The sequence below is a fragment of the Labrus bergylta genome, chromosome 7, assembly GCF_963930695.1.
Source record: "Labrus bergylta chromosome 7, fLabBer1.1, whole genome shotgun sequence".
In the NCBI taxonomy this organism is placed as follows: domain Eukaryota; kingdom Metazoa; phylum Chordata; class Actinopteri; order Labriformes; family Labridae; genus Labrus; species Labrus bergylta.
Genome location: NC_089201.1, coordinates 14,045,291 through 14,187,538, shown reverse-complemented (window position 1 = coordinate 14,187,538; position 142,248 = coordinate 14,045,291). Strand labels below are relative to the sequence as shown.

Below are 142,248 nucleotides of genomic sequence, written 5' to 3'. Positions count from 1 at the left end.
TCCCTGCAGAGAAGGACCTTAAAACAATGACTTGGATGTTTGTTTTTTTAACCAGCATTTCCATTTATGTCTTCAAAGACACCAGGCTTCCTTGGTAAACAAACACAGCATTTTTACTTTGCAGCATCAGACCAGAGTCTCATGTGCTGCAAAGTAGAAATACAGTTTTATTTACTGGACTCTGGTGGCTTTAAAAGGAGGTTTTACTTTAAAAAAAAATATCTTCCACTTTAACAAAAGGGACTTTCTCTGCAGGGATCTTTGTTGTTTTGTTGTTAGAGATTTAGAATAACAACCTGAGATGATCAGTGTCAAATCTAAGAAATGTTAGTGGATGGACTTGGAGCCTATTTGTCCTGAAAATTACATCACAGCCATGACAGCCTGATTCTCATCTGCTGGCTGAAACTGGAGCACTTTCAAATAAATCCTTTACCAATCAGACCAATCATTTACACCCCACAAACACGTTTACAGTAATACGGCCCAGGCTTTAGGTCTGAGTGTTGTGCTCACATCGAACCACCAGATGTCAGCAGAGAGTTTCCCTCCGCCCTGAATCTCCCTGTAGTTTCTCAGTCATGAGATGTGGCTTCCTTCCATCATGTCACACTTTTTACTTCTCTATCTCAAAGAAGCTGCAGCAGCAACATGACGTTCAACAGATGGTGAGTAACTGGTTTTATACTCTTATTTATTACTGCATGAAGTTTTTTGTAATGTTGTTCATGTTACAGCAACGGAACCTTTTATCACTACTGTCAATTTAAAAAATACCGGATAGTGAATGTATTGCGTGGCTCAGTGGTAGAGTCAGTCAGTCATCTCTCAACTGGAAGTCGAGGGTTCGAGCCCCAGCTCCTACAGCATCTTACATTAAAGTACATTTAGAAACGATACAGTACAATAAAATACTTCATATTATGGTATGTTTACAATCTGATTCAGAACGATATACGTTACATTAAAGTATGTTTAGATATTTTACGATACGACACAGTACGAAAAAACATTTATCTTTAAAGTACGATAAAATTTGTTATGTTAAAAATATGTTATATAAAAGTATGTTACGATATACGATATAGTATGCTAAAATATGTTACAGTATGTTACAATACTTTACGATACATTACAATAAAATACATTACATAAAAGTATGTTACGATAAAACACGTTACATTAAAGTACGTTACGATAAAACACGTTACATTAAAGTATGTTACAATATATGATATAGTACGCTTAAATAAGTTACAGTATGTTACAATACTTTATGATACATTACAATAAAATACATTCCATTAAAGGGGTCATATTATGCTTTTTCTGCTTTTATATGCTCTTAAGTGTGTTTTCCATGTATCCTGTGCATGTTTAGGCACATCTATGTGCAAAAATTCCGTGGAAACGCAGCTTCTCCTACGTCCTCCTGTTAGCTGCAGCATTAACTGCATGTAATGTTCAGTTCTAGCCCCCCTTGAAAAAAAATTGCCATTGTGACGTCTGCTAATGTTTTCGCCTCTATCGGAGCCAAAGTGGCTGCATTCCCAATATGGTAAAAGGGGCGTGACATTTCCGAGAACCGTGATGAGCGACTGACCAATTACGGCAGAGCCGACAGGCCAACCAATCAGATCAGACTTGGCACACATGGGGACTCTGAACGTGGGCAATTCAGAGCCTTAGAGAGAGAGTCAGAAGCAAGCCAAAGCATGGAGCGGCAGTACATGAAAACAGACACTTTTTTCAAACTTTAGCTATTGTAAACATACTTTAGTAGGTACATAGATTAAATATATGAACCCCAAAAAGGGCATAATATGACCTCTTTAAAGTACATTACGATAAAATATGTTACATTAAAGTACATTAAGATAAAATATGTCACGATAGAATATATGTTACGATAAAATACGTTACATCAAAGTACATTATAATAAAACATGTTACATTAACGTACGTTTAGATACGATATTATTCTGTACACTTTATGTACGGCAATGATTCTTTGACTCCAGCTCTTCACACATGTAGCAGCTTCCACAGTTGTTGTAATAATAATAATTTCATTAATTAAGATTCTGATTATTTTGAGAAGTTGAAACGTGTTTCGGGACGTCTCGTCTGACTACTTTTATTGAGAGCTGTATTTAGAGACACACATTTAGAGCTTCACACGCTGTTCTAATCCCTGAGGTGTGGGCATAAAGGAAACTTAATCTGTGAGTGTCAATCATGATCACCCCCCCACCCCCACCCCCCGCCCTCCTGCATGTTGTGTAACAATCGCTCCATCCTTTCCCTGTGTGTGTGTGTGTGTGTGTGTGTGTGGGGGGGGGGGGGGGAACTTGATAGCGTGTCCTGTCCAGTGAGGTGACTTCCTACGGCACAAATTTACGAGGTTCCTTGGAGACTTGCTGCGGTATTTCTGGAGCCCGCTGGCCCATTGGTCTGAAGTGTGCGTGTTACCATAAAGAGGGCTGACTTTTCTGCTGAGCGAGCACTTCACACCCTATATACCCTGTTTAATCTTTACTGTTTAGGACTTGGTAGAGCCTCCCCCCCTTCTTCTTCTTCTTCTCCCGTCTTCTTGGTCGTTGTTCCCGTCAGTAGGTGAGAGTCTCTCTGCTTGGAAACAAAACAGAGATCCCGCTGAGGTCTGGTCTGCAGGTGGGACTCTGGTTTATCTTCTCCACGCAGGTGCTTTTATGTGGTTTGTGGAGGTGCTGCTGCAGGTGTGACCTCCCACGTAGGAGCGCAGAGAAGGAGCTTATGGGACTTTCTGAAGGGCACAGAAGGACCTTTAAGTGAACCGTGAGACAACTGCAGGAAATTAAGCTTTAACCATCATCCTCCTTCATGTTGAGGTTTTATTTTGCTGCAGCACGCTTTGATATGTCTTGGATTTTAAATGAAAAATCATAAATTGTCCGTCCTCCCTTGCTGTTCGGAGACATTTCAAGGTTAATTTTTAAAACCTGCACCGAAGTTTAAATGTGTTAAAATAGCAAAGAGATTTGGCAGCATTTTGTTTGCAATTTCTGAATTCTGGGAAAATTATTCAGGAATGTAAAATCTAGTTAATCTCTGTGCGAAAATATTCAAGAAAATTGAATCTCTTTGACCTCAATGCTTCTTATAGAGTCGGTTAATGTCATTTTAGTCATTATCCATTATTAGACACTTAACCATCTTTAAATATTTATTGTTTTTCATGCCTGTTGACATTTTCTTTTGTACCTTCATGGGCATGGATTTAAAAATCAAACAATTAGGAGGTAACTATTATGAGTTAACTCAGGGAAAATGTAAGAATTTGTGGAGGGAAAATACCAAAAATGATTTCTATAGCAGGATGCTAAAGTGCTTTTTTAAATGTACATCTTATTTTAAACACTATAAAATAAGAATTCAGTAAATTGTTCAGTGTCAGTTGTTGTGTTTTTGGTTGTAGTTTGATGCTTTGTTGTGATTGGAGATGTTCATGGAGATGGAAAAAAGATGATAACACTGAGTTGAATAGATGAGTTGTGATTTAACTTTTGTGTTCACACTAATTATTTAAAGCTGAATCTAAATCCGAGCAGGGCACACATTAAAAGAAGCATTTTGTCAAGCCTTTTTTTGGACCTGAGAGCGTCTGTGTTTACCTCATTTATAAAGTTTAATAGTTTCTAATTCTTTAAATTGCATCACTAAGCCGTTCCTGGACACGCCTCGTTGTGTGAGCCTGCCGTTTGCATGCCGGCAAGATGTTGGAATTAGTGTTAACGGCTCTCACGGCGTGCTTCGCGCCACATTTGGAGCCACTGCTAGTGGCATTTGGTGCTCAGATCTTTGGCTCGCTGGAAGAAGTCAAATTCCAGGCAGAATGTCTTCAGAGGGGCAACTGTTCCACGGCACCTGACCCCGCCTGTCCAAAATTAGCCTGTTTGTGGTCGCTGGCAGCCGGTTTTCCATGATAGTGAGGCGTATCGTGTTTCCTGCGGGAGGTCAAAGGTGGCTGATTGATAACCAGGGAAGGAACGGGACCCGAAGAGTTCAGCTGTAGACCGTTAGAGAGCTTTCTGGGAGCTGTCTGCTCATGTTTAACTGATGACTGTTTTCTGTCTCTGAACAGGGTGTGAAACGCAAGAACCGCCAACATGTCTGAGTGAGTACATCATCTCCTTCTTCTTCTTCTTATTCTGTTTGTTTGTTTCCTTCTTCTTCTTCTACTTGTTTTTCTTTGTCTCCTTCTTCTTCTACATCTTCCTGTTTTATTTCATCTGTTTCTTTCTTCGTCTCTTTCTTGTCTCCTTCTTCTCGATTATTCTTTTCTTCTACTTCTTTTTCTTTCTTTTCTTTTCTCCGTCTAATTCTTCATAATTTCTTCTAGTCGGTGTCCAGACTTTTTTGACTGGGGTGGACCACTGACTTATGCAGGGTTGGCATAACGTTTGTGGGCAAATTCATTTATTTCTTGTACTTTTTCTATCCCCGCTAGCTATATGTAAGTATACAATACAATTTGGCAACATATAGATCTTCTTAACTCGACTCTTTAGAGGCTATAACACAAAAGAAAAGTTTTAAGAAAACTTTTGCAAAAATACATTTAATGGCAAATTAAGTCCATCCAAAGTGAGACAGCATGCACAAGAGCAAAGTATTTATTCACAACTGAAAGTACTTACATTAGCCTGTTGAAAACAGCCAGACTAGTTGATTTAACTTAAATCTCACGTCTGATTAGGCAAAAAGCGAATCATAGATATGGATTTTTGGGGTGGCCAATTAGATCTCAAGGGGGGCCCATGCCACCCCTAGTTACTTCTCTGATTACGCCCCTGCTTCCGGTCATTTCTCTTCTTGTCCATCTTCATCATCACTTCTTCTCTTTCCTTTATTTCTATTATTTCTTCTTCTCCTTCTATTACTTATTTTTATTCTACTACTTTCACCTCAGTGAATAAGACATGTCTTCTTCATCTAAGATTGATTGTAGTTCTCTCCTCCTTCTTCTCCCTTTTCTTGTTATTTTCCGTTGTCCTCCTTTCATTCTTTTTTCTATGTTCTTCATACCTGACGCATCGTGCTTCTTCTTCTACTTTGTTTCTCAAACGTTGTCTAGTTAAACTTCAAATGACAGTAGAAGTACCCCCTCAAAAGAATTAAAAACTTTGAAAAGTTAAGCATTTAAGGACATTTTGGGGCATTTTACGACATCTCTGAACTGTAACTGAGTATTTTCCCGTCATATAAGAAAGCATTATGTCTTCTTTTTAGTCCACATATTCAAACAAACAACTCGTTTTGGCCGTTGCTTCAGAAAAGGCATTTTACATAACTCATTCTAAGAATTCCTAATTCTTTAAGGACGTTTTATATTCAAACAGCCACTGTGTAAATCCTAAAAAGTCTTGGACTACTTGAGTTACATGTGTGTCTGACATGTGTCTAAACTGATCTGAATACATGTGGAGGCACCAGTTCAGCGTGAAGGTCAGCCTCCAGCCTCATGTGACAGCAGCTGTACGTGTCAGAGGAGGAAACATGATAAAGCAGGCTGCAACAAATGGTGTCAGTTTGTTTTCACATCTCAAATCAAAGGACTTCAAAGTATTCATATATTTATTAGCAGTTTCAAATTAGTCTTTTTTTCCTACTTGCATTACAACTCCCCGCACTGCATCGAATTAATTTGGTTTGTTTTTTTCTCGATACATGCAAGCAATGAAATCTCTTCTCTCTTTATAGACTTGATACAGTTTTTACACTTGATTGTTTTTAATTATCTTAAAAAACTAAGACGATCACTACCACTCCCATGTATGCAAAGTAAAAATGTACTTGCAGCCAGTAAGCTTAGCTTAGCTTCAGTTTGGAAACAGGGCTCAACAGGTCGCCTGGCCAGGTACAAAGGCCTGACAGCACCTTTAAAACTCTTTAGTTAACAAAAACCATCTTGACATGATATCATACTTTTTATTTTTCACCAATATAGAATGCTAGATTCTTCCTGGCTTTTAGCAGTTGCCAGGCAACCAGCAGAGAGTTCAGGAAGTTAAGTCCTGGTCAAAAAGTATTCAACACTTGAGCCTGTGAAATGTGGCAAATTATTGTTTTTAAAAGTATGTAACTGCTTAATAAGTGCAATTTATAGATCCTGGCAGGTCCAGGTTAACTGTTCCCCCATTTTTCAATGTTATATGCTAAGCTAGGCTAACCAAGGGCTAGCTGTGGATTTAATTAAATATAACATTGTTAGTTAGTGAGCTTTAGTAGCACTGGTTGATGGCTATGTTAACTTGGTTTGAACAAAGCCTGGCTGCTATTTTACCCTTTCAGTCCTTATGCTAAGCTAGGCTAGAAAACATCTGTCTGTAGCTTTCACATTTTTAAGTCGATTTAGTTTAAATCAGACATGCAATTTTTCGGTTTGTTTCCAATTTTTATGCTAAGCTAGGCTAATGAGTTGTTAGCAAGCTATTGGTTGAGCAGTTGTGGTCGAGATATTTGCTAGCGTTATTCTAAGCCAGGATGAGCTAGCTGTTGCTTACGTAACACATATGTTAATAAGTTAGGTTAAGAAGTATTGGTAGCATATGTGCCAGCATAGTACAAATACAAGCTATCTTCCCTTCTGTTTTCAGATTTTGTGCTAAGCTAGGCTAACCAGCCACTTGCTGTAGCTACAAGTAGATATAATGTGTATTTGTGGGCTTTAGGAATTTAGTTTGACAGATTTGTTGTATTTGTACAGTGCCAGGCTAGCTGTTCTGCTTTAATTCCAGTGTTTATGCTAAAATAGATTAGATATAATGGATACAAGATATAACGGAGAGACTTGCTTCAACAAAATACAAAGTTGGAATGTGAGAAGTTGAGAAATGGGAGCTAGCAGAAAGAGTTCTTCTGTTTGGATAGTTCAAGGCTAGCTATTCCACCTTGTTTCACTTTGTTAAGCTAGGCTAGCTGGAGCTTCATATGTAGCTATGGAAATGAGAGTGGTGTCAATCTTGTCATTTCAATGGAAACTAAAGTACAGCATCCAAGCAACTGAATACCTATATCAGTCCTGATGACTTTTAATCTCTTCTCACAGCGGAAAGAAAATGACGTCTAGCCGCAGGCATCATCTGAAGGTAAGAATGAAACCTTTTCCTTGAGGTTTTGTTAGTATTAAGGATGAATAATTGTTAATAACTGCTCATATCTTTGCACTTCGCTGCAGAGTTTGATGCTGCAGATTGCTGCCAGCTGGATCGAGCAGGAGAAGAAGGACATTGTGGCTGCCAAGGAGACCTACATGGCGGAGACCTGCCCAAGTCCAGACGTCAGCGGAGACCAGGCGGCCCTCATGGTGAGACAACAAGGACGACTCTATGCTGAAGCTTCTGTCGACTCACATCTACTCCAACTCTTAATATTAGATTACATGATTTCATGTAATCTAATATTAAGAGTTGGAGTAGATGTGAGTAGATGTGAGTCGAGGCATCAGATAAAAAGTGACAAATGAAATGTTGTTCAAGATTTTTTTTGTCAAAGTTTGGACAGAGTTTAGACGATAATCGGACACTTCAATGACAGTAGCAAAGAATTTCTTGTATTTGAAGCTTTGCTCATATCTTTTGATAGCATTGAGAGTAGGTGATGACCGCTGAGCTGAGTTGACACAACATGTTTTGTGTATTTGTTTGTTTGTTTGCATGTGGACAGGAAATCTGCAAGAAGATCCACGCTTCCCTCGACAAGATTGACGACGTGAGGTACGACATCGAGGCCAAAGTGCAGAAGGCCGACAAAGAGGTGAGTCACTGAGTGGCCTGAGGTGAAGTCCTCAGGTGAGTCAGGTCTGAAGGGTTCTCATGATAACACAATTTTATGAGTTTGGATAACGTTTGGATATCTCCTGTTTTAAACATGTACTAAATAATTTGGGTCTTTTTTTCTGATGACAAATGAGGTACTGTTGAATCCAAAGCACCAGCATGAAGAAAAAAGAAATCAAACCAGGACTTGTCTGTATATGCTGCAGACTCCCTGACCTCAGACCTCCAATAAAAACATGAAACTTTGAATGTTTCTCTGCCTCCAGATCGAGGACCTGAAGATGAAGGTGGTGGAGCTGGCGGGAGTGAAGAAACCCGCCCTGAAGAAAGTGCGTATGTCCGCTGACGCCATGCTGCAGGCTCTGCTGGGAGGAAAACACAAAGTGACCATGGACCTGAGGGCCAACCTGAAGCAGGTCAAGAAGGAGGTCAAAGAGGAGGTGAGACATCGTACAGCTAATCACACCAAATGTTAATGATATTGATCGGCTCTCAGCTCAAAGCCAGTACCCGTGCTGGTGTGGGGGGGGGGGGGGGGGGGGAATTAGTGCACATGGCGTGGGTGACCTGCACATTGGTGAGGGCTCCATTCATGCTGAACCACATATACAAGTTTTGGAGCGACATAAGCAGCCAAATAGACAACTTCTGTTTCAGGAAAGGCCTTGCTTATTTCATCAAGTCAATTCTTTGCTATGCTGTAATCAGATGCCGAGTGACTCTTATGAACCGTGCTACGAGCATCAAGTTCAAAATTATTGTGTAAGATCCAGAAACGATGAAATATCAGTTTCAACAACACTGGGACTCGTATATATCTCAAACATTAATTTACTAAGATAAATACTGTGGTGTAGGTTGGGTTTTTGACATTTTGAGTCATGTATTGAGCAAAGATAGGAAGGTCTGTGTAGTAAGGATGACATAAAGATATTAATTTGGCGACGCCTAGTGGCCGAAGTTATTATAACAGGGGCAGAGCGAAGGAGAAAGTCTGTGGGTGTAGTATGAAGAGAAGATCAAAACACCACCTGAGAGCCTCAACACTGACGCTTCATGGACTTCAAATGACGTCTGGCGTCCTAACAAAGACTCTCAGTGTGTTTGTTTGGGTATTTAAATTACAGAGTTTATGTATTTCAGTGTAGTCTAAAAGTGCTTCATGCTGGAATATTTGACTGAAAAAACTCAAACAAAGTGGATAAAATAAGGAAGTTCTGATTTTTTGTCTCTTGAAAACACATTGAAAATTAAACCCCTCCTCTTAAAATTATATCATGCTTTCTTTTTGTAATGTTACCAACATCAACGGCCCAGTGAACATAACTTTTACATCAGTTATGTCGCTATCAGTAGAGTCGCTCCAGAACCTGCACAGAGTTAAGACGCCATAAGAAAAAGGAAGGGGAAAATTAGGGAGCTGACACAGGCATTTTCCCCAACAAGAACTTGTTAAAAAGGACATATTACCCCCCTTCTCCCCCTTTTCAAACAGTCCTCTGTGGTCGTAATGAAACATCTGTGCTGTGCTTTGGTCAAAATATAACATGAATCAAGCACCAGAGGAGGTTTGTGAGCCTGTATAAACCAGCTCTCTCAGAATGCTCCGTTTTGGTGTGTGTGTCTCTTTAAATGCAAATGCCCCCCCCTAAGTTTTCCCGGTAGACATCACTCCTATGTAGGGAGAATAAAAATGGAGGACCTGCGTAAAAGTTTTGTTCTAGGCTGGGGGTGGAGTCCATGGGTGGAGATACCAGGGGAGGGGAGGATTTTTTTTTTTTTAACCAGAATCCCACTGTGACATCACAAGGAGAGCACATTTGAAACGGAGCATTTTTCTCTGTGTTGACCCGTTCACAGTGCCTTTCGGGGGCTAAGCCATTTCTGCAGGCTAATGTCTCTACAGAAGGTTTGAAGAGCCTGCAGGTTGATTTTATATATTTTTGTTTAATTAAAGAAAAGAGGAAAACACAGATCAACTTTGTACAAATGAGTAATTTTGATATAAAATACTTTAAAACACATTTTTGTCACCACATGACGCTAGGGTCCAATTGGAGCAGCTCTGGTGTGCAGACTTTTATCTTTGTATATTTCTGTCCAGCACCCGGTACTCAACGGTTAGGATGAGCGCGTGCTGTTTGATATTTGTGTGTTTAAACCGGTTTCTGTCCCTTCAGTTTGTAAAGAGTCTCTGTTGTTGTTTCCCTCTGCAGGTGGCAGACGCAGGCGACTGGCGTAAGAACATCGAGGATAAGGCCGACAGGAAGAAGATGTTTGAGACTTCCTAAACGCTTCCTGCAGCAGCGAGGACGACAGCGAGTGGGGGGGGTGAGGAGACGACATGGTCTGAGGTCTGAGTGACTGAAAGGGTCTCTGAGTGCCAGCAGGACTCACAGGGACGACAGTTTAGACACTTTTTTTTTTGTTGTGCCTTTTATTTATTTTTTGGCTGGTTTGTGATACCACCGTCGCCGTGGGAGACAGACCCGAAGCAAACGTAAGGTCATCATGTACGCAAATCAAACGTCTCTTAAAGATAAACGCCATCACTTCACCATGTACAGCTTTTCATGGACTCAGTAGAAATAAATGTTTTGGAATAACGAATTATTTGTTTGGTACATTTATATTTGAGAGTTCATCACAGAGTCAGATACGGAGAGAGAGGAGTACGGCAGCCTGAAGGGGACATGCAGCCATGCATTTGGTTTTACTCTCTTGTGGGGCTGCACGGTGGTTGTTAGCACTGTCCCCTCACAGCGAGGAGGTTCCTGGTTTGAATCCCCGTCTGACAGGAGCCTCTCTGTGTGGAGTTTGCATGTTCTCCCTGTGCATGTGTGGGTTCTCTCCAGGTACTCCGGCTTCCTCCCACAGTCCAAAGACATGCTCGTTGTGTTAACTGGTGACTCTAAATTGTCCATAGGTGTAAATGTGAGTGTGGCTGGTTGTCTGTCTCTATATGTCAGCTCTGTGATTGATTGGTGACCAGACCAGGGTGTAACCCTGCCTCTCACCCAATGACAGCTGGGCTCAGCTCCAGCTCCCTGTGACCCTGAACTGGACAGAGCGGTACAGATGATGGATGGATGTTTTCTTGTGATGATGTGTCATGTCTGGTTCTTTTCTCATGATCTCTAACTTATGTATCTCATTATCTCAGGTTTTTTATCTTTAAGTCATAACTCGTTAATTTCTTGAGGAAACTACTGAAATCAGCTCATTCTGACAGGGAAAAGCAGCGCTGTTGTTTCAAGAAACCGACATAAATAAGTCAAGATTTGAAGAGGAAAAAAAACGTTATTGAATCTTCATTATGTGAGAACTGATGTCCTCTCAGGGCTTCTGTAGATCTCAGATAACTTCATAAATACTGAAAGAAATTATGGATATTTACGTCTTACAAAAACGTCTCAACTGTGATCAATTACATCAGCACGCTCTGGTCCATTTCAAATACGCTACAGGCTGCAGGCACGCGTCAATCTCGAGAGAATATTACGACCCGGACAGGAAGTCAGATGAGTAAACGCACAGGTCAATTTCAAAATAAAACACCGGATTGTATTTTCCATCACTTTATCAACATTACATCAGAACAGGCACCGAGTGAACAACAAATCATCCTCAGAATGACAAAGCACCATGTTTTTAGCATGTTTTTCTCTTCATTCCCGCGTGATCTTGTAGTTCTCCTGTGATCTTGTCATCCTCCTATGATCTTGTAGTCCTCCTGTGATGTGTGTACAGCTGATCACGACTGCGCTTACGCTCCAGAAACAAACTTAGACCACATATAGAAAGAGGAGGGGCCACAGAGAGGGACGTTATGAAGCTCTCTTGTTTTTTTTGTTTTATGGTTTTCACAGTGTCTTGATGTTTGGTCGAATCAGAAGCTAAAAACACAGACTGTATAAAACATGGACGTAGTCTCAGGGTGCACTCACACCCACGGCCCAGTTGTCCTGTACCGCGCTGAAGCCTGATTGTCTCTCCCCACCTCTCTTTATGCTCACTTAGAGGTAAACTACAAACGTGTGATTTATGTTCTTCCTCTGTCTTTCGGCTTTATTTTCCTCAAAGGAACAAAGTGAAGCCGTCGAAGAAAACAAACTTACATTTAAATGGAGATTCTCTAACAAGATGGCTCTTATTTCTAACGTCATGATAGATGCAAACTTGTAAAAACTTAAATATTAGCACGTGAGCTTCTCTCATTTCCTGTTAAAAATATCTCATCACACTAATCAAGAACCATGTTTCTACTTCTTTTCCTTCTTATCAGACTTCTCACTCAACATGTTAATGTCTCGTTCCTTCTGCAGATGTTTTTCTTGTTGTTTATTACAGGGCATGTCGGCCTCATTTCTCATTTGAATATCTTAAATGTAAAATGTTTGTCTGGACTTGTCAAAGAAACACGACTCATAAAAGGTGTAATGAGATATTTCTGACTCAGAGTTAGACGAATACGGTTGTTAAGATTTTAGTTTTTCCAAGTTGCAGACACACAAAAAAACCTCCTCATTCAGAAAAACTTGACTTCATCCAAACTTTTTTAAACGTGTTCAATGTGTCGTTACGACGGTGACTCATCAAAATGTTTCTATAGGTTAAATATTTAGGTCTATTTTGGTTAAAGTTGATGAATTTACATCATTGAACAACTTTAAACAACATTTCACAAAGAGGAGAGCTGCTGCAAAGACGTAGTCAAAGATCTTAACCCTGAAGGTTTCAGAGCGTTGAGTTTGGTGCTTTTATATTTGATGCACACACACACACACACACACACACACACACACACACACACACACACACACACACACACACACACACACACACACACACACACACACACACACACGTCTTCAGAGGAGTCAAGGCTGTCCTCAGGGAGGGCGGTTCGCAGAGCAGGGCCCGGGTGTATTTCAGGACCTCGCAGGCCCATTGGTCTGCGGGGGAATCCATTTCCATAAAGAGGATCTGAGCATTTTGCTGAGACATCAAAACCCGCCATATATACCGTATTTCATTTTTCACAGTCTGTGGCTTTGGCAGTGTCTCCTTTTCTTCCACAGAGTGTGTCTTGTCTTCTTCTTCCTCCTCTCGATAGGTGAGATATCGGACTTCTTTTTTTTCTTATTCCATCTTTGAGCGCAGCCTCTCTGAGAGCAGCATCTTTGATTTAATCAGAGGATAAAAAAAACGCACAACCATCCAGACTCTTCTTAAAAAAAAACAAAGGATCAGAGGTCGTTAGTTTCTGCACCTCTGACCCATCCCGACATCCTGAACTCGCTTTCTGCATGTTTGTGTCTGACACTTGACCTTTGCCTGACAAGACCGAAAATTTACGAGAGCCGCTGCTTGGTGTTTTAGAGTCTTGAAGGCGCTCGCAGCCCAGCACTGACAAGTTTTAAAGTCTGTCAAACTGTCAAAGGAGAAAATACCAAACGTGTGATTATGTTTCCTGAAGAGTTTTTGAGGCTCAGAGAGTTTAAAGTGAGGGGAATGATGTTGAGATAACATGTCTGAGACTCTTATTTAACCCTTTAATGTTTGAGAGGGAACATGTTTGAATTTTAAAGCTTTTACTGTCTGTCTTTATGACTTCATCAGGACTCATTAGACGGCTTTATCGTCACATTTTATGGTTAATCTGTCTATTTGTTTGCTCTCGTTTCTGCAGGATTAACTTCTTTACATTTTCAGTGACCTCATATTTCCATGTTTTGAATTAAAGTGTCTTAACCCGTAAAAAAGAAACGTATAAAACTGAGATTATAAGGCTTCTTAATTTTGATTTTGCTTTTTGATAAACGTAAAAAAATAAAAAAGTAATGATTTGATTGTTCCTCCCGATGTGGATGCATCTTTTCATCACAGCTGAAGTCATTCAGACGGATCCGGCAATAACTTTATTTGATGAGCTCCCTCTGGAGGATTTTTGGAATTCCCTCGATAGGGTCGTAAACCATCCCGAACGCGACACCCGATCCTCGAGTGTCCCAGATTAGTTCAGTCGACGTCGCTTCTCTTCAGCTGTGGCCTCTGATCACGTTACGCCGCAAATATTTCCTTCCCCGGTTGATCTCCACCAGAATATGCTGATCTCAGAGAACCTCGCACCCACTGACATCCTGATCTGGACAAGTACAGTGTTCAGCAGATGTCAAAAATACCCTGAAATGTTTCTCCTCTCCTGATGTGTGTCTCCTTTCAGGTTGTGAACCGCAAAAACCCCAAAGATGTCTGAGTAAGTCTGAGCCGCCTCATGAAGTCCACCAGGATCAGACCCCAGCAGACACATCGTCTTTGATTCACACAATCTATGCTTTTATTTCTATTCAATAGATGGAAAGAATGATTTCAGGGACACATTATTTCAACTCTTCATGTAGAAAATCATCCTGAAGTCAAAGCAGAATCTTCTTTTATGCTGTCACAACTTTCTCTGTTTTCATATTTATCACATTTTATGAGAGAGTTTATGAGTAAATATGAAATGTATTTTAGATGATCTTTGATTCATTAATACATCTTGACCTTTAAAAACTTTCCTCCCAAACAGAAAAAAAATGACTTCCAGCCGCAGGCATCACCTCAAGGTAAACGCAGCACGCTTTATTTATTAATTAATCTGAGGGTTTACATGGACATAAAAAGCTTTTTAAACATTGGTTTCATCCTAAAAGCTGCTCTTTATATAACCTAATGTGAACCAATCCTATGAAAAGAGCAACGTTTAAATGATAAGAGCACGTCCAGGAGGATAACTGGCTCCTAAAGAAGGTATTAATCACCGTACCAGCAGTGGTGTAGGGCTGCCTGAAGAAGTGGGATATTTTTCACTAGCAATGATTATGATGGAAGAGGATGTTGTCAGTCGGCTGGTCTGGGAGGACAGACTGACTGCAGGGCGGAAGGAGACTCAGGATGGGGGGCGTAAATCTGCCCGAGCTGATCACTACCCAGACTGTTCCTAGAGTTAGACAAAGGAGATGAAGGGATGAGGAAGGAGGGTGAATGGATGAGAGGAAGGAAAGGAAGGGAGGGAGTGTCGTCTAAGAACTGAGACAAACAGGTTGGAGTGGGATGGCTCAGTGTAAGGAGGCTCGTCAGATGATTGTAGTCCTGCTCCTGAAACTAAGTTATTATATGTATTTAATTTGTTAAAAGTCCATCGAGCAGCTGATAATCGCCCTCTGTTATAAACGAGGACGTGTAGGAAGCAGGGGCGTGTCCAGAGGGGGGGCATGGACCCCCTTAGAAATCTGATTGGCCACCCCCAAAAATTCCTAAACTGTAATTGGCTATTTGCCCTGTCAGAGGCGGGACTTCTGTTAAAACCAACTATTATGTATTTTTTCATAGAAGGATGCCCGTCGTTTTCTTAACATATCAAATTAGCATCTTTAAACACTTTTAGAAAATGACTTAAGTTTTTCCAACATGACGTTTTCCCCCCGATGTGTTTGTCCCGCAGAGCCTGATCCTGCAGATCGCTCAGACCTGGCTTGTACAGGAGACCAAGGACCTGGTAGTGTCCAAGGAGAACTATATGGCCGAACACTGTCCCGCCGCGGAACTCGCTGGAGACCAGGCTGCCCTCATGGTGAGAGAGGAGTGAAAACGCTCTCAGTGAGGAAGTCCATTTTATGACACTCAATCACATAGTTCAATGCAAAAAACATGTTCCCTGTCTCTTGGGATTATTGAAAGGCACTCTCGGAAATGTAGGCTGTAACAGGTTCTTGTTTAACTCCCTGCATGACAAACTGAAACATGTCTGTGGTAACCATGGAGACAAAAAAAAGTAATAAAAGTCTAGGAGGGTGTTCAGGTGTCTGCTCGGCGACAGGTTGATTTCAGTCACATGACCGGCGCCTGTAGTCCTGGAGGGAAATAAGAGTTTAAGAAAGTAGCGACCGCCATTGTATGCTTTGTGGAGCTCCAGCACGGGCTTCTTCAAAACGACACCCCCGAGATATGACTGCTCGGTTTTTGGGCACTTTTGACCCTAACAAGCTCATCCATAACAGTCGTCCCTGTTGCTCATCACATTTTCATTTAATCACACTTTAAAGATTAGAAATATGTTACGCTACCTGGACAGAATTCATGTTACAAACGTAACTGCAGTCTTTCATTGATTTGGTTTCAGGTTCGATGAATCAGTGTAGATGTGTGACTCATCAAACTGCATTCTTGGTTGTGTATTAAACAGCAGACTCTCTGTGTGTTTGTCTTCAGGAGACCTGCAAGAAGCTTGCAGCCCTCATTGACCAGATTGATGAGGAGAGGTACGACATCGAGGCCAAGGTGCAGAAGGCCGATAAAGAGGTAAACGCCCTCTTACAGTAGCTGAACCTAAATGAGCTTTTTTTAAAAAAAAAAATCAGGACAGGAAACCTAAAATTTTCTCTTCTGGCAGATTGAAGACCTGAAGATCAAGGTGGTCGACCTGGCCGGTGTGAAGAAACCCGCCCTGAAGAAGGTGCGCATGTCTGCTGACACCATGCTGAAGGCTCTGCTGGGCTCCAAACACACGGTCAACATGGACCTGAGGGCCAACCTGAAGCAGGTCAAGAAGGAGGTCAAAGAGGAGGTGAGTCCCACACATTCTTACTCTATCTTTCAGCTCAGTTTCCGGTTTCCTGACGTGAAGTTAAATCGACTCGTCCGAGATGTGACTGAAAATGTGTCACACTCTCACATCGAAGATACAAGATGCATTGTCTTGATAACTGAATGATGAAATGTATTCCGTTTTATATTCAGCTTGACAAGATATTTCCTCTAGAATTCACTCAACTTTGCAGGATTTGTACATTTGCGTACAACTTACATGAGTTTTACAGTGTTCAGATTTAGTAGAAGATACACTGCAAAAACCTCAAATCTTTGCAAGTGTATTTTCTCAAGTTTTTCATAAATTACTCTTAAAATTAAAATAAGCCACATTCAACCTGACAAGATCAGAGAAACTCAATCTGAAGATATAACCACCATGATTAAGGCCTGAATTGCACGCTTAACAGCTTCCAGTGCAGAAAGCATTATGCATCCGCTAAGGGTCTTGAAATGGGATAAATTAAGGTAGCTATTTTTACTCGTTACAAGCATTTCCAGCTTTATTTTCACGTATAATAACTCTAGATTAGACGTTTACCTGGACTTGTCAGATGAATGTGGCTTATGTTAAAGGCGCAGTATGTAAATTCAACCACCAGGGGGCTCTCAATCAAAACAATAACAAAAAGATGACGTTGAGGCTAGCGGGCAATCATGGGAGTGCTACTCCCACCTCTGATGAAAACAAACTCCGAGTTGACTGTAGTCATGACAACCATGTGAAACCGACCTGAGGAAGTGAATATGTTTACAGACGAGCTAATGTATCAGAGTATAATTTACATGATGTTTTTATCACAGCAGCACATACAGCAACAGTACGGCAGCCTTCAGGAGCAGCTCACGCCTCCTTATGAGGCAGTCTTTGACGTAACATCTGGTGTTTCCATGGCAACGATAAACATGTCGTGTCTGTCACGGCGGCCGCTACAACAAGACACGTCCCGTTACAACTCTAAAATGCACTCTCTCTCTCGCTCACGTTCATATGTCTAACTTTGTGTTTGTGTGTCTCGCCTGCAGCCTACAGAAGCGGTCGGGGACTGGCGTAAGAACATCGAGGATAAAGCTGACAGGAAGAAGATGTTCGAGACCTCCTAAACGCGTCGCTGCCGTTTGCCTTTCTGTTTGTATGAACTCCACTACGTGTCTTATTATGTGTCAGTTTGAAGCGGGACGGTCTGAGGGGCGTGTCCGAGAGGACCCGCTCTGTTTGAGGATTTTCTTTCTTCTTCTTTTTAGTGTTCTATGTTGTTTTGTTTTGGAGGGGGGGGGGGAGGAGTGTGGAGAGTTTCTGCAGGTTCACACACAGGACGCACAACAACAAGTCTTAAAACTCCACACAGGGAGGAAAACATTCACATCCAAACTGAATCATCATGTTGAACAGAAACAATAAAGTCTACGTGGAAGAAAACGAGTCCAGAGGTGTCTTCTGTGTCTTTATTTTTCTCATGAATGTTCATAAAGTTGCAGCCATACTGTCACACATTATTCATTGTTTACAAAGTGCTTTGATGGAGGAAGCAAAGGCAGGACGTCAAGACAGCAACAGAGAGAAGTCTGCAAAAATGATATAAATGCAAATCACAGGAACAAGAAAGATTCAAAAATCAGCTCGTCCTACTGTACATGCATTATCAAACCCCTGTTGATGATGCAAAATGTAGCAGCACGACTTCAACCTCCCCAAAAAAACAGCACATGCCACCCTGCTGTTTATCTCCCTCCAGTGGCAATTCTATAGTCTGTTGGAGCCCTGGGCAAAAATTGACCCCTGAAACCCCCCTCAAACCACCAATATGTCTGCCAGTGTCCCGACGATCTTCCCTTTTTTTTAAAAAAACTCCCAGACAGATACTTCCTCTTCATTTTCCTTCCACAACTTTCATTGACAAACTTTGGTTTTCACAAGAAAAATACACGAGATATTCAGCTGCAGGGTTACAAGACAGAGTGCTGTGAAATGGGGCCCATTAAGGAGGTCTCCTACTGTCGTTGCAAAATTTGCACATTCTGAGCTACTGCTGCTTGTCAGTTTGTCAGACTTTTGGGATGACCCCTTAACTGGCCTGGGGCCCCAAGTGTAAGCCTGTTAAGTGTAAGCCTGCCTTCCCGGTTGACAAGCTGCGCCTCTGTCTCCCTCCACTGGCGCCCAGTTACTTCTCGCATCAAATTTAAAACTCTTTGCTTGCTTACAAAATTTCTCCTCCTTACAAAGGTGTCTGATCCAATCTTCACAACAGGGTCCTAAGTCTCTAACTAGACTCTTCTCCTCTGTCGCCCCCTGGTGGTGGAACCAACTTCCAAACTCCATTCAATCTGCAGAGTCCCTTTGCAACTTTAAGAAAAAGCTAAAGCTCTTCCATGACTACCTACAACCTTCATGATGACGATGATGATGATGATGATATTAAAGATTTTGATGCTGATTAGAACTCTCAAGAGCAGCTGTCCATGTTGTGCTCTGCCTCTGGTCACTTCCTGTGCAAACAGCTATATGTCTGCCTCTGGTCACAGGAAGTGACTGGCAGACTGTTTGTTTGCACTTCCTGACGTTGTTCCCCCCTCTCTAGATCCTTACTTGTGTTGTTCTTACTCTCTGATGTCCGTCCCTTTGGATAAAAGCTTCTGCTGAATGAATTGAAGAATTGTAAGCTGGTCTCAAAAGGAAGTTAAAGCTATAAAGAAATACAACTTTAAAGACGACACATCACATCACAGGTTATAAAAACTAAAATGAAAATAAAAAGGGATGAATCAGAGATAGATGATTTAATGAATATGTCAAAGAAACAAGAGGACAGAAGAGTAAAACATAAGTGAGTGCAAAGAAAAAAAAACTCAGGTAAACAGCGTTTTAGCCGACTCACTGTCATCATCTTGATAAGTGATTAGTCGACTTCGGGATATAAAATGTGAGGGTGATCGCCCTGGTCAGTCTGTGGCCCTTTTTCAAACCAACCCCTACACACTCCCCCTCTGTGAAGGAGTGCACTCTGTCAGAAGTCACACTCGCAGCTGAATGAAGTCCCCTTCATCAAGGTGTAGGGTAGAAATACAGCGGCAGGCTTTGGGACAAACTCCCCTCTCTCACACGGAAACAGGAACTGTGTGTTACCATGGTTACTCAGCGGTATCTCGCGGGAACAGCTTTTTTTTTTGTAGCTAATGCATTCTGTAAAAATATTTATGTAGCCGAGATTATTCTTCTTCTTTAGTTATATTAGTGTAGACTTATAACAAAACTATTAGATTGAGCCAACATTGTTTATTGTAATTTATAATTTAAGTTAATTTATTGTAATTTCATAGAACAGGGTGTCCTAAATTAATGCAAAGACAAGGATAATATCGTTGAACATCAGAGCAGCAAAAAGTGTATTTTTTATTTTTGAATTGCGATTTCACAAAAACATCAAAAGTAGAAAAATAAGAAATAAATATTAACAGTGAAAAGTTGTCTGCAACATGATTTAATATTCTTTTGTTTTTTGCAACAGTCCCTTTAAATATGAAACACTTTACAATAAATAAACATATATTTGATCCTCAATACAAAACACATTTGAAGTTGTTAACGTCTGTATGACGATATTAAATGTCTATCTTAGTTGGAGCAGTGTTTGTAGGCACTTGAACTCACAGGTTGCTTCATCCATGACGACCGGACACAATAGGCGTCGCACGTGATCCGAAAGTCAGCATCGGTGCACACTGCCTGGTGGAGGGTTTTATAACCCACTACCACTCCCCGCTAGTTGGTTTGGGACGGACTTAATATGGCGAACCCTCCACGGGGACGCACAAACGGAGGGGTAGTGGGTAGGGAGAGGGTGTAGTGGCCGGTTTGAAAAAGGGCCTGTGAGTTTGGGGAGGTAATCGTCTCAGCGCAGTGTCAGGTGCGTGAGTCACTGATAGGTCCTGATTTGTTCCAGGTGTGTTAAGCTTTTATATTCCCCTGAGTGGCAGCACTCTGTGCTGACTCGTTGTCTCACCATCAGAGATAGTGAGAGCTTCTCTCTGGATTTCTTGTGTCTGTTAGAAATGTGTGATTTCTGTATAAGCACCACTTGACTTGTTTTTCATTTCCAGCAGCTCAAAGTGTTATTTGTTGATGATGTGAGTTTCTTCCTCACTCAGAGTTGCTCTCTGAGATGTTCCTAAATCCCTCCAAAGCTCGTACTCCTTGCTTGGATTAAATTAAGTTAGGAGCTCTCTGAGTGGATTCTCACTGAAATATATTTTTCTCGTGTCATGGAGACATTTTTACGAGTCTGCTTAACGTTTTTTATTCTGGACAGCTTATTGTTTGAGTGACAAAAAAAGTTCCTGTGTCCGTCAGAGAGAGGGGAGCTTGTCCCAAAGCTAGCTGCTGAATTTATCCCCTCCACCTTCATTCATTCAGCTGTGTGCGTGACGTCAGGCCGAGTTCACTCCATACCTCCATGAGTGGGAGGGAGCTGTTTGAAAAAGGCCCTTAGTTCAAGATGGCATTTCCAATATGGTGACTGCCATCGTTAAAGCTTCAAAACCGGCTTCAGAAAACAATTTGGTGAGGGCGCACTCACACTAGGCAATCTGTACTGTCCCTAAGCACGTTTCATCCTCAAAGTCCAGTTTGTTTGACTCGTGAGCGCTGATGCTTCAGCAAGGTACAGGGCAACTTTTACTAGTGTGAGTGCGCCCTGAGACTACGTCCATGTTCTATACAGTCTGTGGTTTTAGCGTCTGATTCGCCCAAACATGGATAATTTGAAAGCCATTAAACAAACAGATAGTGAAGGACAGCTTCATAAAGTCTCTCTCTGTGGACCCTCCTGCAGTCTATGGTAGCCAGTGGAGCTGTTGTTTGGTCAGAGAGGACGTTAGTGTTGTGTGATGAGAAAACCTGTCAACATGGTGACACAGAAGGACATAATTCATTTTGTAACGTCACTGTTGGGAGTGAGGGAAGTTGATTAAACCCCCCCCCCAAATACTTCCTGTATACTTCTTTAATGATTCGACTTTCTCGCTGCTTTCAGAAATTTCCCCCCCACACACACACAAACAAACACACTGATGCCATCACTCTCCTTGTATGGTGCTCTGACTCCGGCACAGCTGGCACAGGGGGTCTCTTAGGTTTCCTCCACAGCTAACTTTATCCTCTAAGACCTTGGTCGGGGGTGGGGGGGAGGAATGTGAGAAGACGCCTCAGAGTTAATTTAAGATCCTGTGACTTCATCAAGACTGCCTTTAAAAAACGCTGCATTTACTCTGCGTCACCGCCAGGTTAACACTGCTGGTTTAGAAGTTTTGCAGAATTTGTAATGACAATCTTGATATTGTTCTTTCGCGTTTTAATTTAAAGCAGACTACTTTGAGGATGCCATGAAGGATCAGAAAAGCCCTCAAAACCAAGACCAGTTAACCATGGGCTGTGGCTTGCTGTAGACCATTTCTTGTACGTGTGGGTCCTTATTTGTGAAGTGCAAACAGAAGACTGGCTAATCCACATTTCTCAGAGACCAGAGACCAAGACATACCTGAGACCAGAGTGATCTGAGACCGAAACAAGACCAAATCCATTAGTATCACAGAAAAATCATCATCTTGTATTTAGGGGGTGTGTCATTTCTAATTTGCAAAAATGTCTCCTTAAAGATTGAGTCTAGATCCTTGTAAAGATGAATGTTATTCACACAGCTTCTTTCAGCAACCTCCTAAAAGGTGAGGAACAGTGAGGAGGAGAAATGTCCTTCAAACACTGAATGAAGAATATTCTTATTAAATCAAAGTCAGGCTGAACAGATAATTATTTGTGCAGACATTTTAATCTCTGACTTTCGTCAGTACAAAGTGAGACATGCATATTCAGTTTCTCTACATGTGGTTTCCTCCACAGGTGCATCCAATCACTCATTAAGGCCCTTCACCTGCCGATGTAATGATGCATTCAGGTGCTCCTCTGATGGTCCAAGTTTCTGAGTTGGGAAGTCATTCTTGTAACAACAATGACTACTCTCTGTTAAGTTCTATTTGAGCAAAAAGTTAAGCAATACCAGAATGAATAAAAAAGCATCTTAACATTAACAAAACATCTTTTGCCCCCTACGCGATAAGGAATATGTCAGCAAGTCGGGCACCTGATCCTTTCCAGAGCTTCCGAGTTGTTCTGACTTGAGCAGGCGTTCATGTGGTTTTTACAACTTTGAAACTTGTTTTTTCGATGTGTCTGACACCACATGAATGAACCATAACGATCAGTGTGTGAAGAGGCTGATGTACATGTGTAAGGTAGGGTCTCTCCAGGAGGATTCTCTGAATGTGAATGAAATACAGCAATGGTAATAATTATTAACATTAAAGAACCAGAGCCTTTTAATGTCAGAGTGTATGACTTTCCTTCCAGCTGGTTTTAGTTCCTGCTGCTGGATTAGGACCTAACTCTCAGCTGGTGCTTCAGGTGGAGCTAATTATTTTTAATTAGTGCTTTTAGAGTTGACAGTGACCGCAGCGAGGAGCACGACTGAAAACGAAAACGAACTGCCAAAGTGATTCTCTGCTTCTAAACTCTTAGGTAATAAAAACAGCAGAAGTTAAAACAGCTGCAGACTTCATGCAGAGTGAGTCCAGCTACACACAGGGAGCGACAGGCTAACTCAGAGGTCAGAGGTCAGGGCTGTCTCCTCCTCTGACCAACTCTGAAAACAGACCCAGGTTAAATTTATCAGCTGGAAGGTGATATTCTGTAGCAGTGGTCGCTTTGAGTCGAGTAAAAATGACCAAAGATTAAGATGCATACTGTAAATACACGCCCACAGCATATAAATAGATTGATGTGGGAGGTAAATAAACAACTATTTTCTGCACCAGCAGCATGAAGAACAATCCTGAGTCTGAGTTCAAAACTAAAAAAATGTAGTTCCTGTAAAAGTGTCCCGATCTTTTGTGAGACCAACATTTAAATACATCATTTGATAATTTTACACAATTCTTTATTCTACTTGAATAAAAACAAAAAGAAGCAGATTTTCACACATGATTTTGGAGCTTCTCAGTGCAGAAAGTCACTCTGACATGTCATGAAGATAATACAGAGAAACTCAGACACATGGCTCTCGAGGTGTAGAGTTGTGTGAGTGTTTCTTGCAGGAGGAGAAAAAGAAGCTGCTCAGAGTGAATCAGATCAGCTGTTTGACATCATCCTGCTGATGTAGGTTTATGTTTTTGGGTCAGTAGGGGGCGTGCTTGTGCTGTTTTGATCCCAGCATCAGCTGAGGTTGAGACTGAATATCTGCACATGCTGCACAGAGGCAGGTTAAGTGTTTTAGAGAAAATAAAGGAGTAGGATTAGAAAAAATGAGGATTGAGCATCTTAAAGAGGACATATTCTCCCCCTTCTCCACCTTTTCAAATAGCCCCTGTGGTCTAAATGAAACATCTGCGCTGTGCTTTGGTCAAAATATAACATGAATCAAGCACCAGAGGAGGTTTGTGACCCTGTATAAACCAGCTCTCTCAGAACGCTTCATTTTGGTGTGTGTGTCTCTTTAAATGCAATGAGACCCCCCCAATAGACATCACTCTTCTTTAGCAAATATAAAAATGGCAGACCTGCGTAAAAGTTTTGTTCTAGGCTAGGGGTGGAGTCCATGGGTGGAGATACCAGAGGAGGGGAGGGTATTTCTTTTACCAGAATCCCACTGTGACATCACAAGGAGAGCACATTTGAAACGGAGCATTTTTCTCTGTGTTGTCAGACTTATGCAGACCACAAACAAAGGAATGGTTGGGTTTATTTCACATTTTGTGGGTCAGTAGACACTCATGTTGGGGTTGTATCAAGTCAACTTTGGTTATATTCTTTAATAATTATACTTAATTATTAATAATATAAATAAAATATCATTAAACTATGTTTAATCTCGTTTTGGGGCACCAACCTGTAATCAGGTAAATATAACCAAAATATCACTCAAATCAGTCTCAAATTAGTTATTTAATTACTAATATTATTAATAATGAATAACTATATTTAATAAATTGAAGGCGTGAAATCCGTACACAAAGCCTTCGCACCCAGCTTATATCACAATGTAAATACACCAGTAACCACAAACAACTGCTCTCTTAAATTATAACAGAATTTATTTAAACAAAGCAACATCAATCCAAAATCAATGAACTTAATTAAACAAATAACTATTATAAACTAATCTAAGCAACAAACATTATCAAGCAAAGGCTTGTGGATGAGGTGTGAATGTAGGTGTGTGTGTGTGTGTGTGTGTGTGTGTGTGTGTGTGTGTGTGTGTGTGTGTGTCCCACGTGTTCGCCCTTCCGATGGCACACACCTAACAAAGGCCTAAATGTGGCCTTAAGGTCTAAAAGAGACTGAGTTCGGCCCTACACAGTCTGTGTCTCTGAGGCGTCTGGATAGCCGCGAGTGTATAGATCTCTGTGCGTAATGGCGCGGTGGTGGAGTTGGTCTCCAGATGTACGTTTACGCAGGAATATGTGTGTATGTGTGTGCGTAGAAGGGGAAATAAAAGAGAATAAAAGAGAAATGCGTGCCTGAAGAGGCCGGATCACAGTCCGACTCCCGCGCCACAACTCGGAGTAATTCCCTTCATTCACAGAAACAAACCAATAGCCGAATTCAGGTTAATACAGCTTACACTGGCCTTTCTGATCAGAAGAGTAATACCCGGTTATAACGCTGTTACGCTAAACACATATAGGACGCAGCGGTCCGAAACAACAACAAGAGTTTTAAACAGTTCAAACTCAGGACGCAGGTCCAACAAAGATAAAAATTACAGTTTCTGCTTTGATCAACAATTGTTAAAAACACTCTCTAAAGCTAATTCTGCCCAGACCTAATTAAGCCTCACTTGTGAATCGCTTTGTCCGCGATTGGTGAAAGGAAAAGAGTCCGGCGATAAAACAGATCTTCTGTCCGTCCTGGTGCAGAGGCGTCTGATGGCGGCGAGGGTCCCTTACGGCGAGAGCGGCTTCGTTGGTTCTCCGTCGAGTGGAAAGATGTCCTTTGATGTCCTTTCGTTGCAGGACGGAATAAGACCGTTATCTTTCTGATAATCTGTTATAGTCTGACGCTCTCCGAGAAACTGAGATGCGTTCACTGGACAATCCGAGCTCGGAATTTAGAACACTGCCGGCCGCGGATTACCTGCGTGCCAAAACTTAAAACAAAGGAAGATTGTTGCAGGAAACAGGAGATCTTCTTGGGTCTCCGAGCACCGAAGGTCAGCGCGTGAAAGAGAGCGAGCAATGGAAGTCTTGGAGTTTTGTAGCCTGGCCTGCTCCATGGGGGTCTACCTCAGGTCCCCTCCAATGAGGAGAGAGAGGTTCCGGTCCCCCCTTTACTTCACACGTAGGTGTGAAGTACCGCAGGGGATTCTGGGATTAAGAGTCCTTTTAGGCCTCTTTGTGATCTCAGTGAATAACTCAAATGAGGCTTTTACAGAGGTGCAGGCCCAAGTCCATTGTATGACTGTTCTAAGCCTGCGTGGCCCAACATCCCCCCTTTGTCCTGAAGAATGGGATTGCGGGTCGCGGTCTTTAGGGCAAATAGGGCCAACAGTCCATGTGTGAGGAGACAAATTTTCAAATAGTTAGTGAGCAAAAAGTCCATACATTTTGAGAGGCATTCGGTCTGGGCAGACGCTGAGGCAAAGTCTGGGCAGACTGTCTAACTATGTCTAAAGCTAGGCATAAAACATAACCAGGCATTAGCAAAGCTTTGTTACTCAAGGTGCATTCCTTAACAAAACAAATGAAACAAACAGACAAGAGGAGGGGAGAAAGAGAAGAGTATAAGGTGTAGATTTGTGGGCTAACTCCTAGCCTGGGAAGGAGTAAGCCTGTGGGAAGGTGTTTGTGGCATGTAGGTGTGTAAATGTACATGTACATTATGTGTCTCCCTACCAATGTCAAAACACACAGGACTAGGAAACATTCATGTCGGTAGAGTGACATTGTTGTGTTTCTAGAATGGAGGCTACACCCCCACTCCTATGTGGAGTCAGAATCGGGTTCTCTGTAAGCGAGGGAGTCCTTAGGGAGCTCGTAGGAACTCCGATTATACCTACCCTTCTGTCTCAGACTACGGCCATCCCGAGAGTTCCGTTCAGATCTGGTAGCGATCAGTTCTCCAGGCTGGAACCTACTCTGTGGTTGAGTCCCACCTTCACCCCCCTGGCTCTGTTCTCTATTCTGCCGGTGATATGGTCTCTTATTCTTAGCACAAGGCAGCTTGTTGCCCTCACGTGACACGTGGCGTAAGCGTGTCTGCCAAACCGCCTGTGCGAATCTCTTGATCTCTTTCATACTAAGCTGATGTGTACGACTATGCAGGGTGACATCTGAACGCACGCAGCCATGCAGATTGTGCATGAAGATGGACTTGAAAGTTGGGTTCTCTTCCAAACCTGGAGCCTTACGTCCCTGGAAATATGCAGATCTAAGTCGCCAGTAATAATCTTTGGGGGCCTCGTGCTTCTGATGCAAGACACTGAAAGCACTAAGAAGGGCAGATGCAGGGTCAATGTAGGTGGAGTATTCCTGGCGCAAAGCATTGCAGAGCGCAGAGTACTGGTATCTGATCTCAGGCTGAAGGGTAGTCGTGAAGTTACGGACACTCTTGGAAGTTGTCTTCCAGATCAGCCTGAGTTTTTCTCTTGTGGATGCATCAGGTACCTCACTGAGACACAGGTTAATCTCTCTGAGGTAATCATCGATGCAGAGGTCTGAGTTATCTGGATCAAACCGCTCTACATCCTGTGCCATAGATTCAATGAGCCTTATGCGCATTCTTTGATCTCTGGGTAGAAGGGAGCCATCCCAGTCATCTGAGGTTTGGATATTCCTTAGCCGTGAATCCTGCAATGGGAACCTACAGGTAGCAGGAGGGGGCCTGGTGTTATCTCTGCCTCTGGGGGCTGAGAAGTCACCCCCCTTCCTATGTGGTGATTCAAACCTGTGAAGGTGTGAAAGGGTGTCACAGTTGTCAGAGAACTGGGGCGTTTCCCCAAGGAGCGGGGCTCCACAGTCAAAATCAGGGAAAACTAGACTTATTTCCTCAGTCCTTGGGTTATCCTGGCTGCTCGGTTCTTTACTGAGCTTTTTCAGCAGGGTTGTTTGATCTCTTAAGGGGCTTGGTCCAGGATCAGAGTCATATCCTGACGATGTGTCTTGCTCCATGCTTACCTGTGCTCCCTGAATTAATTCAAGCATGTCCAACACTTTCTGCTTGGCAGTTTGTAAGTGCTGATTAACAGATTTGTTTCCTTTCTGCAAGGATCGGACCTTTGGTGGGAGTGTCCCCATGAAATCACGGACACTCCTAGCCGTAGTCTTCCAGATCCGTTTCAGTTTTTCATGTGAGGACGCATGAGGCAGGTCAAGGAGACAATGGTCAACTTCTCTAAGGTAATCGTTAAGACTTGAATCTGGGCTATCTGGGTCAAAACGCTTCAGATCTTTGGCCTGAGGTTCTATCTGCCTGGTTCGCAGGCCCTGACCTGAAGGCTGGCGAGGGTCGTCCGATTCGTCTGATGAATCGTAAGCCCTGTGGTTGTCACGGTAGTAGGGTTGTAACCGTGGCGGGGTTTGTGTTCGGCTCAGACGTGGCCGTCTATCGTGGGACAGGTAGCGTTCGGTGCCCAATTGGGCCCGTGTCTCCTCCCTGTCTCTAGGGGGAGTAAAGCCTCTCCTCCTGCGGGGTGAGGGTTCTCTTCGCTCAAAGCGTATTGCAGAACGCGGGGGCCCTTCATCTTTAATCATCCAGCTCTTTACCGGGTGGTCTGAGGACGTGGGCGCTTTTGTGCCTGGGTCGACCCGGCGGTGCCTTCCCCTCTCCTCCAGATCCTGCAACATGTCTGTCTCCCTCCTCCAGGGGCTTGGTTCAGTCTCCCATCCTTCGTCTGAGGTTTTCTCAGCTGATCTGGGGGCTGCAGTACTTATCTGCCTATCCTGAAATCTGGGTACCGTGTCACTTTGTTTCTTCTGTTCGGCCAGTTTGCTGCTTTCATGCAGTGTTTTATTCTCCTCCTGCAGGGCCTTGCAATTTTCCTGCAAGGTCTTTAGTTTATCCTGCATTCTTTCGAAGTCGTCCCGCAGGATCTGTCCTTCTTCTAGTACCCGGGCTAGCTGTTCCCGGTGTATCTCATTCTGCACATTTGATTTGCGCTGATAAAGGAGGAGAATTTCACCTAGAACATCTGAAACTGTACATGTTGGCTTCCCAGTTGCTTGATTTGCATATTCAACCAAGCCCTTTAGTTTCTTTTCACATGTGCTGAGGGTGTAGGAGTTCAGGCTGTCGAGCTGCTCTATAGGGAGGTGGATAAGATTAGCAACTATGTCTTGAAGGGGTGGATCCGCTGATCCATAGTGAGCTTTGGCCCATAGTTGATGTATGTCTTCTGCATACATTCTGTCTTTATTAGGGGTGAGCCTGGCTCTGTGGTTGACAAGATCAACTAGCTCTTCTTACTTCTTATCACTAATGCTAATTGACTAGCTATATAGGTTGACACTCTCTTCTAAGGAGAGGTTTGTCAGACCGGCAGCAGTTTCTTGCAGTGCTGCGTCGTCTGATCCAAAAGGAGTCTCAGCCCCCGACTCACCTAGGGTCTTGGTACACAAGAGCAAATCTTATCTAAGTTTCCCAACTGATCACTGCAGTCTATCCTGGAAGATAGGAGAGGGGATTCACACCTCTCAAGTCCTCAAAGGAAGGGAGGAACTCACACCTCTCAGACAGCTGGCTATGCAACAATGATGAGGTTACACTCTCATCTGGCCAAATGGCTCTCAAACAACAAGGAGCACCACAATCCTTTAGTAGAATACTTCAGGATCAAAATCTAGATTAATGCAACAAATCAAGTTCCTTGATAAAGTCACACTAGCTGCATCATTATGTCCAATTGTTGTATGGACCCAAAGGGGACAACAGTTATGGCTTTAACCATTAACTAACAACATACAACACAACTAAGCCACAGCTTGATGTCTGCTTTGCTTAAACCACAAAAATTTAAAGAAAATATAATTTTCTTCCGAAGGATCCTTTTTAGGATTTTAAGTTTGGATTACTGTGCATTTACAGTGCAATAAAGCTGGTTTATTGAAGGCCTCACACGGGGCACCATTTGTTGGGGTTGTATCAAGTCAACTTTGGTTATATTCTTTAATAATTATACTTAATTATTAATAATATAAATAAAATATCATTAAACTATGTTTAATCTCGTTTTGGGGCACCAACCTGTAATCAGGTAAATATAACCAAAATATCACTCAAATCAGTCTCAAATTAGTTATTTAATTACTAATATTATTAATAATGAATAACTATATTTAATAAATTGAAGGCGTGAAATCCGTACACAAAGCCTTCGCACCCAGCTTATATCACAATGTAAATACACCAGTAACCACAAACAACTGCTCTCTTAAATTATAACAGAATTTATTTAAACAAAGCAACATCAATCCAAAATCAATGAACTTAATTAAACAAATAACTATTATAAACTAATCTAAGCAACAAACATTATCAAGCAAAGGCTTGTGGATGAGGTGTGAATGTAGGTGTGTGTGTGTGTGTGTGTGTGTGTGTGTGTGTGTGTGTGTGTGTGTGTGTGTGTGTGTGTGTGTGTGTGTGTGTGTGTGTGTGTGTGTGTGTGTGTGTGTGTGTGTGTGTGTGTGTGTGTGTGTGTGTGTGAGAGAGAGAGAGAGAGAGAGAGAAAGAGGGAAGAAGAAAGGGGGGGAAGATGGCTTCGTACCCTCGTGGTCGTTCACGATGGCGCAAACCTAACAAAGACCTGGGTGCGTGCACGTGTGGCTGAAAGGGAGAGAAGATTACTTCGTCCCACGTGGTCGCCCTTCCGATGGCACACACCTAACAAAGGCCTAAATGTGGCCTTAAGGTCTAAAAGAGACTGAGTTCGGCCCTACACAGTCTGTGTCTCTGAGGCGTCTGGATAGCCGCGAGTGTATAGATCTCTGTGCGTAATGGCGCGGTGGTGGAGTTGGTCTCCAGATGTACGTTTACACAGGAATATGTGTGTATGTGTGTGCGTAGAAGGGGAAATAAAAGAGAATAAAAGAGAAATGCGTGCCTGAAGAGGCCGGATCACAGTCCGACTCCCGCGCCACAACTCGGAGTAATTCCCTTCATTCACAGAAACAAACCAATAGCCGAATTCAGGTTAATACAGCTTACACTGGCCTTTCTGATCAGAAGAGTAATACCCGGTTATAACGCTGTTACGCTAAACACATATAGGACGCAGCGGTCCGAAACAACAACAAGAGTTTTAAACAGTTCAAACTCAGGACGCAGGTCCAACAAAGATAAAAATTACAGTTTCTGCTTTGATCAACAATTGTTAAAAACACTCTCTAAAGCTAATTCTGCCCAGACCTAATTAAGCCTCACTTGTGAATCGCTTTGTCCGCGATTGGTGAAAGGAAAAGAGTCCGGCGATAAAACAGATCTTCTGTCCGTCCTGGTGCAGAGGCGTCTGATGGCGGCGAGGGTCCCTTACGGCGAGAGCGGCTTCGTTGGTTCTCCGTCGAGTGGAAAGATGTCCTTTGATGTCCTTTCGTTGCAGGACGGAATAAGACCGTTATCTTTCTGATAATCTGTTATAGTCTGACGCTCTCCGAGAAACTGAGATGCGTTCACTGGACAATCCGAGCTCGGAATTTAGAACACTGCCGGCCGCGGATTACCTGCGCGCCAAAACTTAAAACAAAGGAAGATTGTTGCAGGAAACAGGAGATCTTCTTGGGTCTCCGAGCACCGAAGGTCAGCGCGTGAAAGAGAGCGAGCAATGGAAGTCTTGGAGTTTTGTAGCCTGGCCTGCTCCATGGGGGTCTACCTCAGGTCCCCTCCAATGAGGAGAGAGAGGTTCCGGTCCCCCCTTTACTTCACACGTAGGTGTGAAGTACCGCAGGGGATTCTGGGATTAAGAGTCCTTTTAGGCCTCTTTGTGATCTCAGTGAATAACTCAAATGAGGCTTTTACAGAGGTGCAGGCCCAAGTCCATTGTATGACTGTTCTAAGCCTGCGTGGCCCAACACTCAGGTACCCAAGTATATGTTCAGAAACACTGTAGATGTGGATTTTTTTATAATATTTCCCCTTTAAGTGCAAGTATGGGTCCTCACCTATCAACAGATAATGAGTGAGAACATTTCCATGCAAAGTGTGGGATTTTTTTCAACTTCACCTTTCACACCGGAATGTGTGTAAATATTCACAGAAACTTCACATTACAGCACGCATAAATCAATCTAAACATTTGATATTTTGTCTCGTCTCCTGGATAGTCAAGTCTTTCATCTTTACTTTGATACTAACCCTCCCATCTGTGTCTCCCACGTCTGTGATTACCTGATGTGTCTCACCTGTGTTTAGTAGTCTTCACTGCCCTGGAGTATTTAGTCTCAGGGAGCTCCCAAATATCAAAGCACCTCCACAGTCTGACAGTAGATGGTACCTTCTCTCCATGATGTATCCTGTTAGGACCTACTGTTAAATTGCTGATATCTGTTCCTACTTGGTCTGATTCATTCAGTGTTGAAGTGGCGTCATCAGCCCGCCTCATGTTATTGACTTTCCAACTCAGATCTGATCTGCACAATGGCTCAGTAAATAAAACAAAACTTCACATTACATGTAAACAACTTTACATTTGAAAGGCGCGTTAATCAAACCGGCCGCATCCATTCTCGTTTGTTTTGATTTGGAGGCGCACATGAAGTGATGTTTTACGTTTAATTTCACACTACATTGTGGGTGTTAAAATACAACTAATTTCCTGAAAGGATACATCCAAACCATACTGCACTAAACCAGGAAGTTAGTATCCATGCTGAAATGTTCAGTCTACTGAAAAGTCCGCATTTCATACTGAACTGTGGCTCATCAAAAATGGCCTCAGTGCCCCCCCTACTCCTGTGCCAGTTCATCTTGTTCTCTTGTGACAGCTTTCCTGTGTATTTGTCCTGATTAGTATACCGACCTCTTAGCCTCACTATTTGGATACCTCTGCCTGTGTTTTTGGATTCCCGTTTTACCGACCTTCCTTCTGATTAGACAGATTTTGTATTTGCTCTAAGTGTTTTTGGAGTCGTGCATTTGGGTTTTTCTTTCTGACAATTTTGTCCAGTTTGAAACAAAAGTTGCCTAACTGGTGACAAAACCTTTAAAAGTCCACTGTGCCAGGCGTCTGAAATGTAGAGCCACGGCTAATTTTGACTTAAAAGATTTGACAAACCACGAGCTCCAGGGAGCGTGTTTTAACGGAGAGCAGCGAGCACTGATCTGTTGGGAGAGCGTCTCTGTTTGATCATTAATCCCAGAGAGAGCAGTGTTGATGATGACAAAGCTGAAAATGGGGTGTCCAAGGGTGAGAGTTGTGCGGTAGTCTGTAATTCAGGAAGCTGGAGTACCTGGAGAGAACCCACACATGCACGGGGAGAACATGCAGACTCCACACAGAGAGGCTCCTGAAGGACGGGGATTCAAACCAGGAACCTCCTCGCTGTGAGGCTACAGCACTAACCACTAAAACCATGGTGCAGGCCCCTTTTCTGTTATATTTCAATTTCAAATACTTCTCGCTATCAAACCTCTTTTTCTTGACCTACAGAATCTACAACATTTTCTAGGCACTGTTGACAAAAGGCCCAGACTCTACCATTTGGTCTCTTCTACTTACAGTTTCCTATCCTGCACAGCCTCTCTGTGCCGTTCTTCTCACTCAAAACTAAAGTTATATTTTAATGTCTCTTTGATTTCCTACATGGTGAGAACCGCTCAGCTCATTTTCCATTTCCTCACGCTGTTAAATCCATTTTCAATCTCTCTTCTCCTCCATCCCGTCCCTTCGGCTCCCTGCAGACCTCCATGACTGTAACCCGAGCAGATGCTCATGACCGACCCAGACTGTAAACTCATTTCATGTCTCTGTGTCCAGCCAGGCGGAGGTCATCGTAAAAAGTTCAAGGAGTGTCATTACGTTTAGTGCCTGCTCAAAGTCTCATTAACTCCCTCCCGTTTGCTCTGAGTGTCGTATGGTTTCACTTTCAGCGCTGCGCCGAGCTCACAGACGGAGAGGTGAGCGAGTCTTTGTTGAACTTCAGCCTCCCTGCATGCTTTGTGTTGTCAACTCTGAATGACAAGTGATTCATTTCCAGCAGGCTCTCTGTAGTCCATGCTCCTCCACACACTGCAGACTCTTGAACACAGAACAAATTCATTGTTAAGGCCCTGATATGGCAAGCCCTTTTAACATTTAAGTATTAGCGGTAATAGCAATTGTAGATATCAAAAATTGCTTTTTGACATGTTAGAATTCCAAGCCGACATATCCACAATGTAATTTCCACTAGTAACAATTCTAATTAAATATATCTAAAATTAATTTTTCACTAGTGGAAATGGTCATTGTAGATATCTGTAACTTAATTACACTAGTCAACTTGTGCCATTGACTTCTATTCAAATTGAATTACAGATATCTGTAATTGTGCTGGGCTATACAGCACTCAAAGATATTTGATGGGCCTGAGAATGATAGGCTCTTGATACTCATTGTAAGTAATTATGAAGTTTTTGGCATAAGAAGTGTAACCTGTATAAAACAAATTATTTTAATCTTTACATAAATGTTTGTTTTTCAGATCTTGAGACTGGACTGTACACCCTGATTGGAAAGATGGTGATCGTGTGTATAATCCATGGTGGAGTTGGCCCATGCTTCTTTTCTAAGCGTCTCTTTCTCCAGCTTTGCGGTAAATCTCCACCTCCTGCTTCATTGGATGAAGTGGGAGACGAGTCTTTCAGAGAAAAGTTATTAAAGGTGCGTATTGCACAGTTTTTGAAGCCTGGTCATTACATTTTCACTGTAGATTTTTACCCCAAAATAGGACTACTCTCATTATTATTTTTTTTAGATAAAAGAAGCTCAGACTGTCCATGAGGCAAATGATGCAATCACAGATGCAGAAGACAGTCTAAGCATGATGGGAACTCTGAGATACATCACATCCTTGGAGCAGAGGGATTCCCTGGTCCAGTCTGCAGCACATTATTTTGTTGATGGGCGGATGCACGTGGCATTGAGACAGTGAGCAGTTTATCCTTCAGGGGCAAAACTGAGGGGTGTGAAAGGGTAAACTTGTTCATATAACATTGATTTGTAATGTTTTAATTTATGTGGGTTTTTTTTCAGGTTTGAGGAAGGTTTCAAAACTCTGGGTTTCCTTGATGAGCTTAGGGCTCACCTTGGAATCTTTGAGGACCTGTTCACCAGTGCACCGAAACCACTGGAGGCAGGAGACTTGTCTACTTTGTTTGAAGTTGATTTCTCAGTCCCTGGAAGTAACAGACGACCCCTGGAAAATCAGACCATCTCTTTCTGGAGAGACTGGTTAATCGATATTGAGGGTACGATATTTCAATGGCATGTGTGTTTTTGGCTGGACCACTGAGCCAGCCCTAGGAATTGGAATCAGGTTAGGTTGATCTGTCAGTCATTTGTGTCTTGTTGTGCAATTATAGTTATGCTGATGTGCCCCAAGGTGGCCTTGCATATGTCAAAACGACGACTTGAAAATAGCCTCACACATCTATTGGGAAGTTTCAATATTCTAGATCTGGACTTTGTCATCAGTTTCATGTAGATGCAGTTGTACAAAATACTTGAAGCTTATTAGTGTGACAGGCATTTATATTTCTTTCCATGTGAGCTATAATTTCCTTTGCTCATGTCTTTGTAGAAGGAGAATGCAGCCCCTTGACGCTGGAAATGGTGCTGGAGTTTGCCTCTGGAGCTTCAGCAGTGCCTCCCCTGGGCTTCCCACAGCATCCTGTCATTGAATTTCTCCACGATGAAGACACTAAAATCTTTCCAGAGGCAAACACATGCGCCATAGTGCTCAGACTGGCCATTCACGAATAATATGAGAAATTCAAAAGCTGTATGACAGAAGGAATTCTGCAGGCTCCAGGTTTCGGCATTGCATAATGTAACCAGGGTCTTAGATAAACACTCTCTGAAATCTCAGCATTTTTTCAAAACAACCTCCCAAAACCTGGGCATTTTCTGAAAAACTGCAGTATGTCAACATTTCCTAAATAATTTTTTCTCAGCCTCTGTAGCAAATAAAACTGTATTAAAATCAATTAAAAGCTTACTTGACTTTAACTGTAGAGCATTACCTTTGCCCTAAAATAAATAAAGATTTTTTTCTTAATCTTTAAACTAGAGTTGTAGTCAAGACCACACTAACCGTGACAAAGACTGAGTCCAGACAAGACAATAAAAATATCAATAAAATATCACAAAGAGGTTGAACAAAATACAAAAAAAAAATCCATTGTTTAATTGAAGTTTGTGTCTAAATAAATCTGACAGCGACAAACAAGGTCTCTGCAATTTGTTTTCAGTGCAGCATTCTGTGGACCAAAGGTTGAAGTCAGTTCAGGCTTTAAAGTTCATTACATTCTAGGGCAAAGCCCTCCTCAGACTTCTGTAACGTGGCTGCAATTTGCTTCAAATTAAAACTGCTTTTTCAGTGCATTTGTGTAAAGTAATTACAACTGAACACAAGAATAATTAGTAGTTATAGTATGGTTATTGTCATGATTCACATCATGGCAGCCCTCCCTTCCCCTTTTGTTGTGTTGTTTGTCATTCCCTGTCTGTTTAATCCTCATGTGTCTCTCCCCTGTCTGTGTGAGTGTGGTGGTGTGGTTCATGTTCCCAGGCAGCGTCAGGTGCAGCTAGTTGGTCATCAGGATCTCGACTACAAAAACTTCCCTCTGCTTCACCTCTGCGCCAGATTATTTCACCAGCTCTCGTGGTATTGTACTCTCTTGGCCTCTCTGGAGTTCTAGTGCTCGTTGTGATAGCTTGTGAAGCTAACCCCGTTTTTCTCCTCAGCCTTGCGCCAGATCGCTGTTCGTGTTTTTGCTTCACCTCACCTGTGCTTTTTGGACAACACACTGGGGTCACGGACACTGCCACTTGGAACCTCGCACTACCCCTCCCCTTTGCACTTTTGGAGTCACTTTTGGAGTCACTTTTGGAATAAACCTTTTTGTAAACTTTATCCTGCCTTTCTGAGTCGTGCTTTTGGGTCCAGAATTTGTACTAACCGTATCAGTTATACTATTAAGAGAGGTTAATATTTGGTAGTCAAATATTTCAGAACTGATGTGACGTTTACTGATATTTCCATGTTAAAGTACAACTGGCACCTTTTTTTTCCCCCTCAAATTTGGTTATCAATGACATGTTCCAATGTTATGCAATGGAGGCAGGACATTTTGCAGTTGTGCAATAAAATTTAAATTGTATTTTTCAAGAAATAATATGCAGTGTCTTTGATTTCTGAGGTAAAATGATGTGGTATACTGCAAGAAGTAGTCTTATTATTGGTCATTAGACAAAATATTACATTACTTAACTATGATCATATAGAGGGTACTTTAAATAAAAGAATGAGCAGATTCCTCACCTGCCTAATAATAATAATATTGTAATAGTAAAACATTTCAGTGTGGTAATACCACTTTTGCTTCTGTACAGGAGCAGAATACTTCTTCCATCATAAGGTATGGTATATGGTAATTTATACAACAGTTAGTTCTGACCAAGCAATATGATTGGATCAGAGGCATTACATGAGTGACGATATAGGACACAACATCACTGGGACTTTTCACATGTTTCACTCCACCTCAGCCAGGAGCTTTGAATACTTGGAATTGACATTTACAGCTGACAGTTTTTATCTATTCATCATCTCAAACAACAGACTCTAATTTCAATGGGTTCATGATAAAATCCATTTCTTTTAACACACAAGTTAAGATTCGTACTAAAAAGTAGCTGCTCTGTGGTAACCATGGAGACCAACAAAGTAACAGTGCAGGAGACTGTTTGGGTTGCTTAGAATGAGACTAGTTTTAGTTAAACTGTGGAACTAGTTGAGTTGATGGAGTTAAAATAATCTGTTGTTGATTTTTACTTGTTACCACTATTTTCTGCTTGTATTACTGTTGTATAAAAGCAACATCACACTCGAGGTCGAGATGTAGTTCTGGATATCATCACTGCTACGATTCTGTCGTAGACACACGCCGCAGTGATGATATTAAGTACAACATCACTCCCTACTGTGTGATATTACTTTAAATTGTTGTCCAATGTATCAGTTTGGTCTTAACTATTATACACTATTATACTATACACTATTATAGCATATTTTAAATTACTGTGCAGCAAGTCTGGTATTTCTGTGTCATATCTGGAATATCTTAAACTGCCTGGATGACGAGTTGCTGTTGCTGTGAAGTGAGGTGGATTCTGGGTTCTTCCACAACAATAGCTGGGAAATGGTCATTGTCATCAAGACTGGGGAAAGTGCCAATCCCATGGTGTGCCAAAAGGGCCTCCAAACTTTGTTCACTGTAACGGTCCTCACCAAAGACATTGTTGATGGCTGTGCTGTCCATCTCCATATTGGCCAGCATTCCTGCAATCCAGATTTGGACAGGTGTTCTGTTGGTTTCTGTGCACAGACTGTGGTTATTCCAGGCATTTCTGAAGTTCTGAAGTCTTTTCTGAATTTCTGGCGGAAAAACAATTTGCAGTGCCATTTTGTGGAGGTCATCCTCAGGATCAAGAAGCTCAGATTTCTTAAGAGAGTAAAATGTATCATAGAAAGATTGTAGAACATACAGAAAAACATCTCTCCAAAGATGTTCTATTCTTTGGTTATGGACAGACTCGCCTTTGATGTGACTCCTCCTCTCCACACCTTGAACAAGGTTCATGAACAGTGCAACTCGTGAATTCTCACCTCTATAGTCTGATCTAACTCTGGAAGGAAGGCCATACATGCAGGTTGCTTTTACAAACTGTGTCAGTACAGTGGAGGCACGATTATTTGTGTTGCAATTCAAGTATGTGATCAGTCCATCAGTGGCTCCATGGACCACCAAACCCTGCCTTGTGATAAGCATAAAGGAGAAAGGTACATTTGATTATCAATCTAACAGATTGGTGGAGTTGTTTTTATACCTCTAGATTATAGTACATTGAAACTACTCAGTAAATGTACAGACAGGGACAAATGAAAGGAAAACCCCTAAATAAAATAAACATAAACATCTGAAAGTGAGATGCTTCTGTTCACCAGGGCTCACTGGATGGTCTGGTGAGGATGAAAATGATGTGAATAAATGCTTGGGCCATTAAGTCACCAGAACTCAACCAAGCTGAACATCTATGGAAAATTTTAGTCAAACGTAACAATGCTCTCCACCACCATATCCATAACGCCAACTGATATAATACAAACTTTAAACTTCAAATGTATTTTGTGATGTATGTGATTTTCTCTGATGCTATATGTAATTTGGTCAGTCTGTCTGTGTTTGTTTTTCTTTCTATCTGCTGGACTCAGGTCTCTCTTACAAAAAGAGTATAATTTGAAAACATAAATTATATAAATTACAGAATAACTTGTGTAGTTATGGAGTTCATCCCTGTTAATAGTTAGTCATGTATATAACATACAGACCAATTACCTTATGAGGCGCATGTTTCCATATATGTGCCATAAACTGTTGGGATGGTACGGTGGCCGGTAGGGGTCAAACGCTCAGCAACTGATGAAACGACATACACATAGAAAAACGCACAGCATATATATAAATGCTGACCGACAGCGGTGTGAAAATGGTCTTCTCGTATCATAACAACTAGCTACCGCCGCCTGCTGGCATGGAGAGTTACCTGGTGGCCGTCGGCTGTAGTCTTAGCGGTGTGTTCTAGTGCAACTTTTTGGCCGAGACTTCAGGCAATGTGAAGCGACACCACAGGTGGGGGCTATTAAATAACTGCGCTGCCATAAAAAGCCACTCTAGCTGCCTCCAGCTCATAAAACCTTAAGGAGGTTCAACAATACACAAACATACTTAGAGATCACTGTTCTCTGTTCTGCAGGTTTGTGTAAATTCCCCGGAGTCAGTCTGGTTCCCTGGAGCTCGATCATCACTTTTAAGAAAGCAGCAAATCGTGTGGGGCAAAAAAATCCTGCAGGTTTCATATTGATGCTGAATGTATTCTTCAGATTGGCGGGAGGTTAACAACTAATCAAACACCATTTGCATGTTCGATAATAAGTATGTTTTTTTTTTACTTCAAATATGGCCTGATGTTGGACACCGGTAGCCTAATGGGTGCCACACTTCCCCACACTCTCTCACTCTGATTCCTGACTCTATCCACTGTTCTATCTCTAAATAAATGCATAAAAAGCCCCAAAATGAACCTAAAAAAGGCCCAATGTGCCAACAGATTATTTTATTGTGTTAGTCTTTTCTGATGCTGATAAAATCCAGAAGTGGAAAAATTATCCCCCCTTTAAACATATCAGTCTGAGTAAACACTGAGCTTTGGATTCAGGGCTTTGGATTCAGGGTCCTGAGTCTGCCTTCTAACCGTAAACAATAGGACATGGAGCGAGAAAGATCGAGACACCCAAGCCCTTCCAGAGAGGGGGCGTGGTCAGACACAGCTAATTTACATTTAAAGGTACAGACACAGAAACAGCCTGTTCTGAGCAGGGCTGAAATAGAGGGGTTTATAGACATGATCAAATACAGGATCAGAGTGGATTTAGAACAAGAAACTTCACACACATGTTTTGAGGAGCTCTGAGACTTATTTAAACCGGTTGAAGAGGAGGAGAATATGTGACCATTTTATTTAGTCATCTCAGTGAGCTGGAGATATCTAAAAGAGTACGTTGTATTCACAAACATCTTTCTCATGAGCAAAGTATGGTTCATGGTGTGCACAGGAAACATGTTTATTGTTCCACTTAATGTCTGTTTCATTGTCCCTCCGCTCAATTGCAGAATCAGATTATGACGAGTTAGTTATTTCCCTGGAAAAGGTTTCATTCAGAGTCCTGTGTCAGCAGATCTGTTTTTCCATGGAAACTATCTTTATTTACCGCCACAGGCAGAAAAAAACAAAGCTATCCTGTTCTTTTAATCAGCCTGAAGGGGCGACAGCTGCATAAAAGTATGCAGATAGTTCACGTCATTGTGTTTAGGCTGCTGCAGTGATACCCCCACATACACAAAACACACACAAAGCTGATATTTCTGTGACATCTTCAACCTCAGATCTTTTCATTCCTGTATCCTCTTTCTCCTTGTCAGCTCCTCTCCTGCTTGTTTGCACGTTTTATTCATCTGAAGCTTCTGAAACTGGAGCCTCCTGAAGATATTAACAGCGGCACAATGAGGCTCTGTGGCTGCTTAATGTGTTGCTCCTTCTGCCAGGGTTCAGGGTTTGGCTCACAACGATGATTTAATGCACTCAGATGAACTTGAAGGTGGCTTTGATTTAGGCAGTCAATATAAACAACGTGCAGTGGGATCGTTAAGTGGTCCAAATGTATCAACAAGCTTTCTAATGTTCTTCAGCTTTATGCTGTTTGGCTCACGGCAACCGAAGAATCCATCGGCTATCATCTGAAGGTGTGAGAAGTGACTGTTTGTTCACATCAAATGCTAAGCAAAAATTGCCTCTCCAGATATGTATTCAAAATAAACGGTTTTAAGACACCCCCACACGACTGTTTTGGACACCCCTTGGTTTGTCAGATATGAGACCAGTTATCAGGTCAAACCAACAGGTGTTGCAGTGATGGAAGCGGGCAAGAGAACTGGTTCAGATAGAAGTGATTGTACCCAACCTAAAAACCCTCTGCATGTTTCTAATAAGCTCCACGAGCAGAAACGTGCTCAAACTAGGATCAATATTGGAGATGCTTTTGAAAAATGGAGAGAGGTTAGAACGCAGAAAGGTTTACAGACCGATGCAGAGCTGGCTAAACACTGAAGCTTCAGTGTCCACCACATGGCAACCTGTGTGAGCATCGACTGTAGAGAGGAGGGGGCGGGGGAGACAGCTCTCTACAATGTTTAGAATTTGGACTGCAGTACCCATTTTAAACACTAGGTGTCTTTAAGAGAAAACATTTTAACTTTTCCAAGTTTTCTTTATTTTTGATGTTGAATGGCGGTTGAATCGATCTTTTCTGATGCATTCAAGGAAATCAGGAAATCTTAACACTTATTGGCTCTTGCGACACAGCTGATTTATGGCTCAGGTGATATTTTGATCTAGAACAGATTGTTAGTAACTCTTTAATGCTGATATCTACTGATTATCTCCGATGGTGGATTGTGTTCTTCCTGCTTTGTCTCTCCATACAGACGGTTTCTCCTGAACCCACCGAAGTCTGCTGAATGTAGTTGGTCAAGGTACTACAAACTGATACCAGAACACCTCTCATACTAAAACCCAGATCCCTGCACACAGATTCTACATTTCTAAGTAGACTCTGGGTGTCAGGCGAGGAGAGGGGCGGCTCTGAGTGGGAGGTGATGAGAGCATCGAGTGGAGGAGAAGCAGAAACACATTCTGGGTGAAGGTCAACACTCCCGGCAGCTCTGACCTCCTCATCCTCCTTCTCCTCCTCCTCCTTCTCCTCCTCAAATCCAGCTTGTGGCTTTCCCGCATGTCATTCCCCTCTCTCTCTTTTCCTGATTTCCAACTCTATCCACTGTCCTATCTCTCCATTAAAGGCACAAAAAGCCAAAAATTAAATCTTTAAAAAAAGAAGAAAAAAAGATGCCCTCTACCCTTTGAAACAATTGAAAAAGGATGCTGCTGTCAGCGATAATAAAAAGAAAAAACGTTCAAACGACATGTTGTTTCGTCTTTCTGAGGTCGATTTGTTGTTCAGTCGGTGCCTGTTTTGACGTCATGTTGATAAACTGATGTAAAATACAACCAGGAGTCTGTATATTGTGTTTTATTTTGAAATTGACCGGACGCTCTGTCCGTTTCTTTGTCTGACTTCCTGTCTGGGTCGATCTATTCTGTCATCTATTCATCCCTGTTTGATGTAAAGTGTTCTTCATGTCACAGTGAAGCTTTTGTTTCGAGGTCTGGTTTTCCCAAGGTCCAACAAAAGGTTCTGTTTGAAAAAAGCATCCAGCGTCTGTTTTCTTTGTTTTACACGTCTTTAATGTGAAATGTTTAAATGCAGATTCGATAGTTTGTGTTTGGGTGAAGACAAGTTTCTCCGGTCAAGATTACAAAAAGAAAAGAAAATGCAGTTGTTGCTTTATATGACTGTTCACGTTTCATTATGTAATAAAATGTAGAAAGGCTTCACGCTGTGAGTTTAAACTGTGTAAACACAGCTGAGAAAACAGGGAGCCTCCACCTCTTCAATCTTTACTGCAGCGGCCTCATGAAGGCGACAGCGTGGCTTACATGGATAACGTCGAGCAGCAGAAACCAAACACAAGGAACTGAAAGTGAAGCAGCAGACGCAGAGCATTTGTTTCCCTGCTGATGGATGGGTGTGTTTGTTTTCAGCAGGGTGGAGGACGAGCTGGAGCAGTGTGTGTGTATGTGTGTGTGTGTGAATATAATATAATATACCTGAATCATCAGTTTCATTATTAACACAATTTATTTCAATCTTTAGCTGACTGACAATCTGAAGGAACACTGTATGTATTAAAAACCAAGTTATTGGTATTCATGTGATGATTGAGGCACAATAAACTTGGTCACTCTAAGCTAAATGCTAACAGTAGCATGCAAAAGAAAGCAGCAGCGTGCTAAAGGTTAATATACACTTCACCTGTGATGAAGACAGTTGTGGAGGTGGTATAAAAATTAGAAGTAGAGTAGAATATCTGAGCTGATTTATATCGTTAAGGCTTTTTTATTCACACCAACTTTTGTAGATGTGTCTCTGAGTCATGACTGTCTACAATGAGTGAGAAGCTCGAGTCCCGCTGGCTGTGTTGTTGTCAGAGCCGTGTTTACATGGACGGGACGGCCGGCTCCTCCCTTTGTGTATAAAAGCTGTTTTAGTCAAGGACTAGAGAGAAGAAGAACATACTCACTGATTATTTGGATGTTACATAAGTGTTTTTGGATCACGCTCATTCTGTGTCAATTTATGTTCAATATGAAGCTACGAGCTAACTAAAGAGTGCTAACATTAGCATGCTAACACAACAATGCAGGACACAGGGGATTGTCCAGCATGATTCTTCATTCTTTAATTGAGATTGGTGGTTCAAACAACTCTAGGGGCTTGTATATTTTCTAGATTTTGCTTCTTTTGCAGATTGTTTGCACACATCGATGTTCGGGCTGTTAGAAACAGTTTTGTGATTTGTTGAAACCTTTTTAATTTCTCTCTCTTTTTTATATGGTTCGTTTTTGAGCGTCTGTGTGTCAAGGTTTGCGTTCAGGTCAGCTCCTGTTGGTCAGAGACCACAGCTCTTCTTTATGAGCAGCAGCATTAAGGAGGGAGGCAAACAGTGAACCCACTTCCCAGAATGCCCTTTTGTCTGACGTGCCACCAAGCAAGACCCACTGACACTCGGGGGGAATGAATGGTGATGAGTGTGTTACTGTAGCAACAGCGGTGTGTTGAAAATGGGAGGGGGCGGAGACGAAGACTCAGAGTTTGTTTATCGAGGTGTGAAGAGCAGAGGGAAGATTTCACAACCTGTGAGAGCTCAGCAAACGAGGAATAGAGCTGATATCATGTGTGTGGAGGTATAAATAAATGAGATTCTGACTATTTCAAGAGCAAAAAACTGAATTTAAGTCAACTTCTGACATAACCCTGCTATGTCACAACCTTATCCACGCTTTACACCTTTCATGTTGTCAGTCTGTGAAACCTGTAGAGCAGCTTTGCATGATCTGCAGCTCAAAAAAACCCTTATTTATCTGATACTGGAGTCAGTAAAAACCCTCATTTCAGGTTAGTTTAAGCTGCTGTCTCTTTAAGGCACCATGTTTTAAAATAATAAATAAACAGTGCCTTTAAAATTGCAACTTAAAATGTTAAGACAAATAATAAAACTTCAAAGTGTCTTCTCAAACCACATCTGTCTTTATTGAAACTGTAACAAAAACAAAGAAAATACACTTTAAGAACATGAAGGTTAAATAGACAAACAATCTAGCACAAATATTTACATTAAGACATTTAGCAAAGGCCATTTCCAATGTATAGTGCATAAAAGAGTTTTGGTAGATACATTTTAAACAGAGAAGTGAAAAGAAATCTGTTATAGTTTCATAACTGAATAAACAACCTGTCCTCTGAGGAAAATTGGGTCGCTGGACCTGCACGTCCCTCTGATTTCTCCTTCAAGACTGAAACTGCCACAAGGATTCTGTAAAGGGAAAAAACAACATTAGAACAAAAGCAGCTCCAGCTGAACAGTGAACATTATCATAGGGACAATCCTTTCTGAATATTCTCCATTTACAAAGAAGTAAAGTAAAAGTATGAAGTAAAACTAGTATGAATAACAATAAGTCCTGGAATTACTTTAAGTACATGAATTCAGGATGTATGGCAGCAGCTTTCTGTGTTAAAATAGAAAAAAACAAAAAACATGTTTCAGGTCCATTCTGACAGTCTCACTAAAGTTTCCTTTTATACATTTTCAAATACTGTATATTATACTATTTATACTATGGCCATATTGCATAGTAGCCCCAGCTAATCATCATTTCTAATTCAATATTTAATCAATAGTCAGTTTCAGTTGAAGCTTAAACAAAGAAAAAGTGACTGTTGATGTTAGCTAACCTTACCATTCTAGTACAACCAGGCAAGTCAAGTTCATTATAGCCCACTTAGTTAACCACATTACAAGAAAATGTTTTGTTTTTTGTCCCATTTAGCAACTGTTAAGATCTGTATTTCAAGCTAATGTTAGCTGGCAAAGAATTCACTCACTGCATGTGTGTCTGCCTTCAGTGTTTCTGTGTAATTTCCAAATCCAGCTAACGTTAATCTTACTAATGACTTCAAACATAGTAAGTGGTGGTTTCTGCCTATTCTAACTAGCAAAGCAGTAAGGCACTCACCTCTTAATTGTCAGGATGGAGATGGATGACAATCTGGCAAAGCCAACTTCACTGTCCTTTCACCCATGTGGTCTCAACTTCTTTTTCCCAAAATGCATTGCAAAAACTACGGTAAATTACTGTTTTGTCTCCTTCAAGCAATAATACAGTAAAATATTGTTATAAACCGTTATAATACAGTAATGTCCTGTATTTAAACATAACAGGATCATACTGTTGAAATTTCCTTGTAAATTTACAGCAATTTCTTACGAGTGTAAATCATGTTGCATTTTTATCATCGCTAATTTAACCCCAAAGACCTGGAAGATGCATTTGTTTGTTTTTAAACCAAAGCCTGGCTAGCTGTTTACCTCTGTTTCCAGTGTTTATGCTAAGCTAGGCTAACAACTGCCCGCCTTCAGCTCTGAACTCAACATACAGGCATGAAGCTGGTTGTCTATTGCCAGTACTTCTACTTTGACCAATATTTACACTATTACAGCTTTCTGTATTTATTCTTTAGGTTAACTTATCTGAGTGTTTAAACATTTTGATGTTGATATTTTCAGACCTGCAGCGGAGAGAGGAACAACCCCCCCACATCTCTGACTTAGTTTTCCTTGTGCTGTCTTCGGCTTATCTTCTGGAGGGAGATAGAAATGTCGGGGAGGGGATCGGGGATGATTCAGTTGTGGGTTCTGGGGGGACTGGGGGTGGGGGGTGTCGTCTTTCATTCCCCCCTCAGGGAAGCCCACATAAGCCGACATAACAGAGAAAAGCTGCAAAAAAAAAAAGAGAGTGAGAGATGTTGGGCCCCGCTGCTCAGAGCTCTTCAATGAAAACCACATGTAGGACAGAGGGAGGGGGGTGAGGTGTGTGTGTGAGTGTGTGAGGACGAGGGGGGACGGGTGTAATGACTGAAAACCCAGCCTCCAACAGAGAGAAAGAGGAGGGAGTCACTCCGAGCCTCGCTGACATTCCCCAACGAGCATTTCAGGAGAGAAGTGTGTGTGATTTAGAAAAGAGAGGGAGTGTGTGTGTGAAACCACTAGAAGAGGCTTCAACTCTGCAACACACACAACATATCATTTAAAGCTCCGGGCTGCGGAGGACAGAAGCTGCCTTCAGTGTCGAGGTGGAAGAAGACAAAAGAAGAGGAGAGAAAGTTCTCACAGGGCAGCTGACCTGTTTTGTTTCTACGAGAGGACAAGAAGAAGAAGAAGAAGAAAAGACAGTAGAAGAAGAAAAGGAGGCCAACATGTCCAACGCTCTGCTGAGGAGAAACTCCAGTAAACAGGGTTTACAAAACCTGATGAGGTATGTGGTCGATTGGTTTCTGTTTGTTCCTGTTGTACACACAGAAAGAAGCAGCAGAGGTTAATATTTAAACTTTAAAAGACACACACACACTCAGCTGACTCTCATTATTTATCTTGTACAGAACTTTTTGGGAGGGTGAATTTCCCCCCTCGGATGTGCAGGAACAAAGCTTTTCATATCTGCACAGGAGGAAAAACAGGAGCGTGTTTGTGCCCTAAAAATGTATGTGTCAATGGGAACAGTGGGATTACTGGGAGTGTTTTGGGTCACGCAGGATTTTGGGGGGATTTGGGGTTTCGACTTACCTCTCTACGCCTGGATTAATCATAACAAAGGAGCAGTATTACAAAATCCTCTCCACTCAGAAATCTTTACTTTCACTTTAAAGCACAGTTTGTAGTTTCATCAGTGGATTAATAACTGGAAATGTCAAGAGTGCTTTTCAGGGTCAAACTGGGACGCCTGAAGCTTCTCTGTCTCACAGGAAAAAAAAAAGGGGGAAGTGGTGTCGGTGACCTGTGTCAAAGGTGAAAAGTTTCTCGAGTCAGTCTTTTGTTTTGTGGTAGATTTCAGGCGGTGACACATCCTGTCTTCAGGGGAAAGTTTTTTTTCATCCTGTGTCAGCTTTCAGCGGATTGAGATCATCAGAGCTCATCCTGCTGCTTTAGTTTCACCGTGATGTGGGAATTAAAAAATAAATCTTCTGTCATTTTCTGTTCAATTCATGAAGTCATAAAGAGCATCCAGACTGCGTGATTGGACACTGACTTATCAGGGCTCCTTTATGTTGACTCACTTATAGAGATGGTCAAAAAGTCTCACACCTCTAGTTCGTTTGCTCTGGTCTGAATCATCCACTGATTTGTCACATTGTTGCATCATAGTTTGCTCTGTGTTCACACGGGGACATTTACAATCACACATGTTGTCCTACTTTCAGAGGCGCTGCTGGTCAACAGGCGAGGCAGGCAACAGCTGAGGGCTGACAAATTTAAATCAAAGCAGAGTCGCAAAATGTGCAAATTTTGCAATGAAAGTAGGAGACCTCCCTAAGGGGGCCCCATCTGATTCCACTCACTCTTGTTGCCCTGCAAAGCGTTGCATGCATTATTCCTGTGAAAACCAAAGATCTCCAATGACAGTCAACAAAGACAAAAGAGGGAGAGGAGTAATGCTGGCAGACATGAGGGTGATGAACGCTGGTTGGAGGGCCCCCAATTGATTTTTGCCAGGGGGGCCCCAACAGACTCCAGAGTCGCAACTGCCAATTTTGTCTGTTCTCAGGCAGGCACAGAGAGTGTTGTCTGACCCGTCTCATGTCCTCCACTCTGAGATTAAGTGGAGTAAACTGAACCGCTTTAAAAACTCATCTCTCATGCTGTGTTTTTGCAGATCTTGTGCAATATATGATGTGTTGTCTTGCATTGGTATGTGCCTTTCTGTTAACATGAGGAAGTGTTTTTCCTTTGTTTCTTATTTATTGATTCTGGTGGAAGCAGCTGAATGTTGCGCCTGGGAGATTCATCAGATGCTAAATCTTCAACATGAAACCATATAGTCTTTCCTCTCTGTAACTTTTCATCAAATTTAAAAAGTTTTCCAGTCAGAATCCTACGCATGGATTTGTCACACATTGTGTAACAGCCTGTGATTCGTTACTGTGCGATCACATTCAGGATGTGTCAGCGATGTGTGTGAAGATGTCACAACCAGCGAGCTCTGTGTAAACCTCTGAGTCACGGTGAGATCAGTGGTCGGGCGGTGTGTGTTTATGAAGCAGATAACAGCTGGAGGAGGCGGCGAGGGCTGCAGTGGCGGCGGGCGTCTCGCTCTGCAGATGGCATCAGTCTGGAGGAGCTGACAGAAACAATGACATCACTCCCAAAGCCTGCAGCAAAAACACAACGTCAGCAAGTTAACCTCCAATGTTTGACATCCATCATCGTGCTTGTCACACAGAGTGATTCATTCTGAAACTTAAGACATTGTGCAAGGTTGTTTTTACATTTTGAGCTGTTGGGCTCATAAACATGCTGCAGATTGAAATTCTGATTGAAGTGATCAGAAGGACCCGCTGTGCCTGTCTCTCTGTTGGTCTATGCAGGAGCGAGTGATTTGAGAGGAACTTTGTTTTACATGTTATCAGTTTTTCCAAGGATATTCACAAGGGGTCCAGACTTTTGAACACACTCTCCCTCTTTTAAAAGAAACAGCCTCAGATTGTTGTTTGAAGTGTTTGTTAGTGTTGTAGTCAAGACCACATTAACCGAGACCAAGACATTCCCGAGAGAGTGATCAGAGACAGAACCAAGACCATAAATATCTCTGAAAAATCATCATCTTGTGTGCGGGGGGTGGGAAGGTTGCAGACTTAACCAGAGAGGGCGAGTCAAACTATAAATGAATTGAAGTTATTTGTTCTTTTAAAAAGTTTTCCTTCTAATCACAGTAATTACGTGGAAAAATAGCCTGGCAGTGGTGGTCTTGACCGGTCTTGATTTAAAATCCAAAGTCCGCCCAGCCTGAGACCCGACCAAGTCAAAATGCTTTCGATGCAGAGACGAGACCTTCAAAAAGTGGTCTTGAGACCAGGACAGATTTTGAGTCTGTAACATTACAGAAAACATCCCAACAGAACAAGAAACAGCTGTTACATCACCTTCCTCAAGGTGCCCCCGAGACTCCATTGACAAATCAGTCAACGGTGAATGATGGTCTTCTTGATGGAGGGTGTTTTGCACATTTACCTCCCAAACTCCCCGAGCATTATCCCAACACAAACTGAACTCCACATCATCTGAAAGTCTCGCTGACTGGAGCCCAGCTCTTATCAGATTGTGTGCTGTTCATCATGTTGGGTCAAGGCAGGCATGCAGCAGGGCTGTTTTTAATCAGAAACGTTGATGTCACCCAGGAGGCATACCTGCTTCAAAACAAACAGACTGCTGTGACCTCGGACCCCTGAATCCCCTTCAAAAATGGGTGGGTGTCCTCACTGTTTACGATACAGGGGAGATAAGAGGCTGAGGAATGTTTTTGGGGGCAGTCGGCAGCAGGGTGGAGTAAGCTGATGAGTGATGGGGGCGCTGAACTGCCCCCCTTCTCCATCTCTCTGCTGGTTGTCTGTATTTCAGGGACAGAGGGAAAGTAAACAGAGAAGGTTTTCCTGTTTCCAGGAGTCATATCTGTGGGAGCAGACAACATGTTTTTATCTCTACACTTTAGAGTGATGATCATGAGCTGTCGATGTGGGAATATCTGAACCTATTATACAGAATTTCACACTTAGCTAACTGAGCTAAGCAGTTAATTATACCCTTTATGTCCAATTTTTTGGCTTGGGGTAAAGTATGTGACTGACAGGTAACCCCTGAAAATAAATCCTGTTTTAGTGGACAACCTGGCTCTGAAATGGGAAATGCTTCGTTGCAAAAGAGGTGTGGTGTTGATATTCACGCATTGCTGGAAATTGTTGTTTTTGTTGTTGTGTTGTTGAGCTATTTAACTGGTCAACAGTCCAGGGTGTAACCCCGCCTCTTGCCCAATGACAGCTGGGATCGGCTGCAGCCCTCCTGTGACCCTGAACAGGACAAGCGGTATAGATAATGGATGGATTTTGTTGATCTGGCTTTCTCTCTCTGGCTCTCGTTATGGTAGCTTAGCATTAGCAACCGCAGCAACAGATTGCTAAATTACTCTTCACTTCATTCTTCACTTGAGTGTCTGAGCAACATTTCATAGTTTTTTATTTTTGAAAAATGAAGAGAGGTTAGAACACAGAAAGGTTTACAGACCGACACAGAGCTGGCTAAACACTGAAGCTACCTACAATGTTATCTAGAATGACACTAGACAGCAGACAGGTTGGTGGAAGATTGACATGTGTTGTGCTAATAGCAGGTAATGTAGCCTGGAGTAGAGCCAGAGCAGCGGGCTACAGACATTTGGTGCGCTAACTTCTGAACTATAAACTATTTCAAGACTTACCAAATGTTCACAGCTCCTTTTGGACAAACAAACTTTTCACTTGACCTGCATGTGTAGCAGTGCTGGAAATACTTTGAAGATGACGTTTTACCTCCAAACTGTTTTATTTAGACCTCAGGCTGAGATATGTCGAAATACCCAACACAATGTTTTTTCTGTCTTCTTCATATTTCACTGGACTTTCTCTGCTTGATGTGGATTTTAGTTGGCAGTGCTCTGAGCCAGCAGCTGTGCCACATGTGGATTTTATCTTTGGAAAAGTACACGATGGCATGAAGACTGAAGCGTGCGCTCCACTTCAAATCGACTTCTGTGTGAAAATAGAGATTCATAAGAAGCACATTATGACAGCTCAGGCGACTGCTTTGAAAATGACAAAGAACAGATAATTTCCTTAAAGCCCTCAGATATAACTGTGAGCTTTTATAGAGAGTTTATATCTGCTGCAGCTCATTGCCTAAACGTACCTGAACACAAGAGTCCTGCAAGTTTGTTTGCTTACAGGTTAGAATCATGGATCAAAGAGATGTTTAAGAGACGAGCGTCAGGAGAGTAAATACTTATAACCTAAACTGGTCATAATCTGTCCGAGAAATCAAAGCTATCCCGACCCTCCTCAAACGTTTTTAACGTCACAAAGTTGAGGATTTATTCAGATAAAAACAAAGATGAGATTTTCTGATCTTATCGTATTTTGTAATCCTTTTTTTTTAATTAAAGGGGCTATATGTAACTTTTAAAGTATAAATCTTTTTTTATCGCCCATTAATAAGCGAACGGTTAACTGATGTGAAAAAGTAGATGTTCACTGTCTATCTGTGTTGCTTGTATAAAAAGTTTTCCCGGGTCGTATTTTCCGCAAAAGCTCAAGGAAGGTATCGCTACAAACGCAGTGTTTTTGAAAGTTGCATATAGCCCCCTTAAACATAATTTCTAGATTCAGATCAAATTTGATATCTTACATCTGATTAGAATAGACTTCTTCTTCGTCTAAGCGTAGCCTTGTACCCATGTAGAAGCCTTTGTACGCAGCCTGATGTGCAGCTCCTCAAAAATGTTACTAGGCTGCGAAACAACGCAGACTGTAAGCCTGTTTTATCTGGTGGGTGCATTATACCACTGCCATGTTAACGCTCTGTTTCAGTTGTCATGGTTTCTTGAAACAAACAAGCAGAGCATGCAGGAAACTATCTAGTATAGAAATCACACCACCAATAGCGTTTGTAGCGTTGCAGAGTATTGCAGACACACCAACGCTCACACATGTAGCGCTAACGACGGCGTACGCCACCACAGCGTAGATTCAACGCAGAGCTATAAATCTGGTTTTGTGACGACTGCTCAACGTTTTGTGAAATTCCATTTTGGCTTTTGCAATATTTCAGTTGTAACTGCTCGACTGGCCCATAAATATTTTTTATATTTCTGTTGATTTTTTAAAAACAGTGATTAGTTACAGACGTCATGGTGAAGCCGTGACGACAAGAAGTAAAACAGCACTTTGACCCCTACAGCTGTTCACAGAAAAAAAAGTCCCCGACTTCACCAGACGAGGTTATGAGGAAAGAGCTGAGAAGGTTGCGTCTCTGTGTTGTCGTGTCTGAGTGATTCAGTCCCCTCCGCTTTGCCCCGACTTGTTCCAAGCCAACAGTGACTTCATCTCACAAGCGTCTTCCCACCGTCCTCCTGTGTCCCACGGAGCCTGGCAGGCGTCCAGGCGCGGAGGAAACGTGTTATTACTGTGTCATTCAGCCGAGTCAACCCGTCGATGACAGCATGCTCGCTCACAAAAGAGCAGCTGAGGACTTAATACTTTCAACCTTTCTCCTCCCGGCAGTGAATCCCTCTTTCACTCTCGTTCCGGTGAATCGTCGCCGGACAATAAAGCGGCAGCGTGAACGAGTGCAGACAGATCAGAGCGCCACAATGATTTAGTTCAGGTGGTTCATGTTGGCTGCTGGCAGGTGGTGCAGCTTTCATCTGCTGTGTTTCTGTTGCTTCTTTCTCTGGAGATCCCAGAGATGAAAGTTTCTGCGACAAATCCTCCAACTCGCCAAAACACTCGGATCTGTTTGTTGTTTAAATAAACAGTCCAACATTTTGTCATTTTCTTTTTCCTCACGATTCAATACAACTGGAACTGTCCCAGTGAAACTTAAAAAAACATGTGCGGCTTTTCCTCTAAATATCTCTATAATATAAAGTGACATTTTCAGAAAACGAGAGACGTTTAAAGATGTTTCTTTAAGTCTTTATTGCGAGTTCTTATTTGTTTCCTCGATCTCACTAGCCCTTTTCTGGTCTCCCCTGCTCGCTCTTTGTTGACTTTTCAGCTCAGGTGTATCATCCTTAAGGGTTTAAACCTCCTTTCATTCACACAGACCTCCAGGGCTCTGGGGCACTTTGTCAGCTTTTATACGAGGAAGCTTTGTTGGCGTCGGCGTGCTCGGTCTTGTCTTTGGTGTCACTTTACAGAGAAACAACAACACAGGAATTAACAGACAAAAAAACCCTTCCAGACTCCCGTAGAGGAGGTGAAAGTTGTCTTCATCGTGTAATGGTACGGAGAGGACAGGTTTTATTCTGAAACAGTCCAGACAGAGTAAAAGTTTTGATAACGTGCAGGACAGGGAGGAGGAAGTGAAGCTGCCGGTAATCCTGGTGCTTTAAAATCCCTCTGAGGGGGATTAATCATTCAGTGTGAATCAGATGTTTGAGCCGGTGCCAGGTATGACAGAATCCCACAACGCTTATTACAGAAAGGAGACGTAATGAGAGGGCAGAGGACGGCGGGTTCAGCTCAGATTTATGTGTCCAACTCCCAAACAGCTAGAAACCTCAGAATAAACTTACAAACACAGAAACACAAAATCCTACCTCAGTGGTTGAAGAATGTTTGCCATGTCTTTTGTCCAATCATGTATAATGGTAAAGGTTAAAAAAAAAAGTTATAGCTTTTTTCATTGTGTGCTATACTCTAGTCATGCTTACACTGCCTACATATCCAAATGATGCATTGCGAGTATGCTGCTACAGTCTTGGTGTTGTACTGCTGCATTTCCACTGAATGCACGGATGCAGCCAATGTAACATCAAGCATTTGAATTCAGCTTTGACGCCACCGCTCTGCCGCCATCTTGTTGTGGCCATATTTGGTAAAGAGGGTGGAGTTGGCTTTGGAGGGAGGGGTTAGTAAACACCTGTTATCAAAGCTGTATAGTCTGTGCCGGAGGCTAACATGATAACATTATCATGCTAATAAGATAATTAACAACTGTGTTTATAGTGAGAGGCCTTTTCTGGTGGAAGCTCACTAGGATCTTCTGCAATGACCATTTCATTTTCAAAGTTGTCCCACAAACCCGAAGTCCGACTGGGTCTCGTCCAAAATTCTACCTGCACGGTTATCATGAAAAGAGAAATTAGCTAGAAATCAAAACTGTTTTTGTACCAGGCTGTAAACATGTTTATTTCTGTTGTAAAGTTGGACATTTTAACATGGGACTCTATGGGGAATGACTCACTAGTTGAGCCAGCCTCTAGTGGATGATCGAGGAAATGCATTGTTTGCATTCAGTCATGAAAGGTGCTGCTTAGGATGAACGGTCAGATGAAACACACATATTTTAGTGCCATCATCTATAACCATATAATTTGGCATAAAAAACGGGAACAAGACATTGACACCGCTGGTTCTCATAGAAAGCCAGATATTTTATGTAACTGCTGTTGTATTTGGAGCAGTGCTCACCGTTGCTCTGTATTTTCCCTCTACCTCACCGAGCCTCTATCAGAGAGCTCCTGACTCACATCCAGCTGTTCTCCGGCCTCTTCACCTCCGTCTCTTCCCTCATTTCCTCTCTGCTCGTCCTCCACCTCCGCAATGGAAGGACAGCGGGAGAAACTAGAGGAAGAGCAGGATGTGATGCCGATGGCTGTAGAGGTTATCAGTGCCTTTAAATCAACGCCCACACTTTGACATATTGTTCACTCTTTGCATTAAAGCTGGCTCTTTTTTCCAGCTGATCAGAGATCGAAGATGTCGCATAGTTATGCTGAAGCCATAAACGGCAGGAGTTACCGTCTTAATTTGACAGATTCAGATTCAGATTTTGTTTGGCCGGCTGCCAAAGTTAGATAGTGGTGAAAAAATGGGACTGGGGAGTTCTGTGGACATGACAGAGACACGAGTCTACCTACTGAAAAGTTAGTGTTCTATTAGATCGACCTTAAACATTAAAAACATAAAAAGAAGACAAAAGCAGTTCACATATTTAACCAGTTACAAAAGCTTTAAAACAGTTTTAAACAAGCAATCACTGCTTTTTAATGTTTTTTTATTTAACCACTTAAATTTCGTTGAAACATATTTTTAGCAAAACCTTGTCATACCATAACCTGTTAGGTCAAGAGGACAAGAACAACAAAAAGAGGAGGCAATGCTGCAGCTCGTACCTTCCTGTTAACTGGACCCGAGGAGGTGTGGGAATGAAAGTTAGGGTCAGAGGTCGAAGTGTCTCCCACCTATATCGACTCCTCTGTTGAAGAGAGTTGGGGTTGGAGGAACAGATGGAGCCTGAGAGCCATTAGGGATCTATTAGTGACCCTGAGGCCACATGTGAGTTTAGTAACTCAACTCCTGAGCAGCCACTTTGAGCTCTTTGACGTGTTAGAGCTCAAACCGCCTCCTCTGAGGATAACGACAACAGAAGCCAAACACCAGGACACATTTAAGGATCTGAGCCCTAGTCCACATGTCAGCATGTATTTTATTTAACAGAGGTTTTCCTCCTCTGTTTAAAAGAAAATCCCGTCCACACATGCTAAGTTCTCAAAAACTTCTCACAGGAAGTCACTGCTGTCATGAGCACGCCAAGTAAACAACTTTTTTGACAACACTTACAGGCGATAATATTACTTTATGTCTTTCAGTGTGGGGGTGAAGCAGCTCACTCAAAAACAACAACAATGTCCTTGACACCCCTCTCCTCTGCAATGATCATTTCATTCACCAACCCAAAGTCCTACCCGTGGGTCACGTCCAAAACCTCTAACGTTGGCCGTGTGGTTTGTGTCATTGGAGTGTTTTATTAAGCAGCAGTGACCTGCGTGGTCCAATCAGTCGTCTCTGTCCTCATAGTGGGAGAGAAACTGTTGTATGTATGTGTGAGCGTGCAAAAAGTCCAGTTAGCAACGTTAGCACCAGCGCTAGTTTGGTTACTTCTGCCATCGCACTAATCACATGTTAACAAAAGTGACAGCGTCGCACGATGACATCACATGGAGGAGAAACCAGGGCACAGTGTGATGTTTTAAGAACAGAGTTTTTGAACATCTTTACTCTGGAAGGAGTTTAATAAAGGGTCGTTGTCAGTGACCTAAAATGCAGTTTGCGTAAGAAAAGCCAAAACGCACAGAAAAAAAAGTAAAACAGAAAAAAAGTACCGACCTATGTGTGGACGAGGCCTCAGTCTCTCTCCTATTTTTGAGATTTGAAGAATAGAATAGATCTTTATTTTCATAAAACAACAGAAGCAACTTGTGTCCGCACAGATACAAACAAAGAAATATTAAGAAGGCATTAAAAGCAGAACACAAAAGCTTCCAGCAAAAAGAAATGGAAACTGATTATAAAGATCAACTGAATGTATGCTCAGGGTCCCATAGACGTCTACACAAACAGACTTCTCGTTTGCATCCTGTGAAGTCGCCCCCTGCTGGTCATTAGAGAGAATGCAGGTTAAAGGCTCATTGGTAGCATCACTTTAAAAATTAAGATGTGATGTTGACCTCTTTGCACCGTGGTGAGCGACATATTGAGGGACTCATCTTAATATTCCAATACATCTACTTTTCTTTAGACTGACGGCTCAGAGGAGCATTGAGGACGCCGAGGAGGTGGAGCGGGAGCGTCGACGAAGAGCTCGCGAGACTTCAAGCTGGACGGATGGCGGCCTGCTGCAGGGAGAGTCTTCACTGGAGAACGAGACGCCAGCAGACGAGAATATGTAAGAACAGGCAATTGAACATTTGTTTGTTTTCTACCTTTTTCACTCTTTCGCACATATTTAGCGCAACTTATTTTATTTTTAATATATACTCAGTTGAATTTAAGCATCCACTTCTAATCGTATGCACCATCAAGGGCCTTTCAGATAGGACGCCGTGTGCGCTGCGCTCGCCGCGGAGTAGGGCGCAGAGAAGAAGGGGAGCGCACATGAGCAAAAAGCAAAGGAGCATGTTGCTAGGTGACTGAAACAAGAGTCGGGAAATAGCTACTTTTTGGATGCACAGTAGACCGTCTGTCCGCTATGCGGTAGAAAAGCCCTGATCTTTCTTCTGCTCAGGCTGCGCTTGTCATCTCATCCTCCTGAGTTTAAAAATTGTTTAAATTTTTTCTAGTTTAAAAGTTTAAAATTGTATAAATCATGTCTATAGCCTGAAACACTCTTTCCCCAAAAGAATGCAAACGTGACATCAAACAGTCTTTAAATTCCTCGTCTGTGTAATCATGAGAACCAAGGAAGTTATTAAGTGCAGACCCATTTTTCATTAATTTCCCCAGTGTCCAACGACTTCCTGTACGAGCCGCTGAATGTAGGACTGTTGTTGTTTTTTGGTTCTGGTGGTGATGTGTGCGACTTTAAAGAGTTTTTCGTCACATTCCCCAGCTGTGCGTCGAAGCTCTCCCTCCTCCACCTCAATGTTTTACAGGTTTCATGCATGTCTGGTTACATAAAACACATGTTTCCATTGGGACAGGCTGCAAATAACCTCTTCCCTCCCACCGTGGTGATGTGAAGACGAAACATGCAGCTGCCTTCTCATTACACAGCCTCCAAAGAATGTTTACTACTAACCTCCACCGTGTCAAAGCTTGTGCTTCTGCTGCTGATCATTAATTTCACAAAACCTAATTACAGCTCACACCTCAGCACCTTCTCCTCCGTCACATCTCAGCTGCTTTCAGGCAACAGCGACCCGATGTGCAGCTCCTCTGCAGCCTGTAATTTAAATGTTTTCTGTGCGCTTAGCAGCGGTGATGTAATGCTGTTTTTACACAGTGTGTTGTTTGATTTCCCACCTGTGAGGAGGTCAGAGGTCAGGTGATGGCAGAGTCTGAATCCACAGATGTTGATGTGTTAGTCGGAATTGATTCCTGAGACGAGTTCAACAAACCTTGGTTATCTTTATGTTATCTAGCTTCAGTCACCAAACAAATGAGATCCTCATGTCAAGCGGTCAAACAAAGCTGATTTCCAAGTGTTTTAAGGTCACACATTGTACAAAACACACTTCCCAATGTTCCTCTACTAATATGTGTCTCTAGTCCGTCTACAAACCCCCCAATGATGTGAAAAGTCCATCCTCTCCGTCTTCTGCCTGCTCCACTTTTCAGAAAATGTGTGCTCAAACAGGCCGTTTGGAGATTTTCCCTTCATGACATCACAAAGGGCAGTAACTCCTCCCCCAGGTGGGTGACACTCCCACAGCTAGGTGTTTGTTCTGCCCTCTGAGTCTGCCTTCTCACCGTAAACAATATAGGACATGGAGCGAGAAAGCCTGAGACACCCAAGCCCTTCCAGAGAGGGGGCGTGGTCAGACACAGCTCATTTACATATTTAAAGGTACAGACACAGAAACAGCCTGTTCTGAGCAGGGCTGAAATAGAGGGGTTTATAGACATGATCAAATACAGGATCAGAGTGGATTTAGAACAAGAAACTTCACAGACATGTTTTGAGGAGCTCTGAGACAGCATGTCAAATCGTGGTTTGGGTTTCTGTTTGTGTGTGCAGGTGTCGACTTCACACAGAAACAGAAACATCGCTGCTGGTTAAGGCTGATTAGCCACTGTGAGACCATGCAGAGACTCCCATCATGCAGTGGGGCCGAGCCGAGTGTCTTAATCATGTGGAGAATGTGGAGTGAATTCCTTTCTGCCAGCTCCCGGGAACACAAAACAAACACTTTGATCTCTTCTGTTCAGCGAGGGGAACGGGCCGAAACATGTGCACAATAATTACATCACTTCATCAAACAGCATTGTAATTCAGCTCTGAATCGAGGCTCTAAACATCAGATAATAACGACTTTGTGTATTCTGCATGTTTGAGCTGCAGAAGCTTCAGTGTTCAAGGATGAAGAGTTTATACAAAGACGTGCAGAGCCACAAATTCCCAGTTCTCAGAGTGACAAGGAGCCTGATGTATGTCTTTCTCTATTTCAGTCATTTATTTGTCGTTGAGAAGAACACATTCACGTATTTGTATTTAATGCTCATTATAAGAAATTCAGCATAAGGTCAACTTGTCAAATCTCCACCCCTCATGGGGGCTTGTTGAATGTTGTTGTTAAACTGTCGGCCACTATTTGGTGTTTTGCGTTGTTTCCCTGACGTCAGGTAAGATATCTTTACTCCACTTGTTTGGTCCTCAGGTACGATGATGGTCTGAAGCCGAGCAGCTCCCCGTCTCTGGAGGAAGACGAAGGCTTCAGCGACTGGACTCAGCGTCAAGAGAAACGGAGGCAGCAGCGTCTGCAGGAGCTCGGCCAGGGAGGCCAGGAGGTGGGGGAGGAAGAGGAGGTCACCACAAACAAAATCGTACCTGCAAAAGCCTCAAACGCAGCACACAGACGAGCGCAGAGACAGGAGCAGGAGGAGAGAGAGAAGAGCAGGATAGAGATGGAGAGGAGGAAGGAACGTGAGGAGAGTGAGGAGGAGGAAGAAGAGGAGAAGAGGAAGACAGAGGAGGTGATGATGAGAAGGAGGGAGGAAAGTCAAAGGCCAAACGCAGAGGTAAGAGTTTCTCTTTGAACCACCGGGATGTTTCAAAACGGCTCAATCATTCAGAACAAGTCATGATCAAACCTGAGACCTTTCAGAACAAGTCTGAGTCTATTTAAAGTGACAATGAGATCATCTGATGAGAGTATAGTCGGTCAATCATAACCAGGCAGAGTCAGTCTTTGTCAGGCAAGGCCCTTAGTCTGGCAGACGTTGGGTTTTTGGACCCATTGACCCCGAAAATAAATAATATTATCCCGTGCAGTGTCTCACAGTGAGCCAAAATAATAACCACGTCAGGTACACCTAACAACATCCCGACAGAAAGTGTAGCATGTTTGAATTTTTTCCAGTCTTCTACAATGTGTTCATCACCTCAGTGATATTGACCAATGCGAGTAGAGCGATCTCTGCACATGCCAAAGTCACCAGCGCAAACAAACCAGACGGCAAAGAATGATGAAGTTTGTGCTGCGAGATGAGACAGAGGAAAAGTTTGTAGAGCGATGGCAGCAACTTTTTTTTTTTGTTTCCGGTTTTCTTACTTGGTGTTGTCTAGCCCCACCCCCATTCCTTTGTGGGTCGTGATGATTGGTCGGGTAGCACCGTGTAGTCCTCATTTAGAGCAAGACTGAACTAACAAAAGCGTTTCCTTTAAAGTATTTCTTATCATTCAGTTGGCACGTCTGGGATGACAAAAGTTTTTTTACGTTCAGGTGGAGACAAGAAAAGAAGTTAAGATCTCCTACACATCCAAGGTTTTCCTTCAAAAAGAGCCGAAACACAGCAATGCCAACAGAGATGCGACCAACCAGGAAGTGACATCACACATGAGGAGCAAGACCAAACGAACCACCAGGTGGGTTTCACTTGTAGCTCTTGAATATTGACCTTTTTAAATGATAGATACACCTGTAGGCTACCTTTTATAGGATAATATATGAAGCTAGCCAGGTTGTCATGGGAACATTGTCATGTCACTCACTTGATTGTTAAAAAAGCAGGAAATGTCCCTCTACTTAGCTTGGGACATTGCACTCACTGATGTCTCGATGTGTAGCAGAAGCATGGAGCCGGAGGAGTCGGAGGCCATCCTGGAGACGGAGCAGCGTCTGGAGAAGATCCGGCAGAGCCTCCAGCAGAAGGGGAGCCAAGAGCTGGAGCAGCTGAGACACAGGCAGGCCGAGGCCGAGCAGGAACTGGAGGAGCTGAAGAGGAGGAGGGGGGAGAGACGTCGAGTCAGAGAGGAGGAGGAGCGACGGAGGCAGGAGGAAGAGCAGCAGCGGCTGGCCAGAGAGGAGGTAAACAATTGTTGTATTCGAGGATGTGTGCTACACTTTTTCCCAGCGTGCTTTAGAGGTGAAGCTGTAGCATTGAACTGTGTTTGTGACTTGATGTCCCAGGAGGAGAGGAGGCGGATGAAGGAGGACATCGAGAGGAGGAGGATGGAGGCAGCGGAGAGGATGAAGAGCCTGAGTACGTCCAGCGTGGACGGAGACGAGATGTTCAGCCCGTTCAGTCCCAAAGCTCCCACACACAAGGTAGATATCACCTGCTGTCGTCTCAGACTGAGCACTACTTTTTGTAAAATGTCTCTTTCATAACAACTCAATGATATTACCTTTGTGTTATCTTCACAGCTGATGGGTTCAGGCTCAGCTTTGTAAGTTGCATGTGTGTGTAAATGTGTGTGTATCTCAGAGCCAGTGTGTTGTGGCTGCACCAGGTGAAGCATGGCGTGTTATCACACAGCTCACTGATACATGATGTGTTTTTCAAGTTGAAATGTTGAGACACATTTAAAATTCCATTCATCACTGAATTTCGATAGTCAATCGTGATTAATCACATTTTTAACAACAGGTTTGAAAATCTTTTTTTTTTTCCCATTGGAAAATAAAAATAGTTAGGCTTTTATTTTGAAATTTTGTACCGTATTAAAGGCAGGGTTGGTAATTTTCTCCGGATCCACAGTCTTTAGGTCCTGACAGAAATTAATAACTCATGTTCTCTGAAAAAGGAACAAAGAAAATCCGTCATCTGTATCAGTTGTAAGCCTGTAAAAACTTCAATCAATGTCTACCACGAGGTACCAATCTGATGAACCAATCAGACGCCTCCCTGTCTTCCTGCTCGCTCTCTACCTCTTGCGTGCTCTAACCCACACTCAAAGCGCGTCACCGATGACGGAGTTTATACTGTGAGTTTACTTAACGCTGAATTAGTCGACGTAGTTTCTACACAATGCAAGAGATGAGCTGATTCAAGATTCAAGATTTTTATTTGTCACATGCTCATACAGATGTGCAGTGAAATGTAAAGACTGTTCCACAAGGCCATGCAATAACACTCAAATTACTAATACACATATATACAGTAAAATATAATATAATATATATATATAATATAATTTTAAAAAGAAATATTTGAATATACAAAATATAGAATATGGAATAATGTAAACAGTGTAAAGTGTCAGTGTGTAAAGTGTCCAGGGTGTCAAAGTGCAATGTGCAGATTGGAATGTGTGGTGTGTGTGCATCGTGTAATCACAGTTCTGTTTTGTTTAGTTCTGTTTTGTTTTTAACTGAGAAGAGTGGAGTTAACAGTCCGGACAGCCTGAGGAAAGAAGCTCTTCCTGAGTCTTTCTATGTTCACCTTTATGTGTTGAAGGCGCCTGCCAGAGGGTAGCCAAGTAAACAGTCCGTTACCTGGGTGGTGGGGATCACTCATGATCCTGTTTGCCCTGGCTGTGCTCCTCCTTGTGAAGATGTCCTGGAGGGTGGGGAGTGTTGTACCCATGGTACGCTCTGCTGATTTCAGCACCCTCTGCAGGGCTCTTCGGTCAAGTACAGTGCTGTTCCCGTACCACTGGGTGATGTTTCCAGTCAGCTCACTCTCCACCGCTCCGGAATAGAAAGTCTTCAGGACCTTCACAGAGACTTTGAATTTCCTCAGCTGTCTGAGGTGATAGAGGCGCTGCCTCGCCCTCTTCACCTGACTGTCTATGTGGGTTGTCCATGTTAATCCTCAGAGATGTGCACCCCCAGGTACTTGAAGCTGCACACCCTGTCCACAAGCATCCCATCAATTCTCAGTGGAGTGTAATCCCTCTGCAGTCCTCTTTTGAAGTCCACAATCAGCTCCTTGGTTTTGCTGACGTTCAGGAGCAGGTTGTTGTCCTGGCACCACTGTGACAGGTTTCCAACCTCCCCTGTATACGCCTGCTCATCATTGTTGCTGATGCGACCAACAACCACCGTGAGGTCCGCTTCTGGAGAAACGGCGCTCGTGCATGTTAGTGAGGGGCAAGGCTTTGAGGGAGCACAGAGGGGAGGGGGTGTAGACAGAAACAGAGGGAATGCTACTTACAAAATCATGCTAGTTTTAGAAAGTTACCAACCCTGCCTTTAAGCTGAGAGTACTTTACTTGCTGTTTGAATTCAACCGTGCTTTTATTATGAAATAAAGTAAGGCCCTTTCTGTAGAATGAAGGTTAGGACATAAAGTTCACAGAAACAGGAAGTGGTTAGAGATCCCAAACTGAGGTCAAACAGCTCAAAGGAACGGTAACAAAGGTCAATGGGTGATGTCATAAGGTGGATATTACTTTGGACTCGTCAGCTGAGCTATCTGAGAGTTTGTTGAAGTGAAATGAGACATTTCAAAGATGCAGCAGTGTCCTTCTTTTACATCACTGAGACTACAGGGAGACACTGAGGACGACTATCTACGAGAGCCTGAAGGGACAAAATAGGATGAGATTAATGAGGATTTAAAAAAAGTTCATATTAGACCTTAAAGGCACAGTATGTAAAGTTCACCACCAGGGGGCTCTCAATCAAAACAATAACAATAGATGAAGTTGAGGCGGGGAATCATGGGAGTGCTTCTCTGCTCTTTTAAATGGTTACCAAGATTAAGGATAAGAAACAGTCTTGACTGTTGGTCTTCGTTGTGTTAAATGTCAATCATTGATATTTGATGTGCATGACACTGCATGTTTGATCTGTGCACCTTCTGGGTCTTTTGTTTCCTCGTTGTGCTGAACTTTCACAGGAATACTTGTGCTTCCTTACTTATACTACGTCTAAAGCGCCGAATGTATCAATGATTAAAACTAGCGACAAAGATAAGAGAAATATCCTATGAATTCATGAGCCTTCATTTTGTTCAGGATTTTCAGGATCTTGATGTCTAATTTGCCTTCAAATGGGCTCATCAAGCGTCTTTTATTTATTTATTAAGATTTATTTTTTCTTCATTGAAGAGATAAGACAGTGGATAGAGTTGGAAATCAGGGAGAGAGAGAGTGGGGAATGAAATGCGGGAAAGGAGCCACAGGTGGGATTTGAACCTGGGCTGCCTGCATGGAAGACCATAGCCTCCATACATGGGGCACACGCACTAACCATTGTGCCACCAGCGCCCCTCATCAACCCTCTGTCAGAAGGTTTTTTTTAGGTATATGAAACATTTAAATACTCTAAGCTAAAAAAAACAACAAAATAGACGGAGCTGTTCCTGAACTCTTTTCAGATCTAACATCTTAGGGTTCAAATCCTTCAAAAGATTTTATTTCAAACATCTGACACAAGCCAAAAAACAGTTGTTGTTTTTCCCATAATGCATTGCTCCGATCACCACTGTGACGTCTCATACAGTTTGATGAAGGTCACCAGACTCGTTTGTCTCTATTTGACTTGGACTGAGTCGTGTTGGTCTGATCTGAGCTGTAATGAACACACTTTCATTAAATGACATCAGACTTTTTATTTTTCTCTTTCAGATAACGGAGAGAACGGAGTCGCTAAACCGCTCGCTGAAGAAAAGGTGAATCACACATTTACATCGTACATCCGTCTTTGTATACTAGCTTATATAGCTTCTTCAGGGATCAGGTCAGGTGTGAGTTGTCTGGCTGATCAAGCAGAGTAACACCACAGTCAGAGAACCAGTTAGTGGTAGTTCTGGCTCTGGGGTGAAGTGCCAAGTCCCTTACCCAAAACCAGAAGATAATATGGCACCCCAGATCACTGACTGTGGAGACCTCACGCTTGACTTCTGACCTTTGATAGCGGCCTTTAGCTCGTCCATTTTGTTGGGTCTCTGTGCCTCTCATCTTCCTCTTGAACATACCATCATCGGCTCTCTATGGAGTTCAGGCCAGAAGTAGAAGAAGATTTGGTTCTTGGAGTGATGAAGGACCTGAATGATAAATCACAATCAGTTGTTTTCTGTCAGTGAACTGGTCGCTCTGGCCGCTGCCTGCAGCTCCATGTCTCTCATGGTTTGTGCATCCTAAAGGTAAACACTGATGAAAAGGGTCAGAGGTGACCTCTCCTCCTCTCAGAGCATCCCCCCCCCTCCTTAGCTCAGATTTATGTCCTGGTTTTTAACTCTGTCCAGATGCAGGCGGCTGTTCTGCCTCTGTTTTCTCTGAGTGATTGTTGAGGTACGGTGGCTCCGGGCCGTCTAAGATCTGAGACAAACCAATTCAGGCCGAGGCTGGAGCCAAGGGTTTTAACTGACGCTCAGATAAATGAGTTTTTTTTTGAGCTGAAAATCATGCAAAGCTGCTCTATAGGTTCCAGAGACTGACAACATGAAAGGAGAATAATACAGGATGAGAAGTGTCTAAAGGTGGAAATTAAGGAGAACATATGGTCAGAATGAACGCACGTGGTCACAGCGACTCCTTTGTTTCCGGCGTTCTCACTGTTTGTGTTTTGTGTCTTTTTGTGTGAATCAGTAACAGCTTTAAGAAGACGCAGCCGCTCGTCCTGCTGCCAAAGATCGACGACAAGATGGAGCAGTACGCACACGCTGTGGAGGTCAGCTCACACTCACACACTCACATACTGTACACACACACACACACAACAAACACAAAAAATGCACACAAGGGCGGAGAGGCATACATGTGCTTGTTAGAAAGGAACACTTAAGCTTAAATGTGAGATTATTTATGATTATGTGATACTGTATTTCACTTATTTGCAACAAGCGGCAACCTCCTGCAGTGTAAAATCCTGCAGTTCCTTGAGTGTCCACTAGAGGCTGGCTGCAGAAGCACAGGAAGTCACATACACACCCAATCTAAAAAGCCTGTTTTTACAGCAGAGATTAACATGTTTACAGCCTGGTTCAAAAAACCAAATAGGTCTGATTAGCTCATGTCTCGATCAACACACACTGTACGAGGGGTGAATGTTTTGATGACTCATCAGTTTTGATTTGATGAAGGATAAGAGTTATTCACAATAAGGAGTGTAGCTGACCTGATTGACAGGCGGGCGCCGTGTAACGGTTTGTCAGGAGGTTTAAAACCCACCTGAGCTCCAGCTCTCAGCCTGTCGTTAGGTTGACTGAAAGTTAGACTGAGACAGCATTTCCAGCATGGAGACCGCCATCGATGGGACTCCAGCACCCCCTGCAGGAACAGACGGGTGACGTCAGAGCGTGAACCTGGGTGAACATGTGTTGTTTTTGTATATTTGGTCTTTGAGATGTACAGGTGTGTAAAGGATTAGGCTGAAGCATTACATCACAAAAACAAACCAAACAAACATAAAAAGACACAGATGAATGATCATATGGCTGCTTTAGAGAGAGGATAATAAAATCCAGGATGATGGATGATATCACTTCCTTTAAATTCATCAAATCCTGTGTTTTTTTCTGCACACTCAGAAGTGTCTGTTGAACTTTTGGACCCTCTTTGTTTCAAACCAGCGGAGCGGCACAAAGCAGCTCTGACCCTTTCCGTGCTGCGTTCACAAATCTCTGCAGCACCTGGGCGACGTCCCAGCTGCACGGGGGGAGTCGGACAGATATATGAGGGGACACTTTGTTTTTTTCTTTCCGCTCCCTGTTTTCACCTCGGGCAGTTCCCGGGCGTATTACCAGGCACGCTCAGTGACCCGGGGTTATCACAAAGACTCTGATTTATGGAGAGCTTAAAAACAGTTCAATCAATTTCAACACAAAGTGCAACAAGGAGAACTCTGAGATAACTTTAACACATTAGAGAGCCAAGGGCTGCAAATAACTGAAAAAAGGTAAACAAGTAGATGTATTTTTAAGGTTTATTTTGGGTCTTTTTATGCCCCAAAACTATATTTGTTGATTTGTTGTTTGGTGTGTTAACATTCTTAAAATATGGTTTTCATATTTTGTTGTCTTGTTGTTGTTGTTGGGAAGAACTCCCAGGAGTTGCGGGCAGTGAAGGCGTCACTCAGCGACCTGCCCAGCTCACCCGAGGTCGTCGCCTCAAAGAAAAACCTGTTTGAGGCGGGAGACGCCTGGAACCCGAGTCCCAGCAAGGGGGCGCCCTGCAAGGTGAGGAACCACTCGAAGGACGGATTTCACTCAAACAACGAGTCTTTAAAAAAACAGCTGCTGAGAACCTGTTGACAAAGAGCGCAGATTTTGATAAAATAGTTTTTAAACATGAACTTTTAAAAACATGGCGTTTACTTTGTGCAACATACGGGGAAGGCGGTCCTCTTTTGCGTCAACAAATTGCACATTCGCTGATGATGTTGTTGTGTTTATTTACATCTGGAGAAAAACATGGAGGCAACATGTTGAAAGAGTCCATTAAAATCAAAAGTATGTTGTTGAAAACACTTTCTTATTTTTTCTGAATCAGGACACGGAGGGGTTGAAGGTGGGCGTGGCCAACCGGATCACTCAGTGGGTTAAAGGTCCATCTGATGGCGGCAGACAGTCTCCGTGCAGACCGACAGTAAGTCTGAAAACAACATGAACACGTTCAGTTCTCACTCATTCCTCGTCCTGTGTCTTCCTCCTCTGTGGCTTCATTTATTAAACAACTTAAAGAATAAATAATGTGTTTAAGACTGAGCCAGAGCTGGAGTTCTTAAAGAGACCGAACACATCGATGTTTGATGTCAAACAAGCAACAACGCCATGAAAACAGTCTTTTAATTGTTTTTTTAATTTCCCACTAAGCGCAGCAGACCCTCGCATGAACTCACTGATTAAATATTTCTGTCGTAAAGTGTCACTGGAGGAGAAAAAGGTTGCTTACATTTATTCACAACAAAGTTAATTAGAGGAGCGTGGGTAAATTGGGGAGCAGCCTATGTTTGCCTCTTCTTTAAAATCAGGAAGGATTACAAGTGCATGACTTATAAAAGACTGTTTTCACTGGAAGGTTGTGGGTTCGATCCCCAGCTCCTGCAGCTACATGTCCAAGACTAGAAAAGAAATATGCAAGCTCAAGTCCATTCATAATTTGAGTGACAGCGTAATGATGTGTTCAGGACGGAGGAAAAAGTTTGTAATGTGAGGTTTCCCTCTAGAGGAGAAAGAACAAACATCATGTTCAAAACAGCTGCTGAAGGACTTCTTCTATATTCATCTTTTGATTGGAAACAAATGTATTTATTACCTACTGTTAAAACTGCACTTTGCTTTTAACTCTTTAACTCTTTAACTCTCTGCTCTTTTGTGCATGGCTAATTTCTTTAATAATCTCCACTTGGTACATAGCCGTATTTCTTCAACATTCTGTCTTTATACTTTTTCTCTTTTTTACTTTCCTTATTTTATTCCATGTTTTGTATTTATCATTGATTTGTCAGGATGTGAAGGCCGGAGACGTGATGCAGAAAAAGAACATGTGGGAGGGGATCAGAGACTCATCAGAGCAGCCGGGACACAGAGCCAAGGTGAGAGATATAAATATGAGACATTCTTTTTACTTCTTGTTTAAACATCGTCTATATTATTCAAGTTGTTTTAATTGCACATATATTAAGGAGTAACATAAAGTGAGTGAAACGATAAAGTGACCTTACTATATGATCAGACATTAAGGAAACATGCTATGTTGAAGTGCTGGCTTCTCTTACAACAATGCAGCAGCCAGTATGCCCTCCTTCTAACTTTAGATTCTGGTCCTGAATGCTCTGGATTTGTTTGGACCAGAGAAGGTAGGCGATTTTAAGGGACCCCCACACGGCCGTATTGGACGCCCCTCGGTTTGTCGGATAGGAGACCAGTTATCAGGTCAAACCAACAGGTGTTGCAGCGATGGAAGCGGGCAAGAGAACTGGTTTAGATAGAAGTGATTGTACCCGACCTAAAAAGCCTCTGCATGTTTCTAATAAGCTCCACGAGCAGAAACACACCAAAGTGAACCCGTTTGTCTCTTCTTGCTTTAGGGTTCAGCCACTGGTAAAAAGTACAAGTTCATCGTCACCGGTCACGGAAAGTACGAAAAGATTCCCATCGAAGATGAGGACAGAGAAGAGTTCACCAACGGACAATCTGGTAAGATCAGAAACGGAGTGAGAAAATCCTGCTGGAAAGTCTATTAGAAGTTATCTCAGCCTATTGTGTGTTTCCTCAAGATATTACACAGAGGAAGATGTCTGTGTAGGTTCTCAGTCATCATGGTCATGTTAAATTATAAACTTGATCCAAAGGCAACTGGACTAGGTTGATGGTTGGTTGATTGATCTTCAACCTAGTCCAGTTGCCTTTGGATCAAGCTTCGAATTTACACAGAGGAAGCATGTTTACAGTGAAAAGAATCGGTCCCAGCACAGAATCTGGTGGAACTCCATGGCTAACTTCAGTGTGCATAGAAGACTCATCATTAACAAAAAAGGAGTTAAACCAACTTAAAGCGGCTCCTGTAATAACAATTAGCTGTTTTAGTCTCTGTTATCGCATATGATTAAGTTTAAACTCCTAAATGTAACAAACCTTAAATGATACATTTTTCCCACTCAGGTGGAGTCATATATGAAACAACAAAATAGAGACGGGATGAGTGAACTCTGCTTGTTTATTTTTTCTCAAGTGACAAAGATGGAATCACAGGAAATCTTTCTTTGATCAAAACAGCACTTAAGTAAATCATTCACAAGAGCTCACACTCCAAAAAACCCCACTTTTTTTTAACAAAGTATTAAAAATTGCAGAACACAAACCAGAACAAGCGTCTAAAACGAAAGTAGTTGATATGCCCCAACTCTGATGCTATAAGCACATCATGCATGATGTTATGGTGGAGAATCTGAATGATATCGACCAATCACAGAAGTTTTTTTGAGCTTGAAGATGTGTTAAAGGTCACATATTCTCCTCCTCTCCAACCAGTTTAAATAAGTCTCAGAGCTCCCCAAAACATGTCTGTGAAGTTTCTTGTTCTAAATCCACTCTGATCCTGTATTTTATCATGCCTATAAACCCCTCTATTTCAGCCCTGCTCAGAACAGGCTGTTTCTGTGTCTGTACCTTTAAATGTAAATGAGCTGTGTCTGACCACGCCCCCTCTCTGGAAGGGCTTGGGTGTCTCGGGCTATCTCGCTCCATGCCCTATTTTTTACGGTGAGAAGGCAGACTCAGAGGGCAGAACAAACACCTAGCTGTGGGAGTGTCACCCACCTGTGGGAGGGGTTACTGCCCTTTGTGATGTCATGAAGGGAAAATCTCCAAACGGCCTGTTTGAGCACACATTTTCTGAAATGTGGAGCGGGCAAAAGACGGAGAGGATGGACTTTTCTCATCATTGGGGGGTTTGTAGACAGACTAGAGACACATATTAGAGTTAGAGAAACATGGTGAAGTGTGTTTTTGGGCAATATGTAACCTTTAAAGTGACTCAAACTCACTTTGAGGAAGATTTTCACTGACAAACTGCCCTTAAACATTGTGCATTGTCCTCACGTCTTATTTAGTAAATCTTTTCCTGGCTCTCTCCATTAAACTAGAACCTCTTTCTGTGCCTTGCCGTCTTACCATCAGTGTTTATGTCTTACCACATCCTGTTTGAACATCAAGAAGGTCAAATCATCAAAAAAAAGTTGTTCTATTGTTACTTCAAGTTGCTTCAATTACAAACATACTCACCTACCTAAAGCCTTTTTTAAAAATCACGTCATACTCTACATATGCGCTCAATACCTACAGTAGTATGTGTTCTTGTGTCTTGGCTAGTAGCACCATTTGAATAAAGATGAATGTTTTATTGATCATTGAGGAGAAAAGGAATTTCCCCTCTACTACAAATGATCTGAACGGAAACCCTGAGCAGACAGACATCTGTATATTGTATTTAATTCTGTTTTTCCTGTCATAAATGATGTCTGGATTTATTCATCTCGTGATCTTGGGTAAACAACGCTGGTTTTCCTGTAATGGTTCAAGTTCAGATCCCGAAAAAAAAACAACCAAAGTGTACTCATGATCACTCATGAAAACGGAGTCAAATCAAATGTTTTAATGCATGTCCTTTGATGGCGTCTGTCTAGTTATTTTTTGTCTCTCAAATTACAGATACATTAAAAAGATATCTGCATCAATGCAAAGAAGTTGTTTTGTCTTTGTACGTAAAGAAATACTTTAAACACCTCCATAATCTAAAGACGCCCAATACAGACATGCATACATACATTTCATTTGACTCCATTTTCCTGTGACAGAGTTAATTTCAGCAGTTTTCTTGAGATCAGGACTTGTGGATCTCGTCATCTTGGGATAACATCGTTGGTTTTCCTGTGATTACGAGTTAATTTCTCAAGATCTCGACAAAAAACGGTTCAAGTTGAAATTTTTATCTTGGGAAAAACCGGTGTTAATATCCCGAGATGAATGAGTTGAAATCTGGAGAAAGTGTTCTCATGATCACTGGAAAACGGAGACAGATCAAATGTTTTAATGCACGTCCTTTGAGGGCTTCTGTACGTTATTTTTTGTCTTTAGAATTACAGATAATTAAAAAAGATATCGCAATAATGAAAAGAAGTTACTCTTTGTGTAAAATACCTATTTAATCTACGGAAGCCTGAAATGGACATGCTTCCATACATTCTGGTTACTCCATTTTCCCTTGAAAACAAGTGAGTTTGTTGTTTTCTTAATATTTGTCCCATTATCCCCAGATAGCAAAGCTTGTTTACCTTTGATAATGGGTTAATATCAGCTTTTTTCTCGTGATAACGGGATCATTTTCTGGCGATCTAGAAAGCAAAACAGTAGGCTGGTCACTGAGAGAGGTGACGACTACGACAGCAAAAATTATTTCCGCCTACTGATCGTGTCTTGTACTCACATCCTCCTCGCTCCGCGTCTGATCGGGAAATAAACAATCTCAAATATAAAACATGCAGTAAAAAGTAACGGAGCAGTGTCGGTCATACAGCGGCCATTGTCAACAGACTATTGTCATAGTGACAGGACGGACATGCAGCACTTTTCTTCTCAGCGCGCAAACGCGTCAAGCCAGCGCTTTTCTGCCCAGACAAAATGCTAGGTGGACACGGGGCCTTACTCAAATAATCTAAATCGACAACCCTACACTTTATATTCATGGTGAAGGTGTGTCAAAAGGAACAAATGAGAAGCTCTGAAGTTACTTAAAACATTAACGCTTTAATCTGAAGTCACGTCTGAATGACTTTAAGACAAATGTAGCTCTCTCTCTCTTTCCAGCTAATCCACAAACACAGAACATTTAACATCCAGACAACCAGTCACACAAATGCAACACAAAGCATTTGTCAAGTAAAAAGTTCAGGCCGAGTTTTACTACCACACTGTCACAAACATCATCAAGACTATGACGAATCCAGACCTGTACATTATTTCTGTAGCTAAGATTTTTGCACCTGTACATAAAACACATAAAAATCACTTTTTCCCTTTACATTTTTATCTTGGCACTTTATATTATATATGTGATATTAGCTTAAGAACCAGTGAACCCCCTCGCTGTTCTGTTAAAGTCTTTTGGTTCCTCTTCTTTGCCTTTCCGCCCAATCAAACCCATCTCAAAGACCGTTGAAATCTTCGTCACCGGCCTCGACGCCGCCTCTTTCAGCCTCTTGGCGTCAAACCTTGGACTAAAAAGCAGCACCGGCAGCCGGTGGGCAAACGTAGGTATCTCCTTCTGCTCGTCCATTTTCTCTTCCTGCTTCTCCTCCTCACTCTTGTTCAACTCAATCTGGTGCATGATGTTCTCTTTGGTGGAGAACATCTGGAAGAGGACAGCTTCCCACATCTTTGTTGCCTTGGGAGAGTCTTTGGCTTCATTCTCGTCCTGAGTGTCTGGCTTGTCAACAGGCTTCTCGACAGGCTTCTCGTCAATCTTCTTCCCCTCACTCTGGTCCTGCACTGACGCCTCCTTCTGGGAGCCGATCTCTGGAAATTTGGGCTCCTCCTGCTCCACCACCATGTGCTTTTTGAGCCTGGACCACCCGCTCAATTTAGATTTCACTCCTTTTGGCTTTTGAATGACCTTAAGAAGGGGCTCAGATGCTAGCAGGGGTTCCTCACCATCCCTTTTCTCAGGTGTGGATTTACCTACTGTTGCTGATTCTGCTTTCTTATCTTCTCCTTTGTCTTCACTACCATGCAGAGCAGGTGCTGCAGTACTCGGCTTTGAGACCTCTTCTTTGGCCTTGGTGACAGCTACAGGTTTTGCTGGCTCTTTTTTATCAGCTTTTGTCCCAGTTTCAGACTTCAGCTCGGAGCTCTGAGCTTTATCTTTGCCTAAAAGTTTTATTACTGCCTTCAGAGGATCCTGGTCTCCACCTTTAGCCGGAGGATGTTTGGCCTCAGGAGTTTTTGGCTGTGCTTTGGCGACTTCTTGAACCACTTTCTTTTTCTCAGGGGTTTTCACCTCCACTGTTGGTGGTTTGGCCTTTGGTGTTTCCTGAATCAACATTTTTTCATGTTTTGCTACAACCTGACTGGATACCATAATGGTATCTTGGGCTCCTGGGGAGTCAGATGCTTGGGAAACAATAATAACAGGGACTGAAGGGGTTACGGCAACCTTCTCTTCAACACTGGGTTTACCTATGACTTTCGAAACCTCAGCTGTAGATTGTGCATTCACAGGAACTTCTTGGCTTGGTGTTTTAGATCCCGCTGAGTCCTCTTGTGTTGCTCCAACCTCCTCTTCAGTTGACTTTGCAGAACTGGCAATACCAAATGCAGGAGTGAATGTTTTGATACCACCATAAGCAGCATATTCAGCCGGCGTCAATCCACGATAGGAGGACTTTGATTTCTGAGCCACTTGTGTTGGGGTTTTAGGTCTCTGGAAGGCTACAGGGGATGCCCCAGAAGGTGATGTCCCATATGTAGGTGTTTTTGGTCTCTTGTAGCCAGGAGATGTGGTCATGAGTCGGGACGCCTCGAATGTCGGAGTCTTAGGCCGCTGATAGCCGTAAGAAGTCGCTGCTGGTGTTGTCGGCTGAGGTGTAGGAGTTTGAGAGAGTCTTTGAGAGCCAGCTGGAGAGGATGGGATCTTTTCTCTTGTCAGATCTGTCTCTGATTTCGCCTTTGTTATGCTTTGTTGGACTGCTTTAGCTGCAGGTTTCATGTCTGAAAGAATGTGCCCATTTGGTAATGTTTCTGTAGGCTTTGGCTCAGAAGTCGTCACACTTAAGGAAGCAGAAGAAGTACTTGCAGCTAAAACCGTTTTGGGCGTTCTTGACCTCTCTGGCTCTACTGTGATTGGTGACACTGCGAACAAGAGAGGATTGGGTCTTGAGACTTCAAAGACAGGTGTTGCAGCCCGAGCGGTATGGTATGCCGGGGTTCTCGGTCGCCCTGCTGAAATTCTTGATGGGAACTCATAAGTTGGTGTTTTGACTCTGATTTCAGATGTCGGAGTTGCTCTCTTGATTTCAGCCGTGGGAGTGGCTCTTCTGTTTTCAGATGTTGGGGTAGCTCTTTTGATTTCAGATGTTGGAGTGGCTTGTTTTATTTCAGGTGTAGGTGTTTTTACTATATTCATCTCTGCTGTTGGTGTAGCACCTCTTCTAGTTTCAAAAGTTGTTGTTTTTATCTGCGGATCTGAGCCCGACAGAGATAGCTGGGTTGTCGGTGTTGAGCCTCTTTTGACTTCGGTTGCTTGTGTCAAGTCTTGCTTTGTTTCTGTTGCTGCTTTACTTTGAGGCACTATGCTCCCAATGTTGGTTAATCCAGCTGTGTCATACACCGGTGGGGTCCTGGATGTCTCATAGAAAGATGTGCTTGCCGTGTAGAGCCTAATTTGAGGGACATCAAACATCGGTTTTGGTGATCTCGATGGTTCTGTTGCTTTGAATGTTGGTCGTGGACTTTTGGATTTGAATGGGGTCAACACAGTCAGAGGTCGTTTCAAGGCTTGAGCCCCCATTGCTTGATAAGGAGTTGGACCAGGACTTATTGGTTTTGGCTGTGGGGTTCCTCCAGATGTAACAGGTTTAAGACCGGCATGAGTGTTGCCAAATGTGCCAAACGCTGGCTTTTTCACTTCAGCAGCTGGTACTTGAGGCTCTGGCACAGAAAAAGCTGGCAGAGCTATTTTGGGTACCGGTGGCCGGGCGACTGGCTCTGGAGTTGGTGAGACTCCTGAAACCTGGACTGATCCAGAATATGATGAAACAGTGGTGACATTTTGGGAATAGGAGTAAGATGGGATCGTCACAGTCTGAGGTGAGGACCTTGCTGTTCTACCATAAGCTGCACGCTGCGGATAAGGCGATGCAACATGTTGATACAGCGGCCTGACTGTAAACCGCGGAGGCTGCTGGACTGCGTAGAGGCTGAACGGGGCCTCTGGAGTCTTGGGCGGCGTGGAGTGGTCACTGTGCTCGAGGTCGGGACTGGCTTCGTTCACAGGGGAAAGGCTGGAGCGGAAAGGTGCGGCGGACTGCGCTGCCTGAGCAGAGGACTTTTTCTTGGCAGATCTCTTTAGGAGCTTCTGAAGCCGAATGTTGTCCTTCCCGGGCTTGGGCAGCAGGGGCGGGGGGTACTGCTGGGAAAACAGGCCCGGCTGGGTGACAGCACCATAAGCGAAAGCCATGAGTGCTTAAGCACCCTGTGGAGAGAGAAAAACACATATTGTCAACAAAGGAGAATTTGTAGTTTTTGGCAAAAATTATTGCCAAGCAGTCCATAAAAAATTTACTTAAGACAAACTTAGTAAATAGATAATAAGATGTTGATGTAACATGGTCACATTGTTGATGTTGATGTAACATTTTATTGTGCTGAGAGATTCTTTTCAATATTAATGGTAAATGTGTCTTTTCTTGATTCTGGGTCACATTAGATATTTCAGAAAATGGAGACCTAATATTCTTAAATGACTGGGAATCATAAGAGGTAACTTAACTAGTTGTGATTTTGACATGTTGGCAAACATAATGATAGTAATGTAGTCAAGACCACACTAACCGAGACCAAGACGTACCCAAGACCAGAGTGCTCAGAGACCAAGACATTTAGGGAACGAAACAGAGTCAAGACCAAGACCATGAATATCACAGAAGAATCATCATCTTGTGTGCAGGGGGGCGTGTCACTCACTTAGACCGTAACTGACATGGTGGTCTGCAGTACAGGGGCCCCGCAGGGTCCCCTTTTCTCTTCACCCTGTACACCTAGGACTTCTGTTACAACTCTAGGAGCTGCCACCTGCAGAAGTTCTCCGATGACACAACCATCGTGTGGCTGTTTGTTCAACCATAATGTGTTAAAACTGGAACATTTCTGTGAATAAATGCATCCAACTCCATTGCAATTTAGACCACTTGCTGCATGTTTTAACATTTTCTTCTTTGTCTCTTTTGCAGATTCATACCATGGTGATTACTGAGGAGTCGTCGTCCTTACATTTAGCTTCCACCCCGATCCCAAACAAGCATCCACCGGCCATCACACAAGCAGCAAAATAGAGAACAAAGCAACAGCTCAAGCCCAAAAGGTTTACACATCAACTGTCCATATTTGTCCAATTTCCTCTTAAATTTTGTTTTGTGTATATATCTGACTGTGAGCTTTAATGTTCCTGTAATATTTTCCACTGCAGTTTGTAGATGAATCAATCCTTGTGTGTGTCAGGAAACATGCATGTATTTTATGTAGAAAAAGTTTGTATTTCTCAATCATTTTAGTAAACTCTTTGGCAAACAAACAGTCTGAACAATGAGAAATGAGGGGAGTAAACTTTGTCAACAAACTGTCCAAGTTTCAGCGTCACACAGATGATAATTATGAAAGTAAGAAAATAAAAACTGACAGAATCTCGGCTCAGCACACCTGGTGCAACCATTTACCCAAAGCTTAGTCATGCAGACACCTGATCTATACAATCAAACGTTATGTCCTCTGTTTGTTTTTGATGTACCCGAGTAGTGTCTTCAGCCGTGTCTCTGTACTACTGCACACCTTTGTCACCTTTATATCCTTCTACTGAGACTTCTTTGTGTTTTTAACCCTTTTTCTTAAATAAATTAAAAAGATTTTCTACTTTGGCAGTGCCGTCCATTTTATCTCCCTTTTTAAAGGAGCAATATGTAACTCTGATACCTAGTGTTTAAAATGGGTACTGCAGTCAAAATTCTAAACATTGCAACATAACACTAATATGTGTCTCCATCCGTCTACAAATCCCCCAATGATGAGAAATGTCCATCCTCATTTTGCCTTTTGCCTGCTCCACTTTTCAGAAAATGTGTGCTCAAACAGGCCGTTTGGAGATTTTCCCTTCATGACATCACAAAGGGCAATAACCCCTCCCCCAGGTGGGTGACACTCCCACAGCTAGGTGTTTGTCCTGACCTCTGAGTCTGCCTTCTCACCGTAAACAATATGACATCTAGCGAGAAAGCCCGAGACACCCAAGTCCTTCCAGAGAGGGGGCGTGGTCAGACACAGCTCATTTACATTTAAAGGTACAGACACAGAAACAGCCTGTTCTGAGCAGGGCTGAAATAGAGGGGTTTATAGGCATTATCAAATACAGGATCAGAGTGGATTTAGAACAAGAAACTTCACACACGTTTTGGGGAGCTCTGAGACATATTTAAACTGGTTGAAGAGGAGGAGAATATTTCACCTTTAAGAGGTTTTTAATTTCCCTAAACTCCAGATACAGATGTCTTAATGATGGTATCATAACGTATGTGTTGGTGTTATTTAAAAAAGTCAAAGATAAATCCTGCAAGCTGGAAAAAAACAAACATGAGAATGGAGCCGGCCTCTTCCTGGATGATGTTACCGCCTCACAGCTGAGCCTCAGACTAATTTTAGCGAGGAAGATCGGCCAATCACCTTCCTCCTTTTTTTAAGACTCCCAGCTCTTTACAGGCTGCATCACTTTCCTGAACACAATAAATCAGAGTGCTGTGATGCAGCATCTGCAACTTCATCTGCCTAATGGGGGCCTCAGAGACAAACATGTAACAGGGGAACAGTTGAAGGACAAATGTATCAAACCTGAAGTTAAATATCAGCAACAGTTTGAAGTCACTCACTGACTGCAGTTATGTTTTAATGCAGGCAGCTTTTCATGTCTTAAATGTTACTCTAGTCAGCAGTCACGACATTGAGCTAAATGATGTTTGGACTGTTTATTTTTGTAACTGGAGCAGCAACACTGAAGTGAGAGTAGAGCTAGGATGAAGATACATGTCCAAAATGAATGCATTTATTTAAAAGATTGAATCTCTTTTCAGGTCGTTCAAAGGAGTCTTTGAGGTTGCAAACCTAAGTTAGGAGTAGCTGAGCCAAAAAAAATAGTCAAAGATGATGGCGGCTCCAGACAGAAAGGTTTAAATCAGCATAATTAATTAATACCGTGATACATTTAATCCACATTTACCTTTTTTTATTGTAACATTTATCCTCAGTGTGTTAATGCAAGGAGGGACAACCTTCAACTGAGAGTAGCTCATCCTCTGGGGAGCCTGACAATTGAATCTTAAAGATTTCAATTTTTACATTAACATTTTGTCTGTACGTCCTAAAACAAACAGCTGATGATAGTTTTTGAGGATAGGAGGGTGTATCAATCACAACATTTGGGGTTTATACTCTGGGAACCATGAATACCTAAGCAAAAGTAAGAAAAGTGTAGATACAAATATCTTGATTTTGATGTCACTTACAGGTGAATGGTGAAGGCGGAGCTTAAAGGAAAGGTAAAACTCTGCAATAGTCCTACATACCATCAAATATTTAATGAAAGATTTAGTAGTTTAAAGTTAAGCTAAAAAAGTGTTTCTAAAGTCAAACTGGTTCATCTTCTGGAGAGCTGAATATGATTACAGAACATTTCAAGACACACTAAATGTTGTTTTTTAACGTTTCTTCTGCACGATTAAGAGTTAGTGCTGATAACGGCGTTCAACGGTGAAACATAAAAAGGGTTCATCCTCTGGGAACCTTGAATACTACAGCAAACTATGTGAAAAACTAGCACGAGCAGTAAGGTTTGCTGAATTTTGATTTAGAGATTTTGTGCATTAAAGGTAAAGGTGATGGCGATAAAACGAAAGGTCGACATCAGGATATTCAGAAATATCGTGACAACTGTAATTTAAAGTTTGGCAAGAATTTAGGCCTTTCATAAGCAAACTGTGTTTTAGGTCACTTTTTTTTCTTTCAATCAATATATTAATTGAGTTTTATATTTATCTTATTAACAAAACAACAAGAAATAAATGTGTGCCACTTTTAGTAAAAACTCCTTCCATGGTGAAGATTTTCAAAAACTCAGTTTAAGGTGTTTTTGTGTAGACGGGGAGTTTTATTCTCGTGCTGCACGCCGTGCGCCGGGATGACAGAGCCATTGCGAGAACATTTTAGCACATCAAGGACGTCATTTTTTGACTTGGCATGCTCAAAATATCCGTAACTGTGCATTTTGATCTTTTTGAGATCTGAGCATGTTTGGACGGGATCATTTTTTTAAACTGAGGAGGAATCCCACTGTTTACAAAAAATACCTGCCTGTATTTTGTGGATGAGGCTTGAGACAAACTAAAAACGGGTTTTGCAGAGGTTCCTTCAAGTGGTCTACTCTCTGCGGAGCTGAGCATGCTAGGCCATAGAACATTTCAAGGCACATTATGATGAAAATGTCCCCAATTTATTAACACCCAAATAAAATCCATGAACATTTGGGTGGTGTTTAGGGAGACATGTAACTGCACCAAAGGATTCACAAATATCTCTTTACAGCCTCAACTCCCAGGAGGACTCTGATGAACGCGTCGGTCTCATTTGTTAATAAAGTTGCTCTTCATACTACACGTGTTGCTGGAGCTTTTGGTCCTCTTCTAAGCCTTTCAGTTGTGCCAGAGGATTTTCTAGCTGCTTCTTCAGCCTCAGCTCCTAACCACTTTAGATCTGACCTCACGAGTAAGAGCTCATATTTAATCTAATACAATCAGGAATATTAAAATCTGTGAAACCAAAAACCAGAAAAACTCCTCTGCACTGCGAGGTGACGGTTTACATGCTGAGCTTTATTCTGCAGATTTTGTCGCGTCAGGATCCTCTCGCGTCTCTTCCCACATAAACACACGCATATAGCCGAGTATAAATATCCGCCAAATGGTGAAAGTGAATGCAGAGCATCCGACCCCATGACATCACAGGATAGAGCCTCAGGAATACACTGTCACTTAGAACATCCAATCACAGGCCAGAACAAGAATTCAACATAGAAGGATCGTTTAATAGAGAACGCCTCAATGTTACTCTTGTGTTTGACATAAGTTATGTTTGGCCTGTTTTCAGCACTTGGTGCACATTACAAATTGTATGAACCTGTTTGGATTTATTCTCCTGGTACCTCACTTTATCAACCACTTACTTTGTTTTATAACGCCAAATCATAACAAGCGTTATCTCAGGGGGTGCCGGTGACGTAATGGTGAGTGTGCGCACCCCATGTACGGAGGCTTCAGCGGGCAGCCCGGGTTCAAATCCACCCTGTGGCTCATTTGCTGCTCTCTCTCTCCTCTTCCACTCTATCAACTGCCCTGTCTCTAAAATAAAGGCATAAAGAGCCCCAAAATAATCTTGGCATCAGTGACCAGGTTCCTTTAACAGGCAGACACCTCGAGCAGAACATGACCCACCAACATTTTTTTCATTTTTAAACATAATATTTTTGGAGACATTTGGTGGAAATGTAATGAAGCACTAAAATAAGTTTTTTTAATTTTAAGAATATAGCTGCACAAGCTTCATTTAACAAAAATAACTCATGACAAGAGCCAGATATGTTCATGATGAGACTGTCCAAAGGGTTTTGGTTTGCTGGCATCATGCAGTCTGCACAAAAACAAATGTTTAATATCCTCAGTTTACTATGTGTGTCACCTCAGTGAAATGTAGGCCAGAGCTGGTTGTCTTTAAAGGCCCCCCCCCCTGTCGCCCCCTCCTTCCCTGAACCTGCTGCCTGCCTGACACTCGAGAGCCCACTCCTCCTTTTAAGGCTCTGGTAGGCTCGGTATTTGGAGCACCTTCAGGATGCAAGTTCAAAAGAGGAAAGGGTAATAATAGCCGCGTAATAAAAAACCAAGTTGGTCCACAATAGCCCCCTCAAGTAAATGAATCCAGCCCAAAAAAGTCATTTACCACCGGTGAAGTTATGAGGATTCAAACATAGAAAACAGAGACTTTGAGATGGAAAAAGTTGGAACGTACCAGGTAAAAACTTGTTGCTGGTGTTCAGAGTGCTCCAGGCAGGGTCCCCTTTAAAGAACAGGAAAGAACATTGATGTCAAATGTGGAAAATAACTTTATTCCTCTTAAGAGAACACACAAGGAAGATTAAAACACAAAGCTTGAATGTGGTCACCGGTCAGTCATGCCTCATTGCAGCACAAGACAGATAAGTGACCCTGCAGGTGGAGTGTGCGTTTGAGCCGCAGGGAGTCAAAACAGCTTGCGGCTAACACTTAGCTCAGCCTGCTGGTGCTTTAATGTTGCACTGAGGACGAGAAGAAGACACCCTCAGCTCTCCAAACATGTCGGATCGCTGGCTGCCGAGGAGGGGGGATCCAGCTGCCTCCCTCACACGTCTAGCAGCTTCCCCGTGCCCTATCTGGAGAATAAAAGGTGTAATTATGGGGTGTTTACCTGTGCGACTGCTGCTTGGGGGGCGGCCGGCCGGCTGCTGCCTGCTTGTCCCAGCCCGGAGTGTCAGAGCGGCAGGTTCATGTTGAGCCCAACTCGACCCCCCTTCCTACAAATGGAAGCAACAGACGCCATGGCAGTCCAAAAATAAATGCTGAGCCCTGTGAGCTGCTCAGAGTGACAGCAGAGCAAGGCGGGTCGCAGCGCCGCACAGAGAGGCCACCGGACCTTAGGTTTCACCACCAAAGGGCTCTAAAAGTGGGCTCCGAGGGCCACCCAGGGGTCCCTTAAGGATGTGTCAGGGATCACAGGAAGGGGTCTCCATCACAGGGATTCATTTGAACTCTGTAGAAATAGTCCTAATTCAAGTGTTCTAGACCGGTCAAAGTAGATGACTGTCCACCTAAAGTCAGGTTCTGTTTAAGGTTTCTGCTTTCCCAAAAAAGTTGATCCTTGCCTCCAGCTCCCATTTTTTGCTCAGGGATCAATAGTTGTCTCTTTGTAACTTAAGTTTAATGAGATACTCTAGAAAAAATGGACTTAACCCGACATGAATGGTCTTCCTGCATGCCAAAAAAACACATTATTCAGGTGTCTCTCTGTCATGACTGTCTACAATGAGTGAGAAGCTCGAGTCCCGCTGGCTCTGTTGTTGTCAGAGTCGTGTTTACATGGACGGGACGGCCGGCTCCTCCCCTTTTGTATAAAAGTTGTTTTAGTCAAGAACTAGAGAGAAGAAGAACATACTCACTGATTATTTGGATGTCATGTAAGTGTAATATAGATCAGGGGTGGGCAACTGGGGGCCCGGGGGCCACAAGCGGCCCCCATCAACCCTCAATGTGGCCCTCAGGTCAATTTTTACACAGCAATTAATTGAAAACATGAAATAAACATGACAAAATCTGCCATGAAATCATGAAAACCATAAATATGTCCATAAAAATATTTGATCACTGGTATATGTTGAGTTAAATTTAAGACATAATTGACTATAATCGTTTTTGCATCCTACGATTTGGCCCTTGCTGTGACCGAAGTTGCCCATCCCTGCTTTGGATCTAACTAAAGAGCGCTAACATTAGCATGCTTACACAACAATGCAGGACACAGGTGACTGCAGCTTGAGAAAAGGACAATTATGTCTGCCACTTGCTCTTAATGGTGCTTCATTATAGTGGCAAGTGGAGGGGGGTTCGAGGTGTGTCTCTGGAGTAGAGTGGAGGCTTCAGTATGGAGGAGGTGTGGCCAAACAGCAGTTTGTTTTGATTTAGTGCTGGTGCTCAAGGGCGACCTCTACTGGATCAAAAAGTCAAAGATCTCTTCCAGCGACAAGTGAATTAAGACAATTATTTATTACAATGAATAACATGGAAATGTGAGTTGACTTTGGTGCTTGGACTCTATGGGCGGGGTGATATGTTTGGAGAAAGTCCATTCTGAGCGTCCACAGAAAAAACAAACAAAAAAAACCCAACAGTTTTTGTAGTTTGTTAAAAATGTCCGCTCAACATCTCCTCTGTGGGGATGATCAGGTCAGCTTTGAACAGGTTCAATCAAACAGGAGGTCTTAATTCATCTCTCCCTCATGAAGGCCTCTGCTCTCTATTCTGTTACTGCAGCGCCCCCTGGGGGACACCAGAACACAATTCAGGACCCCTGAGAGACGCTCAAGCTGCAGGAGAATTTCAGTTTCAGTTTCATGATTTAAGTTTGTTTAGGCTTAAATCTGAACTGAAGACATGAAACAGATTCTGCAGAAGCTCTTAAAATAACTAAAAGGGAGGTTGTTATAGTACAGGGGTTCTCAATTTTTTTTGCTTTGTGTACCCCCTTTCTCAATGTTTTTCAGCAAAGTACCCCGTTGTCCGGCTACGTAAAAGGATTAGGGCCACTGAAAAAAAAACTGTTTGGTTCTGACTTTTTTTTTTAAGAACTCTGAATCCTAAAAAAAATAGGTCAGAACCCCAACATGTTTTTCAGTGGGCTGGGTGTAGACAGAGCACTGAGGGAATGCTACTTTCAAAATCATGCTAGTTTTTGAAAATTACCAACCCTGGTTTTAAGAAAATATATTTTATCACTGTAGCGCATTAGTCTTTTTTTTAATTGTTTTTCAGTCGCTCTAAATAACTTTGAATTGAATCAGATTTGTGTAAAAGGTGCTTTATGAATAAAGCTTGATTGATCGATTTATCTTCAGTTATTTTTTTGGGGCCTTTTTGCCTTTATCGGATCGGACAGCTGAAAATAGACAGGAAGTGTTGGTAGGAGAGAGAGTGGAGGATGACATGCAGCAAAGAGTCAGGTTTGGATTTGAACCCACATCCGCTGCTATGAGGACTACAGCCTCCATACATGGGGCGCACGACACAACCACTAGACCATTGATCCATTTAAAGAGGACATATTATCCCCCTTCTCCACCTTTTCAAACAGTCCCCTGTGGTCTAAATGAAACATCTGTGCTGTGCTTTGGTCAAAATATAACATGAATCAAGCACCAGAGGAGGTTTGTGAGCCTGTATAAACCAGCTCTCTCAGAACGCTCCGTTTTAGTATGTGTGTCTCTTTAAATGCAATGACCCCCCCCCCCTCCCCCCCCCCCCGCGTTTTCCCAGTAGACATCACTTCTCTGTAGTGAGAATAAAAATGGTGGACCTGCGTTAAAGTTTTGTTCTAGGCTGGGGGTGGAGTCCATGGGTGGAGATACCAGGGGAGGGGAGGGGATTTTTTTTTACCAGAATCCCACTGTGACATCACAAGAAGAGCAAATTTGAAACAGAGCATTTTTCTCTGTGTTGTAAGACTTATGCAGACCACAAAAAAAGGACTGGATGGGTTTATTTCACATTTTGTGGGTCAGTAGACACTAAGGTACCCAAGTTTATGTTCAGAAACACTGTAGAAGTGGACAAAGAAACAAACATATTCAAACATCCCTTCCTCTCTCGAATAATGTCTTGTGCATTTTAAAGTCTGTAAAAGCGTATCACTATATCCAAAATAAAGGTACCTCTCATAACTATGAAAATGAAAATGAAAATGAAAATGAAAATGAAAATGAAAATGAAAATGAAAATGAAAATGAAAAATATATTTTGCTACGTTCCCCTGAGATGACTAGGGGATGAGGTGAGTAACAATAAAATAAAACCCCGGGAAAACAAGGAGGAGCTAAGTATAAGCAAATTAAAAAAAGTAATTTATTTACAAAATCACAAAAACAAAACAAACAAGAACAAGGTTCTTCAAAACACAACGAAAGAGAAGCCAAATCATCTTCAACAGTTAGCATGAAAACCAACGTCCTTTCACAGAAGGAGTACGGCCTCTACAGGGGAGCAGAGTTAGCACACAGCTGAATGGTCCACTGACCCCGACTGCCTGGTGTGCCCGACCAGTGGCTGCAGTGAGGCAACACCTGGAGGGAGCACAAGAGAAAGAAGAAAACAAAAAGCACACACACAAAACTACAGCATGTAACACATATCTACACTCACACATACACATATGTATATAAACCAAAAGTTATATATTTCCATACCCTGCCTTCATCCATTTCTGGACTTTAACACAATTGTTATTCTGTAAACATCTTAACCTGAGTCTTCCTCCTGTAGAAGCACTGCAACATCTCTACATTTCATGAATACTTTAAATGGTCTCCATATTCCCTCGCAGACATCCAACTGATTTTTCAGGGTGTATGTTTGTAATTTCTTGCTTTATTTAATTAATTAACTTTTTACTATTTTTATTTTTAATAATTATACTGCTGTTTTTGAGCTGTTCTAACAAAGACATTTCCTCCAATGGGAGCTCAATAAAGTTTATCTTTATCTTTCCTCTCCATCGACACACAAAGTGCCACATTTGATTGATTTACAAAAGAACCATTTATGTTGAATATAAGACTCAGGAAAAGGTTACAAATGTTTACTTAAATATCCCCCAAAAATATATACATCCTGTTCAAAATGATGACTTTTACGCAAACATTTCTAACTCAATGGTTTGTTTTTTCGGTCCTTCTTTGTTTACTTCTAAACCTTAGCGGTAGAGATTTGTAGTTCAAACTGTAAGTGTAGTTTTCTGCATGTTTTTAGAGCCTGCACAGAGTGAAATGTTTGACTTCTGTTTCTTACAAACTTCCCTCCCCTTCTGTTTTGATTCCCGCAAAACTGGAGCGTCAAAGAAAACATGAAACCTGAGCAGAAATCTGGATCAACATTTCGGCTTTACAGCTTGCACAGACACATTAAAAGGCGTTCTTGTCCTCCTGTGACCACGCTGAAGTGTACATTTGTGTGTTTTTCTGTGAGAGCTTCAGGGATCACCACCTGCCTCCGGGCCCTGACGTCCAGCTCTCTTCTCACCCTCCACCCATGAAATTTGCTTGCCTAATGCAGCCGCCCCAGAATAGCATCTTGGGGGCGTCTTGGCTGCCCCCCTTCTCCAAACTTGAGCCTCCCACCTTAGCCCTCGACCCTTCCATCTCCTTATTGAGTGCCAGCGATGGGAGGGTGAGAGGGTGGGGTGGTGAACCCTGCCCCGCCGCGGGTCCAGGCCTCGCCTCCAAGCCGGGCTCCTCGTCCAATGGGGAGGCCGAGGAGATCATGTGTCACTATAACAGAAGGACATAATCAGCGCGGTAAGTTTGCAGAACCTTACAGCCTGTCTTGGCCAGCAGGGAGCTCGCTTCTGTCAACGTTTCTGAGGTAAGAATGAGAATGAGAATGAGAGAGTGTATGTGAGAGAGAGGAAGATCAAGTGCAATGTTCACAAACATCACACAAGCTCCACATGTGTTTAAATCACTGACATCACTGGAAGACGCTGGTAGAGGTCAGGGGTGAGAGGGGAGATGTTGACCTCAGGAAGTCTGAGGCTTCTTGAATTTACTTTTTCCAGTTTGTGTTTGATTGAAAGCTGTGTGCCTGAAAAGCCGTGTTTGAACGTCTTCTTTATCTCCAAAACTGAGACAAGTATGTGATTCCTCTTTGGAGCTTGTCGCCATGTTTAAACTTCATCTGAGGCTCAAACACAAAGCCGTCAGAGGTGTTATAATTCTTGGGTTTTAAGTGTAATCAGCTGCTCTTGTTGTTGTTGTCCTGTGCCTGGATTGGTGCGAGTCCAGGCTCTAAGCGGAGTTTCATACCTGAAGGATTTACAGATGGCTTAAAGCCTTTGAGGCAGCTTTCCGCTTCGGGAGACAGAAGATGACACTAATGAGTTATGCAACATGTCGCCAACAGAGGCGAGGAATTGTGTTGTTATTTTGGATATTTTAATGATGCAGCTTTTGTGCTTTGATTGCACTTTGTTCTATACTTGTAGATTTAATCAGAGAAGCTGTAAATGGGCGTGGCATTGGTGAACATGGCAAGGATAAACACTTTAACATCTTGAAAAGGAGCCAAGACTGGACGCACATAATGGTATTAATCTTGACTGCTTGTGTCACAAATTAGAGTCTGGAATTTACAAGATTCAGAGAGCGAATAGAATGAAGCACGGGCGCGAGACCCCCTGACCTTAACGCCTCCTGTTCAGGGTTTATTTTAATTCTTGAGCAAAGTGGCCTCAGTCAGCAGGGAGCCTCGGGGATGATGATTGAAGGAACCATGTGAGAGCGAGACGTCCAGAAAAGGAGATGAAGGTGGAATTACGGTCGGTGGAACCCAATCTTCAGCATCCACTGAAACCGGAGCTGTGGAGAGCTGCAGCTGTCTGATGGAAATAGTTTGGATGTGGGGACGCCTCCATGGTGGCCTCAGGTTAATGTGGCTAATGTCCAACTAATCCCACGTCTAATCACTTAAAGATGAAATCATGAACACTTTTAGGTCTTGTTTTGATTCTGCATCCAGTCCGGCATCTTAACACCAGAATCCCACGATTACATTATGATTTAAGATGATTTTTAATGCATTTCTAAATTTAAAAAGTTTTTAACGCCTTTGCAAGAATTCCAGGGTGATGGAAGAGGTTGACCTTTAGCACACCACATGCAGGACTCTTTTTTAATTAAACCTTTATATTTATATATACCTGTAAACCTGACATTAAACTCCTCTCTCAACGGTACAAAAACAGACTGCCACACATCTATGTTTGGTTCCCTTCTCACTTAACATCAGAGAAGCAGATTCACATCCAAGGCTCAAATTTCAGTCCAGAATCTAATTATAAAAACAAAGATGTGGCACATTTTTGTTTCACTTTAAAGGACCTTTGTTAAAATGTTTCAAATGCGAGGAAGCAAATCTGTGAAATCAATCAACGTAGACGAATCCATTTAGTTTTTTAAGTTGGTGTTGAAATATGCAGGAGCAAGGAGCAGGTGTGGTTTGGTCAGGGTGGGGCATGACGGGCGGCAGATATTTAAGACATTTGCAACTTAATCCTGAGCTATAAATACAGCAGTGCTTGCTCCTTGCAGGCCGACTTTAAAATTCCTCTCTTCTCTTTCGCCTCCAGGTTGCAAAGTCCACTGTCACCATGTCTGACACTGAGGAAGTGTAAGTCCAATTACATTTTTTATACAAATGTTTTATTACCTTCTTCTGAAAGTTTGAAAGAAAAATCAAGTTTACTCAAAGTGTGTGTGAGAGATATTTTAGCTGTATACACATTTCTATGCAAGCTCTGGAAAAACCTTCAATGCACCTTAACTTCATCCACAGCTGAGGAGACATTTACAAGACGATTTGCTTTGATGCTTAATCTGAATTTCTTCCTTCTTTTCTTCTGTCTTGCAGCGATCAAGTCGAGGGTAAGTAGCACCATTTTCCCCTTTTACAAACAAACACAATCCCCTAAAAATGAGGTCCAGGTACAGTTCGGAGTTCCATGCTAAATCCCAAGATTATCTCTGATTCTAACTGATTTTCCATCCTCTTTAGAGAGTTATTTGCTCTGGATAAATTCATACGTTTGCAGGTTTGGCTTGACTCCTCCAGATTCAAGTTGTGCAGTAATGCTCTCTATCTCTTATCGAAGCAAATCTGCACATTTATTTATCCTGCCGCTGTAGCATGGCTGCAGGCACACACAACCATGCTGGCATCAGGACAGTGTGAAGCAGCTTGGTGAACTTAAATCAATTCAATCACAAGCCCTGCACTGACCTGCTGGCAACAAGTCCTGCAGCTCTGCATGATCATCTGCAACACAGTCCTCCTGAGATGACCACGTTCCAGAGGAACGAGACATTTGTCACGTTGAAAGCCATTTTTTTGTGTCCCGCCTGTGAGCTCTGGTCAGCCCAGGAGGACTGTGTTGTGTATGCTTAGCATGGATCCCCAGTGTACCCACATTTTGCATTTCATTCTGTAAAAATGGGTACAAACGGGATCTTTTGATAATGTTCTTCTGCTCCTTTCTTTCTCGGATGGACGTGAAGAATACGATGGTAAGACGCAGCCCGCAGACTCCGGATTATCTCATGTCGTTGATACTAATTTGTGCGGTCACTTTTGAAAACGTGTGCTCTTACCTCCAAATGTCCTTTTCTTTTGTGGCATGCTGGTTAACACTAACGTTAGCAGAGATAAATAAACAGACAGGTTTTTTTTAAATAAAGCAGATAAGATTATTTCTCTTTGCAGTGAGTTGAAGTGCAGGTATCTTCAGGAACCAATCACATTTCATCCATCAATGACTTACCATCAATGACTTATATTTTCTTTCTTGTAACTGCTTGCTGTCTCACTTGCTTTAGCGCCATCTGGTGGCAGTTCCCCCAAACTGCCCTGCAGTGAACCTCCTCATATCTCACATTTCCTCCCTTTCCATCCACTCACCCCAACCACTCCCCCCCCCCCCTTCCGCCTTTCCTTTCTCCTGCTTCAATTAACCCTCTCACCGCCCTTCCTCTCCCCTGGTGACTCGCTGCATGTTGTGTAGCTGTAGAAGAGGAGGTAGTAGAGGAAGTAGAGGTGGCCCCTGAGGCGGCCCCTGAGCCAGAGCCAGAACCAGTGCCAGAGCCAGAACCAGTGCCAGAGCCAGTGGTAGAACCAGAGCCAGAACCAGAACAAGAGCCTGAGCCTGAGCCTGAGGAAGGTATGTGGCATGGAGGGGGGGAGGGGGTATTCTATCATCCTTTTCCAGGCGACAGGTGCGCTCCACCGGCTGCAGCTAGCCAGACAGACCCAACTAATCCTTATCGGTCCACATGTTCATCATGTATGTTAATGCTAACGCTACCTTCCTTTCACCTCTGTACAAAGTCAAAGATAAAGCCTGTTTATGCAGCGTCGAAAGGGCACAATGACTTTTTAATAATACGTTGATTCAATCTTACCCAAAGCGTTTTACAGTTATATGACTAATACTGAAAGGCCGATATGTTTGCACTACAGCTCATGTTTTAGACTGATTGAAGAGCCAAATTCTTTCCTCTAGTCTAAGTCAGCTTCTGTTCTGTTCACTTTTTGTTCTCAAATTGTTTCCTAGTTGTCAAAAATTTGCCAATGCCTCACTTTGTTCAATAAAATATCGTATTTGTAAAAGTGTTTAGTGAACTTTTTTGTCAAAATTTGGTAGTAATCTAAAAACGGAGCAAAAAAAAGCACCTAAATTGAGTCTCTGTAGAAACACCTGTCACGCTAATAGGTTAGCATACAGTATGCTAAATTAATTTTTAAAAAGCTTTCTAAATAATGTAAATGTAAACATTTATGTAAGCTACTTCTAATTTTGAGCATTTAGATTTAAAACATAAGTTCTTTACTTTAGCTAACTGGCTAATGGTTCTTACTTTTTATTAACCGGAAGCTAAATATGTAGCTTCCTAGCTAATGTGACTTACTGTATCCTACATTATATTTAACATGCTGTATGATAATGCAATATTAGAAATGTAAACATTTATGTAATTCTAATTTTGAGCATTTAGATTCCAAACTTCTCAAATTATAACATCCAAACTTTAGCTTCCTATCTAACGTGACTTACAGTATGCTACATTTTATTTAAGAAGCTTTTAAAATAACGCAATATTAAAAATGTGAACATTTATGTAAGTTACATTTTCAGCATTTGGATCACATACTTCTCAAAATACAAAACTCAACTACTAAACTTTAGCTTCATTGCTAATGTCACTTACTTTTTATTTACTGGGAGCTAAATATGTAGCTTCCAAGCTAACGTAACTTTTTATGTAAAAACTAAAATATAACATTAGAGTTTTTTACAAGAAATTATTTTCTGTCAATTTTAAAAAGTACTTGGTAACAATTATTCCCCACAGATACTTAAAAATATGCGCGGTTTGTGAGTGAATGAACAACTTAGCCTTCATAGCTGTATGCTAGAATCCAAGCTATCATGGGTAGGCAAATAATTGTTTTTAACAGTGCAATAAAAAAACATTAAAATGTACAGATTGGCCCTTTCTCAGTCTAACACTCCTCTTACTACTGTTCCACATGTACGCTGAATACTCGTATTTAGAGTACATGGTTGCTTTTCATTATTTTAATATCTGATGAAGGTAAACATAATTTTCAACACATGCACTATCTTTCATTGCTTCTTATAAGTGACTGACATTGACTGCTAAGCATGAAAAAAAAAAAAACATGTAAATCCAAATTTCTTAATGTTCATGCTCTCATGCTCCAAGCACTTGTAGCATTCACGAGCTGTTTGTTGAAAACATTTTAAATCTTTAATTAACGATAAATCTAAACCTGGGTAAAGCTGGGTATCTATTAAATTGAATTTGCATCTCTATCCAAATCTTTTGTAACTCTTCAAATTTGACTTCAACAACGGCCCGTGAATGCAGGGTTTAGATTTGCTGAACTGTTTGAGGGTAAAATTGTTGCTTCCACATATCAAGACTTCAAGCAGGCACTCGTAAATTCTCAAATACTTATTTTGTGTTGACTGGAATTAATACTTAGCGATATTTTAGACACTTAAAGCTAATGTTTACAACCAAGAAAACGTTTATTATGCTAGCTATCAGGGAGCAGAAACACTTTTTTAAGAGCTATTTGAACGTGCCAGCCACAAATGTCTTAACATCTGGAGATTATTTGAGAATTTACACATGTTGAAGCAGCTGCAGGTTGATAGTTTCACTTGTTTTTAGCTCATTGGATGTTAAGTTAGCTGCTCTTAGCGTGCCTGCTAACGCTGTTGTCTGTTCTGCTTTTGTTTCGGATGCTTGCTGCATGCAGAGGCCTATGGAGAGGAAGGTATGTTCATTTAAAAACTTAATCTGATGAAATCTGTCATTCCGGGGTGGGGGTTTCAGTAAGGGAGGGGGGTGGGGGGAAGGGGGCACTGTGTCCAGGTCTGATGTCTGTACTGGGGAGAACGAACACCTGCTGTTCACAAAATGTCTGTACAAATTTGATCTGTCTGTCACAAAACAGGAGCGCTGCCCAATTGGAACATAAACTGGAACCAAAACAAAAAACTTAAAATTCTCATTGAGCAAGTTTTTGAGCAAAGCTAAAGATGCTAGTGGAGAAAAAGGGTGAAAGAATATGAAATGCTAACACGTGCTACACTGTGCAGCGACCCCACCGTTACTCTCTTGCTATGCCCTTCGTCATCTGCATGGCATGGAGCCGCCAGAATCTGGGTTCAGAGAAAAAAAGAAGAAAAACGGGGATTTGACTCAGCCTGTGCTTGTGTAAAATGATTTTTGGGGTCAAGCCAAAAGAAACATGACACATGTTGTAGGAACAGCACGTTGATCCAAGTGTTTTTAATCAACTTTCTTAGATGTTCTTCTTTTTGCTACAATCATAATTTCTCCTGAAATTTACAAATCAGAAAATTCTTAAAGCCTTCTCAAGAAGTATTTATCTGCTCTTACATAATCCACCTCTTGTTCTAACCCCAATTTAAAACAATTTCACATACTGGATCTTAATCTCATGTGTGACATAGAGACCAGAACATGCATTTTAAACATGTCATGCCTGAGAGAAATGGAATAATCTGCTTAGTTTCTAACCCCATGACATGTACTTGTCCCCTCTTCATTTTCCTAACCTGCAGAGGAGAAGCCAAAGTTCAAGTAAGTGTCTCTCTCGGATGATTTGACTTCAACTGATTTCTGTAGACATTGTAATCCAAGACATTTGGAATGACGTAATAATCAGCAGCAGTGCATTTAAAACCTCGACAATTTCTTCTTTAGACCCAGCGCTCCTAAAATCCCTGATGGTGAGAAAGTGGACTTTGATGTAAGTGGACCTGACGTGAAGGAACGATGAATTTCAGTTGATATTGAGTGTCATTTTTTTGCTGACTTTCTTATTCTCTGTCCCCTCGCCCTGCAGGACATCCAGAAGAAACGTCAGAACAAGGATCTGGTTGAGCTGCAGGGCCTGATCGATGCTCACTTTGAGTGCAGGAAGAAGGAGGAGGAGGAGCTGATTGCCCTCAAAGATAGGATTGTAAGTGAAAATATATAACAAAAAATCTTAAACTAGCACACAAAATTATTATTTTTGAGGCAAGTCGACTAAATTTTTGATCTAAAAAACTGAGATAAAGTTCAATGTCGGCTGTGTCAGGTTAAACTTGCATATCGACCGGCGCGATGTGTAACCACATTTAGCTCAGGCATGTGGACGTTAACCTGCAAGAAGGACTGAAGGCTGGTGTTGTTAGCAATGCTAATGTTAGCCGCGCTTTGACATTGTTTACAGACGGTCAAACTCAACCCACAATGCACTGCGCTTTGGTTCACTTCCCTTGTTTGGCGTTGTTTACGCGTTCTCCCCTACGTCGAACCTAGACCCCTTTTTGTTAAGCGGACCAGAGTTCGATTCTTTGTTCCGCACCAGAGAAATAAACGGTGGGATGCTTTGTTTTCTCTGCCGTCCTGCAGGAGAAGCGTCGTGCTGAGAGGGCCGAGCAGCAGAGGATCCGCTCTGAGAAGGAGAAGGAGCGCCAGGCCAAACGTGAGGTTCGTAACAAATCTTTATTTCAGAAATTTCACTTTGAGCATCAAATCTCTTTGGAAAGTGAACGACGGATGCAAGGTCTCACTGATTGTTTTTTCCGTGAACCAGGAGGAGAGGCGGATCAGGGAGGAAAGTGACGCGAAGAAGAGGGCTGATGATGACGCCAAGAAGAAGTCAGCTCTGTCCAACATGGGCTCTAACTACAGCAGCCACCTGCAGAAAGTCAGTACCACACCGTCTTTAAGGAAGCACCCTGATGTACGGATGGATGCTGGATGTGAGTGTTTATTTGTGGTTGTGTCACCGAACAGGCTGACCAGAAGAGAGGAGGAAAGAAAGAGACTGAGAGAGAGAAGAAGAAGAAGATCCTCTCCGCCAGACGCAAGCAGCTCAACATCGACCATCTGAACGAGGACAAGCTGAAGTACGAGTCGACACTTTGACGCACACATATGCCTGAGTGTTAACCAGGTCACCCTTGTGAAAGAGATCCTGATCTCAATGGGTTATTTACCTGGTTAAATAAAATAAAAATAAACAGTGTTTTTATATTCGTTCTGTCAGACTTCATTGATGCTCAATCGGCCTCGTGTGTGTTGTTTTCTCTGCAGGGATAAGATCAATGAGCTGCATGAATGGATGGTGCAGCTGGAGTCTGAGAAGTTCGACCACATGGAGAGACTGAAGAAGCAGAAATACGAGGTGAGACTACCTCCTCTCTGTTAGTCTTTGTTACTGATAATGTTCTGCAACAACGTGTAATCAGAGGTGACTATCTTAAATACTGTGACCTTAAAGGAAGAGTGTGAAACATGTTCCACATAAATAAATTAGAAATCAAGTCCATCCTGTGTAAATGACTCTCTGAGTCCTGATTGTCTACAATGAGTGAGAACATTAGTTTGTTTTGATTTCATGCTGGTGCACAAGGGCGACATCCACTGGATCAAAGAGTCGCACATTCTTCCTTTAATGTTTGTTAGTTTGTTTTTTTAGAGATTCTCTCTTCAGGTTTAGTTCCAGCAGTGGGTCACTTGGTTGGAAGAACGCTTTTTTAGGGGGGGGGGGGGGGGTGGAGAGATTTTAACACCACATTTTTAGTTTTGGTGTTTTTCTGTTCAAATAAAATAAAGTGAAAATTTCAGGTGCATTTATTGGAACATTAAAGCTGAGTCATAGTTTCAAAACTATGGAGAAACTTTGTCGAAAACGCAAATCAAAGCAAACAAAATCAGGTTTTAATTTTTCTTCTATCTGTCACTTTTTTCTCTATGTAATCAAATTTAAATTGTATTTTATTCTGAAAGGTTCCTGTATGGCTGAGAGGCACTGAGACAAAACAATTTATCGTGCAGAACTTTGGTATTTAATGTTTATTTTTGTGTTTAAAAATGTTTTAATTTCTCAAAGGTGCAGCACTAAAAGGGAATTACACCTTGTCCTTAACTGTCATAATTATAAATCTATTTCTCCACAGCTCTGTCCTTGGTATGTCAAACTTTTTATTTTACTTTTACTGCCCTCATGAGAAGCGTCTTTGGATCCCTATGTACATCCAATTATTATTACTATTACTATGACGTGTTTGTTGCTGTTGATGTTGGACTCCTGAGGTGGAGCGCCGTCCACCTGAGCGTACCTGTTCAGATTCAAACCTCCGCTGTGCTCTTTGATTCCCTTCAGGTTACAACCCTGCGTAAGAGAATTGAGGAGCTCAGTAAATTGTAAGTAGAGCTGAGCAGGGTGCTTGCCTGTTAGCTTCAGGCTAGCTGCATGTCAGCATGGAGGAAGGTTGGAGAGCCAGAGCGCCACCAGATGGCCAAGAGAGGAGACGATACACCACTTCAACAACTAAACTTTTTAAAAGAAACTGAAGAGTTTGATTCTAAATGAGACACGACTGTTTATAGAAAAGATAATACAGGAGTAAAAGGAGCATTATGTAACTCTGACACCTAGTGTTTAAAATGGGTACTGCAGTCTAAATTCTAAACGTTGTAGAGAGCTGTCTCCCCCCGCCCCCTCCTCTCTAGAGTCAATGCTCACACAGGTTGTCATGTGGTGGACACTGAAGCTTCAGTGTTTAGCCAGCTCTGCATCGGTCTGTAAACCTTTCTGTGTTCTAACCTCTCTCCATTTTTCAAAAGCATCTCCAATATTGATCCTAGTTTGAGCACCTTTCTGCTCGTGGAGCTTATTAGAAACATGCAGAGGCTTTTTAGGTCGGGTACAATCACTTCTATCTGAACCAGTTCTCTTGCCCGCTTCCATCACTGCAACACCTGTTGGTTTGACCTAATAACTGCTCTCATATTTGGCAAACCGAGTGATTGTGCGCACAAGATAATAACTTTAAGATAAAAGCTTTTTTTACTTTTTGGGACTTCGGGCTCCGTAGAATCAAACTCTTCACTTGATTAAAAATAAATGATTTAAAGTGGATGTTAAGGTGGTGTTGGGATGACTGAGCTCCTCCACATCCTGTCCTGGTCTGGATGTTAGATTTTAGCAACACAGAGCTTGGGTCAGGTGTGTGAGCGAGTGGTCAGACAGGTAAGTAGGAATCTAAAGAGGTTTCAGAGATGAGGTGAAGCAGAGTCTCTGCTAAACCTGCTTTTAAAAAAAAAAAGTGAAACCACGACGAGGCATGTTCGTCTCTGATTTGAGCAAAAACATTACAAACTATAAATTATCTTTATTTATTCATCACAGAATCAGTAGTTCAAATAAAGGTAACTACATTTATATGCATGCCTCGTCTTGGTTTCCCATGATGCTTCAGTCTGCAGCTTTTGGCCCATAGATCCGGTTCAGGAGAGCAGAGAAGGGGAGTCCTTCTCCTGGGAGGTAAATGTGTTCAGGTGTGTGCTAAAGCTGCTGCCGCTGTGTCGTTTTTCAGGTGCTCATGTTCAGGAACCGCATTGACGTGTTACAGAAGCAGTAAGTAGTGCTTTTGCTGGTGCGTTCACTGACACTCTGACAACTGTTAGTCCGTGTGAACACCCTTCTCTTTATCATATTAAAACTGTGTAACCATCCAGAGCGGTCTCAGCTTACAACATTAAAAAGGTGCTTCGTAGGTGTAGAAGCAAACTGTTTAACAGATTCATAAAGCTGCTCTAGGTTTGTAAATATGTACAACAAATAGCAGCGAGAATCTGAATTTCTGGCTTATATTTTCCTGTAAATATTATCCATTTAAAGGATTCCAATTTTCAAACAAAATTAATAACATTTCACTTTTTTATTTTGTTTACTGAAAAAGTTAGTACCATCTTTAAAGGGTAATCAGGCTCGCTAAACAGCTGATACAAGTACAGCTCTAATCTAGATAGACCAAAAATTGTAGGAAAGGCTAACTAGCTAATGTAAAAAACTCAAGGCTAACTAGCTAACGTAAAAAAAACTCAAGGCTAACTAGCTAACGGAAAACCCTAGATGAACTAGATAACATGAAAAACCATAGGCTAACTAGGTATCGTTTAAAACCCTAGGCTGAACAGCAAATGTCAAAGAAAAAACTTAGGCTAACTAGCTAACGGAAAAACCAAAGGCTAACTAGCTTACGTGAAAACCCTAGGCTCACTGGCTAAAGTCATCAAGCTGAAATGGTTACATCAATAGTTTGTGTCAGTTTTGTCATAAATCTGTCTTTCATGTTTTCCTCTAAACCTGAGTTCCATGTCTTAATTTGTTGACTAAGTCTAATTACAGATAGTAAATAAACACATTTACTATCGTTACTACAACTGTAAAGGTGTGTAATAAGTCTGGTGGCTGTTGGTCTCGACTCAATCCATTCAGGTAAGTCCTGCATGAGCCTGTCGTCGGTCGCCGACACTTCAGGACTTTGGACGTAATGAAGCTGGATGTTGAAATAATCTTGCATGTAGCCCAAAATCCCTTTGATTATTTATGTTACTAAAGATGTTTTCGTGTGATAGTTTGGAGTTTTATTTGGTGTTCTTGCGATCTAAAGAATTGTTCTTTGTAAAATTATTTTCTTCACTTCAGGTTGCTTTGTTGTTGTTTTTTAACCATTAATAGATTCGCTTTTATAATTCAGTAACTTGTGAAATCATATTTAGAGAAAGGGGACTAGAACAGCGTTAGCTACTTTAGCAATAGCAACTTTAGCCACCTGAAGGTTTTTCCCATCACATAACACAGGCTTATATAAATATATAGAGAAGTCATTTGATTTTACTTCTTTGCTGAATAATAATGATGCTAAAAGAGGTCAAAAAGCTCAAGCGATACTTGTAGTTTAAAAAACAAGATCGATGTGTCTAACAATTCTGAATTAGACCAACATGTTTCGGCTAGTGGTCCGTCTTATAACGATGTTCTTTCAACTAAAAGTAAGTAAATTTTGTGGCAGATAACCACACTGCTTCCCAAAAAAATTATGCTAACTGCTTTCTGAGTTCATTAGCGTTGTGTAGGCTAGTATTCAGTTAAAGTAGTAAGTAAACCCTCAATTTAATCAAAGGGCTTAGATTTTTCTTTTTATCGAGCATGACAGCATGTCTGCTAGCATATCAGAGTTTATGCTAGCAGAAGGATTTTTTTTGCAGGCGGGTTTGACAGGGAAAAAAGATTAATTGGTTTAAAGTTGTTGTTGAAAACTTGTCAAAAATGTTCAAAGTTCTGACGTGTTTCCACATTCTTGTGTTTTTTTGCATTACAGCAGCAAGAAGGGAGCTGCCGCCCGCCGCAGAAAGTAGACTGGCTCGCCCCGCTGCTGCACAGAAACCAAACTGCGATCGCCTCGGACACACGCCTGAAGAAACAACACGCAATGTGGCGAAGGTCGTAGCTCAGAAGAAGCACGTAACGCTGAAGTTTACTTTGCGGTTATCAACCCTCGTCCTGAAACATATAACCAGGAGCCTTTAGCTGCTGTTCAGTAGGAATAAAAAAAAAACGACTTCAAACCTGTTGGCCATCTCGCTTCCTCGCCCTCCACTGTTTGGTTCTCAGTATTTTTGTAAATAAAGTGTGACTCTTCAAGCTATGTGTGTAGATCTGTTGTTATTCACAAATCAATAAAGTTCAGTATTTTTAGCCGTGTAATTTTAAAGTTGTTTGTTCAACACTGTCTTCTGACTGCAGAGTGGAATTGAAATTTTCATCAATGAGATCATCGGGATATGGAGGCTCTGCGGCGTAACCAAAATACTCCCAATGTGGTTTTATAAATATCTAAATCAATGACTGATACTGTGCCGGGTTGTTGTTGAAATAGGATTTCATGATAAAGTATAAATACAAAAAATACAAGAAAGTAAAGTTTGATGGGCTAGCTTAACAGCTAATAAAGCTAGTGCTAATATGGCTAGATTGATCATGAAGAGTCAGCAAGTCAGACAGTGTGTTGATGGCTTTAGTAAAGGTTGACCATATTTTCAAATATCCAAGTCCGGACACTTTAATTCTACCACAAACTCACATGTATCCACCTGCACTGGTCACAAAAGGTGGTCGGTAAAGGTTTCCTTCTGAGCGACCCGTAGATCATAACAGCGCTACTACCAGCCTGTACCCCTGTTTGTGTTTGCTCATCTTAATGTGGAGCCAGCATATTCATTACCTGTTACTTTTTGAAAGAAGATGGAACTATCCTGGAGCTCTTTCTTTCAGCATGACAGATAGCCCACCTGTCGTTATGCAGATGCTCTCAGCAGAGGCCTAATGTTTATTTTTTTCCCATGGAGGATTGATAACTCTGCACATCGAAACACAGAAAATCAGACTCTAAAGCTCACACTGTGCACACTGTTTCGTTTTGCACTTCCAGTAAAGCACTGCACAGTTTGTTTAGAGGACTTCCAGGTAAACATGATGCTGACAATGAAACTACAGCAGAAGTCACAACTACTGAAATAAAGACAAGAATACGAGTCATGCCTTGCCCTCTTATTCATTTGTGTAACGGTGGGTAATGAAGACAGAGAGACACACTCCTACTTCTTTTTGACACATTCTACCTGTGAGAGAGGTTTTTTTCTGTTGTTTCTTCAATCATCACAAAATGAAGTGGCAACCTCCGGGTTTGAAAAATGAACCCGGAGGTGCAAAATCCTGCAGTTCCACAAGTGTCCACTAGAGGCTGACTGCAGAAGCAGAGGAAGTCACATACACACCCATTCAAAAAAGCCTGTTTTTACAGGAGAAATTAGATAAGATTAGAGAAGACTGATGAGTTTGAAATAAAATGCTGTGAAGAAGCCAGGAAGGGAAAAGAAAAAGAGAGATGTTTCAGTTTCAGTGAAGAAAGCGATAATGAAAGAAAAGTCCATCTTTATTGTGAATAAAACTGGATGTAAAAACGGATTAGGAGTGTTGTCAGACAAGCATGAAGTTGCTTGTTTGGTGCACAAAAAGGAAGGGAAGTCAGACCATAAGAGGAAGAAATCTTGGGCAAAATCAGAGTCTGTTCACGCTCCTGTCACTTCAATAAAGGGATAAAACTAAAAATAAATCAATAAAAGAGTGTACCAAGACTGTTGTAATCCAGTTTATAAGTGGAATCAAATAAAAATAATTAGTTTTTTAATTAAATTATAAAATATGAAAGTGTTGTATAAAAACAGTTAAAGACCATTCTGCAAATATTAACGTTTGAAGCCTGAGTGCCGTCCCCCATCTGTCATCGAAGGCGGTCTCCATGCTGGAAATTCTGTCTCAGTCTTACTTTCAGTCAACCTAACATCAGGCTGAGAGCTGGAGCTGAGGCGGCCTCTAGTGGACACTTGAGGAACTGCAGGGTTTAACACTTCTGCATTAGCTTCATTTTTCAACACCAGAGGTTGCAGCTTGGTGAAGACAGAGCAGCAGGAACCTTGTTCATAATGTACAGAATTGACTCCATCAGTATCTATGGCTGCTGCAGTTCTACTGAGCGACCACAAGAGGGAGCTGCTGCTCTGTGATGTGAAAACAGTCAACAGGTTGAAGCTGAATGTTCAGCAGTTTCACTCAAAGTTTAAAGACAAATGCCTCAAAGCTGAACTGAAAACGAGAGACTGACTGTAAATAAGTTTAATAACGCACTTAAACAGGTTTATTTTGTTTTGTGTTGAATATGACAGTCAGTTTTGTCGTTTAAGTAAATAGTTTAATAAGGATAATAACTGGGTTCTTTTTGTTCAATCTTTGTTGAAGAAAAATGTTTATACTTTTATTTCATGAATGTTACATGCCGTAGTGTGTGTGTGTTCACACTATATCAACATGCAATCAGAGGTCTTGACCTTTTTTCAACATAAAAAGCAGGAGATAGCAGAGCGAGTAGGTTATGCAGTCATCGTGTGGAAGTGAGAGCTGATCTTCGACTTCAGTGGAAGAAAGGAGTTGTCTAAGCACTATAGCCCCATCATAAATCTGTCTAACCCCGGTTAAGCACCCCCCCACGTGTGTCTGCTTTATTTGAAAAAAAAAGAGAGAATTTAAAAAGTAAATATGAATTCATGAAAATCAACTATTCATGGCACCCCAACATATGAGTCAAGCTCCCCCTCAGCACCGGGAGAAAACTAATCGCCATCCCTGGGGTTGTCTGACAAGACGCATTCGTTCATAGTTTCTTTTGTTTTATTTGTGTTGGTTTTTCCATCAGTGTGTAGCGTCTCTTTAGTTGTGTTGTGCTAGAAGCTTGTTTTCAGTTTAATTGTCTATCCGTGTTTAAGTTGTTAATAAATGATATGTTAGTTTTTCGTCTTTTTTCTTCAATCCCGATGTTCCATTTTTATTGTTACTCCCCTCGTCCCCTCACCAACTTGGGAACGTAAGGACAAACATGTTTGAATTGAAAAATATCAACACATCCAATTGACTTCACTCGACGTGTAAAGCGGTTAAAAGCTGGAATCCTAAATGAGGCCTTCAGGATTTATTCACTCAACACAGTTGAACCTCTGGAGGAGAGCAGAGGCTTCAGTATGGAGGAGGTGTGGCCAAACAGCAGTTTGTTTTGGGTTCATGCTGGGCGACATCTACTAGATCAAAAAGTTGCACATTCTTCTTTAAACATCAAACATAGAGATATCAGTTGTGTGTTTTAGTATAAATAAGTTCATTTATTTGTCACTCAGTTTTCAGAAGTATAAATATAAAGTTTAACATTTTCACAACAAACAGACGGAAACATTAAATACATAATTAACACTTTTCACTTGGAACAAATCGCCTCTTATTTACAGAATATGTACACAAACAGAAAAATGGTCCTCCGCTGCAGTGAGTGAAAACTACACTGAGATTATTTTAAGTTTGACTTGGAGGTCTGAACCTTTACTTTTGTTTTTTTTACATGTGGTTAATTATTATTATTAATGTGGTTTAAGTACTTGTGTTAGTATTGTTTCTTGTCCTGAGGGAATTGAACAGCTGGGGCTTTTCAGACTTCAAATGGACGAACGTGGAGGAATGTAAGTGGATGTTTTTTTGTCCTTTTTGGGCCTCCGTACTTAATCGAATAAACCAGAAACACAAACAGGAAGACAATCCACCTGAACGACTCGGCTTCTTTAAATACGACTTTTCATAATTTAAATAAAGAATAAAAAATAAAATACAGCAGGAACTGAACTGATCAATACTCGTTGTGAGTAACGCTGTTATAATGTAGAGGAACTACATTTCCCAGCATGCAAGTGGTTTTGTCCAAACTACAAAACACAGCAGATAAAAAAAGAAAATCTGAGGGTTTAAATCTGCTGAATGTATGGAAGGTCATTTATGCCAGAAATTTGAAAAAAAAAAATTGGAATGATAATTATAGGAAATTGAACGTTTCTACAGAAGCCCGATGAGGACATGCATCGCTACTTTTTTTGATAAGGAGAACATTTCGGTTGCTTTTTTGAGATCTCGACTCGTTTATTTGTGGGTTTCTCTGTCACAACAACATCTTGAAAAACTAAGTCTGTGTCAGGGGAAAGCCAGCGTTGCAATCTCGCGATGACGGGGTATATAACGTTCTATCAACTCTCATCTGGTTAATAGTCATCTGGGCTCTGTTACTGCGGAAATGCTGTACACTTCTCCATTCTGGGATAAATAACGGTTATTTGATCTCATCATCGGGAAAGTGTAAAATAATATGTATGGATGAGTGTCCAATTAGGGCTTCCGTACTTTCTCAAAATCACAATAGTAACTTTGGCTGGATGGTTTGCCGACTGAGTTATTTTTAAATTGACCGACAAAAAAAATCCAACAATTTAATCCTGAAATAAAGCATGTGTTACACTCGTTATTTTATTTATTTCATAATTTAATTAAGTTTTAGTTTTAAAGCTGCTGATTTAAGACTAAAAACATTAAGATAAAATACTAAATATCACCAGCTGATTTTTAAAACAAACTCTTCTAGTTTGGACTTTTTTTTACAAAGGCCCTTAAAATGTGTTAAAATGTTTAAGGTCATAAGATGTTTTTTGACTGTTATTTTTTTGGCAGGATTGATCTTCCATATTTCAGCTTGAGGACGAAGAACAGGCGAGGAGAGGTGACGCTATAAGCCTCTTCTGCCGATGCAAACAGGAAGTGAAGTCTCAGTTCAGCTCGATAAATTAAAACAATAACTTTAAACTTGTGTGTGTGTTTTAACGACTGTACAGTGTGTTGTTGGTGCAAACGTCCCAGGTGTGAGGGTCTATAGGACTTGGTAGATCAGGTTGGGGTCCTGGTTGGCGGTCGGGGAGGGGATCTGGACGGATCCCGGAGCAGCTGCGTCTCCTGCGGGGTCTGTGGGCGTGGAGCCGGAGCTGTCGGCGGCGGGCAGGAGGGTGCCGCCGCTGCTGCTGCTCTCGGTGGAGATCCGCTCCACGATGCTGGACAGGCAGTCGAGACTGGAGACCACCGAGCTCCTCTCGCTCTTCAGACCGCCTGCACGAAACAGAACCACAGAGTTAATGACTGAAATATGATCTCTGGAATACCTTTGAGTCAAGGCGGAGGGAGAAAAACATCTTTAAAACGCCATGTTTGTTTTTAAAAACGAAGGAACATAAATCAAATCTGTTGATGTCTCAAATCAAACATTTATTTATTTTTTACAATTGGGCCATTTTTGCCTCCATTAGATCGGACAGCTGAAGAGAGACAGAAAATATTGTGAGGATGAAGTGCAGCAAAGGGCCGAGGTCAGATTCGAACCCACGGCCACTGCGATGAGGACTACAGCCTCTGTACATGGGGGGTGCAACATAACCGCTAGGCCATCTGTGACGCTTTTCTAACCAGAATCAAATCTTTTTGGATTTTTTTGGAATCTGAATAACTTTAGTAATCCCAGCTGGAAAGTCTGTTAAATTTAAGAATAGAAATAACAGAATTAGCAGTGAGTGAGAGTCAGAATAATAAACTGTACAAATCAGGTCAGCGGTGCAGCCTGAAGAAGAAGTACACTCTTCATCTTTCCAGTTTTATTGCTCTTTTTTTGTTCATCTGTGTTTTTTACCATCAGGATGAATCACTCAGTCCAAAGCTTCACTGGTGTCCTAATTAGCATGCTAGCATTATAATAAATAAAGTCTGTTATTTGCAAGTTTCTTACCTTTTGGCGTCTCTGAGAAATAAGAGCTGCTCTCATAACTTCTTCTTCTGTTGGACTGACAGCTCGGCGCATTGAAGTCCGCCTGTAGAGGGAGAAATAAACAAACACATTAAATATTAATCAAGCTTTATTTATTTAGCACCTTTCATGCTAAACGAATGTGCATGTGCACAAGAAGAAGAAAAAACACACTTTACGGCATTTTACAACGCGGAACGGCACTGAAATTAAATAAAGTAAGGAAGAAGAAAAGGAGCAGAGTGTAAGACTGGAAATCATCAAACCTGTAGAAAAAGACAAATGAATTCCAATTAACTTGAAACGCATCACTGAGGTGTTGAGGGGAAAATCTTAGAAAACGAGAGTCATCCTTAAAAAAATATGACAATTATTCCGGATGAATTAATTATAAACTATCTTTTTTTTATTAAATCGTAAATACTAAAATAATTATAATAAATAATAAATACTCCCTGATATTATCCACAACACGTAACTACGAGTTCGTCTATTTTATTTCGTTACATTTGAAATACTTTGCCTCCAACCTCCGTGTTTTAATTTGAAAAATATGATTGATGCACGTGAAAATTCGCGACATATTATTCATTAAAAAAAAAAACACGTTAATTAAATATATTAACATCGAAATCAGCCTGTTGTTTACAGAATTAAATGCGATCTAACGAAATCCAGAATTTGAGTTTCCATCGCAGAGAGGAAGCTTCACTCAGACTAAAAGTGTAAACTGAATTTAAAGTTTTCCGTTTTTATTTTTATTTAATCTAAATTACAAATTATTTTTTTAACCCCTGGAGGGAGAAAAGACTCGAATAGTTTCGACATAATAAAAAGGAGGCGATGTTTAAGTGGCTTTGAGAAAGTGAAACAGAATTAGAATAAATACTCGAAAGGGAGCCGAGTTTCAGAGGCCACAATACAACCTGAAAATATTAAAAACAGCGTTTCGACTCCGCAAAGTTGTAGAGCAGATCAGTTAAAAAATTAGGAAATGATTTAAGAGTAAACTCTAAATAAAAACAACTCAGATTTGTTGTTTAGTAAAAACGTTCCGTGCGTATAGGCGCGCAGGAAGATATTTGGACACATTCACAGACTCCACTAAAGCGCCCTGACTCTCCTCCACCCTCTCCCCCTCTTTCAATACTGTCTGCCCCTGAACTCACCATGCCGTCGGAGCAGTTGGAGCGGGGGCTAGAGGCGTCAGAGTCCCCGCTGTAGTGCTCCAGCACCGGGTAGTAGCCGTCGTCCTGTCCGCCGCGCAGCAGCGCCTGCAGGGACTCGATGTAGCTGATGGCGTTGCGGAGGATCTCCACTTTGGGCAGCCTCTGGTTGGGGTTGGCGGTGGTGCAGCGCTTCAGGGTCTCGAAGGCGTCGTTCACCTTACTGAGCCGCCGGCGCTCGCGCATCGTGGCCGCCTTCCTTCGGTCCGCGTTGGTGGTCTTCCTCTTGCAGGCCTTGCAGGCCCAGAGCAGGCAGCGGCCCGCCTGGTGGTGCCCGCTCGGTGCCCGGACGTGCTCGTCGTCCTCCCCCTCGCCGTGGTGATGGAGGTGCAGGAGAGAGGACGGCGAGGAAGAGGAGCAGGAGGAAGGGGAGGGAGAGGGTGAAGAGGAGGAGTCGTCCGGCTTCAGCAGGCCCACATGGACCAGCCGCGGGTCCAGGTCCTCGAAGAAGTGCATGTCGCTGGTGTTGAAGCAGGGGTCGTCATAGAAATCATCTGCGGAGGGGAGGGGGAAAGAGATATCCGACAGCTCCATGGTTCAGTCCAAACTCAGCCAGGAGGAAAAAATCCAGAGACAGACACAGACACAGACCAGTGATCAGACCAAAAGCAAACTTTTTTTAAAGACAGCAGAAGAAGAAGAGGAGGACCAATGAGAGAGAAACTCTGACTGTTAGGGGAATTTGGAGTCCTGTCACAAACTGTTCTGCCCTCTCAGCTGTTGACCTGGACAGTCTTATACCTGGGACACACGCGGGGGGCGGGGCCAGCTCCGTGATGTCCACTGAGGACTGACCAATCAGCTTGCAGCAGGAGGAGTTTACAACTTCACGGTAATTAGTGTACAATTACCCCTAACAGAGCAGTAAGAGCAGGATAATATAGTGCTGCTCACACAGCGGGGAGCTCACACGTGCTCACTCAGAGAAACGATGAATCAGGGAAAGAAAAAGCACGTTTTATATCATAACGTAGCCTATATCCCTCTGTGCGTATTTATGATCGTATTTTAATCACTGATTCTGAGGGGAATCTGGCACTGAGATCCAACATGAAATGTGCTGCTTTGTAAATGATCAGAAACAGAAATAAAAAATGTAACGATGAGGCCTCTTCAGCTCCGAAGCCCGGGCCTTAGGTCTACATTAAGAAGGGAAAGAGAGAATGGAAGATACGAATATTTAAAATCAACAAAACGAGACATAAGAGCTGAACAATCAAGCAAAAGAAAACAATAAAAAAAAAAAACGAACATAAAAACAACAAGATGATAAATAAGTCACAAAATTACAGAAAGCAAACTAAACATTAAAGATCCTGCGGGGGAAAAGGTCCCTGAAGGCTCATAACAATAACACAGAACCAGATCGAAATAATCAACTTCAAAATAAAACAAATTAAATTTTATTTATTTTTTTGTCAGATTTACTTTGGGCTTTTTGGGCCTTTTATTGAAGAGATAGGAGAGTAGATAGAGACCGAAATCAGAGAGAGTGAGGGACTGACATGCGGGGAAGTAGCAACAGGTCGGATTTGAACCTGAGCCGTCCACTTAAAGGACTACAGCCTCCGTACATTGGGCACTAACCACGATTCTACCTGCTGTCTTTGCACAAGAAACCAGAAGTATAAACTCAGCAAAATAAACATTCCCACTGTGCTTCTTTTCACTTATAAATTTGTTTATTTACGTCATCATCATATGCACATTTATTTATGCTGACATGCTTTGACATGCTTTACAAACAATTAAAATGTTTTATTTTGAAAGGTTTAAATACAAATCCCAGCCTGATGTAAACAGACTTGAGCTTGTTATATATATATTTATTTTCTAGTCTCCTGACTACTCAAAGCACTTTTACTCTGCAGGTCACACACACATTCACACACTGATGGTAGAGGCTGCTGAGTGAAGAGTCCATCAGAAGTTACTCATCACACTCATACACATTTATATGCTGCCACTGAAGCAGTGGGAGCAACTTGGGGTTAAGTGTCCTACCCAAGGACACATCAGACATGTAGTTGCAGGAGCTGGGGATTGAACCCTCAACCTTCCGCTTAAGAGACGACCGACTCTACCACTGATCCACAGCCGCACCTCACAGAAACAATTTTTCAATAATTTGAAAATTAAAAAGTATAAAGTAATACTAAATTAATTGTTTCTGGAAAAGAGATTTTCTAAGTCACAGCGTAACAAAATTATAAGAAGTTCACCTAAAAGCTTGGTGATATCACTTGTATCATTTGTGTTCATGTTAAAGAAATGTGGAATCAGGACCAGGTTTACAGCTCTGTGGAACGTTTGACTTATTTTCCTTATTATTGGCGGTATTTAACAAACTTCACGTCCAAATTCAGCAAAATAAGACTTCATACTTGGCTTGTTTTCAGCATCTTTCTCCACCTGAGACTTTTTTGTAAAGAGTTTAAATCGTGCATTGAAGTTAAATGTCATTACATTTTATTTTTAGACCAATTAAAGCATCATTAACATCCTCCCCTCTCCTCTCTCTGTCACATTACTGCACCCTCTCTCCATCCAGATCTATTTTAATCAAACATGCAGCACAGTGTCCAATCAGAGCCGTGCAGCCTGCAGTACACAGGACCCGCCGCTAGAGGGCGCTGCAGAGCAGATCCTGCAGCCACAACCCTCACAGCAGAACCGTCATCAGCTCTTCCTCTTTGCCCCTGAGCTGAACAACCAATCAGCCTCTGCCAGTCAAACGTGATGGACGGCTCGAAGCAGCGGATGCTTCAAGTGTTTGAGGAAATATTCAAACCCTCTGCTCTCAAAGGATTATCGCTTTCGCTCCAGAAATGATCGACAGGTCTTTAAATGCAAGGCTTTTTCCTCGGTGATAACTTAAGACAACTTGTTCAGTCTGAAAATAAACTGTAAAATTATAATTTTTCATGTCATGTTAGTGCTCGACACATGCAAAGGGATTGTGGACAGAAACTAAAGTGCTGAAAAAAAACTTTATTTATAAGATTCAACTGTGTTTGTGGAACATTTTCAGACTTTTCAAGGTGACATAAGAATCAAAACGTGAAGGAAAGATGACATACTGACCTGATATTTCTCTACAAAGAAAGTGCAAAACAAACTCAAACTTGAGACAAAAAAAGAGACAAACAATCCAGAATCTATTACCAAAATCTGTCATAACTTCATCTTCTCAGTGGAACTCTGTGCGGACATCAGTCAGGACACATGAAAAAGACAAGTTCTGAATAAAGAACATGTTGAGTAGTTCATAAAAATATGACGCCTTTGATGTATCGGAATAAAAAAGTCACTTCACAGAAGACAGAAGCAGAAAACTGTGAGGAAAATACAAACATCTTAAGGGGTTAAAGGTCGCATATTCTCCTCCAGTGTAAATAAGTCTCAGAGTTCCTCAAAACATGTGTGTTAAGTTTCTTGTTCTAAATCCACTCTGATCCTGTATTTGATCATGTCTATAAACCCCTCTATTTCAGCCCTGCTCAGAACAGGCTGTTTCCGTGTCTGTACCTTTAAATGTAAATGAGCTGTGTCTAACCACGCCCCCTCTCTGGAAGGGCTTGGGTGTACTCTGGCTTTCGCTCCATGTCCTATTGTTTATGGTGAGAAGGCAGACTCAGAGGGCAGAACAAACACCTAGCTGTGGGAGTGTCACCCACCTGGGGGAGGAGTTACTGCCCTTTGTGATGTCATGAAGGGGAAATCGCCAAACAACCTTTTTGAGCACACATTTTCTGAAAAGTGGAGCAGGCAAAAGACGGAGAGGATGGACTTTTCTCATCATTGGGGGGTTTGTAGACGGAGACACATTAGAGTTAGAGAAACATGGTGAAGTGGATTTTACAGAATATGTGACCTTTTTTTGGGAACTATATTGTGTCCTATTTTGTTCTTTGTCTTCACGGATGTTTAAAATAGAATCAAACTCCCTTTATTTAGTAAAAAAACGTTTGATTTCCTTAAAGCGTTTTAAAAAACATATCTTACAGGAAAGGATTTCACAAGATTTCTTTGGATAACAGTTTTCCAATTCCTGTCTTTTTTTTTTTATCTTTGTCTCTGAAGGAGTGTAGAAATGAAAACATTTTTTACATTTACAGCAGTTAGCATTGTAGCGTCATTAACCCCTCCCTCTCCAACCTTCTTGGGTCGTTCCATTTGATCTCGGAAGTCAGAAATTCCCAATTGCCAGTCGGATTACATCATCCTTCTACGATAGGAAACCAAATAATTTTTCATGGCTGCTCTTTGTCGAGCTGGTGTCTAAAGATGTTGTGCTGGTCCTTCAGAAAATCATGAAATCGAACATTGTTCTCGGTCAAATCAAGTCTTCCTCTTCGACTGTTAGAGCTCGATCATCTTGTGAGCTCGTCCTGCAGCTCATTCAGCATGTACTCCCCGAACCCCCCCGCTGTTTGGTCATTGGTGCAGCCCAGCCGCCGGGCGCTGGTGAGCAGGTCTCCGATTAGCTTGAGTCGGTCCGTTCGAGGAGACAGGAAGTGACTCTTCACAAAACTGGCAGTGTGCGGGTCTCCGTGGTGACGGGCTAGCTGGCTCAGAGCGACCAGGACGTCGGCCTCCTCCTTCAGCTGGAGCATCAGCAGCTCCAGAGCGGGTAACACGGCGAGGACCACCTCGCAGCCCGGCTTCTGAAAACAACGGATACATACAAACAGCATGAGAGGCAGGAATCTGTTGACTGTAAATAGACACAGCAGACGTCTGACATCACGCTTAGGACGGGAAACTTATCAGCTGCTGGACCCGAAGTTTGACAATCACATTTATTCTGGGCTGTGGGAGAAACACGGTTTACTTTACAGCCATCCTTTAAAAAAAAAAAAATGGCCAATAAGAATCAAACTTTGGCGAGCAGTAACGGCCTCGGTTTGTCCTCTCTGAGGTGCACGACACTTGAGAGACGGATAACAAGGTGTCCCAAACTGCTGCTGACTGGACTCGAGGCCTCGGCCCCGAAACGATTTTACACGACTCATAAACCCGGGCTGGCGGTCGGAGGCCACGCTGAGACGCGCCAACGCCACTGCTGACCATCTGGAAACGCCATCAGCACCACCGTCCCTCTGCCGCAGCATTAATCTCGCCAATTTTCCGGAACTCAGGGGGGGGGGGGAATGTACACCCTGACCGGCTTTGGGCCAAGTCTCCAGGGGTTTAACCTCTTCCCCCGCCAGCCCCCCGCCCGCCCCCTTCCTATCGCTGACGCTAAATGAAGAGCTTCTTTACAAAATAAGATCTCTTCCAGTTTGAAAAAAAAGAAAGAAACAGAGCGAGAGAGAGCTGGAGAAGACACCTGCTCTGACAACATGAAGGATGGCACAGGAGGTGGAATAAATCCTCCAGAGGGGCGTTTTGTGTCGGAGTAAAACGAGAACGCTGTTACAGACTGAAGCTTCTCTGTCTCACAGATAAAGTTCAGATCATAAATTTAGTTTCAAAATGGATCCACAAATCAACTCTTCATACCAGATCATCTGAACGACCCCCGAGAGGAGCCAGGTTCACCTCAACCCCCCCCACCCCCCACCCTGCCTGCTGAGGCGGCTTTCAGGGCAACAAATGCTCTTGACCCTGAACTCTCACTGACTTCTGGGTGTCAGCGGTGAAAAATAACTTTTGTTTCTGCACGTTTGTTCTCTTCTGACATACGAACCATATCTCTGCTCCACAGATTTAATTATTGATCTTTTGTCGTCAGGAGAATCCTCCGACAGCTGAAGTTATAGACACGATATTCCTCGACACATTGTTGGAGATTAAAACCAAACAGTACATGAAGTTTTTTTAATTAGCTCCGCAACAACCAAAAAGACATCCAAAGTCCAATAATACAACATGAGAGGCAATTCTTCATTATTTTGCATGTTCTTCTGATAATTTGAAATAATTATCATATAATTATTCAAGATTGTTTCTCGTTTACATGATGGCTGTCCCTCGTACCCTGTGTCTGTCTGGAGCATTGATGGTCTAGCCTGAGGACTCCCCACCAACTCCTTCGTAAAAATAGTGACCCACATACCTTTTTTATTTTAAACCAATCAGATGTATTGAATGCAGACAAAGTGCAGTTTGGACCTCAGATGGTACCAAACATGTGACGGAACAAACAGAACAGAACCAACATGTTTTAAGAGTGCTTCATAGACTTTATGACACGTTTTTTTTTTTTATTCCAGTCACTCATTCACGACCCACTGAAAACAGCTCTGCGACCCACTTTTGGGTCCCGACCCACCGGTTGAGAACCACTGTATTAGAGAATGGATACAGCATCAGAAGCTGACCTCCGTTCATCCAAAGAAAGCTGCTCAGCGGCGCATGAAGCTAAAAAAAAGTGCAACTTTTGGGTGTAAAAGTCACCCGAACTTCCACCTTACAATACCTCAGCAAGAACTAGCAGTAAGCAGTCCTAAAAAAATAATCTAACCTTTTTTAAAAAATGTATTTACGTTGTGGTATTACCTCCAGTAATTAGCAATCACTTTATGTATTAAATGTTAAATAGCCTACAGAGCTGGTTAGAGCTAATGCTAACGAACACTTCCTACAGCTGCTGCTTCCAAACGGACATTCAGCGAGTGGCTTTTAGATTAAAGTCGCTACAAGTAACGCAGGTTTAATGCTAATCGATTGTTAATCTAATTCAACATGTGGCCACCATTTTCCTCTAACATGCCGATACAAAAAAAACATGCTGTAGTAAGTGAAGTCTATAATTTCAAACCCACCTGAATGTCCTTGTTGCAGAAGTTGCCCCCCCTCTCAGCCAGGTATCCCATCATGGCCTCGGCCTCCTCCTCCTGCTTTAGCGCCTCCTGGTGGAAGAAAGAAGCGACACGGGGCAGAGCGACATCGTCCCGCTCGAACACACTGGCCTGCAGGAGAAAAAAAAAGATTATAAAACTTTTTGATAACATCCTTATGTAACGTTGCCATGAGGCTAGGGTGACCATATTTTCGAACTTCCAAATTGGGGCACTTTAATTTGACCTCAAACCCACATGAATCGACCTGCGCTGGTCACACAAGGTGCTCTCCAGCCCGTTGAATATCGTCTACCCACCGTTTGTGTTCGCTCGTTTGAATGTGGCTTTGAATGTCTGCATCGGGTCTCTAGTGTGAAACCACCCTCAGTCAGATGGTGTCATTGCTCATGGGCTGAGCGTATAAATGTATGACATCATAATGAAATTAAAAAAACTACAAACTACAAAGATGGCTTTGCCTCTGGTCACTTCCTGTCAGCACCTGTGTGTCCAATTGGACTCAAAGCTGATCGTTTACACTTACTGACATTGTGTCCTTTTTTCTAGATCCTTGCTTCTGTTGTTCTTACTCTCTGATGTACGTCGCTTTGGATAAAAGCATCTGCTAAGTGAATTGTAGAATTGTAAACAAACATGGCAAGGGGAACTCTGCACATTTACAAAACTTTAAAATTTACTTAGTTCAAGTGATTCTAAAAAAGTGTTAATAAAAGTATCCTGCTCTACATTCAACAGTATTTTGGATCCATAATCATATGTTTGTTTAGCAAAATCAGAGAAAATTGCATGGAATATTATTGTTTTCTACCAAAATGTCAATATATTTTAAGTTTTTTTTAAGGCAGATACATTAGCTCGTAGGTAAACATATTCTCTTCCTCAGGTCGCTTAAGCACATTTCATCTTAACTACGGCCAACTGAGAGGTCGTTTTCATCTGTGATGGGGGGGGGGGAAGCAGAGAGAACTCCCATGATTCCCCGCAGCCTCGAAGTCTGTTATTATATTGATTGAGCGCCCCCTGGCGCCGGAATCGACTGTGCCTTAGAGTAATACATTTTTTACACCTTGCAATCTGCACAAGGTTGGTAGTACCGACAGTTTCCAACAGGTGTAAAAGATTGCATTGGAAGGTTAATATCTTAGTGTTAAAAAAGGTTTTAGGAATTAAAGGGAAGCCTATTTAAAGCCAAGACCTGAAACACCTTTACTATGCAGGTATCACTAATATCAGATCTGTCAATCACAGGTGTGAAGTGTCACAACACACCAAGGTCTCCCCAATTAAAAGACATCCCACAACTGATGATACACTTCTAGTAAATCCCCTCTGTCATTTTTATAAATAGAAAGTATTTAATCTGTCAGTGCATGTTTGAGTCTCCTACCAGAGCCTTCAGCCGGTACGCTCCGTCCCACAGCAGGCTGCTCACCCCGCAGAGAGCCTCCTCCACGGCGGCCTGCAGGTTGTGTCTGGCCCGGCTGCCCCCGGAGCTCCGGTGCGCTCTGCACAGCGGCAGGCTGCTCTTCAACCGCTTTCCCGCGGGCTCAGCCATGACACCACCCGCTCACTAAAATATCCAGGAGGAGGAGAGGAGTCGGGACACAATCACCGACCGGCAGAGCCAAATCAGATTAGAGATAATGAAGATAAAACGTAACGTACGGTAGTGAAACGCGTCCTCTTCCAGTCGGCCGTCAACAGAGGATAAATTTAGCACGCATGGATCAACTGTTTCCCGGTCAGCTGCTCAAGTTCATCCGGTGTGTTTGAGCTCAGAGCTGCAGCCACTATGAAATTAAAGGTCAAATAACTGAAATGTATTCATACATGTTTTGGATTTTTTTTCTTTCAGCTTTTGCAGTGTCTCAAATCTGCAGTAAAAGATGCATGAAACCTTTCAAAGTAGGCTAATATATATTTTCTTGTCTTGTTTTGTGTGTTTTCCCCTTCATCATGATGACTCTGGAGTTGACTAAAGAGCTGAAGAGCTTTAACCTGAAGGATCATCAGCTGTTAGGTCGCACACTTCTTAATGACACTTTTAAGTAAAGCTCACAGGTTACCTGCAGCTCCACCTGTCAGTGAAGTTTAACAGCACGTTACCATAACGACAAGAGTCCATTAAGAGTAAAAGTTCTGCATGAGAGTAAAAGTAGAAGGAGGCATTTTACTTTTCATACTTTATTAGATTTTTAAATCTGCACAGTTTGAAAGTTCAGTCTGGTAGTTTTCAATCTGAGGGTCGTGTCCCTCCAGAAGGCCACAAGTCAAGTCTTAAGCGTCCTGCAGGCTGTCCAATTTTTGCATCTTATAAGCTCATTGCAGCCACACACAAAAAAGTGACTATTTTACTGATCACAACAGCCAACAACAAACTCACAGTATAAACTCTGTCATCGGTGACACGCTTTGAGTGTGGGCTAGAGCACACAAGGAGTTGAGAACGAGCAGGGAGACAGGGAGTCGTCTGATTGGTTCATCAGATTGGTACCTCGTGGCAGACATTGGTCAAAGTTTTTACAGCCTTACAACTGATACAGATGACGGATTTTCTTTGTTCCTTTTTCAGAGAACATGAGTTATTAATTTCTGTCAGGACCTAAAGACAAGTTCAACCAACATCTGAAAACGTGGATCTGGAGGAAATGACCAATGTTGCCTTTAAGTTCAGTGTATATGAAGTTATTTTTATGAAACAGGAGGTGAGGCTGGCTTTGCACAGAAACAGCAGGTAGAAACGTCCTCCAGAAGGTGGCTTTTTACTTTTTAACATTTGAAGGCCTTTACTTTTTTAATTTTACTGCAGTAATTCATTAAAAAGTTTATTTTGACTTTGTTTAGAGTCTCAAGCAACAGACGTATTTATCATTTCAGGAACAGTTACCCTGACAGACGTATCGCAGCCTCTGTCAGGCCTCCTGCAGCTTCCTGTACTGCTCTTCAGGTCCACTCCAAGTGATCACTGAGGTGTCTGAGGGTCGGGTCAAGGGTGCGAGTCCCCATGACCCCGGGGTTGCTCCAGGCTGAGAGTCGGTCTTTCTTCCCTCCTGGAACAGCTGACCCCCCCTGCAGAGCAAGCAGCCCCTCCCGTCACTCATCCCGAGCTCAAACAGGAGAGGAGGAGGAGGAGGAGGAACCAGGAGGTCACCTCTGAACGAGGGGAGACGACTGATGATGGTCAGCTGATCTGTGCACAACATCAGCAACACCATTCCGTTTGATAACGACCACAAGAAGAGGCATCAAGTTTGATACTTTTATCAATTTATCGAGACATATGAGCAACTCAAAGTGTTTCACACAGAAACAGAAAAAGCAGAAAAAAGACATTAAAATACAAAATGTAAAAAAACAAAACCCACATCCGATTGAATGCAAACAACACTTATGCTTCGGCCTCAGTCTTCTCCTGAAGCAGGCTACACACTAAAGACGATTTGTTTTTGCCTTTATTAGATCGGACAGCTGAAGAGAGACGGGACATGTTGGGAGGAGAGAGTCGGGGATGATAAGCAGCAAAAGGCAGAGATTGGCTTTTTGAACCCAAGGCCGCTGCGTTGAGGACTCACATGGGTACCCGACATAACAGCTAGGCTATCAGCGACACAGATGCTAGAGGATTCAGCCATTCTGCAAGACCTCACCCCTGCTGTATGTAGTAACGATTTCACAGACATGAGATCTCACAGAAACTCACATGATCAAACGTGACTTCATAAGAAAAACAAACGATGACGTGGTCAGCTGGCTGTGTGGCTTGTCTTCATGAGACGTTATAAAGACCCTCGGGGCTCGGTTGTGTTGATGTTCACTTGCTACTCGGGGTAATCTGTCAGAGGCACCCTAACCTGGAATCATAAATATCAAACATGGTTGGATCAGGAAAAGTAAAATAATCACAAATCACATTGTCATGACACACTCAAGGATTTTTTGGACAAATCTTCGGTTGTGATAAGCCTCAAATCGAGCACACACACACACACACACACACACACACACACACACACACACACACACACACACACACACACACACACACACACACACACACACACACAGAGCACTTAATAAGCCTGAAATGAGCAGACTGACAGGAGAGGTGTCTGCCTTCACACCTGCTGCCTGCTGTAAACCACCAACACACTACAACCACTGTATTGTCCTGAACACACACACACACACACACACACACAGACACACACACACACACACACACACACACACACACACACACACACACACACACACACACACACACACACACACACACACACACACACACACGCACACAGTAGATTTACGGCTCTGCAGGCAGGTTTGTTGTTGTGTTTGAGACTGAACAAACGTCTCTGCTCCGTCTCTGTCGGACTGAAGCTTCACATACGTCGTCATGGTGATGATGTCACTGTGATGATGTCACTGTGGATTTACTGAAAAAAACTCTTAATAACCTCCCTTACCTTAAGATAGACTGAGAACTTTACAAAGATCAAAACGAAGGCCGTGAAGTTCAGCTCTGACTCCTTTGGTTGCTCTATCCAAATATATGAGAGTTAGGATCTCACAGTTTTTAAATTTTTGTTTTATTCACCATGTTCACAAGGCCGCTCTTTTCCTCTGAAAATCAAGCCTAGGGTGGAAAGTTTAACAGGTTTCAGTAAAAAAAAAAAAAAACATCTGATAAATACTTTGTATCATTAGACAACAGAAACAGTCACATTTAACCATTTCCTATTTACATTTGCTCTGAATTTACGCCTTTCCATTTGTCCCATTTAGCAACTATTAATCAGAAATGTTAGCCGTAGCTGTTTGCTGTAGCTGTTAGCCATAGCTGTTAGCCACAGCTATAGATGCTGTTCATATCAAACTGTAGCTTCATTTCAAGGTTTCACATCATGTGTCAGCAACAGAATCACCAGTAAAGGTTTCTATTGTTTGGTGTAAGAATATAAGGACGTAATATGGGCAAGTTGTTTATGCTAACAGTAGCATTGGGAGCGTTGGCAGTGCACATCCTTAATGCTACATGCTGAAGTGTTGAACACATTGCAAAGGGTTTCAGGCTTTAGTGTAAAGCATGTTTCTGTTTGAAAGAAGCTGCAGCTCCGCACGCCGCCTCTCATTTTGAATTCCTGTCTCTCATCACATGACCCGGTGTTTAAATGTGGGCTCATGTCGGGCCTCATGTCTTCATGCTTCAGACAGAACAGCTGGAGAACCAAACGGGAAAAAAACAAGCAGGGAAACAAAGACCCTGATCTGGTTCTCTGTGTTGGTCACATCATCCTGAACATCCTTGGTGTGTCAGGGCCTTGACAGCTCACAAGGCACACATGGCAGCGAACATAAACACAACTGAGACACGAGCCAAGGACAATATTGAAAAATAAGAGCATCTTGTAGAATAATGGCAACAATACTAGTGTCTTTATATCGTCTCATGTGGATGTCCTCCATATTTATTTTGTTTCTGTACTCTCGTTTGATCATCTGAGTATCTGTGAGATGTCATGTGTCTGCGTAATGGTTACAACAAACACCATGTGTTGTCTTGTGGTCTGAATTCTCTTGTCTGTGCGTCCGGAGGATCATAATGTTTCAAATCTTTCCTCATATCTGTGGTCTCCACCTTATTAAAATCGTCTAGCCTAGTGCCAGCCTAACTCTGAAATTGTCCAAAAAATTGCTCTGTATTCTCTTTGGACTATTATAGACCCTTTTAGTGTTTGTAAACAATATGATATTTTGGTGGGCGGGGCTTAGCTGCAGGCAAAACATTCTTCGCTCCAGACATGTTAGCAAACTATAGTTAGCATGTTGTTTTTAGTTTGCTGATATGTGGAAGAAAATAAAAGTCTCTCTGAATATATGAAGTCACTAAAGCCCAGTTTCCACCAAGCAGTCCAGTTTGGGTTAGTACTGTTTGGTTTAGTTCGGACGGTAAACCCTGGTGTTGCCAGTCTCATCCTTATTTGATAATCAGAGTGTAAGCCAGATAGAGATAGCTGCATCAGCTATGTAATAGTGTGACATTACAGCAGCCCAACACAGTGTAGCCTGCTATTAATTAAGTTCAATGTTCAAGAAGAACAGAGACACAGTAAACAAAAGGGACCATTTAGAATGGTTGGCACCCCAACAGAAGGGTACCAATAAAGTAGGATGGTTCAGATCCCTTAATTTGGATTGGACCATTCCCAACTTTTGATGGTGAAAACGCCAATAAATGGGTACCGTACTGAACCGAACTGAACCAGACCGCTTAGTGGAAACTGGGCTTTACTCTCTGGGACCAGGGGTGTTACTGGAATAAGGGAACACTGCCTCCAGCTAATATCGAGACCGAGGACTTAAAAGGGTCTATAGATCCAAAGAAATGTGAAGTTTAACCTGCGATGCATTCTGGGAACTCAAAACTAAAATCAAACCTGACCCTAAGGTGAGACTCAGCACCTCCCTCTTCTCTTTGTGACCTTATTACTGTCAGTCTTCTTGACAGGTCTTAAATAACTTAAATATGTTTTTAATAAGACTTAAATGCTCAGTAGAAGCACAAGAGGCGTTCAGAGTGTCGGCCCGGTCCTGCAGCAGGTCACAGCTGTCAGACCGATCAGCAGGACTTCTCTTTACACCGCACCAACAGCTGTCTATTAAGAATCCTCAGGATCGTCATCAGAGACAAACTCCTCAGCTCACAACTCGCCTCATTACCGCCCTTAATGGAGGGAAGACAAGAGACAAGGTAAATACAATTACTGATCAGAGCACTGGACACCCAAGCCTGCCGCGGTGCCCCGTTTCACTGCTGGTACCCGACACCAGAGTCTGCCTCGTTACCGGGACCATAACCCCGCCCCAGCACCGCTCCAGACCCCATGAACGCTCGCCGCTTCTTTTGGTGTAAACTTCATCAGACAGACAAGCTGTGAAGGATGTCGTTTCGCCTCTGAAGTGAAAGGAAAGTTAGCTTGGACGCTGAGGCCCGTTGAGACCCCTCAGAGGCCGTTTTTGTGCCAGACGCTGTGATTACCCAGAAAGCCTCTGGAATGCCCCTTTCCTCATTAAAGAGACAAATATAGCGCAGCGTGGTCCAGGGAGGGATGGAGGGTAAAAGGATTCCGCAGTGTTATGTGGCAGAAATTAAACAATGATGAATGATGACGCTTAGAGGAGGGGGTGCTATATCCAGACTATATCCAGCAATGGCAAAAAGACATTCTTTAAGCGTGTGAGGCGTTTGGTGTCTGTGGGAAATTAGACCACTGTGATGGAGGAAAATCACACTCAAGGCCTGATTGTCTGCAGCCTGAGTATGAAATTGTGTTGTTTTTTTTTTTAAATAAAGTTTCTTAAGTTACCTAGTAATGCAGTTTGAACTGAAGCAACTGTTAAACATGATGTTGTGTCAGTGGTTTCTAAAGCAGAGTTTTGAAGGCCAACAGTGGCGGTCTCAATCATCCCTTCTGGGCCTCCGTACATGTGTGGTGGTGACAGTGTCTGCAGAGACCCTGTCCTCTCACTGGATTTTAATGTTCTAGTTTGTTCTGGTCGCCTCGGGACGTTTCGGGGCGGAGAACTGGTGTGTATCCTCCAGCCAATGAAAGCGTGCAGGTGAGTTAAGGGGTGGATAAAATTTGCGGACAAAGCAGCAAAGAAGACAAAATACAATCACAGTGAGGCAAAACACCAAGCCGATAATGCTTGTTCCAAAACGAGGGTGAGCCTGGCCTGCTTTCTGTTGGACAGGCAGGTGCCAAACACCGGTGGTTAAATGGTGCTAGCATGCTAAATTATCAGCTTTTTCATTACAAGAAATGTAATATTCTCAGGTAGCTTGAAGTGTAGGTACAATCAGTAAACATACAGTACACACGACATCCTGCAGTGAGTGAGAGCTTCTGGTGGTGATGATCCCAGGAGGAGGGGCCCAGTTTGAATGTTGTGTTTACAAAGTGCAACGAACATTTCTACTGACTAAAGATTCAACACGCCCATCTGTCAGTTAACAAATCCACGCCTTAATGCGATCATGGGTTTGAAACCAGAAGGGTCAAAAAAACGAGGGTATGATTATTTAAAAGTCGTTTTTTATTCAGCCTGCAGCTTGTTTTTGACCAGACGTTTAGATCTTCAGCTCAGCACAGATGAACATCTCCTGTTTCTCCACATTGTAGGAATAGTGACGATGACCCAGATATCATGTGTGGGGATGATTACTGTCACACTGACTAACGTGCTGCTGTTACACTCACACCTCCCTCTGCTGGAACAGATATTATATCAACACGTCTCCAATATCTGTTCCACTAAACCAGCCTTAAACACTTATGATTCATGTGGCCTAAGGTATTTGGATACATGCACTTAGCTGCTTTCGAGCACTGAAACAGTTAATGTCAACTTTGTTTGCATAACATGTTTAAACCAAAGTGCTTCACAGAGGCATAAAAAACAGACAACAAAGACATATTTTGAAATATTCTTCCTGAATATATTTATTTAAATCAAGCTAACAGTAATATCTTAAAGGAGCAATATGTAACTTAAAATGGGTACTGCAGTCCAAATTCTAAACATTATAGAGAGCTGTCTCCCCCCGCCCCCTCCTCTCTAGAGTCGATGGTCACACAGGTTGCCATGTGGTGGACACTGAAGCTTCAGTGTTTAGCCAGCTCTGCATCAGTCTGTAAACCTTTCTGTGTTCTAACCTCTCTCCATTTTTCAAAAGCATCTCCAATATTGATCCTAGTTTGAGCACGTTTCTGCTCGTGGAGCTTATTAGAAACATGCAGAGGCTTTTTAGGTCGGGTACAATCACTTCTATCTGAACCAGTTCTCTTGCCCGCTTCCATCGCATTGGTTTGACCTGATAACTGGTTTCATATCTGGAAAACCGAGGGGCGTCCAAAACGGCCGTGTGGGGGTGTCTTAAAACCGCCTACCTTCTCTGGTCCAAACAAATCCAGAGCATTCAGGACCAGAATCTAAAGTTAGAAGGAGGACATACTGGCTGCTGCATTGTTGTCAGCAAAGGAATTCAAATGACTAATCGAGCTATAACAGTATCAGACTTAAAGGGAGTCAGTAGCAATGTTCAGTGCAGCTTGTATGAAGGATCAGATACTTTTCTCCACCTAGTGATCGACTGGATGGGGCTGGGTGTTTTTTTGGGATGTTTGTTGTAAATCTTTTAAACAGATCTGCAGGTCGCAGTAAACACAGCGATCTCGTCGTTACACAGCAGTTCATGTTGTGATGAGCAGAGAGCAGATCACCGTCAGACTAATGAGTATCAGGTTACACTCAGTGTGTGTGTGTGTGTGTGTGTGTGTGTGTGTGTGTGTGTGTGTGTGTGTGTGTGTGTGTGTGTGTGTGTGTGTGTGTGTGTGTGTGTGGCCAGCCTCTCCTCTCTGTCCTCTCTGTGTGGTCCATCACCCTTTAACCTGCTGGCCTGAGGAGCCTCCTCCGTCTGAGTCAACACCCTGCTGCTGCTGCTGCTGCTCTTCACACTCTTAGGTACTCGTCATCATCATCATCGTCATCATTAGCCACGTTAACATTTTACTGTTTATGGTTATTTTACCTTGTTGTTAGTCAGGACAGAGACCCTGATGGCAGGACCTGTTAAAGTATATCAGGCTTATATGCGTTCTAAACCCGTGCAAATTATTCAAAAAGAGATTGTCTTTTTCACAAAGCGCCACAGAGCTGATGGTTTTTGTGCTTTTTTAAATTAAGACATTTGTGGTAAACGTTTTTATGAAGGTCGAGGAAAAGTCCATAGAAACGGACTCCATCGTGAAGATTTAAAAACATTTCAATCAGGAGAGACTCGAATATGAATCAAAGATAAATCTTTATTTCACATAGATGTGATCATGGCGCTTCAAGTCGACAGGGAGCTCAGGCAATCCATGTTGTCTACCCTCGGCAGCAGTAAGACCTCTCCCCTCGATGGAGTCCAGACAGAGGCTACAGTCCTCCAGCATGCAGCCTGGGTTCGAATCCGACCTGTTTGGCCTTTCCTGCATGTCACCTCTCTCTCTCTCTCTATCCGCTGTCCTGTCTCTCCAGTAAAGCCCCAAAACAGATTCTCAAAACAGATAGCGGGTAAAAACAAACACAAAAATAAAGAAGATTAAAAAAGGGGGATGAATATTGTGATTGAATAAACATTCATGGAGCGCCGTTAGTCTAGTGTTTAGTGCATGCGCCCCATGTTCAGAGGCTAAAGTTCTCAAAAGCGAGCAGACCAGGTTCGAATCAAGCATAAGACTCCTTTCCTGCATGTCTTCCCCGCGCTCTCTCTCTCCTTGATCTCTGACTCTATCCACTGTCAATTCTCTTTAATAAACCAGCTGGTGATATAAAAGCTAACTTCTGTGTGACTTATAGTCTGGGTGTAGTCCGTGTTTCCGTCTTCAGAGATGACTTCAGGGTGTCCGGTGGGCTCTGGTCCCTGCAGGCTGTAGACCCCCTCCAGCTCGGCCCTGCAGGACTCCAGCAGACCTCAGCTAAGATCACAGCAGCCCCGTGTTTACCTTCATCACTGAACGCTTGATTCCTCGCGTCCTCTCAGACTTCCAGCTGAGCTCCCAGGACGGTTTGAGGCACACAGAGCGAGGTGGCCCCCCCGGCCGGCCAGTAGCGGCGGCAGCTCTGACACGACCAGCAGCTGAGAAAAAAAAACCCAAGCACAGACTCTGGAGCGTCCTCTCTGACGGCTCAGAGGAGTCCTGTCCTGGTGGTCCACACACTTTGTTACATTCTCGTTTTGTACAAATGGTGAAGTATCCTTCAAACATCAACGCCTCGGCACGGCCAAATGATGAGCCGAGCGTCGACAGTTGGACGAAACATTCCTGAAGTGGTTCGAAAAACCTTTTGCTTCCACCAAAATTCAGCGGAGACATTTGAGACAGAGGACAGAGGCTGATAAACGGGGTCAAAGACCTCACAGAAAAACGTTTTATTCACACTTTTATCTTTCAGATTTTCTTCCTGCTCAACAACTATTATTTAAAGCTTCGCATCTTTAAACACCGGCACTAACTGCCAGAAAAATCCAACTTAATGTGGAGAGGTCACCAAAATAAATAAATATTTACAATTTGACGTTCAACAGCTCTCAAAACTTATCCAAAACACGTTAAATAAAATGAAATAAATCTGGTTTAGTAGTGAAGATGGAGCTTCAATGATCGTCATCAGGTAATCCAGAGGATTGTAGATGAAGTATTTGTTTAAAATGTTTAAAAGAATCAGATATAATCTCTAAACGGAGACAGCTGGGAGTGAAAATGCTGCCAGGAAATGTCTTGAAAAAGTTTGTTGTCTTGACGTTGTGCTGCATCACATTGTTTGGTCCTTGAAGGATGGAGCATTGGTACATTTTTCTTTATCAGACCGCACTTCATGACCTGCCATGTTCTCTCAGCAACCGTAACCTTCGATCTCAAGGACTCATCATTCTTGTCACTTCACAAACTCGCTCGATCTTTGGGGTAAAAATTAAGCTCTACTGAAGTTCAGTCGTAAAGACTTTATATTTGACTTCATCCCTAATGCATGCTCATTCACATTTCAGCTGTTATTTCCTGGGTGTGTCATTGGATAGAGATTGGTACCAACTTCATGGCGCCCCTCCCTCATCGTTCTGCTCCTCTTTAAAATATGATTCTTTCTCTGCCTTCACCCGCCTGTCTTCACAGAATCATCATCGATCAATTCTTCACCCATCCTGTCTCAACAAGTCATCAGCTTCTCCACCACCAGGGTCTGATGCTCAGAATGGACTTTCTCCAAACACATCACCCCCCATAGAGTCCAAATGCCAACTACTACCACTACACTACCAGCGCTCCCAGTCCTTTAAATTGTTCCTCCAGTCATGTTGTTGATCTTGACAGTGAGGGGAAGCTTTATTCTGCCTCTAAGTTCTTGAAGATCAAAGAAAAGTCCTAACTCAATGAGAAAAGTCAGCGAAATCGAAAGAAAGATCGATTCATTAATCAAAAACAAGATCTAAAAATTATGAAAATAAAGCTGAATTCATGTGGAAGAATCACTAAATAAAGTTCTGCAACAACCACTGTCTGTCCAAATGAGAAATATAAATTAAAATATTGGTTAAAAACGTCAATAAAACATCAGAAAGCATGTCAATATAATATTCATCTGCCGAGCTTTTACGATTATATTCCTGTTGCATCGTATTTTCACCATGTTTCCTTCTTTAATTCCTCAGGCGTCTGTATGAAATATGTGAAGTGAAGAGCAGCGTTTCCTCTGCTGACATGAGTCAAACCGTCAAATTGCTCCAATCAGGACTCTTCACACCGCCGAACCTCCCAGAGTGTTTTCCTGTTTCACACTTTGATGTCACACCGGTCGTTTCCAGAGAGCCCACCACGACACAAAACCTGTCTCAAGACTCAGGAGGAGGATTTGATCTGTGTGTTTGTCCTTTTCCTCACATACAGGATCACTCCGCAGAGGATTTAAGTCATGACTTTTATTTTATCAAGTGGCATAAACTAAAACATGTTGAAATCCATCCTGTGTCAACTCCACCACTTTCTCTTCCTTTTCGGTTTCTACAACCTCAAAAGTTGTAGTTGAAAATATCCACCTAGTGCATGATGGGAAATCATCTCAGAAACATTGTACTTGTTGTCGTGCAGTTAGAGACCCTGTAAGATCCAGAGTCTGCAAAGTCTTAGTCTGAGACTTAAAACTCTGTGAGCTGCTGACACATTGTGTTTCAATGCGAGAGGGTGTCAGACGTTAGTCTTTTTTTTATTTTTTATTTTTTTCATTATTATTTTTATTAACATTTTTATGACATCACAATACAAACAGGAGTGAAAACCCACAACCCAATCCATGGACATATCCCCCCATATTTATGTTTACATTTTGAATCATTAGCTTGCAATTTCTCCATGTGTATCACTGAGACCAGTTCATGCAACCAGTTTCTGAGGCATGGTGGAGTTGGTGTCTTCCAGTCTTTCGAAATCATTTTTTTTCCTACTACCATGCCCATCAAAAGTGCAGTTTGGATATATGAAGGGAGCAATACAGAGTCCTCTGACGCTCCAAAGAGAGCTAAGTTTCTGTCAGCAGAGAGAGACCTGTGATAAACCCCAGAAAAAAACAAAACAATTCTAGACCAGAACTGATAGATTAATGGACAATCCCAAAATAAATGCTGTAAAGCATCATCTTTTGAGTTACATTTATCACATATTGGAGTCATAGAGGGGTAAATCTTGACTTTAGAATAATGAAAATGGTGAAGGACTTTGAACTGAATTAACCTGTGTCTAGAATTAACTGAAAAACTATGAATACGGGAGTGCAGTTCTCCATAGTTTATCAGTCAATGCAGCATTAATTTCTCTTTCCCAAGCATTCTTAATACACTTAGCAGGTACTGAATCCTCAGAAAAATAACTAACAAATTTAGTGATAAGCTTCTTACTCACTGGTGAAAGAGAAAGCAATTCTAACAGAGGATATCTCTCACAGGTTGATTCAAAATTAGAGATGTTTTCTCTTACAAAGTGCCTAAGTTGCATATAACAAAATAAATGTGAATGAGGAAACTTAGTTGCCCAAAAGATGCAAATTTGTTGTCCAAATAAAAATCTCCTATACACTTTAATCCTTTTTCACAACACAAAGCAAAAGTATTATCCAGCAATGCTGGGGCGAAGACGTTAGTCTTTTAAAGAGGACATATTCTCCCCCTTCTCCACCTTTTCAAACAGTCCCCTGTGGTCTAAATGAAACATCTGTGCTGTGCTTTGGTCAAAATACAACATGAATCAAGCACCAGAGGAGGTTTGTGACCCTGTATAAACCAGCTCTCTCAGAACGCTCCGCTTTGGTGTGTGTGTCTCTCTAAATGCAATGAGCCCCCCTGAGTTTTTCCGATAGACATCACTCTTCTGGAGAGAGAATAAAAATGGCGGACCTGCGTAAAAGTTTTGTTCAAGGCTGGGGGTGGAGTCCATGGGTGGAGATACCCGGGGAGGGGAGGGGATTTTTTTTTTTTACCAGAATCCCACTGTGACATCACAAGGAGAGCAAATTTGAAACAGAGCATTTTTCTCTGTGTTGTAAGACTTATGCAGACCAAAAACAAAGGACTGGATGGGTTTATTTCACATTTTGTGGGTCAGTAGACACTCAGGTTACCCAGATATACTTTATGTTCAAAAACACTGTACAAGTGGATTTTTCAGAATATGTCCCCTTTAAAGGTCTTAAAAAGTCTTATTGTGTATTGAAGGAATGAGTGGAATACAAGACGCAAAGTTCTTCAAGTTTATGTTTTCAGAATCAGAATCATAAATACTTTATTAATCTTGGGGGGAAGTTTTCTGATACACTATGTTGACGATCATTATAGAGGGCCCGCTGACAGATCAGCAAGTTTCATTTAAAAGCTTAAAAAAGTCAAACCTGTTCCTCACAGAGAGCTGGACGAGCGCGTCAGCAGAGCTGTTTATAATCTCTACACGGCTGAAGAATGTCCTCAGTCATGGAAACTGAACCCGAGTCTGATCCAGCTCCTCACATCCTCCAGCTTTCTGACTTCTTCTCTTCTTCTTCTTCTTCTTCTTCTTCCTCGGCTGTTTCCTGGGTGAAGCGGCGGCAGCAGCGTGCAGCGTGGCTGTGACAAAAGCAGAGGAATGTTTGGGCTGGCTGCAGTAAAAAGCTGTCCATGCTCGGGCCTCGCTGCTGTAACTGAAGCACGCTGGTCATAAACGCTGAGCGGCGAGGGCGAGGGAGGCCCCCAGGAACCAACAACGATCAGGTTTCAGCTTGTGCACCATGAAGAATTCTACATCCAGAGGTTCACAAACCGAGACACAAACTGATGTTAACAGCAAATAAAGCAGCCGCAGTGTCTGGATGATACAAGTATCCAAAGTATTCATCCTGTACCTTCCTAAACAGCTGTACATTTCTACCATTACTCCTATCACACATCTGTATATTTAAATAGAAGTAGACTAAATTTGACTTTAATATTCTTTGTTTTTGCTCCAACAACTCCAAGATAAAACTGACTCTCCGTCCAGATGTGAAGCGTTTCTTTTATTTTTAAATTTTCCTGTTGTATTTTGTTACTCTTGTCTCTGTCTCTCAGATCCTGATCATCATGTGTCCCGCCTTGTGCGTCAGCCCCGCCCTGATTCTTCTCACCTGTGTCTCATTCTCCCTGATTGTCTGCTTTTAGTCTCCATATTCTTAGTGTTGCCTCGTCCTATAACGTGATGCTGTATGATCTTCCAGTGGATGACCTGCTCTTTTAAAGATTTCTTTTTTTTCGGTGTTTTGTGCCTCTAATGGAGAGACAGGACAGTGGATAGAGTCAGAAATCAGGGAGAGAGAGAGCGGGGAATGACATGCGGGAAGGGAGAAACAGGCGGGAATTGAACCTGGGAAAACTGAATATAACGTCCTATGTGTTTTTACTCAAATTAGAAACTGACCCTCTGTCAAGCCCCGCCCTCCTTGGTTACTGTTTCTAGGTTAGACAAAATCTCTTGTCGTCAGGCTGCTTCCCGTTCTAAACTATTGAAAATACCTTGAGGTTTGACTGACTTTTATTTATATTATAGAAAGAGATAAAGTAGGGTATGTGAGGAGATCTCTAAATCTCTAAAAACGTTGATTTTTCCGATGCTAGTCATGTCGGCTAACGTTAGCTGTTTCTCTGAAGTTTCTCGGTACGACAGTTGACATGACAACGGGAAAGTTTTGGGCGGCTCTTGCAGCCACGGATGTGTCCTTGGGCAAGACACTTAACCCCAAATTGCTCCCGCTGCTTCGTCTGAGGTGTTTGAATGTGTATGGTATTAGTTACCCCTGATGGTGTCACTACATAGAAAGCTCTACCATCAGGGTGTGAATATGTAAAAGCATCAGAAGACCAGAAAATAAATATACAAGCTCAAGTCCATTTACAATTTACATACCCCTCTGTGACTGTCACACTTCATTATTCTTGTTTCAGAGAGGAGACGACCCTCTGAGATGAGGTCACCAGAGGATATTTACCACTGGCAGACTCAACAGAACCAACGCTCAAACAAGCTCTGTTCCTCTGGGTCGTTTTTTTTTTTCAGCCTGCCATTAGTGTCTTGGCACAGGTTCACTCTGCGTTTTGGAGTTTGTCTCTATCAGCACCTGCCCGCCTGCCAAAAATCTGCCCTCGGGCCCCCGCAGCAGCCAAACAAAGGTCTTTAAGTAGCGGAGGGTCGGAGCAGGACGGACACATGAAAGTTTAGGAGCGCTGGTGGCTCTCAGAGAGACGAAACACGAGCTCTTGTTTTTCCATAACAAAATTATGGACGAGAGAAAAAACACGGAATGGGAGAGGGAGGGATTTGATGCGATGTGTGTGTATGTGTGTGTGTGTGTGTGTGTGTGTGTGTGTGTGTGGGGACAGAGGAAGTCAAACCAGTTGGCTGTCAGCTCCATTTGGCTCCTCTCACACTCTCTCCATTTCTCATAGAGAGCCATAAGGAAGGCCTCAGCGTGACCGTTTCCCAGAATGCCCCTCTGCTGTTCTCCAACGGCAGCCATTCATCTCCTCTCTCCTCCACCACCACCACACACCTCTCCTCACCCCCTCACCACTCCCCAGAGCCCTCATTTAAACCCATTTAAACCTTCAGATATGTCTGGGATCAAATGTCCTGGGCAGATCTGCAGAGCTGCAGATACCTGCACAAAGAGACATGTGCAAGGTGCTTTAAAGGTGACCTTTAATCAATTTATAATAGCAGTTAATCAGTTAATGCCAATAAAAAATGAACTGAAACCGGTATTTAAAAAAACAAAAACATCAGCTTTTAGAATATCTCCAGTTCTTAAGAGGCCATGATGACTTAAAAAACTGAGGTGACACCTAGCAGAAAGCTAGCAGCCCCAACCTGTCAATCAAAGAGGCCACGCCCCCTATTTCTACAATTTACCTCTAGAGACTCAAATTGTTTTTGTACCAGACTTTAAACATGTTTATTTCTGCTGTAAAGTTTAACATGGGGCTCTATGGGGACTGACTCACTTTTGGAGGCAGCTTCTAGTGGACACTCAAGGAACTGCACTTCTGCATTAACTCCATTTTCCAATCACACAGAATGATGCTTTTTATTTTCAGAATGATGCTTTATGCACATTTTAATTTTTGGAAGTAAAGATCAATCCAAAGTTTGCATGTTACCATGGGAACAGAGCTTTAAGACACTTATTCCACATGCAGTGTTTCTATGTATCCCCCTTCATGTTACACTCACTCTCTCTTCCCTATAATTGTGGATAAATATATATTAATTCATTTTTTTGCTTCATTTGTGTTATTCTATGTCTAATGTTTCCAATGAAATCTGTATCAAAACAAAGGTCAGCTTCAGTACAGGGCTACATCAACTGTTTATATCATTAAAATATTTGAGTTTCAAGCTCATAAAGCTCCACCTGCTGCAGTCAGTGCCTGTCTCTCTCGCTCTCTCGCCAGCTGAATACCTTAAACGTTTGGTAATCACACATCAGCTCAGAAAACCACACTGAGAGCTTTTCTTTTCCCCGGGTCACTGGATTTAGACAAACCACAGGATATAATCCCGTTTTCCACTCGCAATCGAAGCTGTGAACCCCCAAGATTTTGTGCTCTAAGTAGACGAGGCGCCGTCCTGGCCTCTGCAGCCCGGCACTCAGCCAGGCCAGTGGGTGGGGGGTCCTCGGCCTGAACCAACCAGGAACAGAGAGAGAGAGCAAGGGAGAGAGAGAGAGAGAGAGAGAGCGAGAGAGAGAGAGCAAGGGAGAGAGAGACAGAGGGAGAGAGAGCCAGAGGGAGAGAGAGCCAGAGGGAGAGAGAGAGAGAGAGAGAGAGAGAGAGAGCGAGAGAGAGAGAGCGAGGGAGAGAGAGCAGTGTGGGGTCCAGCTGATGAAAGAAAAGACGAAGCTGTTGGAGAAATGGTATCACTGCTGGAACACAACGTTTTTTTAAGGCGCACTCACACTCCACAATCTGTACCATGCCCAAGCATGTTTGACCCCCAAAGTCCAGTTTGTTCGACTAGTGCGAGTACTTCATACTGTGTTCAAGCACGGTACGGTTGCTCATGTACAAGCACAGGTACACAACGTGGACATGACATGTAACTGATCCCCTCAACAATAATTTTAAAGGGGCTATATGTAACTTTTTACATGTATAAATAGTTTTTTATCGCTCATTAATAAGCAAACGGTTAACTGATGTGAAAAAGTAGATGTTCACTCTCTATCTGTGTTGCTTGTATAAAAAGTTTCCCCAGGTCGTATTTTCTGCGAAAGCTCCAGGAAGTGACATTTTATGCATTTTTTATTACAGAGATCAACAGTACAAACTCATCACACACTCCGGGTCTTCACCTGCACAGCCAGAGGCCGTCTTCCACACACTTCTATCTGCTCTAGGAGCTCTCAAAGGCAGACAAACTCATCACACACTCCGGCTCTCAGCCAGTGCCTGCAGAGACTGTCGTTTGTAGGATGGAGAATGAATACAGACACACAGACTCCTTCACAGACTTTCACATGTGTATGACCACTTACCTCCTCTGTAAACATTATTTCTGTAAATATCCAGTGTTTGGCGGCCGATGGTGATGCTCGTTTGTGTACGTACGAGCACGTATGACGAGCACGTGAGGGAGAGCGAGCAACAGGTTACTGGTGCAGTTCACCTAACGGCCATGCAGTGTCGCTACAAACGTAGTATTTTTGAAAGTTATACTGTAGCCCCTTTAAACAACAGCCTCTTAAGAACCCAAGAAGTTGCTTAAAGCTGATGTTTTTGTTTTCTTAACAATGTTTTCAGTTGATCAATAACTGAATTAACTGATTAAATTATCCTAAATAAACTTGGATAACCTCTCAACCTGCTCTGATCGTTGAACATGAACTCAATCTGCAGCCTAAAGTGGGAGGAACAGGTGGAGTCTGATGTGTTTAGCAGTCTTGTCCTTTTATATAAACACTGGACGTACACCAGGAGGTTTCAGGTTTAATATCAAACCGGCTGAAGCTCACGTTCACGGCACCTCTGGGAGCAGTGGGGGGGGATTTATCATATCTCGTATTTTTACATGTCATGCTTGAGCATTGAAGCAGAAATATGTCCTGTCATATCTGTTGATGTTTTGTGAAACCCTTCATTTTTTATCTAGTTTATTCCATGACCAAATAAAAATACTATTATATACTAATATCATAAATGGTAAATGGACTTGAGCTTTTATATTTATTTTCTAGTTTTCTGACTGCTCAAAGCGCTTTTACACCGCAGGTCACACCTACACATTCACACACTGATGGTAGAGGCTGCTGTGTAGTGAGACCATCAGAAGTAACTGATCCCATTCATATGTACTCATAAGCCGCTGATGAAGCAGTGGGAGCAGTTTGGGGTTAAATGTCTTGTCCGAGGACTAAGAGGGCTGTAGCGTCTTTCATAATAAACTACAGAGTTGAAAGACCGCTCATGTAAAAAGGACGCTTCATCTTCATCTGACATGTGGCTGCTGGGAATCGAACCCCAGACCTACCGTTTGGGAGACAACCAACTCTTTCAGCTGACCTTCAAAGATGCATCTTCTTTTAGATTTGAATATTTCTGCGAGTATAAGTGAGATCCCTAATCGTTCTCTCTTTTAATCTTGTTATATCCCCTTGTTTGACACTCTTTCTTAAATCAAGATTGAAAGGTATATTTGCTGATTCAGCCTTAGTTTTTCATGTGGTTACATTCAAATGTCATAAAAGTTTATAGTTGTATTTTTTCTCAGGATATCTGGTGGTTTTGACCCTGCAGCACTCAGACTCTCCCTCGTACTTGGGGGTTGTTTTGGGTTCCCAGGGCGGCCGTGGAGAGATTGGTCTACCATATTGAGTCTGATGTAGAAACAAGACTTCCAGGTCGCGGCGTCCTGTTCGGTAACATGGCAGGATCGTTTGTCCCCCCCACCCCCCTGTGGGAGTTTCCCCTCTGGACACTTCCCTCAGGCTGGCTACTGTCCCCTCCAGAGCCCTCCACCCTGCAAAGTCCCCCGCCTGCAGGCTGCAGGGGGTGCAGGGTGGAGGCAGAGTCAGAGGTGGGAGTGGATGAAGTTTCCAGATGCTCCTCCTGCTGACGCTGCAGCTCCGCTCTCTGTGTGCACTTTAGTTCAAGATTTACGATTTGATTGTTTTGCTTTGACTTCAGGACGACATCATTCACCTTTTTATTTTCATCCTGCACTCACCTGTTCTCATCAGGACCTTTTCCACTTCCTCTCAGCAGGTGATCGGAACGTTTTGAATTCCACATTTTTGGTAACCACGATCTGGTTATCCAGCTAACTTTTTGATGAGGTCATTTTATCTGGATATAATTTTAAATCTGATTAATCTCAGCTCGTTTTGTCCCTTCAGGCTCACCGTAGATAGTCGTCCCCAGTGTCTCCCTGTAGTCTCAGTGATGTAAAAGAAGGACACTGCTGCATCTTTGAATGTCTCATTTCACTTTAACAAACTCTCAGACAGCTCAGCTGACGAGTCCAAAGTAATATCCACCTTATGACATCACACATTGACCTTTGTTATCGTTCCTTTGAGCTGTTTGAGGTCAGTTTCGGATCTCTAACCACTTCCTGTTTCTGTGCTTAACTTCGTGTCCTTACCTTCACTCTACCAGAAGCTCCTTACTGTATTTCAAAATAAAAGCACACAGCAAGTAAAGTACTCTCAGCTTAAGACAGTCCAAAATTTCCAAATAAAAGCCGAACAAGTTTTATTTTTTGATAATAGAATTTCAAACATGTGATTCAAATGTCATTAATCACGAGTTAATGCTGTCATCATTAACTAGTTAATTCCTAAAATTAAAATCCGTAACAAAAATAGTGCATGTGTGTCGTGCTGATTCATTTCTAACTTGAGTTAAACTTTAGTCTATTGGAAACAAAGTTACCATGGTAACTGTGTCATTGTGTCCTTAGTGTACGAACATCACAGAGATTTGATTCATCAGTCTGTTTTATGATAAAAACTATATTTATTTTTCACAAGTAGAACAGTGTTTGTGTTCTCCTGTGACCTTTGACCTGCTGACTGGGGGTCAGTGTCTCAGTGCGACAGGTGTCTGTCCATCTGTGAAAGACATAGCAGCTCAGATACACTCTGAGACGTTACTGCTCTGGCCTCAGATATAGATAGACTCCAATAGAGCTACCACATAACCTCATAAGAAATAAATCAACTCAAAATAAAAAAATTCAATAAATATAAATCAATAAGTCTTTATTTGTATCGTGCAAATTCATAACAAATGTTATCTCAAGACACTTTACAAAAGAGCAGGTTAAAGACCTTACTCATTGTGATGTCACAAAAGAAAAATGGGATAATATTCAGGAAGGATTTCTCCTTTGCATTCCTCGAGTTCCACACTTCCTTGCCACTGAGGTGGAGGTCGGAGCAGGCCGTGCATGAATGAGGATGGCGGTGGTTGATGGGACGTCACAGTCCGATGGTAAATATATGAGTAAATATAGTTGCCATACATACTATATTCTTGTCTCAATTTACAAACAAGTGTCTTTAATTAGTGGATTTCATGTTTTCTTTACTAAACCCATTGCTGTTTTCCACTAAAGTTTTCAAGTATGTCTAAAAGTTTGTTGGGGGGGTGCTTTGATATGCCTTTCAACTATCATCATGGAATTATTTCTCAAGTGCATTAGATATATTCTATTATCCCTAGATCACTTCTTATTTTCCCAATGTAAACTTGTGAATGATAATCAGGTAATGTAGCAGTAGTAGTAGTGTAATTAGTAGTATTTACTTTTTTAAATAGCTATAATTCTCCAGTTAGTGCCATATTGCTTGAGTATTGTCAATTTTGAAACGCAAAGCAGATCTAAATATTGGTATTGGTATTTACTGGAGAAGAATCCTGTTGAAGAGAAACAAACGGTGGTGGACGTTTTTGTCAATGTGGAGATACTGTGAGACGACAAGGTAGCTGTCAGTTGTTTTTTAAACAGAAAACAAAGAAATCCAGGCGATTAAATCGATTAAAATTCCCGCGTTAGCTAGCCAGCTAGCATCAACTGGAGTTCCAACCACCAAAAAAGCGACAAGTTCAGCGGACATTATGAGGAGGATAAAGACCAGAAAACCTCCATGAAAAAGATGAGAAACACTTCTACTGATAATGTAAGTCTAAAACATTTTTTTTTGTCTGCTGGCTGGTGTCTGAATTGCTGGTTTGGGCTCCGTGTATTTATTGATTCACGTTACTGCATAATGCACGGTGCTGCTGGTTGCCATGGCCGCCATTGGCCGCCATTGGCCAAAGTGTGGCTCTAAGCAGACCCTCGACCACCCCAGGCCTGGGTCAGTTTTGATGGTTCTTTTAGTCCTTAGTTTAGTGTCTGAGTCTTGAATGTAGTCAGAATTTTACACAGTAGCCTATTGTTTTTCTGTTAGGATTTGCAGCAACCTCCGGTGTTGAAAAATGAAGCCAATGCTGAAGTGTGAAATCCTGCAGTTCCCAGAGTGTCCACTAGAGCTTGGCTGCAGAAGCACAGGAAGTCACATACACACTCATTTATAAAACCCTGTTTTTACAGTAGAAATTAACATGTTTACAGCCTGATGTAAAAAACCAATAAGGTCTGATTAGCTCGTCTCCATCGGCACACATGACTTGTCATGTGTTTTGATTTGATGAAGGATAAGCGTTATTCACAGTAAGGTGTGTAGTTGACTTGATTGACAGGTGGGCCCGGCGTAATGGTTTGTTAGGAGGCATAAAACCCGCCTCAGCGCCAGCTCTCAGCCTGTCGTTAGGTTGACTGAAAGTTAGGCCGAGACAGCATTTCCAGCATGGAGACCGCCATCGATGGGAATCCAAAGCCATCCTGCAGTAACAGATGGGTGATGTCACTCAGACCTTGTCCATTATTATTTTAAGTCTATGGATAAAACAGAGGCCGTTAAAGCTTTAGTTAAAGCTGTGATTTTTTTTTTGAGAGCTCAAAAAAGAAAAATATAAATTTATCCCAAAAACAAATAACCAAATATACTAGACAGAGTGAAACTTTTGTGTATTTTAACATAGGCTATATGTCACACACAGAAACACCTTCACAGACCTGGACCTGAACACAACTTGTGACACTGTGATAACTGGAGAGAATTACAGCTGTTACTCCCAGAAAATGGTCTGTTTTGGAGGGTCGGGGGGGGGGGGGGGGGGGGGGGGGGTAGGAAGTAACCTGTAACTTAAGGTCCGACCCCCCCCACACACACACACACACACTGTTAGTGTGACAGAGCAGAGACAAAACATCATCAGTGTATGATTAACAATGTTAAATGTGTGGAAACGGGATGTCCCAGTGATGAAGATTAATGAGTCTTGGTAAAATGTCACTCACAGCTGGAAACCTAAAGAGGAGCTCTGCATGCGTCATATGACACTGATTGACTGCAGCCTAACAAAATGACAGACTAACAAAAGTGCAGTAGGAGAATTGGAGTAATAAGTTTTTCATTCAGTTTGAAAGAAATCAGAATTTGTATTTGAACAGCATTGTAGTTGTGGAAAGGTTACTATTTGGTGATTATATCCCAAAGATTAACTGAACCCTCAGATGCCAATGAATGTGTTTGTGTGTTGACTAGATTGTATGATGTTGTGGCTGATGATAACGGCACAAAGGAGTGAATGGGCGCTTGTAAACCCTGCCCTCCGCCCTGTCCATGTTGATATGTTGACGTTCAAATGGAATTTTTGGGATTTGCCAGGGTAAATGCACTTTGGATGAAACTCTGGGGTTTAGCTACTCCTAAATAATTGTTGGTTGCAGGGATCTTTGCCGAAGCGTTCCCCTTTCTTTGAGTATAATTGTTGGTTTTTCAGATCTTGAGAGTTTCACTGTAATTTACTCACTGAGTGATGATTAAGCAATGTCACACGAGACAACTTGAATCTGGTCAGCTTTATTCCTTTTCTTTCTCTTACACCAACACACATGCATCTCTCCTCTCTGGTTGCCCCGCCTCATTCTGTAAGCAAACTTTTGTGTGTGTTTCTGGTCTTTTGAAAAAAATTCACCAGCAATTCATTTTATAAAGACGGTCAAGTAACCTTACTCCTGTATTGAAATGCATCACTCGATTTTCCGTTATTACAACAGATGACCTGCTTACTCCCAATTTCTACATACTCCGTGCAAGCCGCGGTCCGTCAGCGCTGTGAACTACACCGCCGTTTGCTGCCACTCTAGTCAATGATTGCGTTTCCACAGCAAGCGTCAAGGTCCATCTCCAGAGCGTGCCTGCAGCGCCACTACGCTATGCCCTGTTTCACATATACGGTGAGGCTTAATTTCAATGGAGCACGCTGCAAGCTGGACAGAATAAAACGACACAATATACGGGCTCATGTTTGTATTTTATGTCCCTTTATCAACAATACGTCAAAACAGGCACCGAATGACTCAAACACAGAAATACAAAGCAACATGTTGGTCTCTCTTCCTCGCTCTCTCTTTAATACCGAGTACTCTAAAACAGACCTTAATGACACTACTGAGGTAAGAGGAAGTTAACTTTCGTAACCTCGCAACAATATGCGCCAACGAGAAGTTTTCTGAAACTGAGGCAATAAGCGCTGCCAGTGTCAGACGATATAGAGCTTAAGTTGGTGTCATTGCCCTGTCATCCTGTATTAGTGAAATCATCAGAAACAAATCAAACAGTCATTGAGTTGATTATTTCAAACTTGACACGAGTCTTTTAAGCCTTGAAACTCTTTCAGGTAAAGAGAGACACAGTTCCCAGCCGTCACAAACATTATGAGTAAGCAGGTCAGAGCTCAGAGTCTCGTCGCCTTTAAAACAGATATCCCAAATATTCCCGGGTCCCCGTTCAGTCCACCGGCGCTATGAAGAAACCGCCAATTAACAGAAGTGTAAATTCCTACAGATAGCAGCTCCGTGGCCTCAGAAAGTCTCTCTTCACACAGGACGCTATTTAAAGGTGGAATCTGGTCCCGGGGCTTAGAGGGCATTCATAGCTCACATTCCCGACCAGAGGCACTGAAGTCTTTAGGCTTTATTTTAGGAACACACGGTTGCCCCGTCTCCGCTTTGCAGAGCTCTGATTCCTGTAAGTGAAGCAGTTCTCACTTCCTCTTCTTATGTCATTCCATGTCTGAAGATGATATAAAGTTTGTTTTTCTCCACATGCTGCTGTCAAAAACATCATTCTGATTTATTACAATTTAAACTTTTTTGGTTTGTCCATCTTTTATGTCAGTGGTAAGAGAGTTAGTCTTCCTAAAAGGGTTAAAGGGCTATTATGGATTTGTGTTTCCAGCAGATTTTACACGTGAAATAGTAGGGTGTTCACAATATCATCATTCAAAAAGGAGATATAGCGTTGTAGTACTCGAAATCGGTCTTGGTCTCAAGACCACTTTTTGAAGGTCTTGGTCTCGTCTTGTGATCAAAAACATTATTACTCGGTAATGTCTCGGTCTCAGACGGGGCGTACTCCAGGTTTTAAATCAAGACCGGTCCAGACCACCGCTGATGGGCTATTTTTCCACATCATTACTGTGATTAGAAGGACAACGCCTCTTTCTAAAAGAACAAATAACTTCAGTTCATTCATAAATTGATTTTCATCCCCTGGTTACACGTCCCCTGCACACAAGATGATGATTTTTAATTGGTATTTATGGTCTTGGTCTAGACTCTGTCTCTATCCCTAAATGCAGAGGTTTTTTAGGTCGGGTTTATCGTGATTCGATATCACGATGCATCACGATTCATCCTCAATTTTCTATATTACTGCACATGGCTACTTTTATCTGAACTGAGACAGTCTTATAAATATGAACTCCTTTTGTATAATTTAAAAAGTGATTTAGACAACAATGTCATTATCAATATCTTTACATTGTAAGTTAAAATTGATACATTATATAAGTAGCCTACAGGATAGGTAAAAAGAATACGTTTTTGTGTGTTTAGTTTATTATACAAAAGAAAGATGTTTTTAAGTCACTGTGTGTTCTCTTCTCAGGACGTTGTAGCCTTTAGCTGTGAGCTTTGTTCAGGATTAGTTTTGTTTCTTTCCTTTCTATTTCAGGCGAGTTTTGTTGCTACTTCTGTAAACACCCTTAAAGAGACACCGAGTCAAGCCGTTTCAGCCTGCAGCGGAACACTGTGGTCTGAGCGTGCAGGACCAACTGACTCTGCACATAAAGTCAGCAAGCACAGGACCAGGACTCAATTAACATTGTTTTCTGTCACAAATCCCTCTGTTAGCCTACGTTACTTTCATTACACACCACCGTGTGTGTTTAGGTAAAACAAATTCACTATTCACGCGATGCATCGATTAAATGATTAATTTCAACAGCCCTAACGACCATCCTTGGCCTCATCAGAGGGAGGGATGAGTCCTCTTACAGGAAGCTGGTCCACAAAGTCACTGTCTATGGAGAGGACAACGACTTAGTTTTGAACATAGACAAGACAAAGTAGTTAATTCTGCACTTCAGGAGGAAAGCCCCCCCTCTGCAGCCTCTCACCATCAAGGGGACTGTGGTGGAGCGGGCTGACAGCTACAAGTTCCTTGGTCTTCACATCGCGGAAAACCTGAGCTGGGCCCAAAACACTGCTAAAACAGTGAAGAAAGCACAGCTTCATCAGACTTCATCAGGCTGCTGAAGAAGACTAGACTTAAACGTCAACCTTTGTGGAGGTATGGAACCTGTTAATGGTCCAGCAGGTTCAAAGTGTAACTAAATGAATGTTTATTGTCAGTGTGTGTTCATGTCTCACTTGTGTTTGTAGATGTACTCTATGTACAGAATGCAGCTTCCTGTCTTCACCTTTTTCAAACATCTTCCTCTGACGCTGCAGCTGCAGTTTACAGGCAACTCTGAAAATAGTTTACTACTGAGCAGACAGACACACAAACGACAGTCAACAATTTGTAGACTTGATAACATATTAAACCATTCTGAGCCAACTTTTAATACAAACTGGTTTTGGGAAAATAAACCAGGCCTGTTTAACCTTGGCTTTTCATCTCTGGGAGAAAAGTGGAAAGAGATTTGTGATTTTCATGGTCAGGATCTCAAGGGGCTATTGGGGGTTATTTCAGTTTGGAAGCCTCAAAATTGCATCCCTGCCTTTTGCAGCTGATGTGGTTTTGTTGGCTTCCTCAGGTTGGGACTTTGACATGTAGCAGGCATTTGGGCAATTTTCAGGAAAGTGCTAAGCAGCTGGGTTGAGGGTCAGCACCGCCATGGTTCTCTGCTGGAAAACGGTTAATTTCACCATCTGGGCGGGTAGTGAGTCCTCAAGTGGATCTAGAAGGTCTTGTTCACAAGTGAGGCTAAAGTGGATCATGGATTTTGGAGGTCTTCCAGCCACGTCCAACTGGGAGGAGACCTCTGGTAGTATTATGACCAGCCTAGGGGAAACCAGACTTATGACCCTATCCTTCTTCACTCCCAGTGATGAATCACAGTAAAACACATTTTCAGTCCAAAATAAGAAATGTATTCACAAAGTGAATCAACCTTCAGGGAGAACACAGACCAAATATAATAAACATAACATCTGAGTCAAAACCCAAAATACCCTACCTCAAATATAAAAGGAAAAGAAAATACAGGCATCTTGCCTGACTCCATAACAGGAGAAAAGATAAATCAAAAGAAAAGGCTACTCTCCCCTACAACGAAATATAAATCTCAATCCCAACAACAATACATTTTGATTTACACACAATTTCTCTTTCGCCAAAAGCGCAAAACGTCTCTGTTTGGAGATGAGGAAAAGGAGGGCAGCGTTCAGCTTTCTTAAAATTGGCGCCCTCAGGTATCCTCCGATACGGCGCATGCACGCAGCACCAGCTTTCGTCCAATCATTGGCCGGCACGCACCTTCAGCTTTTCCTCATGGAGCGGGTACCCGCAGAGAAGCACAAGAACAGACAGACGCACAAACAAGAAAGAGCACAAACGACAGATCCAATTACAAACACACTTTAATGCACTTATTACTCACAGTCAAAACACCCCCCCACCTAAGATCAGAGATGTCAAGTAACTAAGTACAAATACTTTGTTACCTTACTTAAGTAGAAATTTTGGGTATCTATACTTTCCTGGAGTGATTGTTTTTCAGCCGACTTTTTACTTCTACTCTACTACTTACATTTTCACACAATTATCTGTACTTTCTACTCCTTATATTTTAAAAATAGCCTCGTTACTCCCATTAAATTTTTTCGGCTTGCTTTCATTCCGGCTTGTCATCGTTCAAAAAAACAAAAGAAAACCTATCCAGATAAATCGTGCCATCCAGATAGAGTGAATTTGATTATGGTTGGGTGAGAAGTATAAACGTATACCATTCCGACACCCTATTGGTTTGTACACAATCCATCGCACCTGCACATGACACAAATCACGTCACACTCCAGCAAGGAAATAGCAGACGTATGTAGCTTAGTACGAAGATGTCCGTGGCAAAGACTACCATACAAGGGTAATTGTTACTAATCCTGCCCTGGGTACACCAATTTTCTTGTCCAGTTTTGTTATCTTACATCAGTTGCCCTCACAGATTCTTGCAGCTAAGCGTGGATGTACATTTACATTCCAATAAAGTCTATTGATAACATGCCTCTGTAGTTTGACTTTTTGCACCATTACAATACTTATAGGCAACTAGTCATCATATCTTCCGCTCCATGAAACACATGTTAATGCTCAGTAGTACACATATGGTTCTTTAATGTATTTGCATTGTACTAAAATGCGTTCATTTTCAATGGACATAAATGCGGCTGAAACGGTGCAAAAGATGCATCCCAATTTTTTAAACATTAACATTTTCATATAACATTATAGTCATCATGGCCTTTAGAAAAATGTTTTTTTGGGGAGGTGGGGCAGTGCACTATAAGCCCCTGTGGCGCGGCCTAAGCGTTTGTCCTTAATGGCATTATTTTTCCCTTACATTACTTTTACTTTTATACTTTAAGTAGTTTTGAAACTAGTACTTTTACACTTTTACTTGAGTAAAAATCTTGAGTTGATACTTCAACTTCTACAGACGTCTTTTTAAACCCTAGTATCTATACTTCTACCTGATTAATGAATGTCAATACTTTTGACACCTCTGCCTAAGATCACACATTTCTTCCCCTAGAGAAATGTTTGACCCAGAGTTTAATGGGAGGATTAAATATCCAATCTGGCCTTAGCAACCAGCAAAGTTTAATCATTTTGAGACAAATAAATATCAATTTATCTCGACTTAAAGTCAAACGTCCACAAACGAGCCTCACTTACTGACTTGAACTTGAACAACAGTGAACACCCCTGCGACCCAAGTTTCCCTTGACTGCCACACACCGCCACAGAAAATCCCCCAAGATGGCTGACCTGTCATCAGGAGGCTGGCCTGGGCTCTGAGTGCTTTGGGCTGTAAGAGGAGAAAAGTCGACCCCCACCTCGATGAAAAGCTAATTTAAAGCTCCGGGCTGCCGTACATATGGCCGCTCCATTTTTAAGAATCTCTCTTTTAACACTTGGCCGAGAAGTGCAGGAGAACGAGTGCTGCCGTGCGAGCTCGGGGTCGGGTTTTAAATGGCTCCCAGGGGCCCGCTCCCATCTGACAAGGTCCAAACTCTACAGAGGGGGCTGCTGGTCAGTAGGGCGGGGCACCCAGGGGACACCACAGTACGAGCTGCAGGATTCAGGGTCGGTGAAGAGCTGAAACCCAAGCATCATTGAACATTTCATCAGCCGTGCGGAGAGCCACCGCTGTTTTGGAAATGTGATAGTTTAGTGTCAAACAGAGGACTAAAGACGTGCAGGAGGACGCCAAGTTCAATGTCAAAGCAGACCAGCAACCAAATATACACAAAGCTTCAGCCTCAGCTTCTCAAAGTCATTCATTTTGTATCCTGTTTACGATAGAAAACGACGTCTTCTTTTGTTATTGTTTTGAGTGAGAGCCCCCTGTTGGCAGGATTTACATATTGTGCGTTAAGGTGTGATAAATAAAATAATAACTAATAATAATAAGCTTTAACTAGAGCT

General features: G+C 42.2%; 7 protein-coding genes and 1 non-coding gene across 15 annotated transcripts; 4 read left to right on the top strand and 4 right to left on the bottom strand.

Moving 5' to 3' along the window:
- Positions 1-2,529: 2,529 nt before the first annotated feature.
- LOC109984794 (troponin I, fast skeletal muscle) lies at positions 2,530-14,079 on the top strand. 2 transcript variants are annotated; one of them, XM_029277557.2, is made up of 8 exons: positions 2,530-2,616; positions 4,124-4,156; positions 7,091-7,130; positions 7,220-7,348; positions 7,708-7,797; positions 8,087-8,260; positions 10,037-12,936; positions 14,047-14,079. In XM_029277557.2, exons 2-7 carry the CDS (start codon positions 4,149-4,151, stop codon positions 10,109-10,111), a joined length of 516 nt encoding a protein of 171 aa, XP_029133390.1. In that variant the 5' UTR covers positions 2,530-2,616; positions 4,124-4,148; the 3' UTR covers positions 10,112-12,936; positions 14,047-14,079. The 2 variants fall into 2 exon arrangements, with proteins under 2 accessions (XP_029133390.1, XP_065812904.1); XM_065956832.1 differs by having other exon boundaries at positions 2,592-2,673.
- LOC109984793 (troponin I, fast skeletal muscle) lies at positions 12,847-17,878 on the top strand. The gene is made up of 7 exons (XM_020634919.2): positions 12,847-12,936; positions 14,047-14,079; positions 14,395-14,431; positions 15,310-15,438; positions 16,077-16,166; positions 16,258-16,431; positions 17,481-17,878. Exons 2-7 carry the CDS (start codon positions 14,072-14,074, stop codon positions 17,556-17,558), a joined length of 516 nt encoding a protein of 171 aa, XP_020490575.1. The 5' UTR covers positions 12,847-12,936; positions 14,047-14,071; the 3' UTR covers positions 17,559-17,878.
- A 28,534-nt stretch (positions 17,879-46,412) lies between these two features.
- On the top strand, positions 46,413-76,865 carry lsp1a (lymphocyte specific protein 1 a). 2 transcript variants are annotated; one of them, XM_065956820.1, is made up of 13 exons: positions 46,413-46,801; positions 56,653-56,799; positions 59,231-59,591; positions 60,296-60,438; positions 60,643-60,880; positions 60,983-61,120; positions 64,369-64,412; positions 65,332-65,413; positions 66,783-66,920; positions 67,234-67,329; positions 68,192-68,278; positions 68,774-68,882; positions 76,190-76,865. In XM_065956820.1, exons 1-13 carry the CDS (start codon positions 46,743-46,745, stop codon positions 76,210-76,212), a joined length of 1,665 nt encoding a protein of 554 aa, XP_065812892.1. In that variant the 5' UTR covers positions 46,413-46,742; the 3' UTR covers positions 76,213-76,865. The 2 variants fall into 2 exon arrangements, with proteins under 2 accessions (XP_065812892.1, XP_020490648.1); XM_020634992.3 differs by having other exon boundaries at positions 46,421-46,801; positions 60,640-60,880.
- Positions 71,971-74,676, bottom strand: prr33 (proline rich 33). The gene has a single exon (XM_065956819.1). The coding sequence runs from the start codon at positions 74,638-74,640 to the stop codon at positions 72,307-72,309; it is 2,334 nt and encodes a 777-aa protein (XP_065812891.1). The 5' UTR covers positions 74,641-74,676; the 3' UTR covers positions 71,971-72,306.
- Positions 74,863-81,643, bottom strand: LOC109984845 (proline rich 33). The gene is made up of 3 exons (XR_010666656.1): positions 81,492-81,643; positions 81,057-81,104; positions 74,863-75,432 (listed from the first exon to the last, which is right to left on the bottom strand). It is a non-coding gene; the product is annotated as a proline rich 33 (transcript).
- Positions 81,644-86,106: 4,463 nt separating this feature from the next.
- On the top strand, positions 86,107-98,443 carry tnnt3a (troponin T type 3a (skeletal, fast)). 5 transcript variants are annotated; one of them, XM_065956816.1, is made up of 14 exons: positions 86,107-86,209; positions 87,972-88,012; positions 88,253-88,266; positions 89,400-89,555; positions 91,685-91,702; positions 92,517-92,535; positions 92,659-92,704; positions 92,801-92,917; positions 93,355-93,432; positions 93,539-93,652; positions 93,742-93,854; positions 94,042-94,132; positions 96,330-96,370; positions 98,121-98,443. In XM_065956816.1, the coding sequence occupies exons 2-14, from the start codon at positions 87,993-87,995 to the stop codon at positions 98,155-98,157; spliced, it is 864 nt and encodes a 287-aa protein (XP_065812888.1). In that variant the 5' UTR covers positions 86,107-86,209; positions 87,972-87,992; the 3' UTR covers positions 98,158-98,443. The 5 variants fall into 5 exon arrangements, with proteins under 5 accessions (XP_065812888.1, XP_065812890.1, XP_020490626.1 ...); XM_020634970.3 differs by lacking the exon at positions 96,330-96,370 and adding an exon at positions 95,114-95,154 and having other exon boundaries at positions 86,108-86,209; XM_065956818.1 differs by lacking the exon at positions 91,685-91,702.
- myod1 (myogenic differentiation 1) lies at positions 98,345-105,961 on the bottom strand. The gene is made up of 3 exons (XM_020634986.3): positions 105,182-105,961; positions 103,995-104,076; positions 98,345-103,324 (listed from the first exon to the last, which is right to left on the bottom strand). Exons 1-3 carry the CDS (start codon positions 105,770-105,772, stop codon positions 103,092-103,094), a joined length of 906 nt encoding a protein of 301 aa, XP_020490642.1. The 5' UTR covers positions 105,773-105,961; the 3' UTR covers positions 98,345-103,091.
- A 2,253-nt stretch (positions 105,962-108,214) lies between these two features.
- On the bottom strand, positions 108,215-113,790 carry zgc:172145 (Ferritin light chain, oocyte isoform-like). 2 transcript variants are annotated; one of them, XM_065957094.1, is made up of 4 exons: positions 113,713-113,790; positions 113,435-113,617; positions 112,009-112,155; positions 108,215-109,905 (listed from the first exon to the last, which is right to left on the bottom strand). In XM_065957094.1, the coding sequence occupies exons 2-4, from the start codon at positions 113,600-113,602 to the stop codon at positions 109,612-109,614; spliced, it is 609 nt and encodes a 202-aa protein (XP_065813166.1). In that variant the 5' UTR covers positions 113,603-113,617; positions 113,713-113,790; the 3' UTR covers positions 108,215-109,611. The 2 variants fall into 2 exon arrangements, with proteins under 2 accessions (XP_065813166.1, XP_020490663.3); XM_020635007.3 differs by having other exon boundaries at positions 113,435-113,772.
- Positions 113,791-142,248: the final 28,458 nt, after the last annotated feature.

Coding starts and splice junctions, on each gene's coding strand:
- tnnt3a (XM_065956816.1), top strand. CDS start 87,993: ATGTCTGACACTGAGGAAGT. Junction 93,855..94,041: donor CTGAACGAGGACAAGCTGAA/GTACGAGTCGAC, acceptor TTTTCTCTGCAG/GGATAAGATCAATGAGCTGC. Junction 94,133..96,329: donor TGAAGAAGCAGAAATACGAG/GTGAGACTACCT, acceptor GTCGTTTTTCAG/GTGCTCATGTTCAGGAACCG.
- LOC109984794 (XM_029277557.2), top strand. Junction 7,798..8,086: donor TGCAGAAGGCCGACAAAGAG/GTGAGTCACTGA, acceptor CTCTGCCTCCAG/ATCGAGGACCTGAAGATGAA. Junction 8,261..10,036: donor AGAAGGAGGTCAAAGAGGAG/GTGAGACATCGT, acceptor TTCCCTCTGCAG/GTGGCAGACGCAGGCGACTG.
- prr33 (XM_065956819.1), bottom strand. CDS start 74,640: ATGTTTGATGTCCCTCAAATTAGGCTCTACACGGCAAGCACATCTTTC.
- zgc:172145 (XM_065957094.1), bottom strand. CDS start 113,602: ATGGCTGAGCCCGCGGGAAAGCGGTTGAAGAGCAGCCTGCCGCTGTGC. Junction 112,156..113,434: donor CGTACCGGCTGAAGGCTCTG/GTAGGAGACTCA, acceptor TTTCTCCTGCAG/GCCAGTGTGTTCGAGCGGGA. Junction 109,906..112,008: donor TCTGCAACAAGGACATTCAG/GTGGGTTTGAAA, acceptor CGTTGTTTTCAG/AAGCCGGGCTGCGAGGTGGT.
- myod1 (XM_020634986.3), bottom strand. CDS start 105,772: ATGGAGCTGTCGGATATCTCTTTCCCCCTCCCCTCCGCAGATGATTTC. Junction 104,077..105,181: donor CCAACTGCTCCGACGGCATG/GTGAGTTCAGGG, acceptor CTCCCTCTACAG/GCGGACTTCAATGCGCCGAG. Junction 103,325..103,994: donor TTTCTCAGAGACGCCAAAAG/GTAAGAAACTTG, acceptor TGTTTCGTGCAG/GCGGTCTGAAGAGCGAGAGG.
- lsp1a (XM_020634992.3), top strand. CDS start 46,743: ATGTCCAACGCTCTGCTGAGGAGAAACTCCAGTAAACAGGGTTTACAA. Junction 67,330..68,191: donor AGTCTCCGTGCAGACCGACA/GTAAGTCTGAAA, acceptor TTGATTTGTCAG/GATGTGAAGGCCGGAGACGT. Junction 68,883..76,189: donor GTTCACCAACGGACAATCTG/GTAAGATCAGAA, acceptor TCTCTTTTGCAG/ATTCATACCATGGTGATTAC.
- LOC109984793 (XM_020634919.2), top strand. Junction 14,432..15,309: donor GCCGCAGGCATCACCTCAAG/GTAAACGCAGCA, acceptor TTTGTCCCGCAG/AGCCTGATCCTGCAGATCGC. Junction 16,432..17,480: donor AGAAGGAGGTCAAAGAGGAG/GTGAGTCCCACA, acceptor TCTCGCCTGCAG/CCTACAGAAGCGGTCGGGGA.